This window comes from Mus musculus, chromosome 3, assembly GCF_000001635.26.
Source record: "Mus musculus strain C57BL/6J chromosome 3, GRCm38.p6 C57BL/6J".
NCBI lineage: Eukaryota > Metazoa > Chordata > Mammalia > Rodentia > Muridae > Mus > Mus musculus.
Window position 1 is genome coordinate 37,889,006 of NC_000069.6, and position 126,685 is coordinate 38,015,690.

General features: G+C 42.7%; 1 long non-coding RNA gene and 1 other non-coding gene across 2 annotated transcripts; one reads left to right on the plus strand and one right to left on the minus strand.

Moving 5' to 3' along the window:
* The first annotated feature begins 9,807 nt into the window (after positions 1–9,807).
* Gm20755 (predicted gene, 20755) lies at positions 9,808–103,723 on the plus strand. The gene is made up of 4 exons (NR_040559.1): positions 9,808–9,936; positions 46,351–46,439; positions 101,092–101,251; positions 102,275–103,723. It is a non-coding gene; the product is annotated as a predicted gene, 20755 (long non-coding RNA).
* Positions 103,724–106,099: 2,376 nt separating this feature from the next.
* Gm22899 lies at positions 106,100–106,230 on the minus strand. The gene has a single exon (XR_003954794.1). It is a non-coding gene; the product is annotated as a small nucleolar RNA SNORA17 (small nucleolar RNA).
* Positions 106,231–126,685: the final 20,455 nt, after the last annotated feature.

Here is a 126,685-nt window from a genome sequence, read left to right on the forward strand (position 1 = left end):
ACGGGCAGAGCTTCTCTCCAGCTCAGGATACTTTCAGACTTAGCACAGTTATGCCCTACTCTGAAACTTCTTAATTCCTCCTGATTCCGGTAGCTTGAAAAGTAAAAATTAATGTGTTTTGGGAACAGTCAACTTTGCACTCAACTGAGTCAAATAATTTCTACTATCAATATTAACAAGGATTGCAGAAATGAATGACTAGGCAAAACGAGGCAGGAGACTCACAGCAAAGTCACTAGCTCATTGGTGGAATCTTAAGGCAGAGGAGGATTTTCTAGGACCCTAGAGGGGATTCAAGCTTCTAAGTGATCAGAGCTTCATGTGGTCTATAATTTCTATTTTATGTACTTAAGAATAAAAACAACCACTGTTGGTGAGCTGGGAAGATAGCTCGGTAGATAAAGTACTAGCCTTACAAGTGTGAGAGCTGGAGTTTACATCCCAGAACCTACATAAAATCTGGGCAATGTAGTGGCTTCCCGTGGCCCCAGTCCTGGGGAAGCAGAGACAGACTGTCCTGGGCAAGCTGGCTAGGGAGATGACCGAGAATTGAAGGGCTCTAGGCTCAGTAGGAGACTACATTTATCAAATGAGATGAACCAAGTTGAGCCAGGCAAAGTATGCAAACCCTAACTCTGCAAACACTGTCCAAAGCCCGATGTCCGCTCTCCATATCTAAAGGGAGAGTGGTCAAAGAAGACACCCTGTCAACATTAGTCCTGGACTCCAGTGAACATGTACATCCACACACATACATACTCACATGTACACATGCAAGCATAAATGTCATACCCATATACATCTAAAAGTAAATAAAAATAAAAGAACAGCGTAAAATAAGCAAAATAAAATTTTTATTCTATGTTGTGGATTTGGTTTAATGCTTGCGTTATGTTATTTGGGTTTCCAAAATTACATGGGAATCCCAGATGCAAGATGCTGAGGGTACCTGCCCCCAGCTGACTTCTGATTGGTAAATTAAGCTGCTGGCAGCCAATGCAGGGAAGGAAGACAGAGGCAGGACTCCTAGGATTCCTGGGCAAAGATACAGGACAAGACGGAGGTCCAGGCCTGAGAAGTATAGGACAGAGAGACAGAGAGACTGCCTACATGTAAGAGTAGGGTATTGTGGCCCAGGAAGACTGTAGACTTGGGTCCAGGGCAGCCAGGATGGAATATAGGTACTAGTAAGTAATAATTCAGGAATTATTGGAGGGGAGAGTGTGCTAGCAATGTGAAAGATTGAAGAGGCTCAGTCATTTATCTGATTAAGGTATATTAAATATAAGGCTGCATGTGTGTGTCTTTCATTTGAGAATCCAGAGCACTGGGGCAGGGATCACAGGCTGCTGCCGGGGAGATAAGAGTGGTTTAATCAACTATAGCTCCAACCTGCAGGCTCTAACTCACTATTACAAATTAATTGGAGATTCTCAAATAGAAAACATGCCATGCCATGATATTAGGAGGCAGGGAGAATTGGTTTCTTAGTGTAGCTGTGGGCTTTGTGGGAGAGGGAGAGGGAGAGGGAGAGGGAGAGGGAGAGGGAGAGGGAGAGGGAGAGGGAGAGGGAGAGGGAGAGGGAGAGGGAGAGGGAGAGCTAATGGCAGAGGCTTCCTGCTTCCTGAAGATAAATAAGGGAGAGTGAGAAATGATATTTGTTAAATTGTTCTTAAGGATAAAAGGGAGATATAGTGGGAATTGTTTAAGTGTTCTTAAGTATACATGGAATAAAGAAATCCAGGCCTGTGATCTCAACTGTAGGAAACAAAGGCATGGAAATAGAGAGAAACCCTATCTCAACAAATAATAATGAAGAGATATTAATCTCCATAGAAGGAAGAATGAATGAGAAAAATGCCTTAAAGGAAATTTGAGAAAGTCTGTGCCAGGGCAGACACTTGGGTTGTTTGAACATGGGCTCCATGGGAATTCTAGAATTGCTTAGCCTGGTATGATAAATTATTAGCCTGGAAATAGGCTCATACAGAATTATAAAAGGGAATTTAATAGAAGTTAAAAACACAGGAAAGGATGTTAATTCAAGTTATATGAAGAGAAAGGGGATATATATATATTCATTCCACAGAAATATTAATCTCCATAGAAGGGAGAATTTACATATTCATAGATGAATAAATTAATTTAGGCCTTGATCTCACTATTAAAAATTAACCGTCTAAGAACAAGGCAGGGGAGAGTTAAGGAACACTGTCTCAATGGATAATAATATTTGTTTAGATTGCTTGAAATGCTTTGAATTGTTTCAATTATCAAAATGCATGTGGTTATAAGTTTGGTGGTTATGATATTAAAAATCCTCTGTGAGAGAGGTCAAGATAGAACAAGCCTGAAGCAAAAGGAGGCTGCTAAATTAAATCAATCTATATCTTTGATGATTTTGGGTTGCTGGACAAAGGACGTGCTATTTTATGAGAGAGACTCTGTATTTGTATAAATAGGAAAGAAGAAAAGGCTTTGGAGACCTTCCAGGGTTATATGGATCAGATATGACAGGGGAAGACCCTCTAAAGATCTTGGCTACAGAACAATTTGAGAAAATCAAACAGGACAGACTCATATATTGCAGAATGTGTCGCTCTGACAAGAGTCATCCATGGAGATGCTGAAACGACCTGCGGTTCCACTTCTCTGCCTTCTGATGCTGTTTCCAGAAACTAGCTTCCAGAACAGCTTCAAGAATCGTTGCTGATTCCTGATGGACTTGGTTCATCCAGCCTTTCAGACAGATCCAGTCAGAACTTCAGTCAAGTCCGACCCTTCTAAGCATATAAAGACTGAATAACAAATGCTAAAGCTAGCTTTCTTAAGTTTAACCAATTTTTCTAATTTTCTTATCACACACCTTTATAAAAGTTTCCTCATCCCAGTTCAGCAGGAAGTTGTGGAGAGTCATCATCCCAATCCTTGGGTTTGGGTAGCTGGTTATGGCTATTTGTAATAAATTATAGATAGGTTGTCATTTTAAGGGATAATTTGGAAATGGTCATGATTTTGAACAGGGAGGAATATATGGGGTGAATTACTAAATTTATTCTTGAACAAAACCTTGTATAACCATAATCTTACATTGGTAGAAATCCTTATAATTGATACAAATTGAAGTAATAATTTCTTACATTAATATTGAATTTGTATATTAATACAGATTTAAAGTTTTCATTATTATAATTCTTTGTATATTGATACAAAATTTGAAATTAATACTGTTACTCTCAAGTAGGTATTGTGCCTATGAAATGCATAAGACTTTGACCCAGTCCTAATAGCTGCTATTACAAACTGTTTAGGATGGTTAAGTAATTCAAGTTAAAATCCAGATAATAAACTCATGGTTATATTAAATTCTGATTTAACTATAATAAAGTATTTTCAATATTATTCAAATAGAAATAGTTAAGAGCAGTCAAGATTTAACAGTTCAAATATATTCCATATATATAGAACATATTATATATATGGAATATATATATATAGTCTTCAAAAACACTGGGAATCCATACAATATGGCATTTGTAATCATTTCATTATTATTAGATTTTTGACCTATAAGGAGAGACATGTTTGCTACTGACAGCATCCTCTTCACTGTTCAAAGACGATATGGAGCATCATAACCTCCACATGGAGATGGTCCAGTTGTGGCAAGGTAGCCACTAGGCAAGAACTGTCCTAATTCATCTACAGACAAAAAGTACTGTCCAGGAAAGGACTCAGTGCAGGACAGTCAACAACTTAGCTTTGCCAAACAGAGTAAGCTAGTCCTTCATAGTTCCTGCTTCACATAGGGCCTTTCGATGGTTCTGGGCCAGAAAGCTGAAGACAGATGCTCCAGTGTTTTGAGGAATAGGGAACTGTCCAGGTAGTCAGCTGTCTCTGCAATTTGTTTGCGTTTTGGAAGCTATGTTTTTTGTGCTTCCTATATATTCAGGTAATATTTAATTCGTTATTGGATCTCTTACAGGGTTGAAGATTAGTTATAGTCTCATAATCAAACTTAAGTTGTTTAGCATTGAGGAAGATGATGTAAATTTGAAGGAATGGTTTTCAGATGGTAATGCAAGTTAAAATCAAAATGTAATTCAGGTATAGAATTGTAAACTCTTTAGGTTTGGACAGATGCTAGAGTAATGTACCTAAATTGACAAAATTGATGGACTGGACATTTATAGTGTATATCATATACATATACTATATATACACTATATATACCTTATAGTTTACATACCTGTTATAACTATGTTCATTGTATATCTGAGAGAAGTGCCTTCTCAATGGACGAAAAGTGGGAAATGTGGATTTGGTTTAATGCTTGCATTATGTTATTTGGGTTTCCATGAGAATCTCATATGTGAAATGCTGGCTCTGATTGATAAATAAAGTTGACAGTGGCCAATGGCTGAGACTTCTAGGATTCCTGGGCAAGGAAGCTGAAGGAGAAGAAGGCACAATGTCAGGAGAAGTCCTGACCCTCCTTATCAGACTCTTGCACCTCCTTCCCTTCTGACCTCTGTCTGATTTGGGGAACCTCGGTGGGTTTTTTTGGTTGCAGAGTGGAGAGAAGGTTGCAGCAATCTCTGCATACTTGGAGATCTACAGAGGCCATTGGTTTTCTGTTCCTTCACTTCAACCTGGCAGCATCTTTCAGGATCCTGATAGGCTCCTATGTACATGGTTCCAGTGAGACAGACAGCTGAGGGCTAGGAGGATGCTTTCTAAGCCTTACTCTTGGCTTTGGGCTTCTGACAATCATCATAAGTTAAATAGTAAATTTCCCTTTTCCTGAAACTTCTCTAGAGTCCAGCTGAAGTTTTTAAGCTCTCCATTTTTTGTAGGGTGATAAAGATGTGTGGCTCCTTTAAGACAAGGCAGGTGCTATGATTTGAATGAGAAATGTCCCCCATAGTCTCAAGTTTAGTTTAGTTCCCAGTTGGGGATGCTGTTTGAGAACTGTGTAGTATCTTTAGGAGGTGGAGCCGCAATAGAAGACATTGCTAGATAGAAGTGGGAGTAGGGGCTTGAAGTTTTATAGCCTGGTCCAATTGCCTGTCTGCCTCCTGACACACTGTGACCAGCTAGCTCTACACTCCTGCTGCTTCCCTCCCTTGATGGACTTTATCCTGTCCAATGGCAAGCCAACATGAAGTTTTCCTCCCTTAAGCTGGTTCTAGCTTGTGCTTTTTGGGTGAGATGACAATTATATTTGCTTTGCTAATTGGCATTTTCTTTTGAAGAATGAGTTGTCACTATAGTTCTCCCAGCTACCACGAACAGCAGAGCACGTGGCAGCTCAAAGCTTCGACCTTGACATTCACAGTCTGTGGGACAGAGGCTGATCAGCAATTTGGGTTTCTTAAATAATGATGAAAGCTACCTGGTAGTCTAAATTATATGGATGGAGGTCTTTCCTCTATTATATAAATAAACATAAATGAGAAATTTTGGGTACCTACCAAGTACTCGTGCTTTTAAAAAATAGATGAGTCCTGAGGTTCGCACACAGGAAATTATGATTAAGAAAAATACTCTATGGAAATCTGGCTGAGTGACCATGTGTAGACAGATTTTTGTGTTTGTAAGCTGACTATGAAAAGGTGACAAGTACCAACACACTGTTGGATTTGAAGCAAGAGTGGTTGTGTTATAAGCTGGGTATTATAGGTTGGGAGCAGCAGCACAATGCAGAAGGGCCAGGCATCCAAAAAGTCTAGTCTACAATTGGATCTCAACAAACTGACTGCAGGGTCTCAGGAGCTTTCAGCTTGCCAACACTGGCTTCCAAAGAGACTGCCAACATGTGTTGGTGCTACAGAGGACCAGGCTGACATGTAATAAAACGGAAGTTAATACTTCCTGCCAAAACTTTGGAAAACATGCTTATCAACTAGGAATAATCACCAAGTGTGTATGTAAAACACTGTAATGGAGTTTGACAGAGCGGGAGCACATTTTTAGAAAGGAACTTCTCAAAAGCAATCCTTTAAACAGGCAGGCTAGGTGCCAGCCGGACCATTTTCTTATTCTTTGCTTAAGTATTTACTTTGGAGATTCATGCACCTTGTGCCAGTGGATTTATTTTTATCTATAACGAGGTGGACCAGCTCTTCTGGATTGTAGCATTTCTGGTTGACATTTTCAATAGCCACTTTCACTTGAGTAATTTATAACTGCAGATTTCCTGCCTGCCTCTGGTGTTTTATTCGGAATAGAATGTGTTTCTATATTAAGGCTGATGTGGTGCACAAATGCTTTTAGGCATATAAGCCGATGGTATAATTTGCGCTTGACCTTGGATCTTGCTAGTCGAAAGAGAAAAGGGAAAGAGGTGTTTTTGTCATTTGGGAAACTACCAGAAGCATTATTTAAAAAAGTAGACTGGAGTAATTACCATTACATTTATATTAGAGGGCAAACTCTGTTATTTCCTCTTATTGCTTGGTTTTACAGAATGTTATGCCCCACTGCTTTAATTAAATTCAAGTAATAGAGGAAATAGCAGTTATTAACCTCCAACACTGGTGAAAAATTAGTCTTGAGTTAGCATGGCTTAACATCCAAGCCCTGGTTCTAATCTTCTTTGAGTCCCCTGGCCAAGCACAGTGGAGCTTTGTGTAGTCAGCACCCACATTTATTAGGACAATAAGGAAAAAAACCAAAATGTAACATGAGGTTAGACTCAGGGGGATTTAGGTTAGATTTTAATACAAGCTGTATTCTTATGAACCATGTTAAAGTTTGCAAGATCTGGTAAAAGCAAATATTAACCTCCCCCCAATATCACATTTTTGTGATTGAAAAGGAATTAGTTTTGATAACTTGATTCCCTTTGCTGAAAAGCTCTTAGGAATCTAATATACAGTAACAGGACTTCCAAATTCAGTGATTTTAAAACTCGCTTATTTTAGAACGTCCATCTTTTCTATATATGCCTACATCTACACTGGTAATTTTCTGAAGGGATTTTTGGATTTTTACTATTTACTGACCTCTTAAGTTCTACAAATTAATATACTTGGTTCTGTTGGTAAATTTATTCTGCATCCACAAGAAGTCAGATAATTTTATACAAATGTAGAAATTAATTTATTAAACAATTTTTAGCATATTTATTACAGGACACATTTTTGATGAAGAGATTAACATTATGGTCTATTAATTAAATAGATTGACCCTGAATGTACTTACAATTTGATTTCTGTTTTGCCTGAATTTAACATTAACAAACTATATGTCTACTAAGAAGGATAAATAAATAAGTAAAAGATCTGTTAGATCGTTTGATCTTTAAACTAGGTCTAACGTGAATTATCAGCTTTCTTTATGGTATCTTGTTTCTGTAGAACAAAGTATACCTTCTAATTTTAAGTATATTGTTTCCAAAAGTTAAGTGTGTTTGGCATAGTTTTAAAAGATACCAATGTATGAAGAAACACCCTTTAAATCAAATCTACTGTTCTTATTTCAAATATACAATTAGCAGATTCAGAAAAAACATTAATAAGAAAACATTGTATTTTCTTCTCCCATTCAAAGTGTTATTCTGGTGACAACCAGAGCTTCAATGTGAATAAAATGAAGCCATCTACACGGTAGTATTTTGTAAATATATGAACATTAAACAATACTCTAATAACGGTGTAAAAACGTACAAGTCACGGTATTTCTAGGTTCATGTCTGATAGAAAATGATGTAGGTAAGTATTGAACTCAGTCTTTAGGTAAACACCCATTCTAGTTCGTCATGTGAGCAGTATTATTGGCAAGGCTCAGCGTTGGATTCACTTTTTAAATTAACCACTTCAATGGTTAATTGAGGATTTCTAAGCCAATAAATAGCCCTTCAGCGTTACTGACTGCAGGCTCCGCTAGCATCCCAAACAAGCTAGTTGTGAATGGACCATTCTGCCCCACCGACGACGAGGACGCTTCCCTTATTCCCAGCACATTATGGGACGCCCACTTAGGGCAGCTTTTGTGCAAGGAGCATGTGGCTGTTTAAAGGCCCCAGCGGGACATCCAGGGACCTCAAAGAAGGGAAAAATTTATTTGGAACGATTTTCTTTGGTTCAAGGGCACCCGAAGCAGCCTGCAGCTGGCCTGCTGCTATTCTGGTCTGCGTCAGGAGCCCCTTCCTGCGCCGCTCTCAGGAAGCTTTGCGCTGCTGGCCGGCTCCTCCTGCACGGAGCCTTTGATCAGCCATCCCCTTGCAAGCTGCTTAAAAATAACAGCTGCCGAGAGAAGCCAGGTCTTAGGGAGAGGAAAAGGCCTTTCCTTTCCCAACTGTTGTCTTGCTCTTATGTAAGGGAACACAGATTCCCAGCTTAGAGTGGAGCTCAGGAAACAGTGTAATTAGAAGCGGGGTTGGGGTTGGGGTTGGGGTTGGGGTTGGGGTTGGGGTTGGGGTTGGGGTTGGGGTTGGGGGTGGGGGTGGGGTTGGGGGTGGGGGTGGGGGTTGTTAAGGCAGGTGAGGTAAGTTTGATAACCGACCACTTGCATCCAGGCTCATCTGTTCAGTGAGTTTACAGTTTTGAGAGAAACAGGAACATTCTTTTCTTTGAGTGTAGCCCAATCAGCCCTGGCTTCTTCCACGTGTAAGGGCTAAACCTCTTGCAAATCTTTAAACCTCCCAGGACAGCTCTTAAGCCAAAGACACAACTAGAAAAAATCAAATCACAGCAACAACAAAACTGCGGTCATACTTCTTGTTAATTGGCTTAATACATAAAAGATGAACATATAATTAAATTTTTGATTAAATAATGCTAATTAGTAATATAAAGCTGGAATAAAAATGAGGTCTTTTATTTCTATTTTCATTTAGCAATGCATTCTCAAAAATTGCTTATTGACTAAAAACAAAAACTAATTTGTGTGTGTGTGTGTGTGTGTATGTGACAAGGTCTCTGTAGATAGCCCATCTGGTCTGGAATTGTTTTTCCAATCCTCTAGCTTCAGTCTCCAGAGCACTGAAGTGCCAGGCGTGTTCCTCAATGCCCAGCTTACACAGTTTTTGTTGCGGTTGTAGTTGCAGTCTAAGAATTTTGATTGACATGCGTACGATGCTACGTTTAATGACCTCCATTATTGTATGTTTAAGCAACAAAGCAAACACACCAGAAATCTGAGCATCTGCAATGTGACTGGACTTGAAATGCAATCTAGATGGTAAGATTTCAGTCACTTTGGCTGTAGCATGGTTGCAAGGAGCTGGCAATAATGATGTGTGTACATGGGCCTTGGGAGCCTAGACGCTTCCTCTGCAGTTGGCAGGATTATCTCGTGTTAATTCACGTGTGCAGGGCTGACTTCTCTTGGCCAAACAGGCTATGGTAGTTGATATGTTTATAAAAAGATAAAGGGGGGGCAATATGTTCTATGGAGGTGTAGTCAGGTGTGGGGGAAGGGGGTGCCTCAAAGGACCCATGATGAGACATCCCTTCTCCCTGAGGGACCAGCCAAAAGGTTATTCAGGACATGGGGAGGGGAGTTAAGAGGGCAGGAGAGAGAGAGAGAGAGAGAGAAAAGAAGAAGAAGAAGAAGAAGAAGAAGAAGAAGAAGAAGAAGAAGAAGAAGAAGAAGAAGAAGAAGAGAAGGAGGAGGAGGAGGAGGAAGAGGAGGGTGGCCATGAGAGATGGGGGATGGGGAGAGGGAGCAGGAAGGCGAGAGTAAGAGTGAGAGAGAGCAAGAGAGGGAGGAGGGGGCAAGCAGCCCTTTTTATAGTGAGTCAGGCACACCTGGCAGTTGCCAGGTAACTGTGGGGTGGCGCTTAGACAGATTGCTAACAACAGTGCCCTCAGGGAGACAAAGAAGGTTTGCTACAGTGCTGGGTTTCTTCTAGATGGGTGGATGACCTGTAGTGACTCTGAGGAGATTCAGTCAAAGGAAGAACTGTGGAATGCATTTGGAGAATAGAGGGTAAGATGGGGCTCAATATGGAAGGTGGTTCGGGGTTTGCTGAAGCAGCAAGTGTCCAGGTAGTTAAGGATGGAGGTGTTTGAGAAATGGGTGTGGTTGAGGAATAGTGTTACAGAACCAGTCAGGCTTAGGTTGTGGAAGGACATGCAGGTTTTCACCTTGAGTTGTAGTATTTATTCTCGGTCCTAGAGGGATTGTGCCACAGTGCTGCATGCACCGATGTTTTCAGAACTCCACTTTGCCTAACTTTCAAAATCAAGCTGTTCAAACAAGGGTCTTTCTATTTGTTCTTGTGATTGTGTTCATCACTGCCAATTGTGACAGCCCACACCAGACACCAGGCTTCAAATCTCTAGGCTGCAGCTCTTGCCACTTGAAACATACTCCTAGTCCTGCCTGGCAGGGAGGGACCAGTATTTTCTGACAGGCTTCACCATTGAGTTCAGCCTGGGGGGCTACGGAGCTTGGGTAATATTTGCCTCTCAGAGAACTCTGACAGTGAAATGAAAAAATCCCAGGTGATATGGCTATGTCCTAAGATGGGTGATCCAGGCTCATTGATTAAAGACTTACAACAGAGTGACTAATTATCTTAGTCATAGCTTGTAATGTCTCAGGGACTATGCGACCCTTTTGGCCCACGGCCCAACATTGAAGTTGAGTATGTAGAGAAATAAGGAGGATCTGGAAGGAGTAGGGAGAGGAAAAATGTAATCAAAATATATTTCATAAAAAATGTTAATGCTTATAGAAAAATACAAATAGATCCATACTTACCTCTCTGCACAAAACTCAAGACCAGCTGGATCAAAGACCTCAACATAAAAGCAGATTCACTGAACCAGATAGAAGAGAAGAGGAGGAAATGGCCTTGAAAGCATTGGCACAGGAGACAACTTTCTGAACAGAACACCAGTAGCACAGGCACTAAGATCAGCAGTTGATAAATCTGATATCAAGAAACTGATAGGTTCTGAACGACAAAGGATGCTGCCCTTTGGACAAAGTAGCAGCCTACAGAATGGGAAAGGATTTTATTTTACCTACTTCACATCCGAGAGAGGACTAGTTTCCAAAATATATAAAGACCTCAACAAACTGATATCAAGAAAACAAACAACCCAATTTAAACAGAGGTGCAGACCCAAACAGAACATTCTCAAAAACAGAGCCAAAAACACTTAAAGAAGTATTCTTAGTCATTAGGAGAATGCAAATCAAAACAACTTTGAGATTTTGTTTTTTACTCATCAAAATGGCCAAGATCAATAAAACGAATGACAGCTCATTCTGGTAAGGATATTGAATAGGGGAAACACTTATCCATTGGTGATGAGACTGCAAACTTGTACAGTCACCATGAAATCAGTGTGGTGATTCCTCAGGAAAATGGGACTTGATCTACCTTATGATCCAGCTATACTACTCTTGGGCATGTACCCAAAGGAAGTTTCCGCCTATGACAGAGGCTGCTGCTAAACCATGGTCCTTCTCGGTCTATTCACAATAGCCCAAAATTGGAAACAGTCTAAATGTCACTAAACAAATGAATGGATAAAAAAAAATGGAGTACATTATGAGTGTTATTCAACCATTAAAAAGTGAAATTTACAGTCAAATGGAGAGAACTAAGAAAAAAAATTATCCTGAGTGAGGTAACTCAGCTCCAGAAAGACAAATGTGGTATATAATCACTTATATGTTAGTATTACTCATTAGCCATTAAGTCAGTGTTAAGCAAGCACTAATCCACAGAACCACAGAGATTACAAATAGAATAAGGAACTGAGGGGAGGGCAGATAGATCTCTCTAGGAAAAGCAGATAGAATAGATAGTTATGAATGCATAGGAGAGCCTGGAACGGGAGCATCAAGTGGAGAGGAAGAGATAAGGGGATGGGAGGAATTTGGGGAGAGACAGGCACAATCAACATCCATTTGAGGGGCAGCATGGAAACCTAATACAGTAGCAGCTTCCTAAAATACATACATATATGAAGGGTATCTAAATGAAATCGGTAAAGGGGGAGACAGAGTCCCAAGTGAACATCACTTGTTACCAAATAAAGTTTCCACTACCAGGGTGGTTTTCACCTAATTAAGTTGTTGGCCACAGTGGTAAAAATGGAAATCTCCAAACAACCATGGCCGTTGCCAAGGGTATAGGTTGCTCTCCACAAACAATAAGGTCTTATTGCTAAACATAAAACCTATGCAACTCATTAATCATGGAGACGTTGAGCTGGTGCCTACCTAGAGCCTTCACCTCTACAGGCTAGTGCTCTTGGTATCAGAAGATACTCTGCATACCACCAAAGTAGAAACAAACACCAACCTAACCACAAAACCTTTGATCTACAATGGTGCTCTGCCTGCAAGCTATGCCAGAGCAATGGTGGCATGAAGCTTGTGGGCTTAACCAACCAATGTCTAATTTGACTTAAAGCCCTCTCTAAGAGGTGGCACTCATACCCAATGCTGCTTGGGTGACCAAAATCCCAAGATTAAATAACCCAGAGACTTAAGGTGAAGCAAAATACTACTGTTCTCCTAAAGGAACATAGCATTACAATGATTCCTAATGGCGTTATGCTGTGCACATAGATCAGTTCTTTGCTCAGACATCATTAGAGACACTTCCTCTTGTAGCAAATAGGAACAAATACAGAAACCCACAGCCAGACATTACACACACAGAGAGAACACACAGGACTAAATGTGATGTCTCCATCAAATCCGTCCCCTCATAGCTCAGGGAACCCACAGAAGAGGAGGCAGAAAGAGTATAAGCCAAAAGGGATGGCAGACACTGAGGAAATAAGGCCCACTAAAATCAACTGGATTGATGCACATATAAATTTACACAGACTGAGGTAACATGCATAGGGTCTGCATGGGTCTACACCAGATGGGGTCCTAAATCTGAAGGAAGTAGATGCATGACCCCATCCCTAACCCAGAGGCAATCCGCAACTGATAACCACTTCCAAATGAAAATTTGGTTTTCTCCAAAGGAGTCTCACTGGGGTAACAAGCTACTCTTAAGGGAAGGTTGCATGCCCAGCAGTAGATGGCCAAGAGAAAATTAGCTTAATGGCACCTTTGGAGGTTCCTTGTCTCATAATGTTGTGTCAGGGCCTTTTCTTCTTTTAAATTTCATCTTTTTATTTTCTCTCTGTCTCTGTCTCTGTCTCTGTCTGTCTCTGTTTCTGTCTTCTCTGTCTCTGTCTCTCTCCTACAGATCTTTTTTCTGTATATTATGGATTCAGCTTTGTGTTTTTATGGGGTTCTTGACTGTGTGAATGAGTGGGTCTCTATGTCTATACCTGCTTCTCGTACCTTTTCTTGGGCTCTTTTCCTTCTGTTTGTTTTGGCCTAGTCTAATGTATTTGCTTTTGTTTTATCTTATTATGTATTTTATTTTATTATTATCCCTTAGAAGCCTATTCTTTTCAAATGAGAGTTAGAGAGGGTGCAGATCTGGAGGCAGGGGAGGTGGGAACAGCTAAGAGGGATAGAAGGAAGGGAAACTGTAATCAGATTATACAATGTGAGGAAAAAAAAATCTATTTTCAACAAAAGAAAAACAAACACCCCAGCAACTCCTTGCTTCTTTAGACTCTTTGCCTTTTACTTCAGAACAGCCAGAGGAAATAGTCTTTCCCTGGGCTGTTCCTAGTCTTGTCTCACAGATAGGTATAAAGTTTCTACAAGACAAGAAAACCACCAGGTCCCAGCCCTGCTATGAAGACAAGTGTGGGAAGTGGGGAGTCCACTCAGGTGGTGAAGTGTTTGCCACAAGCACGGGAGCCCAAGTTCCCAGCTCTTGCAGAAATGCCAGGCAGTCCGAGTCTGTGTTCTCAGCACTCACTCGGAAGGAGCATCCCTGGACTTGCTGGTCAGCTAGGCCAGCATAATCAGTAAGTGACTCTGGCTCAAAGGAAAGGTGTGAGTGACAGAGGACACCTGATATCAACCTCTGACCTCCGCATCTCCACATGTTCTCTTTCTCTCTCTCTCCCACCACTGGGGGAGGAACATTGGCTTCATTTTTTTTTTCCCACAAGAACCAGTTGGCTCATGATGATGAAAACAGATGCATGATGCAAACAGACAAGGTAGTTGTTGGAGCCCGAGAGAATTGGATAGGGTGCAAGAACAAACATTGTTTGGGAAAAATGAGGGAGGTGTGGTTATTGACCCAGGATAGAAAGAAACTGAGTGCCATGTCTGGAGATGGTGTCACCTTGGCATGCTCCAGTGTGAACCACAGGGATGGGACAGCCTGGCATGATCTGGCGTGAACCACGGGGATGGGGCGAGCTGAGATGATCCTGTGTTTGAGCCATAGGAAAGGGGTGTGGTGACTTTGTCAGACATGCTCTAGTCTTATGCACACAACCTGCTGCTTCTATAGCCCTGCTGCAACAGAATCCCTCAGTCTCCCAAATTAAATTCTCAGAGGACCTTAGATGCTTGCTTAGAAGGCTTCACACTTTCCAACTAGAACAATACAAACACCCCTTCCTCCATCTCCTGGCTTCTGCAAAGGCTACGTGGGCTATCTGCATGTGGTTTAGCAGCAGTCTCGCCACTGCTGTAGTGAAATGTAGGCAATGCATCAAGCACAAGGAGACCACCTAGAGCTTGTTTTGGATTGCTTTAATCCATTGAGGACACCCTCTGCCCATTCTGACTCCAAACCCACACAGCTGCAGAAGGTGACTCCAGGACACATTTCGTCACCCAGTTGGCTAAGACTCTTATTTATTTTCACTGCTGGCTGCTGTTGCTTTGATCTGGGTTTTCCCCTAACAGTCCATGTGTTAATCACTTGACCCTCTGGCCATAGTGATATTGAGGTATGGTAGAAGTTTTAGTTCAAGGGGCTTAGTGAGAGTTTCAGAACATCTGTGTATAGTGTTACTATTAGTTGTGTGACACTGTTCCTGGAGAGATGTAAACAAATATCCACTAAGGAACAAATATCTGCTAAGGAACCAACAGTAGACCTTAGTGACTCCACCATCAAAGTCCAATTTGGTCAGCCAATGAGTCTATTGATGCTACAGGAGGATGGATGAGGTCTTACTTCAGAAGTATGGGGGGCTCAAAGTTTGCTGCATCACAAAACCTAGAACCTGGGGGCTCTCTGCTCAACTTTCAGGCAGCTCTACAGATAGGAGAATGTCCTTCCCTCGGGGGTCCTTAAAGCTGACATAGCTGTGTGGAGGGAAGGCCTGTGAATCTGCTAAGTTTGAGGGACTCTTGAGTTGTTTATTTTTCAAATCTTAACGGGCTGAGAAATCTAAGAATCTCAGTAATTCCTTTCAGGATGGAGGGCTCCCATTTGGAGGAAGTGGTTAAGAGAGGTGGGGACCCTGGTGCCCTCTCTCTGCTTCACTCTCCGCTGTTACAAAATGAACAATTTTCTCTCTGTGAACCCCTGCCATGTTGTTCTGTTTCACCATGGTACCTAAAGCCATGAGATCGACTGTTCATAGGTAGACCAGGGAGACCACAAGTCTGGACAAAGCCCTCTGAGTTCTCTTGGATGTTTGGAAAGCAGTCTGAGACACCAGTCATGCCTCTTATATGTCTGTTGAAGGATTCTTATGTGACTATCCTGAAACTTTAAATTCTCATATCTTTAATTTACTCTGCTATTATTATTATTATTATTATTATTATTATTATTATTATTATTATTATTTTATAATTTCTTCCCTTTCAATCTTTCTCCTCCCCCAGTCATTCTCTTTGGAAGCCCTGTTTCAATCAATCTCCTTGTTACTAGATAGAAACAATTTATCTATGCCGTCAATGCCCTGGTTATCTGGAGGCAGGGTTTGGTTATCTGGAGGCGGGGGTTGACGGGGCATCCTTACTGATTGCTCATCTTTGTAACATCATAGCAGTTCAATGAAATCCACGCCATCTCTGGGTAGGGGTGGGGAAAGTCTGTAGATTCATTGAACCTCAGTCCTTATAGCATGTACTTTCCAACTGTGACACTGCAGGTTTTCATGCAGTAGGTGTATCCTCTGAGACATTTTCCCATCATCTGCCCAGTGACATTTTCCCATTAGCACAGTGTCATAGAAGGCCACAGGATCCTGTGTGGGAACCACCACAAATAACAACCTGGGCTCTGAACAGGGACAAAGATAAACCTATATTTCTTCCGTATTTTTATTGTAAATAAAGGAAAAGATGGTTTAAGTAAAGTTTTCATTATCTCATGGGTACTGGGTTATCTCTAACTTCAGTGCAAAATAAAACCCTCTACCTCTCTTTGGTTGTAAGATCTTCACAACATTACTCTGTTCCTTCCTGAAAATGGACAAACCTTTCCCCTTTACTTTTGGTAATAAAAAGAGCAAAATGGTTGATTAGGTATATTTTATTATTTTCTTTCTTTTAACTCTTTGATGCCAAGCAAAGGAATGGGCTGGTAACTAATTATAACATGGGATTATGTAACAACATGAGATAAATGTACTTAATTGAGCAAGCCCACATTTGGTGGTGAGGAAATAAACTGAGAGGTGGGGAAGTGGCACTCACAGGGTTAATTCCCAGCAGGAACACTTAGACGCTCCTGCTGATGCAGACCTTCTCTTCTCAAGATGGAGAGAGTTCTATGGATGAATGGAGTTATGGTAGCACAAAGTGAATGGCTGCAATGCCTTTGTGAATTGTAAGTGTAGACATGTTTTTCAGATGCTAAATTTTATCTGATGTATATTTATCACAATGAGAAAAATTGTTAGGACTGGGGAGAAAGCTTAGTCTCTAACAAACATGGTTGGGCATGGCAGCACACATTTATGATCTCAGTGTCAGAAGTCAGAGACAAACTCCTTGGGGCTGACTACACAGCCAACATGGCATACATGGTGAGAGACAATGTCTTACAAAATGTGGGAGATGGCACCTGAGGAGCATCTAAGGTTGACCTCTGGCCTCTTATGTACAGGCACACATGTGAATAAACACACACACCACAGCATGTATGAAATCACATTAGATTGTATCTCTAATGTGAAATAAGTTACACAGGTTCCCTTCCATGAGTAGAACACTGAGCGGTTCATCTTACCTGTAGAATTTCTTACTAATATTATTCTGACTTTGGAAGCTTGGGAAATCAGAGCAGCCAGAAGCCTTTACTGTAGTTATGTAAGAAAACGAGAGGAGAGTGATTCCAGTCCAGTTCTGAGCCTTCTCTGTCCTCCTGGCTCCTGCCATGTGTGGGTGACTTCCTCCCTCATGTGTGTACCCACCATATTTGCATCACAGTAGGGAGTACACATTATTCTTTATTCTAGGATTATTGTATTCCAATAAATTCAAATGAATCTGACCACGTAGTGAACATGGCAGAACAGTCCACAAAACCTGCTTGTTGCTCGTGGCATGGAGCAATTCCTAGTGTCAAGTGCATCTGAAAGAGTCTCCCCAACACACCCAATCGGGGATGGGAGTCAGGCTGACAGCTTCAGCCCTGGGCTCTGTGCTCACACCCTGGCATTTTGGTGCAAAATGAATCCAATGCCTGAGAAAACCTTAAGACCCAGGTCATCTTTATTTTCCCTCCAGAGAGTGAGTTATTTGGAAGCCCCAGTACAAGGGAATGCCAGGGCCAAAAAATGGGAATGGGTGGGTAGGGAAGTAGGGGGGAGGGTATGGGGGACTTTTGGGATAGCATTCTAAATGTAATTGAGGAAAATACGTAATAATAAAAAATATTTAAAAAATAAAAAATGAAAACGTTTTGTAGAACTTCATATTTTTTTCTTCTCCGTATGAGGTTTAATATGCGCTCATTGCTTAAGAAGAATAGTCTACCTGATTGGGTCCCGTGGCGAGCAGAGCTGTCCCAGCCTTGCTGGAACTTGTGTTTCCTAAGTCCTGGCAGAGAGCAGGCTGAGTAGATGCTTCCTGCCCAGAAGCATAGGTACACGAGTGTGGGCCCAGGGGGCCTCTGATTAGGGTGCTGAGGAAGCAAGCAGACACCTCCAGCTGCCATCAATCAGCTCAGAGCCTGGCTGGAGCCGTAGTGGGTGGATTCTGCTCTGTGTGGTGGAAACACAAGGAGACAGAGACAAATGTTCTCTGGCCCTGCCGTTCTCCATGCTGCCCTTTCACAGTCCTTAACATGCATGCTCAAATTGATTTAGCCCCTTTCCCCTCAACTCAACCGTCTACTTTCCTTGCAGACTGACAGTTTTATGTGTGGCTGCCCTGCCAGTAGCTATAGTGTTTCAGAAACATTGACTTCCAGACTTAAAGGATGAGTGAGGAGGGGTGGGGGTGGAGAGGAAGGGAGGTGAGCTTGACTCATTTTAATTCCTTTTTTTTTATGGGGTGCAAAACATGCCCATCTCGGCACCAACTTTGTCTCTCCCTCTTGTTTTTCTTCTTTATTTCTTTTCTGTGTCAATGATTTCCATGAAAAGGTTTGAATAAAGCCTCACACTTGAAAAGCACATCTGCCAGGTGATGTCAACGCCTGGCCTGCTCCGTTTCCTGTTGGGTGGTGAACATGCCATTCTCTCATGGCCCTGGAATGCTGATTTGGTCCAGGGGCGAAGGCCAAACACAGGTAGGGTCAAGCTGGAGGAGCAGGGTGTGGAGGGTGCTTTCTGTCTTCAGTTCAGCTTTTGAGCGAGGGGGGCTGGGAAGAGTCTAGAAGCAGTTTATTGTCTGTTCTGCAATGTAAACTCAGAGGAGGAGGAGAGGGCGGGAAGTAAAAACTGGACTGTCAACAGTCCCTTGTCAGCTGCCTGCACAGCGTGCAGACATGCCAAACGTTGGGTGGACTTTGCCCGGGACAAGCCAGGACCCAGGTTTGACCCTTACCCTGACATTATTTGGAACTGGATGAAAGCACCTTCTCGGAATGTGTGAGAATATTTCTGGCATCGAAGGTCGAAGACTGAGCCTCGGAGTTAAAATAAATATTCAGGGCAAGGAAGGAAACAGAGGTTAAGGGTTTGATCAGATAGGAACTCGGAGCTCACGCAGTTCATCTCCCTCCTTGTACTCTCTCTGGTTTCATGTGTTCATCTACACAGCAGCCAACACACAGCTTGTCCTTCCTGCTCCTGTGGGGAAGGGTTGAAGGGAGGCCATTGATTTATGAAGACAAATAAAGATAAAACAAACAAAATAAAATAAAGTAGGTTGACGCATGAACCTTGGCCTGTGTATTTTCAGTTATTCCCTGAGATGGGTATTTAGTTCATTGTGGTGTCTTACTCTATAAAGTAGTTGGAAAGATAATGCAGGAAGAGACAAGAGTATTTTCATCTTTTTGTAAGAAATAGAATCTGGGGGAAAGACCATGAGGCAGACATATACTTTTCTACGCACACAAAAACATAAAGAGAGAAAGTTTTCATTGATCTTGCATGGTTAATGTAATGGTTCAGGGCTTTAGTTACCAGCCAGGTACCCTTATTACTGAGTGCTTTCTGTGTTTCCAGAAGCTACCGAGTATCGTTCTGCTACGCACTAATGTGACATTTGGGGTCATCCTCACGTTATCAGGACTCACAGGGCCGTCCTTGTCTCCCTGAAGTTCTCAGGGTCTTCATGGTTGACTGTTTCTAATCAGACAGTGCTCTGAAATACCCAGTTCCTTTGGAGCCAGGCATGGAATGCCCCTGGGGAAGTGAAGCATGCAGTTCCTGAAGCCAGACATTCAGTCTCCACTGAGGACCATGGATGGGTGGGAAAGCCTCCCTCCTGGCCTCTGGCTTCTTCATCTTGGGACGGAAGGTGTACACCGTGGCTTGCTGGCTGCTGACGGTGTGGGCAGAGGCTGTGTGGCAAGGTCAAGGGAGGCTCAGGGAGTTTCTGTGTCACTTTCTGCAGCCATGCAGCTTTCTTTAACAAGATCCCATGAAAAATACCATCTGAAAACACAAGCCTTGCTCAGTATAAAGATCTAAGAGGTGAAAATACAACTGAAGGGCAACCTTCCCTCTGACCATGAACTTTAGAAGTGACCTTGAATCTCTGTTTAAAGCCCATGAGAACAAATATACGTATACAACTGAGTCACTGAAAGGCTACTTTTACTTTCAAGGACATACTACGGAAGGTGTCTGTACTCTAGGAAATGGGAGATTTACAAAAGCATTCGTTCAGAATGCAAACTTGGGATCTATAATAGTCTTCCCTTACCTTGGCTCCACTTCCTGAAGTTTTGATGGTAGTTGGCTATGGTCTGAAAATGTGGCAGGGGGAAATCCATCATTTGTGGGTTACATGCCATTCAAAGTAGTATGATGAGGTTTGTGATAGGATATAAATTATCCCTTCATCTAGCACATCTACCAGGTTCACCCCTCCCACACATCATCCACTTCTCAGTTATTCTGGAGATCATATCCAGAACCATGTTTTCTCAGAACTTGTGTCTGAGTGTCATTAGGGGCATTGTGGGTAACTTTAAGATAGCACATCCTTACAACTGCTTGATCTTATTGTTGCAACTGTTTTGGTTGCCATAATAAAATGTCTGCATTGAAAGCAATGCAGAAAAGGGTTTGTTTCACCTACTAAGTCATAGTCCATCTTGAGAAAAGTTAAAGCAGAAATTGAAGCAGAAGCAGAGGTAGGAACCATGAAGGAATGCTGTGTGCTAGCTGGCCTCATTTTGTACTAACAGGCTTATGCTCAGCTAGGTCTCTTACGTATCACAAGCCCTCCTGCCTGGGGAATGGTACCGCCCACAGTGAGCAGGGCCTTCCTTTTTCAATGAAAAATCAAGGCAGTCACCTACAGTCATGTCTATAGGCCAATCTGATCTAGGCAGTGCCTCAGTTGAGGTTTCTTCTATCAGTGACTCTAAGCTCTGTCAAGTCAACAGTTAAAGCTAACGAGGACAGCTGATGTCACTAATATCATATTATGACTAACTTATAAATTAAATGCAATCAGAGGGATGTAGAGGAAGGATGGAGTATGTGTGAGGGTTCAGTGTCACTAACAGACCCAATTTTAGCCATCGCCTGGGAGTCTAGAGGCATTTTCCCCTAGGATCACAGAGAACTAGTGTGTGTTGTGAAACAACAGGCCTGCCTCCTGGGAACCACTGAACAGACTGTTTAAAACTGAGAATTTTCCATTAAATTGGAACAAGTGTTTGCCATGCTAATCGCTTACATAATTAATTATTCATTGGCCCTCAGATATATTTTATTTGCGTAAATCTTTTTTTCTAACAAAGGAAAACAGGAGGAAGCCAATAAAAAATGTTTCCTTCCACTTGGGGCATGGAAGAAATCCCCTCCGGTTAGAGAAGACTCGAGATGACTGATCTGTGGGAGAATGGCTGTCTTAATCATCTATCTGCCTTACTAAGGATAAAAAGATAGTTCGCATTACAAAATAACCTACATAGATCACTGTGTGCACACTCTGAATGGTAGTGCTTCCTGGGATGGTCTGTGTTCTGATACTGTGACAGTAGTTTTTAAGACACTGTCCAACGTAACTGTAACGGGTGTTGTCTTAGTTGGGTTTTACTACTGTGAACAGACACCATGACCAAAGCAAGTCTTATAAAAAAACAACATTTAATTGGGGCTGGCTTACAGGTTCAGAGGTTCAGTCCATTACCATCAGGTAGGAGCATGGCAGCATCCAGGCAGGCAAGGCACAGGCAGAGCTGAGAGTTCTACGTCTTCATCCAAAGGCTGCTAGTGGAAGACTGACTTCCAGGTAACTGGAGTGAGAGTCTTAAGCCCACACCCACAGCAACACACCTACTCCAACCAGGTCTCACCTATACCAACAAGGCCACACCTCCAGATGGTGCTACTCCCTGGTCCAAGAATATACAAACCATCACGGGTGTTCAGACTGGATCACCCTGGAAGCTAGGAGTCCATACAATTTCTTATAATTTGTTGTTATTGATAATCCATGGGGTATGAACCTAAGCTGAAGACTCACACTTTGGACTTACTGATATCATCTTTTAAATAAGCACACACCTTCAACTGCAAAAGCTAAGTGTTGGCTTTGAATAAAACCCAGTGTTGAATAGTTGTTCAAAGAATGTAAGGATTTTGGGTAGACCAAGTCATGGGATGTTTCTTTTCTGGAGGTGTGGCCAAAACCATTTGAGAGCTGGTAGAAGAGGCCATATGCTACCAACAAGGTTTTGTGTTTCACAAGAGAAGATGGGGAGTAGATGAAAAGCAAATTAAGTGACTGGAGAGATGGCTCAGCAGTTAATAGCATTTGCTGCTCTTGCAGAAGACCTGGGATAAATTCCCAGCATCTGAGCTAGGCAGCTCACCTGCCTGTCACTTCAGCTAAGGGACCCACTTCCCTCTTCTGGTCTCTAGGGATACCTGTGCATGTGCGCGCGCGCGCGCGCACACACACACACACACACACACACAATGTTTAAAAGAACTAATTATATTTTCCGTCCAAACAAAAATTTTTACAGAAAACTGCTTGTCTTTCATATTTGTTGTGTCCTAGAATGCTCTTTAGAAGAGCCAGGCTACTGTTAATGGATAGAGAAAGGAAACCACCACTTTTTTTTTTTTTTTTTTGCCAAGTAGGTCATGGCCATCCTCTGGGACCAGTCAAGTCGGAAGTGATTCTGAAAGGCAGAGCCCCCAAGCTTTGGAGATCTAGGAGAACCATTTTGAGGGATAGTACATGCCTCATCAGGAGGACATGGTAGCACAGGTATGAGCACACAAGGCAGGGAATCGCAGTAGAGGCTCCATTGAGAACACTCAGGATCATTTGGGTATCAGGTCCTCAGTTAAAGGCTTGAGATGGAGTTACACTTAGACTCTAAGCGTAGGAGGATGGTGTGAAGGAAGTCTCATCTGAACATAGCTTATGTCTGACCATAGGCAATATGAAAAATGTAGTAATGACCTGACATAATTTCTATACTATGAAAGCACAGATACATGTATGTATGTTATCTATATAGTCTTATACACATGCACATTTGTACATGCAGAGCTGGGAGTGGTGGTACATGCTTAAAATCTTACATTTGGAAAGTAGAGGCAGAAGGATCAGGTTGAAGACTAGTCTCATCTCTTGTAGTGCGGTCAGCTTAGGCTATATGAGACCTTGTCTCAGTCCTTTCTTCTAGTCACTGTATATTATAATGTAACTAACATATACACTGTAGGTAAGTATGTAATGTAGAATACAAGAAACGAAGTGAAACAGCTTTTCTTTATGTTTGAGTTACCATTCTGATTCCATTAACAGCAATTCCACAAATGTTTATACAGTTACGAATGAGGTGTTAGCACCAGGAAGAAAGTAGGATGCAGAGATTGTTGTCTTTGAGATGCTTATGTTCTAGTTCATGGGTCTGGAAAATATTAGTGTGTGTGTGTGTGTGTGTGTGTGTGTGTGTGTGTGTGTGTGTGTGCAGGGCACACAAGCTTCTGAATGTATGCGCCTGTGTGTGGAGGCCCAAGTTTGACCTTGGCTATAGTTTCTTAGGTACATTCCACTTTTTGCTTTGAGTCAGGGCTGCTCACTGATCTGGGGTCTCACCCAGTAGGCTAGATTAGATGGCCAGTGAGCCTCAGGGGTCCTCTTATGGTTCCCAGCATCGGATTTGACGGGGTATACCACCACATCCTCACATCCTGCTTTGTTATGTGTGCTCAGGACATCAAACCCAGGTCCTAGTGCTTGCAAGGCAACTGCCTTAGCGACTGAGCACTTTCCTGAGCCCTGAAACATGTAGTTTTGATAGGAAGTGCTGGGGTAACCTTGTGAATGGTGTTATGCCCTGCGGGTATGTAGACTATTCTAGAAGTGCTAAACACAGACAGGACAGTTGAGGGGTACTCTCATCTCAAAGTTTCAAGTCTAACTTAAGATGTCCCTTGAAAATGCTTCTACTAAGCTTCTAGAAGAACATTTTTAGAACTCTGTGCTGTTTTTCTAAATTGCAACTTTAGCAATGCCATTTTTCTTTTTAGTTGTACTTAAAAAAGGAAATGTATTTGATGCATATGAGAGTTTGATTACATGTGTACCACATATGTGCTGGTGTTGGCAGAGACCAGAAGACGACACTGGATTCTCTGACACTGGAGTTACAGATAGTTGTGAGCTCCATGCTGGTCCTGGGAACTGAACCCCTGGGTCCTCCTGAGGAACAGCTCGTACTCTTAGCCTCTATACCATCTCTCTAGCCTGGATATCTCGTCATTCTCTGAGCACAGAAACTTGCTCAAGGTGCTTGCTTGAGGAAGAGTTCAGAGTGGAAAAGTAGAAATAGCATCGACCCAACTCTACCAAAGAGATCATCTTACCTTTTGTTGACGTTGGTAACTTTTATGGAATAGAGTCCTGTGAACATTAGCGATGTAGAATCTTTGGGAACTGCTAAATTAATTAAATTAAATTTTGATGCTCAACTTTGATTTAAAGATCATTATAATAATTAATATTTTCAAAATTACATCACTTTCGCTAAGTCCAGATTATAACAAACTGCATTTCGATGCTTTTTGGTTTTATATTTTAGTTGCCAGAACCATACTGGATTAGCTTGTAGGAAATTCTGTCCATTTTGTGTTAAGCAGACTCAGCCACACATCCAGGATTCATGTGCACTAACTGTCTAGCTTCGTGTGTTTTCTGGTACAAGTGGCTTTGCCAAGAAAAATGACATTATTATAATTTTATTTTGCAAACAGGAAAACCAATGGGTCATAATAACCAATAACATAGTAATATGCACAGTACTAACAAGCCTACATATAGTAATTTTAGCATAATACACAAATTTTAAATTTCTCCCTGAAGTATATGGGTTAGCTTTCGAAGAATGGCAAAGAATTTTTGTTTTTTTCAACATCATTTTGGTTAATGACCATTTTCTTTCTTTCTTTTTTCTTTTTAAAAATATATTTCTTTACTCACTTTACAACCCAGCATCAGCCTTTCCTCTCTTCCCAGTATCCCCTCACACAAAGTCCCCATTCCACTTTCTCCTCTTCTGAGAAGGGGAAGGTCCCCTTTGGGTGTCAGCCCCCCACTAACACCTACCTCCCTGCACATCAAGTTGCTGTGAAACCAGATACATACTCTTCCCACTGAAGCCAGACAAGGCAGTCCATTTAGCGAAGCAGGATCCACAGGCAGGCAGGCAGGCAGGCAGGCAGGCAGGCAGGCAGGCAGGCAGGCAGGCAGGCAGGCAGGCAGGCAGGCAGGCAACAGGCTCAGGGACAGCCCTTGCCCCAAGTTGTTGGAGAACCCACATGATGACTAAGCTGCTCATCTGCTACATATGTGCAGGGGCCTAGGTCTAGCCTTTGCTGGCTCTTTGCTTGTTGCTTCAGTCTCTGGGAGCCACCCCAGGTCCAGGTTATTATACTCTGTTGGTCTTCCTGTAGAGTCCCTGCTCTCTTTGAGTCCCTTAATCCTTTTCCCAACTCCTCCATAAAACTCCCTGAGCTCCGTCTATTGTTTGGCTATGGGTCTCTGCATCTCTTTCCCTTAGCTGCTAGGTAGAGCCTCTCTGAGGACAGTTAGGTTAGGTTTCTGTCGCAAGCATAATAGAATATCATTAATAGTGTCAGAGTTTGGCAGTTTCTCAAAAGACTGGGAATAGTTCTACCTCAAGACACAGCTATACCACTCCTGGGCATATACCCAAAGATGTTCTACCATCCCACTAGGATACTTGCTCAACTATGTTCATAGCAGCTTTATTCATAGCCAGAAACTGGAAACAACCTAGATGTCCTTTAAGAATGGATAAAGAAAATGTAGTATATCTACAATGGAATACTACTCAGCCACTAAAAACAAGGACATCATGACTTCTCACAGGCAAATGGATGGAACTAGAATATATCATCCTGAGTGAGGTAACCCAGATCCAAAAGGACATGAGTGGTACGTAAGTACAGGATTGCCATGCTATAATCAACAGACCCAAAGAAGTTAAATACCAAGGAAGGCCCACTGGAGGATGATAGAATCTTTCTCTGAAATGGAAACAAAATAGATATCAGAAGTAGATGGAAGGAGGGAACTGAGTGGAAGAGGGGATGGGATAGAAGTGGGGCTAGAGGGGGGGGGTCATGTGTTGGGAGAGCAGGGGACAAAGAAGTAAATAGGCAGTGGGAGGGTCATTCTCTAGGATATGTGCCAGAGATGGGGGAAGTCCCCAGAGGCTCTATGGGGGCTACTCTAGCTGAAACTCATAGCAGTGGGGGACAGGGATCCTGAAGTGGCTGCTTCCTGTAACCAGGCATGTCTCCCAGTGTATGGATAAGGACAGAAACCCACCCACAAAACCTTGGACCCAAAATATGCCCTGCCTCCAAGATGTGCAGGGACAAAGGTAGAGCAGAGACTGAGGGAATGGCCAACCAAAGGCTGCCCCAAATTGAGACCCATCCTAGGGGCAAAAACCAATCTCTGACTCTTTTATTTCAGAAAAATCCTGGTTTTGTCTTTCTCTGTTTGTAGTTCTCGTGAAGTGTTTCCTCAGTGGCCACCTGCTGCAGGTGTTGGATTTAGGGAGTCTGGAGGCTGGAAGCTGAGGCCATAGGGAAGTCACAGGGTCCCCTTGCTCTCTTCAAAACTGTTAAGTGTCTGTAAGTATCTGTAAACAAAGTATCAGAAAACAAAGCTTCCTTCCGTCTTAGGCGTGACTGAGGCTAGGGCACTGGGAAAGGTTGAAGTCATTCTAGCATGGACCAAGTTCTCAATAATTTAAAAATTCTGGTAATATGTAAAACCAGGATATGAGTTATTAATTATAGAAAGGATTCAGAGGTGTCAGTGTTTGAAGACAAGAGATCAGGTGTCTGAAGCTGGATGGAAGCTCTCTCTCTCATGGTGGAACTGACTCTAAGAGGCAAAACTAGTGTGGCTAAGGGGTCCCCACTGCCTTTATTAGCATGCTGTGAACCACTGGAGAGTTTCTGAACTGGAGAATGGACCGTTGCTCCAGAGGTTCAAGCATTGAGACCCTCTCCCCTAGCCCTGTCTGCACAGGTCCTCGTTGCAGTTCAGCAATGGGTAGGCAGTTCTCAAGGTTTTGGGAGAGGGATAAAAAATGCTTCCAGAACTTTGAAGGCTAATTGCTTTTGGCAGAATGTTTAGCAAACCAAATTTACTCTTTGGTTGTGTTTACCTTTGAGGAAGTTCAGAAATTTCAGTTTAAATAGTGGATGGGAAATTGATCTTGAAATTCATTTCTAGTGTTCTATTCTTTTCCGCTTCCTCTCTTAAAGCATCAGTGGCCTAGAATACAGTGTTTACTGTGTGTGCCTTTCAGGGACCCCTGGCTGCAGCAGGCCTCGCTGGTCACTGTTCCAGCTTCTCATTTCTACTTTCCCCATTATTCATGGCCACTGACATTTTACTCAGATGTCAGAATTAGTGAAGATTAAAATAGCATTCATGAGTTATTTTGTTCCTTATTTGTTTGCTAGGGATGAGTTTGTGGGACTGAAAGGCTAAGCATGCATTCAAGATTCTTATGTGCTTGCTTGCGACTGAGAAACATTTCTGAGACTGAGGACAACAGCCAAAGGTTATCCCTGCCCACTCCTGGAAAAACCCACGCTGGGAAATGCAAGGCCAAAAAGGTTAAAGGACTTGCATTTCCAACTCTTGTAGAGAATCAAAGTAGAACTGTGGATCCTTGAGATGGCTGGTTTTGTATTTTGTTTGTTTTTGTTTTTCTTTTCTTTTTTCTTTCTTTTGTTTTCTTTCTTTTTTCATTTTCTTTCTTTTCCTTTTCCCCTTCCTTCCTTCCTTCCTTCCTTCCTTCCTTCCTTCCTTCCTTCCTTCCTTCCTTCCTTCCTTCCTTCCTTCCTTCCTTCCTTCCTTCCTTCCTTTCTTTCTTTCTTTCTTTCTTTCTTTCTTTCTTTCTTTCTTTCTTTCTTTCTTTCTTTCTTTCCATAATCGACTGGATCATGAAACCCTAGAATGGCTCAGACAGCTCACTGGTGACATCACTGGTTTTTCCGTCCTGCAGACCGTACAATTTTTTTTTCTGACCATCGTCATTCATCACACACCATCTGAATCTGACAAAGTGCCATTTCTTATACTCTCTTTAAAAAGACAAGTTGCTAAGTGACAGGTGAGGGAGCTGGCCCTGGGTTAGGGCTGTTATTGAATTCCTATCATGGGAGTAAAGACAAAAATCACCGAGGGACCCCTACGTTCCGCCTACAATGAACTGAGTAAACATCTTAACAGGCATAGAGGATGCGAGCAGATGTTCTAATCGTTGGTCTGTGAGAAACTGTTGTTTGCTGTGCCTCTCTGGCTTGGCCTTTGAAACCTCCGGAAGTTTCTCTCCCAGCGGGGATATCAGTGATTTATTGATTGCAGTACAATGGAGATTTTAGGAACTAGCAATATTTTTAAGAGGTTAAATACACCCTTACAGAGGTCAGCACTAACTCATGCTTCAAGGGGGCATGCCTTCTCCGCTCTACACGGGCTGATGGCTGGCGCTTTGCTGCATTCCTGACTAAGTGGGAAGGGCTCCTAGGGGAAGAAAAGGGGATTCCTAACAGAACTTGAGCATAAAACATTAGCACAGAATTTATTGTTTTGGGTTTTTGTCTTAAAATTTTCCCCTTGAGCTTACAAAAGTAAGTGATGTGTAAATAACAAAAAATTAAAAGATTCCTGATAGGAAAGACTGAGTAGTGCTGATCAAACAATAAAAACATGTCTCAGGCTCATAGTCCAGACACTCAGGACTGATCAAACAACTACTCTCAGACATCTGAAAACTAGAGTCAGGGATATTTCATTCTGCATTCGGCCATCCTTCTGTGCTGAGTTTCCAGTTCAGGCTGTTGTAATTTCTTGGCTGTTGAGCTTTCTAGAAAGATTCTGAAGCCTACTGTGTATAAATGTTTTGCTTTCTACTTCCTGCATTCATAGACATGGCCTTTATATGGCTAACCACTGTTATGATAGCTATAAGAGCAGCCAATGCTGACCCCGGTCACACCGAGACACACACTGTGCAGGTTCTTCGGATAGATGAAGTCGTTGGCAGAGTCTCACTGTAGAAAATATACAACTATGAACTCACCAACAGGCAGTAGCTTTGTGATAAATAGAGACAACCATTTATCTTAGCGATGTTTTAAAGTTTCACTCAGTTACTGTTGTTTATAGTAACAAGTGATTCACAAGTTTCCTCCTGACATTAAAAATTAAATAGTCGATGAGATTTTTTGCGATGAGCCAGGCTTTCCACAGGTGTGTTCGATGTGTCTAAACCAGCACTGTGCGACATGGTAGCTATTGGCCACATAAAGGCCACTTGATACCGGAGCACGGGTGACGAGTGGAAGCCTAACACACTGAAATCAATTGAACTTTGTCGTTGAATGTGCATGAAAATGGTACCATTTTGGGCATTCTTCTAGCTGCTTTCTATTGCTGTGATGATTAAAACATCAAGATTAAAATATTCACCAGAAGCAAGTTGGGGAATAAAAGGTCTATGTGGCTTACATACCCCCATCATAATGCTGTCCAAAACCACCTGCCTGAGCTACCTGTAGTGGGCTGAGGACCTCCTATGTCAAGTATTAATCAAGACCTTGCCCCCAGAGACTTGTCTACAGGTTGATCTGATGGAAGCAATTCCTTGATTGGCATTCTCTCTTCCCAGATTACCTTAGCTTGTGTCAAGCTGACAAAACAAAACAAAACAAAACAAAACAAAACAAAACAAAACAAAACAAAACTCCAACATACTAGCATGGACATATTGAGTCAAATGAAATATAGCACCATTGACTTCACATTTCACTTTAAATTCTTTTAATTATTTATTTTATATGTGCATGTATGTGTGTATACCTGTGAACATGTGTATTTGTGGTAGGATGACAAGCAAAGACAATGAGTATCTATAGACACAACATTGGATACAAACGTTGAAGTGGCATAATGACATGTATTACTTTGTACCATTGATGAACGCGGATGTAAGGGTCAAGCTCTGTCTCATGGAGTTATTCTCTGGTAAACAGAAACAAACCCCAGATACATACTTAACTGAAGACTTGCAAATACCAAAGGGGTGAGGATGAAGTGACCTCATAGAGTGCTTCAGTTATTGTGGAGGTCACCTCAAATGAGGGTCACAGTGGAACACAGTCAACACAGGAAACAGTCAACCTGGAAAAGGATAAGAAGGCAGCCTTCTGGAAGAAGCAACACTGAAGTCTTCAGGAATGGAAATAACCAAGGTTGTGTGTGCAACAGAAAGAAGGCCATGGCACGTAGGAACAGTATCATTGGTGTGATGAGCTTAGGGCCCCATGTGGGGGTCTCATTTCCTAAGACACTGAGTGCTGCAGTCATTGGTTTTGATTTTTATCCTCCAAGAGGCAGTCTTGAACTATGTAGCAGAAAACTCTGCATAGGACAGAGGCCAACAGAACACTTGTCACACAAATGTGGACAGACAAATATAAGAGTTGGAAATAGGTCCAGGATCCATCCTTAAAAATAAGATCTGAGGGACTATGACTCTAAGAACTCCACCTTTTTCAGTTAGGGCCAGCATATGGCTAAATTAGGACATTTTGGTCCACTCAATTAGAATGCAAGGATTATTTGTCTAGTCCTAAGCGCTTCCTGCTTCACAGTTGGTCTCTCTTGTCTGTCACACATTACTTCACTCTCTGACCTTTAGTGTCTATGCTAAGCTGAAAGTTATTGTTCCTGGCCACTCACGCCTGGTTTCTAGTTTCTGCCAGATTAAAAGCAGTTTTTATACCCACTTGTAGAAGTTGTTTTTCCCATTGCTGTGACCAAATACCTGAAAAGAAGCAGCTGAAAGGACGGAGGGTTTATTTTGGCCTGAAGCTTAAGAAGGGATACAATCCATCCTTGTGGCACATGAGGTCACTTTATGTCTGTAGTCAGGAAGCAGAGGACTAACAGGAAGTAGGGCTTAGCTGTCAAACATCAAGCCCCACTTCTCCTGCAAGGCTCAACCTCCTAAAGGCTCCAAGATATTCCAAAACAGTGCCCCCATCTGGCGTCTCTGTACAAATGCATGGCCTATGGGGGGAAGTTATATTCAAACCCAATTATCAACCCACTTAACTTTCAAATTAAGATTATTTTTTTCTGATAAATTTGAAACTTTATTTTTCATAAATGGACATATTTTTATTCTGAGAAAAATAGATGGTCATTTATTAATTTTGTCATTTTCAAGGGTACTGAAAGATAAGTTATTCTCCCCCAGTGAAATGACCTAATTCTAGTCAGATCAGAGTATATAAAGGCATGTATATTGGGAAGCAGTTCTCAGGTGGGTCTACTGGTCCGAAAGAATGAGGGCATGGGGAGGGAGACAGACAAGAGAGAGGGAGAGAGAGAGAGAGAGAGAGAGAGAGAGAGAGAGAGAGAGAGAGAGAGAGAGAGAGAGAGAGAGAGAGAATGTGCACATGCAGTGAGAGAGAATGAAATGCAGAGAGAGAGAGAGGAAGAAGAAGAAGAAGAAGAAGAAGAAGAAGAAGAAGAAGAAGAAGAAGGAGAAGGAGAAGGAGAAGGAGAAGGAGAAGGAGAAGGAGAAGGAGAAGGAGAAGGAGAAGGAGAAGGAGAAGGAGAAGGAGAAGGAGAAGGAGAAGGAGAAGGAGAAGGAGAAGGAGAAGGAGAAGGAGAAGGAGAAGGAGAAGGAGAAGGAGAAGGAGAAGGAGAAGGAGAAGGAGAAGGAGAAGGAGAAAGAGAAGAAGAAGGAGAAGAAGAAGGAGAAGAAGAAGAAGAAGAAGGAGAAGAAGAAGGGAGAAGGGAGAAGGGAGAAGGGAGAAGGGAGAAGGGAGAAGGGAGAAGGGAGAAGGAGAAGGGGAGAAGAGAGACCAAAATGCAAAACGTCTGGATTATATAGGAAAGAGTTTCTGGGGGAAGGGCAGCCCAGCCCCTGGTTTGGAGAGTTCAGGATAGAGGGCAGGGTATGCCAGGCATGCCCTGTAACAAGTAGGCACAGAGGGATGCTGGGAGAACCTGGATGCTAGTTTCACTTTGGTATGCTAAATATGTACCTCAGCCCCTTGTCCCAGGTCTGAAATTAATCAGCAACTTACATGTATGATTTTATGACCCTAGCAGGCCCTATTCAGGGCCAGTGAAGACTGATTTCTGAGTGTCTGGGAAGCATCCTCCCGACAGGGTTTCTTCCAGGTTCACTAGTAGGCAGGCCACCCTGGATTGAGGAGGGAAAGACTGACAGAGTGAATGAATCACGAGGTTGATTCAGCAATTTGCAACATAGTAAGGGAGAGGGGACATGGCAGGTTGACATGGGCTAAACAGAGCAAGCAGCATGCAAGAGAAATGCTGCCTTAATCTGTGTTTGCACATGCAAGCCTCTCCTGCCCAACCATAATTTGGTAGCAAAATTTAAAAATGCCACGCGGTTAAACCAATGGCTCTCACGACTGTCCATGCCAATGTGCAGAAACTACACATGTGCAGTCTTACAGGGCAGAAGAGGAACTCAGTGTCACTGTGGAAAAGAGCATCGTCCAGATCCTCCCTGGGAGGTAATGTAACGTCACCAATCCTTAAAACTTGGACACTATCTCCTGGCTGCCTTCAGAGACAGAGATGGGGGGTGGGTGGATGATGAAAGAGATAAGATTGTGCTGATGTTGAAAATGAATCAAGGAGACTGCCCACTGAAGAATACTGGCAGCCTGGATAAGCCAAGAAAGGCAGGAAAATGGGGTCTACCCCTGCCCCTGGCTTGCAGGAAGAAATGCAGAGGAGCTGGAATCTTGATATCTGTCCAGTGAAGGTCATAGGAGATTTTAAATTTCTAGTGATGTAAGATGGAATATCTGTGTGGTTTTTGTTTGTTTGTTTGTTTTTAAGGCACCATGTGTTACTCTGGTAGGAATAAGGCAGTTATACCAGAAGTGACTCTCAGTGTTTGGTGAATGGTGGATACTCGTGCCGGCACATGCCTGTTTTCAGAAGAACACTGGCCTGGGGATGCTACCTCAGTTACAGTTCATTTTGCCACTATAGCTTTGTCTGCATTTTGCAAACAGAGCTTATCTGGGAAATGAACGGGCGTCTAAGATATAACAGCTATGAGCTGGGAAAGGCATGGGCCTAAAGAATATTTAACGTGTGCTTAGCCTTTCCATCTGTTCCTATCTAAAACTAAAGGCCTTGTTTGTTTTATTTTTAAAAGTTGATGGTAACTACCACAAACCGTTTATTAGATCTGTTTCCCATGTGTTACACTGGTTGAATCGCTGTAATCCTTGCTGTGTTCTGGGTACTTTGTCTCCACTCCTTAAACCCAGTCTTGTGCTTACATTCTCATTTTCATGCAGCCTGTGATGGGAAGCAAGCCCTTTGAGAGTCATCTGGTCACTGGGAGGAATCCCCAGGGGCTAGTTTAGTACCCTCATATAAGATGCCTCAGAGATGTCCTCTAGCCAGAAGCTTCCATATATGGACCAGACACCCAATGTACCCACAGCTTGATCTTGGATGCCATAGACTCCAGAATTCTAAGAACTTTTTCTAGTGCTCCTAAGCCATTCCATTTATGGTGATTTGATAGTATTCCTAATGGGGTAAGACAGTTATTTGTGGCTTTTATATTTTTTCATTTCTTCCTTCCTCCCTTGAATTATTATGGGTAGTACAGAATAGACTGATAATCCCCCAGGGAAGTTATTTGCACTGAAGCAAGGGGCAGCAGCTGTCAATGCTGCAGTTTACATCTAGAATGTTCCCAAGGGCCCCAGTTTGGTGCTACCAGGAGATGATGGGAACTTTGAAAAGCGGGTCCCAGAAGGAAGTCGTCTGCATATTTGGTCACTGGGCTGTGCTTCTCAGGGATTTAGTGGGGGCACTCCTTCTTTCCTTCTTGTCATGCGGTGAATGGCTTGGCCCCTCTGAGCTCTCCAAGACGAGGTGAGGTCTTGCCACTGGACTAGAAGCACTGGGGCTATCAACTATGAAATAAGACCTCTGACATTATGAGTTAAACTTTGTTACAATAAAGGAAAAGCTGACTATTATGAAGTGATGAGGATGTGTTAGGGGAAATATGACTTGGTGCAGACACTGTGTACTGTGGTAAATAGGATGAAGGCTCCTCAGAACATTGAAAGCCAGACTTGGCTTATGGGTTTATACTGAAATAAATCAAAACTAGGGTTATAAAGAATTACCTATACACTGGGTTCACTGCATCATTTTTTTACAAAAGACAAGATGCAGAAGGAACTTGAAATGTCCATTTACAGGTGACCAGGCAAGGAAAATGTACCTGCACACAAAGGACAATCACTCCGGCTTAAAAAGAGACCTACAATCTGGCAGCATAGAAAATCCCAAGTGGCGTTGTGCTGAATGAGCTGAGACAGTCGCACAGGTACCACAACACAACGCTCGCATCACAGATGCCCAAACAGGGACACTCATAGAAGCAGAGATGTCATGGTTCTTTCCCGAGACCATGAATGATATGAGACTTTCTCATATAACATGAGTAGATGCTAGGGTTATGTACTGTTAGAATTTAGTGGGAGAGGTGTCAAGGTGTGCCACTAAGAGATCACATCATGCAACATCTCATGCATGTTAATTTGGGGAGGAGGCTATCTTGGAGAGGGGTCATGAGAGATAGAGAGAGATAGAGACAGCAGACTGAGACCTGAAGACAGAAACAATGAGAGGGAACAGAGAGAGCCATCATGTCAGACCTTTAAAGGGTGCTCATGTAGCTTAGGAAGACACAGAATTAATAGTGACAGTGGAAATGTGCCTCACCTAGTAGCAGTGGGTGATGACATGTCTGATGTTTGCTGGAGCCGAGTCTCTGCAGGGCAGGCTCTGGGAATGCCTGCTTTCTAATATGTACGCCATATGTATATTTACAACCATGCACCAATTACTGAAAATATGCTAAGGAGTTGGACCTCGTGTTAAATATACTTACTGCACAGATGCAAGATAACAAAGAAGACCGGGAACTCTGGAGGTGACTGAACAGATGTTGGTCCCACAGGCATAAGCATCTTTGGATTCTTCAAGTGGCATACATCAAACATATACAGCATTTTGTATGTCCACCAGGCCACAATAAAGAGATTGCAACAAAACAAACCACAGCAGGTAATCCTCCAAAGGTGAGAAAAGTGGAAGGTAGTCAGCATGGAGCCATTCTGGCGACAATGCTCCTGCACTCTTGTAGCCTCCATTCTCTTCCTTTTGTGGTCCTCTGTTGTGGCTCTGAGCAGGTTGTCTTGAGACTCTTCTAGCACTTCAAGCTAGACAGACTAAACAGAAGTGCAGGGTTTTGTAGTTGCTGCAAACTTTACAAACTCTCTGTTTAGTCTTAAGAGAGAAGTAGGTGACCAAGTTACATCGACATCACTGAGCACAGCCATTTGTGCGAGGGACGAGCCAATCCATAAACATCTGTCATACATAGAGCGTTCAAAGGGAAGGAGTTAGCTAACACGCTTGAAGAACCATGTGAGAGAATTGTAAGAGGAGAAAAGGTGATTCAGAAGTGATATGTGGCTTTCATTTCAAATCTGAAATGTTTTCAAAATTAGGTTATTATGCTCTCAAAGTAATAGAGGATCAGAATTGCGGCTGGCTGCTTACTTACAGACGAGGATACTGATTAATAAAGAAGTAAGGACCTAGATGCTTATGTTTCCACACAGTCTCCTTGCTGCCTGTCCCCATCTGAGAGCTGCGGGACGGCTGCTAGAAATAGCCTGAAAGACAACTGTTTTCATACTGAACAAATGAGTGTTCCCCCAAATCATACTAAAACCATGACATAGCAAAGCTGGAATTGGATATAGTTACTAAGTCTGTATTTTCATTGAGAAGTACTTTCTCTTCCCTCTGTTTTTCTAAAGAGTGAAAAGTTACCATTGCAATGGCAGTAAGACCTTAATTCCAACGCCACACTCACAAGTATGTCAGTCAAGTATGTAATAAGTAATACAGTGATTTTTGGTTTTTGTTTTTCGGAAAGTCTGTGTCCATCCTGAAATTTTGTTATATAATTAGTCAGTGCCCAGTGTAATCAAATTATCTTCCTTGGGCTGGAAAATTGTGTTGAACTATTCAATGTCAGAGCAATAAAACTTTTTTTTAGGCAAATGTTGTAATTGAACTGGACAAGTGTTAATGTGACTCAGATTTCCCAGGCTGGCCAAACGGTCACTATTTGCTGCTCTGTCACAACCAGGACTGAGCAGCCACCCCGCTTCTGTTCATGTCACTGGATGGTCAAAGACAGGCTAGTGTGAAGAGGAGTCATGGAGAGAGCTGCCTGGCTGCTCAGTGTGACACTCTGGGCTGCTGTTAGGCAAACTAGGTCTGAGGGGGCGAAGAAGTGCTGGGATGGGTAGTGGCCACTGAGGATGGGAAAAGACAGAAAGAAGTTTAAAATGAGCTCTTTGGATAGTGCTCATAACTTAAAACTTACTTTAAATGTCATTCGAGTACTTTGTATTAAGAGATGGCATAGGAATAAGGAAGGGATGGAATGACAACACAGGACAAACCAGACTCATGTCCCATGTGCAACGGCCATCACCAAATAGGGCAAACATCTACAAATCATGGCAACCACTGAGAACCATATCCGGAGAGCCCAGTGCTGGGCCTCGAATGCAGAGTGGAATTGACAACTCGTGTTTTCGTTTCATTTCATGAGTGAGCTGATTCTTGCTTGGACCGCTCTAGCTCACACTGCGCGGGGGGGGGGTCTTGACGTAAGGGGCTGTGGATGGGAGTGTTATGTTGGAGACGGCAGGGATGGCCATTACCCATGGTCCCCATGGCTAGCTTCTCCATCTCTCTTCTCTGGGAGCACCAGGGAGACAGCACCTGGAGGGCCTTCTGAGGCCTTTGTTGCAGCTTGGACAGAGAGTGACACCAGTGCCCTTTCTGTGCTCTGCCCCTTGCTTCTGTCCTCATCTGGTTTGAGTTGGACAGATCAATTCCTATCCATTTAGTGGCCTCTTACTGTTTTCTCCTCCTGTCTTTTTGTTCTACACATTAATTGCCAAACTCTGCTCCTAAGGAGGTCTCCAAATTTACCTTCTGAGGGAGCTCTTTTTAAATAAAATTTTAAAATATTTATTATTAATTGTGTGTGTCTATGTGTGTGTGGTGTATGTGCGTGTTTGTGTTTGTCTGTGTTGTGGTGTGTCTGTGTGTCTGTGTGTAGGTGATGTGCGTGTGTGTGTTTGTCTCTCTGTGTGGTGTGTATGTGTGTTTGTGGGTAGGTGGTGTGTGTGTGTGTGTGTCCCTTTTTATGACCTCTTTTTAATTTCATGACATGTACACATACCTTTAAGTATACACATATGAATACACACATACACATTTTTAAAATCTAGATTATGCATGTAAGGGAGATGTATGCGACATTTGTCTCCCTCTCTGAGCCTAGTCTGTTGCACTGTAGATGATGATTTCCAGTCTCATCTATTTTCCTAAAAATGTCACCATTTCATTTTTCTTTATGGCTGTATGAAGCACCATTGTGTCTATGTATTATATTTTCCTGTCCATTCATCTGCCGACAAACACACAGATCAAGTTTCTCTCTTACTATTGTCAACATGCAGTTAAACAGGGATACAGAAGAGTCTCTGTGTTATGTCGGCTTAGAGTCTTTTGAACATTCACCCAACAGTAGTGTACTTTTTGTTTTGTTTTGTTTTGTTTTTGCCTTGTCAGTTTCCTTTCCCAAGATTGACTTTATCCTGTTCTAAAATTATCTCTGCTGAGTCTGTAAACTGTACCTGTCTTAGCTTCAGCTCTCAACTCCATATATAGCCCACAGTCACTAGAAGGAATCTCACTTGGGGAAATGCTTAGATTAGATAGGCCTGTGGTCATGTGTGTGGGAAGTTGCCTTGATGGCTGATTGACATGAGGTGATCCATCCCACTGTGGGCAGTGTTGGCCCTGGGCAGCTCATGCCGTGTAATATAAGAAAGAGGATTGAGAGTGAGCCAGAGGGAGCAGGGCAGTGAACAGCACTCCTTGTTCCCTCCATGTTCCTGCCTCTAGGTTCCTGCCTCCCGGTTCCTGCCTTTAGGTTCCTGTCCTGACTTCCCTTGGTGATGGATTATAACCTGGAAGTATGAAATGAAATAAACCCTTTCCTTATCCACTGTTTTTTGTCAGACTGCTTTTTTATTACAGAACAGAAGAGCAAGCTAGAACAGCATCAGACATGACTTCAATGATGAGATTAACATCTGCATAGAAGGTTCTCTGCAGTAGGTTTTCCCTTAAAGTTCTTGTCTTCAAGTCCCGAAGCTTGTGCTCTCCAGACCCTTGGCAGGTACAGGCTGAGAGCTGCTAGGAAACCCATTACCTGGAATGAAGGCTCTCCTGTCATCCATGATTCAGTGTGGACACAGGTCTAGGGAAAATTCCCATTCTTGGTTTCACTGTTGGAGAGGGCCAAGTATCAGACATGCTAGGCAAGTATACTGTAATTGAGCTGTGTCCCCGCCCCCACAAGTGGCAATAGTATTATCAGTTCTGTAGCATGCTGGCTCCATCTCTTGTGCTTATGTCCCATGCACAATACAGAAGGCTCTGTTCTCACTGTCCATCCTCTCACTGGACTCATGGGGAAATGCCCATGCGGTCCACTGTAATAGCAGAGTGGCCTTGTGTTGTTCCTTATGCGTGGAGTGTTCAGGACATTTCCAGGAGTGCCTCAGTTACTTTGAGACAACTAGAGATGTAGTTGGCTAGAGTAACCTCCAGTATTTATTTCATTTAAAAGGATACAGAGTTTCTTACTGGCACCCAGAAAAACAACTCTCAGAATATATGGTCTTTGCACTGAAATCTTGCCCCTCTGTTATATGTAGCCTTGATCATTCTCAGAATCTCACTTCCTGGGTTCCAAAGTTGTAAATAAAAGCCATGATAAAGGGAGAGTTGAATAGACGTATCTGGAGATGGAACTGCAGAGAAATCTGTTTATAGTTATTTTGGGAGACCTTGGAATTAGTCAAGCTGGTGGATGAGAGATGGTTCTGGTGAAGGGCTTTGCTCTTTGGCTGTAGACTGTTGGTAGTGACTGAGCCCTGGGGAAGCACTATAAATAGATACTTCATAGAGATGCACAAGTGCCTAGGAACCGTCCAGTGGAAGCTTGGTGTCTTTAGGGACTGGGGAGCTGCAGTACTAACAATGCAGCGGTAAGAATGGCTGTCGTAAAGGTCACTCTTTCTATTTCTGAACTATAAACATTGGTTCTTTCATTCTGAAAAATATTTAAAAGATTGTGTTCAAATGTTGTCCGTGCAGGGTAATGCCAGAAAATACTATGTTGAGGCCAACCTGTGTGCTTTCTGCATTATAAATCCTCAGATATACTTCTGTTCGGTCCTTTATCTACTTTTCAAAGGTTTCTAATCTTCCTGCTAAAATTGGAAGTTTCCTTGTTTGTTTAGAGCTAATTGTTTATTTTTGTGCAGTGCTAGATGCTTGAAGCAAGCAAGGAGAGTTTACAACAGTAAGGAAATAGCACAGGTGACATCTGCAGCCCTGCTCTGGAAAACACTGAGGTCAGCGGTGAAGCACCGGGAGGTCATGCTGTCTAAGGAGTAGACGATCTTGGGAGGAAGGGCAACAGGGAGGAGGAGAGAACTCAGAATCTTATGTCACGGTGCTGGTCAGAGTTAAAAAACACATGTCTGTATTAGACGATGTCTTTGGGGCAAAGTGAGAGGCAGTGCCTATAGAGGGTGGAATGGTGGTTAGCAGGACCGTCCTGTCTTGCCCTTTTTCCTCTCTGAATCTCCTTCCTTCACTTTGACATCTCATACGTTTAGGTTCTGGGTTCTGGCCCATGAATGCAGGCTGTGGATGAAGTAACTTCTCCCTTGTTAGGGCTTATGGGCTATGATGGCTCCCCTCCAGGATTCTGAATGTTGCAGCAGTGGTGGAGTGTGGTGACACGGGTGGTTAGCTGTAGGCGAGGAGAGAATGCAGCAAGGGAGAGAGACGGACCTGAAGCAAATCCGAAGGCATGAAACCTGGAAGCCCTGAGGCCTGTCCCAGGATGGTTAGCACTGGCTATTGTGAAAGAGTCAGAAGCTCATTGACTCCTTTGGGAATCACCCTTGTACATCTGCTTTAGGAAAAGGGAGGTGACACACAGCCAGTGCTGCCCGAGCAATTTCAAACCTTGTTTACTAAAAGGAGGGAAAGGAAAGGAAACTGAATAAGCCCTGGACATGCGTGCTTTTCAGCAGATGGGGGAGATGTTAGAAAAAAACAATCTGATGAGATTTGGGAAGAGCCAAGTGTCCCATGTAAAAATGTGAAAATGAATTAAATTTTACTTGAATGCAAGTTCATCCAAACAGCTAGCCAGATAAAATAATGCAAGACTCATGCCTCATAGTCCTGGTGTCCAGAAACGTCTTTTTATTACTTGGATAATTTATCTTGTGACAAGTAAGGAAAATAGAAAGCCAACCAAAAATAAAGTTGCCGTGTGCGAGCCCCACCTGGAACAGAAATAGCCAGCCTTTGTCAAGTTTCCCACCTATTTATATATCTCTCTACACTTTGGAGACATTTTTCCTTTAAGGAATACAAAAACATTAAAAAAAAAGTATTGCTACCTAAAGGAACTATAAAAGAAAGTTTTGGAGAAAATGTATAGACTTGGAAAAAAATTACAATTAGACGATTTAGAGTGATTTCCTTAGAGTAATTGAGAAAAAAGGAAAAGAAAAAAGGAAACTGGAGAGTCCTCCTCCTCCTCTTCCTCCTCCTCTTCCTTCTCCTCCTCCTTCTCCTCCTCCTCCTCCTCCTCCTCCTCCACTTCCTCTTTCTTGGTGCTTTCAGGTGAAGCTTGTGTTGTGTCTTGTGCAATAGTGCTCCTCACACACAGTGCACGGAGAAGGGGGCACTCTTCAGGGTTAAAACATTCTATGTAGTCAATGGTACCCAAAGGGCTGGAGTGCTTCAGTGGCCTGGGGGATGAAGGACGGCTGGGATGGGATGCTGCTGTTACTTGGGTAGTGAGGCTTTGTAGTTATCTGTAGGCTCCAGTTCATAGGCAAGACTCTTTCTTGGACTAAGTGGGAGTCGCTCCCTAGAAGCTTCTGAAAAATGGTCCTGCTCACCTAAGGGCCTCTCGGGGGTTGGGGTGTGGGGTGGGAGACAACTTACCATCTCAGCACTTATCGTTATGTGACAAACACACCTTGAGGTTGAGGTGTGATTTTTTCCTCCCAGATTATTCCAATTGAGTGTATATGTTGTAAGAAACCATTACCAAAGAAACTGTTCAAGATCAGGCAGGACAACGGGGTGTTCTTTTTCTGCATTGTGGGGAAACTCTAGGATGCTGTAATGTTCCCAAAGATTGAGAACAGTTGGTGTGGGCCCTCTCCACCACTGAAATGTAGGAGTGCTTTCCATAGGAATGTCCCCTCCATAGTGTGACTCAGCCAGTGCTCCCTTTCCATGAAAGACTTCTAGGCAACATCACAACTCAATTCCTACTGCATACAAGTGGGTCTTTCTAAAGAGCAATGCTGCAAGCCTTAACTCCACAAGGAAGAGTGAGGTGTTTTGTAAGGCACAAAGGCTTGATACTGGTATTCATCTCCTAAGGATGCAGTGCTAGCTCAGTGTCGGTCACATACACTGAACACAAAACACCCATATGCATCAGATATCCATTGTGCTACCGCCAACTTTTGATGAAAAGTTCATTTGTTCCTATGTGCACCCAAGGACAAACAGAAGAACTGGTTACAACAGCAGAAGAGACAGGAGTCTCCAGGAAAGAAGTGAAGCTGAGTTAGTCGAAGCCATGGTGTTGAGTGGGGAGGGAGCTTAGTGTGAACCGTAATCATTCCTGAGTCTGAGATACTAAGACAACTCTGATCTTCGCTGGGTGCACTCTGCTTAAGAAGGTGTAGACCACAGCCATCTGCATGCAGGGCAGTCCACTGATGGTAACATTCAGTAGACAGGAGCTTCATTAAGGGCGAATAAGTTGCATAGGAACTGTGTAATTTCTTGTTTGTAAATTGTAACTCAGTTAAGAGGAAGGAAGGTGGGTCCGAGATGAAGGTTTTCTTTAACTACTTTTCCAACACACTCACCTATGGGCTCTGTACCACACGGGCTTTCATTCACTCCCCAGCAAATGAAAGAGTATTCCTCGTCATAGCAGAATAAAATTACATTGTATGGAGTTACCAGATTTTTAAAAAACATAATACTTTTATTGATTGTTTGGGAATTCCATTTAATGCATCCCAATCTCCCTTACTTCCCAGTCCTTCCATGTCTGCTTCCATCCCTTTGCTCCTCCCCCAAGAGATAAAACAAACAAACAAACAAACAAACAACAACAACAAAAAGCAAAGAACCCAAGTCCAATTTGTGCTGTCTATATACTCACTGGAGCATGGTCACACTCCTGGTGGCTAGTCTCATAGAAAAGTGAGTCCTTCTTCACCCCAACCCCACCAGTAGCCATCTATTGTGCAGAGCTAAACTTCATCACCCTTATCACAATTCTTAGAGTTTTCTTCCATGGCTTCCCATCTAGTTTGTTACTTTCGGGGGTGTTGGGGAGGTTGTCACTGAAGCCTTCCATGTCTCTCTTTCTCAATGGTGAGTTACCAGTCATTGATGATACTGCAGAAGAAGTTTCCTTGTCTTTTACAGTCAGCAGAAGTATGAACCATGAACTTCCACATGGTGACAGCATGGACCAGGCACATCTAACCTGGCCTTTGGTGTCAGGATGTGTCATGGACCACAGCATGGTTTCTGCCACAGACACACAATGGTCCTGGTGGCAGCCTGGACCATAGACAGCAGCACAGTCTCAGGTGGCAGCACAGACTTGTATACAAGCATCACCATGGCTTCACTTAGCAACCAGGCTATTCCTGCACAGCCCCCAGAGGCATCACAGCCCATGAACATCACTGTGGTCCTTAGCATGGTTTTTGGTGGCAGTACAGACCTTGGAGATCAATCCCATCCTCTGCCACAGCTTGGGCCACAGACACAAGCATAGCTCTTAGGGGCAGCATAGGACACAGACATCAACATTGCTTTCATGGCAACTCAGGGCACAGACACCAACATGGTCCCCAGTTGCTGCCTGGCCCAGGGACATCAACACAGTCTCAACATCAGTATAGGTCATGCACATCAACATGGTCTCCAGTGGAAGCTCAGGCCTTGGACAATAACATGGTTCAACCTCTCCCCACAGTGTAAGTGCAGCCCTGGTCCTCCATCCTTCTTATCTCTTCATTACAGATTCATTTAAATGAGGAGGTCTTTGATCTATCCTGAGTTGGCTTCCATGGGGGTGAAAGGTGTTTCCAGCCTCCTCCATGCAGATGTGCAGCTCCCCCTGCTCTGCTCCTGGAGAGATGCAGTCTCTGCCTTACACGCTTTTGGTGTCCTTGTCAAGAACTGGGTAACTTGGGCTGTGTGGGTTTTCTTCTGGATCCCTGTGTTCCTTTGTTCTATGGGCTTCTGGACCAACATTATGCCACTTTTATGCCACTTCATAGCTTACTCTGAGAACTGGTACCTGGTGCCTCCAGCAGTGTTCATTGTGCTGAGGATCACTTTGCCTATCCAAGGTATTTTGTGGAACTAAGTGGATTTTAAGTTTGTTTGTTTGTTGCTTTTTTTTTCCTATTAGAAGAACATGACTAAAATTTTCATGAGGATTGCACTAAATCTACAAATGGATTTTGGTCTTTTTTACTACATTATAATTTCTACCATCCCATGAATATGGGAGGCCTTTCTATCTTCTAGAAAATTGTATTCATTTTTTTTGTATGTGGTATATGTACTGGCATGTGTATGTGTGAATGCATAAGTAAGTTTGTTCATGTGTGTTTGTGTTCATGTGTGTGTGTGTGTGTGTGTGTGTGTGTGTGTGTGTGTGCGCGCGCGCGTGTGCGCGCGGGGGCGTTCGTGCACGTGAATGCCAAAGATCAATGCCACGTGCCTTTTTCAGTTACTTTTCACCTTAATTTTTTTGAGATAGTCTGTCACTTAACCTGGAACTCATTGATTTATGTAGCCTGGCTGGGCAATAGGCTTCAGAGATCCATGTGTTTCTGCTGCCCCAGTACTGGGGTCATAGATGCATGCCAATATTCCAGGACTGTACGTGAGGATGAGGGATCTGAACTCTGGTCTGAATGCCTGTTTTATAGCAAGCTCATTCTCCAATGAGCTGTCTCCCCAGCCCCTCCTTATTTTCCCTCCCACAGTGTTTAAATATTTCCAGCACACATGTTTTTCCCTTCTTTGATTGGGTTTATCCCTAGATAGTTAATTTTATTTTTTTCAAGCTGTTATTTGTGAATGGGATTCTTTCCTGACTCTTTCTCAGCATGATATGTCGAGAAACTCCTGGGCTTTGAATGTTGACTTTATATCCTGCTGACTTCGTGTTTTCCTCTGCCGAGTAGTAAATGTTGACTGTAGCATGTAGTAAGTATGTTGTCTTATGAAACTTTTATTATGTTGAGAAACATTACTTTTATTCCTAGTTTCTTCTGGGATTTTATCATGAGGGGATTTTTTTTTCTGTACCTACTGAGAAGATCATGCAATTTCTGTCTTTGAGTCTACTAAGTATTCTTTTGGACATCTTGAGTTGTCCTTGTATTCCTGGAATGAAGCTTACTTGGTATCAGTGAATAATCTTTTAGATATGTAGATGAATTCACTTTGAAAGTATTTGAGAGTTTCTGCATCTATGACTAAGAGGGAGATTTCTCCTGTGATTCTCCTCTCCTTCCCACCACGCTTCCCTCCTTCCCCCTCCTTCCTCTTTTTCTTTCCTTTCTTCAATCTCTAGCCCCAACCCACCATTTTATCCCTATCTAGTTTTGGTCCCAAGGTAAAGTTACCTTCATAAAATGAGTTTGGTAATGTTCTTTCTGTTTCTAGTTTAAGCAGTAGCTTGAGAAACAGTGGTGAATCCATCTGGGCCTGATGTGTGTGTGTGTGTGTGTGTGTGTGTGTGTGTGTGTGTGTGTGTGTGTGTGTATAAACTTGGGAGACCTTTTCTTATTGCTTCAGTTTCGCTTGCTACTTAACTGTTCAGGTTACTTATAGTCCCTTGGTTTTACTGTAGTAGGTCATATGTGTCTAAGAGTTTTTCCATTTCTTCTGGATTTTTCCAATTGATCAGAAAGTACATGTGATGTCTAATCAATGTTCACTTGACTGGATCTGGAACCAGCTAAGAGACAGTCCTCTGTGTGGGTCTCTGAGGGAATTTCCTGGAAGGGGTAACCGAGATGAGAGGAGGTTTCCTCTGAGTGGAGCCTTTAGGTGCCTGTCTACCTTCTTTCCATGCTGAGAGCTCCTGCCCTGGCTCTGTCATAGCTGCCACTATCCTTTGCTGGCGTCAGAACCAGCTTCTTTGGTCTCTAACATGGACTAAAGAGCCATGGCTTCCCAGGAACCCTTCATGCAGTCAGTGCCAGATTGATACTCCTGGGGCATCCAGCCTTGTGGAGAGAGCATACTGTGTGAGCCAATCTAATATATCCCTTTTGTAATATCTACACATTCCATTAGGCTCCTTCTTTAGGGAAACTTGACTAATGTGATATGTTTTTAAAATATGTCACATTGACCCTCTGAGATTCCATCAATGTCTACTACAATCTCTCTTTTCCTTTCTAATTTTAATATTTTGCATCATCTCTCTCTTTTAGTTGGTTTAGATCTTCTGATTATCCACCCATCCATCACCATCCTAGAGACAAGACATGTCACTGTCATTATGGAAGGAACTGCACCTGGCCTTTTCTAGAATGTTTGGTGTAATTTTGAATAGCAGACACAGACTTAGAATAGACGTTCAGATGCCAGAAACCCTGACAGACAGAACACCACACTACAGGTTGCTCTCTCTGACTTGCACGTTGTGTAACTTCCTCCCTTCGGCAACACATTGATTCTCTGGCTGTAAATACTGCCTTCGACACAAGGTTAAAGCCGTGTGCTTGCAGCTTGGAGAGAGCAGAGGAGATAATGTCAACTTTAATTCCTGTGTTTTTCCAAACACAAAGATTAGGCCAAAGGTCACAAGTGGAAATGAAATAAAAATGGAAAACAGATGTTAGGAAGCCCACTGGTAATGGAAACACAAGAGGCAATGAAAGTTACTGAAAGGAAAACACAGCTAAAAACATGCACACAACCCAGAGAGCAGGGTCTCAGGGAGGTTTTGTTTTCATAACGATGTGTTTTAAAAAGCCCGACTTTTTAATATTTCCTACAGTGATTTAATTTCTTATACTTTTTTCCTTCCCTATCTAGAGGCAGAATTCAGCAGATGGCAGAAACCACCCTCTCCAATACCCTGAATAGTCAATGTACCCCAAGTATGCACACTGTCACAACCGGAGGTCAGTTGAAAGGGGACGTTTGTCTTCCAATTGGCAGGTTGCCACTTTCAAAGGTGCATCCATTCTTAAGCCAGCTTCCTGTTCAGCTCTGGGCCTGAGACCTGGGCGTCATCAGGGACAAGTCTGTTCTGGGAGAACAGCTGCTGGGGTGGAATTTCATTTAGATTACAATGCACGTCACAATTGTAGTTCTCTCTCTCTCTCTCTCTCTCTCTCTCTCTCTCTCTCTCTCTCTCTCTCTCTCTCTCTCTCTCCCTCTCTCTCTCTCTCTCTCTGTATTTAAAAGGAAGCTCTGTATTTTGGTGTGTGCTGACTTTTATAGTTGATCTCCAGCCAATAAAAAGAGGAAGATGTTAGAAAGTCAGTGGAAATACCTAACTCTATGTATGATATTTTGGAATGCTATAAACAAATACGCATCGGACATCTAGAAAGTACCCTGAGGCTTTTGCCTGTGTTATCTTTTAAAAAGTCAGACGAGTCATAAAACAAAAACAAAACCACATTGTAACATGGCTGAGAAAGTTCTAGCATTTAAAGTAAAACCAGAAAAGAAAGACAATTAAACACACACATCCCCCAGCTTGTCCTCCTACCCACAGGCTCCTAGGGAGCCTTCCTGGGGCTGCTGTGCGTCTTTCTGGCTAATATCGACCAACTGACTGAGGACGGCAAAGGGGAACTGGCACACCTTGGCGGCAGGTATGTAATTAAGAGGAGGTAATTAAGGATCATTGCTGGGTGCGCTGACAGCGGGCATGTAATTACGAAGGAAGAAGAATCAGAACAGGAGCCAGGACGTGAATGCCAAAGTATGCTCAGAAACCTGGACCCTAAAATCACTTCCTCTGTGGGAGGCAGGTCATTTCAGTCCTGTGCTTTAAGAGCTGTGCTGGCATGGACCAAGGATGAGCCCAGAAACGTTTGTGTCCGGCCTCGGCAGCCTTAGCAAATCATCTCGTCTTTTCATTGCTCATCCCTCCCTCCCAGACACGGTCCAAGACATTCCATTTTTATGTGCGTTTGTATTTTCTCAGGAACAGACACATTAACAGGATGGGTTTAACCATAGTTCAGTTTATTTACGATCCTCTGGTTAAATGTTAATAGCCTCAAGTCAAGGATCTAACGCAAGAATTTGGAGCCGGGGATTTTGCAGGCTGTATTTAGTGACCACTCAACAGCATTAATATCCAGCTGTTTATTTTATTTTGTTTTATTTCAAATCACACATGTGGAGGGGGTTGGGAGGTACATGCCCATGAGTGTAGGTGCCCAGTGGAGCCCAGAAGCTCATGTCAGTTTCCCTGAAGCTGGAATTACAGGTGGCTGTGAGATGCTTGACATGAGTCATGGCAACTGAAATCAGGTCCCCTTCGAGATCCGGAAGGATTCTTAACCACTGAGCCATCTCTCTAGCCTCTCTCCGGGTTATTGAATACTAGGCACCATTCTAAGGACTGCTGATGAGCTAATAATCCCTTTAATCCTTATGAGACCGATGCCTGGCAGTTTCTGTCAGTAGCATCCCCCTTCTTAAAGCGAACTTCTAGGCAGGGTAACATCACAGAATTTGCCCAAGGTCACATGTCTGATGAGTGGCTGAGTAGGGACTGACTCCTAAGTGTACTCTCCTGGCCACCATACTGTTTCTTTATCTTTTCACAGTTTCCATGAAAGTCCTTTTTTGACTATTTCCTACTGGGGGTCAAACTTGTTAGATTAGATTATTAGACTATTATTGCATGTCTATATGAGGGATGGAATTCCCCCCACCCCCAACTTCCTAAGTCATCTTAATGCACTGGATAAAGAGCTTGAGCTGCCACACACGCCATCTATTGTATGTTTGTGTGTGTGTGTGTGTGTGTGTGTGTGTGTGTGTGTGTGCTTGTGTGTTCCTTGTCAAGTCTTTCTGCTGGAGTATGGATAACCTATTGTCTCAAGTCATAGCCAAGCTCTGATGAGGTAGAATTCAAACTCTAATGTAAAAGTCAAGCGCTGATCGAAGATGCCTAACAAAGTTAGCATCTGCATCCTAGGAGTTAATGCATTCCGAGGGGGGAGGGGATGGGAAGCTCAGGGAGACTGGGAAACTCAGCTAAGGAGAAGCCAAGAGTCAGCACAGCATGAAGCAAAAACAAGCAAACAAACGAAGCGACACACCCCTGCATCCTCTCCACAGAGCCTGCAAAGCCAGAAGTTCACCGCACATTGGTCTTGCCTCAGACACCAGTAATCTTTATTAAGACATAACAACATTATTCCTCAATTGTCTTCTTCCGGTTGGCCAGCTGTGGCCACTGAAGGCAGATTAACCAGAACCTGATGGGTTTGAGCCCCTGTTCAACATTGCTGGCTAAATACCATAATTATACAGGGTGCTGAGGTGACGTTCATCTTATACTTAGACATGGTTCCAGATAAGTTCACCCGTCAGTCCTCAGTCCAAACTTTTAGCCTATAAGTTGTAGTGTGGGGTGGGGAGGAGGTGGGTGAGTGGAGGACTGGGGTACAGGAGAGGAGACAAGCCAACATAACAAAACAAAGAGCCCCAGGGGAAGTTAACATTTCAGAAGACAGGCAGCAGCTCCCAGGAATAGACTTTCAGAACTGTGGGGACCAGCCTTTCCCAGGTAGAGCAATTTCCATCCTCCAAAGCCAGAGCATCCTGCCCTCTGGCATGCAAGAAGTTTTCTGTTTGCCCATTCTGTCCATGAACTCCTGATAGGATGAATTTTTCATCAAGTTGGAAAAACGATTTCTGTCCTATTTTTCCCTTTTAGAGGAAATAGATTCCCTTAATGTGAGTGTAGGCTCATTTCCCCTGTGAATTCCGACTGGGAGCACATTCCTGGATGGCAGTCTACCAAACAGAAACAGGCTTCTGGAGAATGGCCTAGTATTCTAAAAATTTTAATGACCTAGAAGCAGAAATAGTTTTGGTCCTTAAGTTCTAGATATAAATGCTTAACTTCGGATTTCAAGGGCCAAGACTTCTAAGATAGGATAGCTGGAAACCAGCCAAAAATGAGTGACGCAGACAGTGTTTGTTAATGATTGAGGAAGAATTCCTGAAGCAGCTCACGATTAACTGGTTTGAAATGCCTCTCTCTAGGTCTTTGGAACTCTGTGGCACTATACAAATGCTTCCTTGCTTTAAAAGACTCTTGAATGAAATTAGTTTCTATAAATCAGATTCTGTGTCCAGACTTTTTGAAGCACAGTCAGATGCCTCTGCATTCTCTGTGGCCTTCCCTTACTAAGGGATGGTGTTACCAGCCTTCTCCTAGTGGATTCCTATTTGTCTGTCAAGGTGCACATGGGGGTTGTACTCTGGGAGGTTCAGTTTATCATCTTTCTCTTCCTTTATCCCAGTAATTAAATGCATCTTCAGTTTGGGGTTCATACTTTCTGCCTCTTTCATATCTCATATCACACTTAAAAATTATTACTGGATGACTGGTCATTCTCCAGCTAGCCCACCCACAGGATGATGGGCCTTAAACCACAGGATACTGGACCCATGGGTAATTATGAGACTTAAGGAATGTTGTTCTAAGGCAAAGGGCAGGCTTGTTTGGTGTTCCTAGCACTTGAACCTTTCAAAGTATCCAAGGGAATTGTGTTTTCTAACCTAAGAGGTTACTAGATGACGAGGTTACTTGCTCTTGGGAGTGCATGGGAATTCTTTCTTCTATCTGCCAAGTGTGGTGGGGAAGAGAGACACTCAACCCTCACATTGCAGGTGTGGGATAGGCAGGAGAGATGCATCTGCGCGTGCGCGTGTGTGCGTGCGTGCGTGCGTGCGTGCGTCTGTGTCCCTGTGTGCCCATCCATTCTCTTGCCCTTCCCTGCTGACTGATGGAACTTGGGAAGATCAGAGCAGAAGCAGTCATGGGTTTTCTGAATCCACCTGCTCTTTCTGCTTCAGAGACAGTGCTGAGATTTCTGGGACCTCTCCATATTTCTTCAGTTCTGCTTTTGACATTCAGGGAAGCTCCACAGAGGAACTCTGAACTTTTTGGTGGTTGTGTATTTTCGTTGCAGAGGAGTATTTACTAGGCCTGTAGAAAAAAAAATGTGGCTTTATTACTTAAAAGCTGCCTTTTTTGTTTTATGTTATTTTAAATTGATTGATACTTATACATATTTATGGAGTATTATGAGATGTTTAAATGTGTCCATACATTGGGAGTTGATCAAATCAGGCTAATTAACATATTTTCTCAAATATCATTTCTTCATAGTGCCAATTCTAAAATATCTACTCTTTTAGTTATTTTAAAACACTCAATATATTATAACAAACTGCAGTCACCAGGCAGCAGAGGCACAAACAGACAAGTGGGATTGAATTAAACCAAAAAGTTTCCTCCTGGCAAAAACAAAACAAAAACAAAAACAAAACAAAACAAAACAAATAACCCACCTCCTCCAAAACAAACAAACAAACAAACAAACAAACAAAAAACCCCATAACCTAAGCCCAAACAAACAAACAAACCCCCAAAACTAGCAGAATAAAGAATGACCCACACACTGGGAGAAAATGTTTGCAAATTACAAAGTATATAAGGGGCTAATATACAAACTTCTCAACAAGGACCAAAATGTTAAATATGAAAATAGACAAAGGACCAACATAGACCATCCACAAGGGTCAGTGGGTGAGTGAAAAAAAAGCTGAGCAACATCAAGTGACTCAGGAGGAATTGGATCTAAGATAGGAAGACCACACATCGAAAACCTGGCAACTGAACAAGATTTTGTTTTAAACAAAAAGGGCCGTGGATGGTTGAGTGCCCAGAACCACTAAACAATTGCAGCAAAACTCTTTCCCTCAGAATGAAACCACAGGGTTGACAAGATAGATTGGCGGTAAAGGTGCTGGCCACCAAGGCTGACATGTTCACACCCCAGGACCCAGATGAAAGGAGGGAATCAACTTCAAGAAGTTGACTTCTGATGCCACACCTAGGTTGGCTGTTCATATGTGTGATCCACCCCTCATGAAATAAATCCATTTAAAAAGTGGAACCACATACACACAGAGGAGTGCTTATGAGTCTGGGGGTATTCCATGGATGATTTCAAAGGAACTCAGGTAACAGGACATAAAACCTTTATAAGGCAAGTTCCAGTCACATGAGGACTGCTACTTGACTGAAGGTCAGGAAGAATTTTTCAGTCAGAAAAAAAAAGCATATAGAAAGACGCAGAGCAAAGAAGATCTTGACCCACAGGGACACGGGCAAGAAAACTGAAGCTGGGTAGGCAGGAAATCCTGGTGCTCAAAGCAAGTGTGGCTCTCTGCAGCCCTTTAAGGAGATGGGTGCTGATGCTGAAGAAGAAAGCCATTGCAACACATGGGATGGGGATGAGGCCAAACCCAGTGTTTAGAAGGATCACACAAATGATTGTACAATGGAAACGGAATAAAATTCAAAGCAGAAGGACCATTGGAAAGTTTCTGTTTGTTTCTCTTTTGATGTTTGTTGTGGTTCAACTGACTGCTGAGAGAGTCTCCGGGAACCAAGATGAAGAGTCAATGATATATGTGAGCAGTATGCATCCGACTGTACAAGAAACAGAATTTGTGGGTGTTAAATATGGATGGGAGAAGGGGAGTTTGGAACTGGTTTGGCTTCCTTAGGGTGTTCAGGTGGCTATGTCTACAGTATTAGAGGTCTGAGGGAATTGCATCTTGGAAGAAAACTGAAAGTCTGACTGGGGAAACCTTAACACAGGAGCAGTGCATGAGCTTGGGGAGACAACTGAGCCTGTGAGAGATTGCTACAGAGAAACAGAGTACTCACCTCTCCAGAGCAGGTCCAGGGGATCAGCAAAGTCACTAGGAAGAATGGCAGAGCAGTAAGAGGAAAACCCAGAGGAGACAGAGGCTACAGAGGCTGAGAAAGGACAGACCTTCTCCAGGGGAGTGCTCACCACTGTTAAACACACACACACACACACACACACACACACACACACACACACACACACACACACCCACACACCCACTATGTTAAATGAAGTAGTCTTCTGGTGATTTCTTAATAAAACTGTTACTAGTGACCAAGAGTTGTGTAAGTGAGCTGAAGTGGCCAGGAACAAGCAGAGCTTGTGTGTTCTGGACAGCAGCTGAGCTAGGGTGTCGTGTAAAGAATACACAAAGAATAGGGCTCACTTGGGGCCTCTGTTTGATTGTTTGGCTCTTCATTGTGCCTTACTATGCTCTGAAAAACACTGCATTCAGATACTGGAAAGATGGCTCAACATATAAAAGCATTTGTTATGCGAGCATGAGGACCCAAGTTCAGCTCACCAGAACTCATGTAAAAAAAGGTGTGGTCATATGTATTGTATACATGTCATATATACTGGAGGTCATGTAATATCAGTGCTGGAGTGAGAACAGAAACAGGAGAATAGTTGGGGTTTGCTGGGTTTGGTGAGAGACCTTGTCTTAAAGGAATAAGTTGGAGATCAATAGGGACAGACATTCAACACCCTTATCTGGCCTTTGCTTGTGTGTGTAAGCCTACGAACCCAGACATATCCATGTGCATACACACCACACACAAGAGAAAAGAAGAAGAAAAAAGTTAAGATGCAGAGCTTAATACCTAACTCCATATTGATATTAGGCTCATTAAATCAATCATCTAGTAACTCTTAGTGTGCCAAGTAGACATCTGTTTGCATTGATCCTGGGGTTTTGAGTAAGGGTGACCACTATTCAGTCAGACTAGAATCTAACTGTACTGGCTAGTTTTGTGTCAACTTGACACAGGCTGGAGTTATCACAGAGAAAGGAGCTTCATTTGGGGAAATGCCTCCACAAGATCCAGCTGTAAGGCATTTTCTCAATTAGTGATCAAGGGGGAAGGTCCCCTTGTGGGTGGGACCATCTCTGGGCTGGTAGTCTTGGGTTCTATAAGAGAGCAGGCTGAGCAAGCCAGGGGAAGCAAGCCACTAAGTAACATCCCTCCATGGCCTCTGCATCAGCTCCTACTTCCTGACCTGCTTGAGTTCCAGTCCTGACATCCTTTGGTGATCAACAGCAATGTGGAAAGTGTAAGCTGAATAAACCCTTTCCTCACCAACTATTTCTTGGTTATGATGTTTGTGCAGGAATAGAAACCCTGACTAAGACACTAAACAACCTTATCTGTTTTATATTCACATCACGAAACCAGATATCACATCATGCTGTGATGAAATACCACAACTGAGAACAAGCTGGGGAGGGAAGGGTTGATTTCCTCTGCTACTTCAGGTCACAGTCCATCACTGAAGGAAGGCAGGGCAGGAACTCAAGCATGAACTGAGGCAGAGGTGTGTTCACAGAGGGACACAGCTTATAAGATCTTGCTAAATTTCTGTAGAGCTAGCTGTCACCAATCATCAAATCAAGACAATTCCCCACAGACACATTCACAGGCTAATTTGATGGAAGCAATTCCTCAGTGTTCACCTCTTAAAATGTGTCAGGCTGACATTATAAACTAAACAGCAGGCTCGTTGATGACTGTGGGGTGTATGGGTGCCATTTGTCTTCTCCAAACTCCCAAACAGCTGTCTCCAAAATGTGAACTATAGATCTGTCTATCTTTCCCGAATATAAAAACTATAGTAGAAAGAGTGTTATTAGCTTGGAAATGACCAACAACCTGTAAAAATCTCTATGGAAAGATATAGGTAGGAATGAAAGGAAAAAAACATTAACTAAGAAGTTACAACTACTACCCTAAAGTGCTAATAAAACACCAAAAGGAATAGATAAAGAAAAATAAATAGATGGGTTATATAAACATTCTATCTTATGGAAGTATTTGAAGGACCATTTGAATGACTAGATAATTATGATAGAAGTTTCTAGAAATGGTTGTGTTTTAAAAGAATACTATTGTTTTAAATTGCTAATCAGCACTCAATTTTCAATTTTTCATATTTATTTTGGAGCTTTTTCCATTGGAAGGAAATAAAAACACTTAAAACCAACAAACGAACAAAAAGATTGAAAACAAGATGAATAACCAGAAAATGAATTTGTCCCAAGTAGAGTAGTTTAGTAATTTTGTATAGACTAATGTTTAAGAAATTGTATTCCATGGTAAATGCTTTGTTCACTTACCCTACAACTCCATTACAGCCATCTTGAAGGGCTAAAAGAAACAGGCTAGAAGTTACTAATAGGCTTTTTTATCTATAGGTGATACAAACATAGGCCAGATCAGACCAGATTAAAAGCAGATAAATGAAGGTTTATTATGTTTATTATGGTTCATTTGTCCCAAGAAATTGGTCCAGGGAAGTCAGACACTAGGGCTAAGGTAAGGGGGTTTAATATATCTTAAACAAGGGGTGATGACATGTCAGCTAGGAGCTGGCATTGTGCCCATATATGATCAAATGCTGAACCTCTGGGCAGGGACTCTTGAGTAAGTTGCAAGAAACAGGAAGGCCAAAATGAAGATGAGTCAGCCAGGAGTTTTTTTCTGTGTGGTGGGATTGAGAGAAGCACAGATAGGGTCTCCCAGCTAGTGCAGGAGAAGCAGGGGTTCCATCCAAACCCTTTGTTCACTTATCCTACAACTCCATTTTAACAGCCTTGTTGGGCTAAGAGAAACAGGCTAGATGTTAAATCTAATTTCATTGTAACCTTGCATGTAGTTATTTCTTAGACTAACTAGAGAAGACTTGACCTCACCCAGTTTCATGAAAATGATCCTTATTTTTCTTTTGTGAACCTTTGACCTCTTGTTGAAGACGAATGTCTCCAATGACAAGTTCATTCAAGGCTTCTCTCAAATATTCTCCCCTTCATCTTCCTCTGCCATTGGAAGGCTGCCACAATGGCCATTGCTAGTGGCAAGCTTCTGCCTGAGTTACCTGATGCTGCTTTGCAAACACATTCTGGTTGCTATAGTTTTGAGTTCCTATTAAGCAGCTGACTTAGCTTAGTTACTTCTGTTAGGACGAGGCATATCACATTTGGTAGAAAAATCCCCGGCAAGGTGCTTTACATGGGTAGGTATTCCATTTGGCTCTAGACACGGGGCTTTAGGAGAACATAGCATATGTGAGTTGAGACATTATGGTCTCCATCCTGCTGCTCTCCTGATGGTGGCTTCTGCCCTGTCTTCATCTTCCTAGAGCTGGCATTGAAGACATGGGTCACCAGGCATGACTTTATTTTCATTTCATCATGAATTCTGGAGACAGCACGTGATTCTTTTTTTTTTTTTTAAATTAGGTATTTTCCTCATTTACATTTCCAATGCTATCCCAAAAGTCCCCCATACCCTTCCCCCACTCCTCTACCCACCCACTCCCACTTTTTGGCCCTGGCGTTCCCCTGTACTGGGGCATATTAAGTTTGCATGTCCAATGAGCCTCTCTTTCCAGTGATGGCCGACTAGGCCATCTTTTGATATATATGCAGCTTGAGACAAGAGCTCCGGGGTACTGGTTAGTTCATAATGTTGTTCCACCTATAGGGTTGCAGATCCCTTTAGCTCCTTGGGTACTTTCTCTAGCTCCTCCATTGGGGGCTCTGTGATCCATCCAATAGCTGACTGTGAGCATCCACTTATGTGTTTGCTAGGCCCCGGTATAGTCTCACAAGAGACAGCTATATCAGGGTCCTTTCAGCAAATGCTTGCTAGTGTATACAATGGTGTCAGCGTTTGGAGGCTGATTATGGGATGGATCCCTGGGTATGGCAGTCTCTAGATGGTCCATCCTTTTGTCTCAGCTCCAAACTTTGTCTCTGTAACTCCTTCCATGAGTGTTTTGTTTCCAATTCAAGGAAGGGGAAAAATGTCCAACTTTGGTCTTTGTTCTTCATGAGTTTCATGATTTTGCAAGTTATAACTTATATCTTGGGTATTCTAAGTATCTGGGCTAATATCCACTTATCAGTGAGTACATATCATTTGAGTTCTTTTGTGATTGGATTACCTCACTCAGGATAATGCCCTCCAGGTCCAACCATTTGCCTAGGAATTTCATAAATTCATTCTTTTTAATAGCTGAGTAGTACTCCATTGTGTAAATGTACCACATTATTTTTTGTATCCATTCCTCTGTTGAGGGGCATCTGGGTTCTTTCCAGCTTCTGGCTAGTATAAATAAGGTTGCTATGAACATAGTGGAGCATGTGTCTTTCTTACTAGTTGGAACATCTTCTGGATATATGCCCAGGAGAGGTATTGCTGGATCCTCCGGTAGTACTATGTCCAATTTTCTGAGGAACAGCCAGACTGATTTCCAGAGTGGTTGTACAAGCTTGCAATACCACCAACAATGGAGGAGTTTTCCTCTTTCTCCACATCCATGCCAGCATCTGCTGTCACCTGAATTTTTGATCTTAGCCATTCTGACTGGTGTGAGGTGGAATCTCAGGGTTGTTTTGATTTGCATTCCCCTGATGATTAAGGATGCTGAACACTTTTTCAGGTACTTCTGAGCCATTTGGTATTCCTCAGGTGAGAATTCTTTGTTTAGATCTCAGCCCCATTTTTTAATGGGGTTATTTGATTTTCTGGAATCCACCTTCTTGAGTTCTTTATATATATTGGATATTAGTCCCCTATCCGATTTGAGATAGGTAAAGATCCTTTCCCAATCTGTTGGTGGCCTTTTTGTCTTATTGACGGTGTCTTATGCCTTGCAGAAGCTTTGCAGTTTCATGACGTCCCATTTGTCAATTCTAGGTCTTACAGCACAAGCCATTGCTGTTTTTTTCAGGAATTTTTCCCCTGTGCCCATATCTTTGAGGCTTTCCCCCACTTTCTCCTCTATAAGTTTAAGTGTCTCTGGTTTTATGTAGAGCTCCTTGATCCACTTAGATTTGACCTTAGTACAAGGAGATAGGAATGGATCAATTCCCATTCTTCTACATGATAACAACCAGTTGTGCCAGCACCATTTGTTGAAAATGCTGTCTTTTTTCCACTGGATGGTTTTAGCTCCCTTGTTGAAGATCAAGTGACCATAGGTGTGTGGGTTCATTTCTGGGTCTTCAATTCTATTCCATTGGTCTACTTGTCTGTCTCTATACCAGTACCATGCAATTTTTTTTTTTTTTATCACAATTGCTCTGTAGTAAAGCTTTAGGTCAGGCATGGTGATTCCACCAGAGGTTCTTTTATCCTTGAGGAGAGTTTTTGCTATCCTAGGTTTTTTGTTATTCCAGATGAATTTGCAGATTGCTCTTTCTAATTCGTTGAAGAATTGATTTGGAATTTTATGGGGATTGCATTGAATCTGTAGATTGCTTTCGGCAGGATAGCCATTTTGACTATATTGATCCTGCCAATCCATGAGCATGGGAGATCTTTCCATCTTCTGAGATCTTTAATTTCTTTCTTCAGAGACTTGAAGTTCTTATCATACAGATCTTTCACTTCCTTAGTTAGAGTCATGACAAGGTATTTTATATTATTTGTGACTATTGAGAAGGGTGTTGTTTCCCTAATTTCTTTCTCAGCCTGTTTATTCTTTGTGTAGAGAAAGTCCATTGACTTGTTTGAGTTAATTTTGTATCCAGTTACTTCACTAAAGCTGTTTATTAGGTTTAGGAGTTCTCTGGTGAAATTTTTAGGGTCATTTATATATACTATCATATCATCTGCAAAAAGTGATATTTTGACTTCTTCCTTTCCAAATTGTATCCCCTTGATGTCCTTTTGTTGTCGAATTGCTCTGGATAGGACTTTAAGTATAATGTTGAATAGGCAGGGAGAAAGTGGGCAGCCTTGTCTAGTCCCTGATTTTAGTGGGATTGCTTCCAGTTTCCCACCATTTACTTTGATGTTGTCTACTGGTTTGCTGTAGATTGCTTTTATCATGTTTAGGTATGGGCCTTGAATTCCTGATCTTTCCAAGACTTTTATCATGAATGGGTGTTGGATTTTGTCAAATGCTTTCTCCGCATCTAAGGAGGCTATCATGTGGTTTTTGTGTTTGAGTTTGTTTACATACCGGATTATGTCGATGGATTTCCGTATATTAAACCATCCCTGCATCCCTGGAATAAAACATACTTGGTCAAGATGGATGATTGCTTTAATGCGTTCTTGGATTCGGTTAGCGAGAATTTTATTGAGGATTTTTGCATCGATATTCATAAGGAAAATTGGTCTGAAGTTCTCTATCTTTGTTGGATCTTTCTGTGGTTTAGGTATCAGAGTAATTGTGGCTTCATAGAATGAGTTAGGTAGAGTACCTTCTACTTCTATTTTGTGGAATAGTTTGTGAAGAACTGGAATTAGATCTTCTTTGAAGGTCTGATAGAACTCTGCACTAAACCCATCTGGTCCTGGGCTTTTTTTGGTTGGGAGACTATTAATGACTGCTTCTATTTCTTTAGGGGATATGGGACTGTTTAGATCGTTAACTTGATCCTGATTTAACTTTGGTACCTGGTATCTGTCTAGAAATTTGTCCATTTCATCCAGGTTTTCCAGTTTTTTAGAGTATAGGCTTTTGTAGAAGGATCTGATGGTGTTTTGGATTTCTTCAGGATCTGTTGTTAAGTCCCCCTTTCATTTCTGATTTTGTTAATTAGGATGATGTCCATGAGCCCTCTCGTGAGTGTGGCTAAGGGTTTATCTATCTTGTTTATTTTCTCAAAGAACCAGCTCCTCTTTGGTTGATTCTTTGAATAGTTCTTCTTGTTTCCACTTGGTTGATTTCGTCCCTGAGTTTGATTATTTCCTGCTGTCTACTCCTCTTGGGTGAATTTGCTTCCTTTTGTTCTAGAGCTTTTAGGTGTGTTGTCAAGCTGGTAGTGTGTGCTCTCTCTAGTTTCTTTTTGGAGGCACTCAGAGCTATGAGTTTCCCTCTTAGAAATGCTTTCATTGTGTCCCATAGGTTTGGGTATGTTGTGGCTTCATTTTCATTAAACTCTAAAAAGTCTTTAATTTCTTTCCTTATTCCTTCTTTGACCAAGGTATCATTGAGAAGAGTGTTGTTCATTTTCCACCTGAATGTTGGCTTTCCATTATTTATGTTGTTATTGAAGATCAGCCTTAGTCCATAGTGGTCTGATAGGATGCATGGGACAATTTCAATATTTTTGTATATGTTGAGGCTTGTTTTGTGACCAATTATGTGGTCAATTTTAGAGAAGTTACCATGAGGTGCTGAGAAGAAGGTGTATCCTTTTAGGATAAAATGTTCTGTAGATATCTGTTAAGTCCATTTGTTTCATAACTTCTGTGAGTTTCACTGTGTCCCTGTTTACTTTCTGTTTCCACGACCTGTCCATTGATGAAAGTGGTGTGTTGAAGTCTCCCACTATTATTATGTGAGGTGCAATGTATACTTTGAGCTTTACTAAAGTTTCCTTAATGAATGTGGCTGCCCTTGTATTTGGAGCATAGATATTCAGAATTGAGAGTTCCTCTTGGAGGATTTTACCTTTGATGAGTATGAAGTGCCCCTCCTTGTCTTTTTTGATGACTCTGGGTTGGAAGTCAATCTTATCAGATATTAGGATGGCTACTCCAGCTTGTTTCTTCATACCATTTGCTTGGAAAATTGTTTTCCAGCCTTTCACTCTGAGGTAGTGTCTGTCTTTTTCCCTGAGATGGGTTTCCTGTAAGCAGCAGAATGTTGGGGCCTGTTTGTGTAGCCAGTCTGTTATTCTATGTCTTTTTATTGGGGAATTGAGTCCATTGATATTAAGAGATATTAAGGAAAAGTAATTGTTGCTTCCTATTATTTTTGTTGTTAGAGTTGTCATTCTATTCTTGTGGCTCTCTTCTTTTTAGCTTGTTAAGGGATTACTTTCTTGATTTTTCTAGGTCGTGGTTTCTATCCTTGTATTGGTTTTTTTCTGTTATTATCCTTTGAAGGGCTGGATTCGTGGAAACATAATGTGTGAATTTGGTTTTGTCGTGGAATACTTTGGTCTCTCCATCTATGAGAGTTTGGCTGGGTATAGTAACCTGGGCTGGCATTTGTGTTCTCTTAGTGTCTGTATAACATCTTTCCAGGATCTTCTGGCTTTCATAGTCTCTGGTGAAAAGTCTGGTGTAATTCTGATAGGCCTGCCTTTATATGTTACTTGACCTTTCTCCCTTACTGCTTTTAATATTCTATCTTTATTTAGTGCATTTGTTGTTCTGATTATTATTTGTCGGGAGGAATTTCTTTTCTGGTCCAGTCTATTTGGAGTTCTGTAGGCTTCTTGTATGTTCATGGGCATCTCTTACTTTAGGTTTGGGAATTTTTCTTCTATAATTTTGTTGAAGATATTTGCTGGCCCTTTAAGTTGAAAATCTTCATTCTCTTCTACTCCTATTATCCGTAGGTTTAGTCTTCTCATTTTGTCCTGAATTTCCTGGATGTTTTGAGTTAGGATCTTTTTGCATTTTGTATTTTCTTTGATTGTTGTGCCGATGTTCTCTATGGAATCTTCTGCACCTGAGATTCTCTCTTCCATCTCTTGTATTCTGTTGCTGATGCTCGCATCAATGGTTCCAGATTTCTTTCCTAGGTTTTCTATCTCCAGCGTTGCCTTACTTTCGGTTTTCTTTATTGTGTCTACTTCCCTTTTTTAGGTCTTGGATGATATTATTCAATTCCATCACCTGTTTGGTCGTGTTTTCCTGCAATTCTTTAAGGGATTTTTTGTGCTTCCTCTTTAAGGTCTTCTACCTGTTTAGCAATGTTCTCCTGTATTTTTTAAAGTGAGTTATGAGAGTCCTTCTTGATGTCCTCTACCATCATCATGAGATATCCTTTTAAACCAGGGACTATCTTTTCGGGTGTGTTGGGGTGCCCAGGACTGGGTGGGGTGGGAGTGCTGCATTCTGATGATGGTGAATGGTCTTGGTTTTTGTTAGTAAGTTTTTTATGTTTGCCTTTTGCCATCTAGTAATCTCTGGAGTTAGTTGTTGTAGTTGTCTCTGGTTAGAGCTTGTTCCTCAGATCATTATGTTACCCTCTATCAGCAGACCTGGGAGACTAGCTCTCTCCTGAGTTTCAGTGTTCACAGTACTCTCTGCAGGCAAGCTCTCCTCTTGCAGGGAAGGTGCCCAGATATCTGGTGTTTGAACCTGCCTCCTGGCAAAAGCTGTGATCCACTCACCAGAGGTCTTAAGATCCCGTGGAGGATCCTGTGGGTACCTTGTGGGTGTTCGCAGACTCCCCGCCCAAGGTACCCCGGTGCTGGCGTGGACTGGAAGGGACTTGTGACCCTGATCAGGCCGGGTTTTCTGCTCCCCTAATTAATGCAGTCTCAGGTCCCATGAGATTGGATTGGAACAGAAGCTGTGTTCCACTCACCAGAGGTCTTAAGATCTTGTGGAGGGTCCTGTGGGTACCTTGCGGGTGTCCACAGACTCCACGCCTAAGGTACCCTGGTGCTGATGTGGACCAGAAGGGTAGCACATGATTCTTAATTGTACAATTGGCACCCTTTTGGTTCAACTATATTTCCCAGTCTAGGCAACTATATGCCTGATGAATTCTTTCTTTCTTTCTCTCCGTCTCCCTTTCTCTCTCTCTGTCTCTCTCTTTTGTCTCTATGACCAAATTTCCCACGGGGGCAACTTAATAAAGGAAGAGCTTATCTTGGCTCACATTTTCAGGATATTCTTCATCATGACGGAGAAGGCATGGCGTCTCCAGGTTGTGACTGCAGGAGGGTGAAGCTGTTTACTCTGATCTCTGCACACCATGAAATAGAAATCGGGCAGGAAATGGTGCCTTGTTATAACTTTCAAAATCCCCCCCTCCGTGACCCAATTAATTTAGCAAGACTCTACCTCTAAAGGTTCTACAACTTCCGCCATAGCCATCAGCTGGGGGCCAAATGTTTAAACACACAAGTCATTGGGGGCATTTTACATTCAAATCATGGTTCTCTGACAAGCTCTGAGGGCTCCAGGCACAGGAAGGAAGCCATGGAAACTGGAGACAGCTATTATGTAGTATTAAAGTGAAAGATAGGACTGCAGAAATAAGAGATGGGAATCAACATTAGATAATACTGTCCAAAGCTCTCTCAGAAATACTGTGAGATTAATGGTGTGTTCCCTGAAGTGGCTGAGTTGCCTGTAAATAAAGCTCCTTTTGACCGGGGTTTGATATCTTGCTTCTTTTGGGTCATGGTGCTGCTGTTTTCCATTGGGGTGAGATCTGTGCTAGTGCCTCACAGCCTGGTGTGTGAGAGAGGACTCTGGTTGGGTATAACCTGAGCAACCTCTGGGAAAGCCCTCCCCAGCAGCCATGTGGGAAGCCATGTCTGATGGGCTGATTGGTAGAATGGGAAGAGAGTCGAGCCAGAGAATGTATCTGAGTGAAGCAATAAGTTGAGGAATCCCACATTCAAAAACAGATGAGCTGACTACAATAGAAATAGCCACTCTGTCTTGACAGGCTTTATTGATGGTCTGCTAATATTTTGAAAGGGCTCCTGAGGCTAACACGATATATTTTCTCTTATATTGAGCAATACTTACTGATTGAGATTTCCTAAAGAACCAAGCTGTGGCTGTTTTATATAGAGGTTGAAAGCCAATGTTGGCTGTAAGCAAAATTTACGATGTCCGTTAATTAGCACTTCCAGGCACAATCAACACAGGTAAATTTGTAGCCAGATAAACAATGAAGGCTTTAGTTTGTTTGTTTAGCCTGCGTGTGTCCTGTGTAATATTTGGAACACACCTGAGCTAGAAAATGCAGCTGTCTTTTTAAAGTTCCGTGTAACTGGGTACCCTGTAGTTTATGTACTGAGACTGTTGGTCTTAAGCACTGCCTTTGTGCCATCCTGCTTCTTTATGCTATGCCACTGAAGCTCCTTCTAATAATAGTCAATTTCTCAACTCTATTAAGTCAGACTGACTTTGTGATTTTTTTTGACCCATAAGACACAGCCAAAGAGACATTGTGCAAATCAAGGCATGCAGGCTAGGCTACTATGTGACTCCCATCTTTGCTCTCCTGGAACCCTACAGCTATGTGTGTCAAAGGCTGGGACTCAGTTGCCAAGAGGAGCCACATGGAAAGAGGAGGCCCCATTCTGATTACAAGAGGCCATTGCTGATCCAGAGCTCTTGGGAACCTCCAAATGTTCATGACTTTTCAAATGAACTAGTTGAAGGAGCCAGCCAGCCAATGCACAGATTGCTGGTAGAGATGACTTACTGGAGTTGGAACCTATTCTACTTTGAGTTAGTTTTCTGCACAGCAGTAGATAGCTGATATAGTCCCACTCAGGACAAGCCTAAAAAAATCTTAATACTGGTATCAAGTATGGTTTGTCTCCAACAGGATGGGTAGACTAACAGACACTCTCAACACAAAACACAGGCAGGCCATATAAAACATTTAAGAACATAGTTATACCATATAAACAGGTTTGTATTGATAAAAGAAGGAAAATAACTAGAATTCAAGAATAGAAGTGAAGGAACAATCTAGAGGTCCAAGAATGCAGGGACCGGAAGTCATGACCAGGTGACAGGAAAGAGTGAAGGCCAGAAGGAGACAGCTGTATTTCTTCTTGTTCAGGCCCGCTCTTAAAATCTGTTAAAACTCATATGGAGATCCACAAAGCATGGTCTGGAGACTGACAGATTTTATCTAAAAATCAGTGTTATAGGCCAGGCACTAATTCCACTCAGGTCCCACAGTGCCCTCCTCAGGTCTACCCTGGGAATCCGGAGGCTCAAAAATGACTTCTGCCTCCAACCAGCCCTTCCTTCTCATACAATACTGCCTTTCTGAACTCAAACAGGGGAGGCTAAGACCAGTCTGGGTCAAAGCCATGACAGACATTGAGTGGATTAAGCACCTTTTCTAGGCTATTCACTTGTCCCATCTTTCCCAGGCTATACTCAAATGCAGGCAAAGCCATACCTATTCCTGAGGATGAGGAGGAATGGACAGATATTCTTAGGTAGCCCTTGATACCTAAACATGGTTAGTAGTACTTATAGAACATAAATCCCAAGTTAACTGAGCATAGATAGACTCACGATATGCCAGGTTTTAAATCACCATGACTGAGTTGCTTTCTGATGGTGTATTAGCTAGTTTTCTTGCTGCTTTGACAGATTTTCTGACAGAAGCAACTCATGTGAGAGAAACATTATTCAAGCCTATAGTATCAGAGGTTCTCACCTATCACAGTGGGGAAAGAATCAGCCAGCCCTTGGAGACAGTGGCTGCTCCTGTCTCATGCTAAAGATAGGAAGGAGAAAGCTCAAGGCCAGAATCAGGGCTGACTATAACCTCAAAGGCTCATCCCTAGACACCCACTTCCATTAGTAAGATCCTAAAGTCTCTAAACACACGAGAAACAAGAGTTTGAAACATGAGTCTGTGGGAGACATTTTAAATTCAAGCCAGAGCATCCTGGCCCTGAACATAATAGTCTCAGAACTATCTCATAATGCAAAATACATTCTAACTTCAAAAGTCCCTAGAATCTTAACAGTTTTAGTTCAAAGTCTCTTCTTAGACTCAAGGCAAATTCTTTGCTGTAAGCCCTATCTGATCAGGGGCTGCGCATTACATACTACCAGTATATAATAACAGGGTAAATACCCTCACCCGTAAAGTAAGGAATGGGGGCACCAGAGGAAAATGGAGTCAATGCAAGATGAAACCCAGCAGGACCATAGCTACAAAGGTCTACATCTTTGTGTTTGGCATCTGGAACATCTGGAGGCATGATGTGAGATTGGACAGCCCCACCTCTACATCCCTGCCATTTGTGGCCCATGTGTCCTCTCTCTGGGCTCATTTCCACTTGGTTTTATCATCTTTCCTCAGAAAATGCTCCATGTTGCTGGCATCCAACATCTTGTGGTCTCAGTTTCAACTTAGACTTCATCCTTAAAGCTTTCTGGATTGTCTCATGGGACCTCTCTATGGAGAATTGACCTTATACTTCTCACCTTCACAGGCTTCTGCTGAAATCTTGGCACAAGGTCCCCTAACCTCATGATTTTTGTATTCTGCAGGTATGCAAAACACTATGTGGGGGATAATTCAAATGTAGCTGGGTCTCCCTAGGAACCTAGGGCTCTGTTTGAATGGTGTGTTCCTATTCTTTTAGACAGTGTCTTCTTAAGTGTTTGAATTTTTTACATCCTAGAACCACTTGTGGGTGGGGTGTTCTTCATTATTGCTTCTGCAGTACAACATCCTCAATTTCTCCCTAATGTCCTGATCTCTAATGATTTTAGCATTTTGCCTCATTGGCATCACCCTGTCTGTAGCATGTTTAGTATGCTCATATTCCCTTCTCCACCAAATTACAATTCTATTTCTTTCCACTCTGTTTTTCTTCTCTGTCACCATAAAACTGACAAAATCCAGTCACCAATAACTTTGGAACTGGCTAACTGTCCTGCTGTTTTGAAATTTCTCCTGTGAAATGATTTAGTCCATTATTTCTGAATGTTCCTTCAGCATTTCAAGACACAGATAAAACATAGATTGCTGGTCAGAATGTAGCATGGTTAGCCTCTAGTCTAACTCCTTACAGAGTCTTTGTTCCCACCTGAAACCTCATGAACACAGTGTTATGTCTACATTTCTGCCAGGATCTGCTCTTCCATATTGACCTGAGAACAGACCATTAGACTCAACTTTCAGCATCTTCAGACTTTTCTAGACTCTTCCATATTCTTCCCATGAACCACTTCCAAAGACTAAAGACTTTTCTGGCTTGCTTTACCACAGCAATAACCCCACTCTTGGTACTAATTCTTTGTATTGCTTTTCCCATCACTGTGACAATGTCTGACAGAATTCAAAGGAGGAAAGATTTATTTGGACTATGATTTCAGAGGTCATGGTTCATAATGGTGGAGAAGGCATGGTGGTAGTAGCTGTAAGCTGTCTGACCTTGGAGTTTGTGGCTGTGACTGTTCATCTGACATGGATAGGAAACATTTAGAGCTGGCCCCAGCAGCAAGTATAATCTTTCACATCTTGCCCTTGATAGACAATTTCTTCCAGTCAGCCTTCACCTCCTGAATGCTCCGAGACTTTTCAAAATAGCAAGCTGGTCACAAAGCATCAGAAATCAAAACCTACAGGGTACATTTCAGATTCAGACGAAAGTAAGGATAATTATATTTTGCTTCATATCATTTTCAAAGTAAAGTGAATGAATGGAGTGCATTAATTAAACAAATGAATACAAAAACTGATCATTCACATTGGGTGTTCAAGGGTTGTGATTGCTGTGATGAAAGGAAGGGTTTATTTGGTTTATATTTTCAAATTATGACCACCATTGAAGGAAATCTAGGTAAGAGCTCTATCAGGGCATGAAGAGGGTGGGGGCTGATGCAGAGGCCATAGAGGAGTGCTGTTTACTGGCTTGTTCCTCATAGCTGTCTCAGTCTGCTTTCTTATAGGGCATAGGACTGCTAGCCCAGGTGTGGCATCACTATGGGCTGGAGCCTCTCCAAGTAATCACCAACCAAGAAAGTGTCCTACAAGTCTGTCTACAGCCCTATCTTATGAAGACATTTACTAAGTTCAAGTTCCCTTCTCTCATGACTATAGCTTGTGTTAACTTGATAGAAAAACTAGCCAGCACATTGCGGAAAATTCAGGTTCTGCACAATCTTCTGTTGAGTTTATAAAGTGAAAGATTGCTTCACTCAGACCTGGATCTATTCTGATGCATAAAACCAAATCCACTACAATTATGTACAGGCATGAATGACATCGGCTTAGGAATGAAACTTTATGCCCAAAGTAGAGTGAACAAGCATTTCTACCGCTGAACCCAGCATTGGAGCTTTAATTTTAAGACAGCATCTGCCATATGTAATTCATCCTATTGGTTTCAGTTGGGTTTTATTTTCAGTTTTTAAATTTAATTTTACATGTGCTATGATTTTGTGGTTTTTAAAAGCTATATTTTCTGGTTTAATGTTCCCCTCACACTGTATTTAAGTATTTACCATTAAATTAACACTACAAGATGTTAGAATATGTTTTTCCTGTAAAAGAGTCCTTTGTAACTTAACCAGTCAACAGTTAGATAATGTGTTAAACCAGTATGGAAGTGTGGGAGTGAATTAAATACATGTGGTTCTTTCTTTTTTGAGACCCCCAGTGGGACAAGAGGAAAAATAGACAATCATTTAGATTCAGAGAAATAGGAAAGGAAGAAAAACATCATAAGACTGCGTCTTTTGAGAGACAGAAGTATAGGATAATTCCGAAAAGATAATCTACCGGATTATCCCTTTTCATGGTGTCAGATGGAGCCTCATCTTTCATTTAGGAGATAAGCAACTGTCCCAGAACCACTTCCCTGTCTAAGTTCCTCCTTCTCCGAGCCTAAGCCCCACCCACCAGATTGCTGCCTGCTTCTGGGTCATGCGTCTGAGTGATGCTGTATGGTTTTAGGGGCAGGCATCTTGTCATAAGGCTCTACAGAGCCCATGTCCCGGTGAGTTCCCACAGATGAGATCCTTCTGTGAGCCACCTGCCACATGCCCTAGTCTGAGATGGTTGCCTTGGTTTGCATCTCAGTGTAGTCTCCTTTCATTTTGAGGGTTGAGTCATCTGCTGAGCAAAGAGACTCACCCAAGCGCTTTCTGAGCTGAATGAACCCACCAACCTGGAATCCAGGTGGTTGAAAGCTGCATAAGACACATGAGAGGGAAAAAATACCCTTTATTCCAAGGCTTTAGTCTGTTTAAGAGTTGATTGCTGTACAACACTCGTGACATTTCCTTCATCCACTTGATTTCCAAATGGCTGTGCATTTGTCATTTGGGGGACTTGTCCGAGCTGATCTGAAAAGACCACATTGGACTTGACAAAAGACCCTGCCCACTTGGAGGATGGAGGAGAAACTCTGTGATCTGAGGCCAAGCATAGTTTTGGGAAGTGTCCCAGCTCTGTCTCGGTCAGACACAGAGGTAGAAATGGCTTCTTTTCTCCTGTATTAGTTCCCTGTTTCATCCATGAGACTGGAAGACTGACAGAGTGACTGAAGAGAAGTTTGCATTGATGGTTCAGAATATACACAGTCTATCTTGGTAAGAAAAGCATGGTGGTGGGAACAGTTGGGTCCATGGGGCTGACAGCATCTATTTACCTCTAACAAGGAGCAGTTTGGGCCAGTAGTAAGGCTATGTTACAAGCTTCAGGGACCTTACCTGGTAGATTTCCTCTGAAAGCCAGTGCTTCATGAACCAAAGTTCCACCACTTCTTTAAAGAGATCATGAGTCAGGAAAAATGTGCTTGAGGACAGAAGCCCACGAGCCATTTCATACCCAAATCATAACAGGAATACTTTCACAGTTTCTGAGTCATGAAAACCTTAGATTTCCCTTTTATTTCAGGAATTTTAATGCAAGAAAATGTTAATGTATTTTGATGGAAGAATGAGATTGTTCCCATTATCATTCATAAAAACTTTCTCTGCTGGCTACTATGGAGAAAACAGATTGACCATCAGGAAGGTTAGGAGTTCAGAGTTGGCCTGAGCTGCATAGTGCATTTATTACAAACCTGGGTCTCTCAGTCAGGGTTACTATTGCTGTGATTAAACATCCCAAGATGGCTTGCTTGAGCAGCCTACTTCCTCATAGAATGCAGAAAAATCAGCCCGGGGGGGGGGCATCCACAGTGGGCTAAGCCCTCCCCAACAGATTTCTAATTAAGATAATGCCTTTGTCTGCTTACAGATGGGTCTTCTGGAGGCATTTTCTCAATTGAAGTTCCCTCCTTTCAGATGACTATGGCTTGTGTCAAGTTGACAGAAAATGAGCCCGCACACTGGGCTATTAAACAAGACACCGTGTCTCTAAAAGTCAACCCTCCTCTCTAAAAAACAATCCTAAACCAACCAAACAAACCAAAAAGAAAAGAAAAGAAAGGAAAGGAAAGGAAAGGAAAGGAAAGGAAAGGAAAGGAAAGGAAAGGAAAGGAAGGAAAAGGAAGGGAAAGGAAAGAAGCAGAGTGAGATGAACTAGTTCTTGTGGTTATCTTTGGGGAGAAGAGAGAAAGAAGCATTCTAAATTTCTCAGTTGCTGGAGAGGTACGCCCTAGTCTTGCCTAAGGGGCACAGAGGTCACACAATATGGGAACACACACAGTACCACAGCTGGCAGATTCTTCGTGTTGTTTTCTCTTAACATACCTCCTGCCTTTCCATACTGTTAATTATAAGTCTGAAGAAAACCCTCCTCTTTAATTACTGAAATCTTAGCTGTCCTCCGAGTTTCAATTTAAATGCTTCCTCCTCCAGGAAATGGCAAGGCCCCCAATCAGATACTCTACTCCCTGTCCCTGACTCCTTTGCTCTTGCATTGAACTTCTATGACGAGGCACATTGTTCTGTTGGGCGGAGCACAAGGCTGTCTTGAGGAGCACGTGAATGTGGATTCTGTAAAGCATTAACTATCTGAAGGAGAGGTGGGTGTGCTGTAAAATGTTGATGAGATGCATTCATCCACAACTGATACTTTCACCATGAAATTCAATCATTAAAGCACAGAATTTTCTGTTCTTCCCAAGAGCAGTTTATGAAAACTCATTTTTAACCAACACCCCAATGTATATTGCTTATGGCACCTCTGTGCATAGTGAACTGAATTTAGGTTTTAGTAACATATTTGAAGTTTACACTAAATGTGGTTAACTAAGATTTGATTGGACAGTTACTGTCTCTTTTAGTTGTCTTTTTAAAAAAAAAGAAAAAGAAAAAAGAAAAATTTAAAAAATAATTTATTTGACTTTATTTTATAGGCATTGGTGTGAGGGCCTCAGATTCCCTGGAACTGAAGTTATAGACAGTCGGGAGCTGCCAGTTGGGTGCTCTTAACCACTGAGCCATCTCTCTAGCCCCTTAACTGTCATTCTTAAAGCAAATGCAAATAGATTACAAACTGATCAAAATGACACAGATTCATTAGACATAGCTAGTCAAACTGTGCACACTAAGAATTCTCATCAAGTTTCAGTTACATTGATGCCTGTGGAGGTCAGCCTGTACCCTTTCGAAAGGTGTGATATACAGCAGATTCATAAAACATATAGAAAACATTAGCTATCAGAACCCTGTGCATCCCCCCCCGAGTGACATCATTGTACAAAACACAATATACTCCATTTTCTCCTAATCTCTCTCGAGTCCTGGTTATTTCCTTTTTGTACATTAGGCCATGAATTCGTATGGAATGGGCTCCAACAGCTCAGGCTCTTTTCCGTTAGTCCTCACAAAGTGTGCTTCCCTGGGTGGCGCAGGCTGGCGCTTCAGCTGCACCCAGGTGCCCTTCTCTTTGGCTTCCCTTTTCTTCTGTTCGTTCTCTTTCACCCGCTTCAGGAAGCTGTCTCTGCTCTTTGAGTGTTTGATGTGCTCAATCTGCACATTAATCCTCTTGGCCAAAATCTTGCCCTTAACTTGCTTGTTGACAATGATGCCCACAGCATGCTGGATGACATTGTAGACTCTTCTGGTTTTCTGTGGTAACACTTACGGGGCATTCTTTTTTGAACAGTACCCATTTCGTTGATGTCTACACTATCACCCTTCTTGTAGATTCTCATGTATGTGTTGAAAGGAACAACTCCATGTTTCCTAAAAGACCTAGAAAACATAGAATGAGTGCCCCTCTTCTTTCCCTTTGTCATTTTGGTGAGTTACTGGAAGATGGCTACTGTGGTAGAAAGAGTGAGACTATTTCTATTTTCTTTCTTGTTGTGTGTATGAAGGGCATCACTATTTGCCCAGCAGAAACCATGGGACCAAACTGATAAATAAATAACTTACTAATAAAATTAAGATTTTATTAAATATGAATGTAGAAATAAAAGCCGAAACACAAAAACATGTATGTGAAACCGTATGAAGAAGATCAGACATGGGAACTTTTCAACCATCTATTCATCACTGAAAGGGAGCTCATGACAGTACCAATTGCGTCAAAATTCAACATGGAGAACCAGTGAGTTTGTATTGGGTTAGGGGTGACCTATGGGAGCAGGGGTTTGCATCACCCCAACATGGTAAGTGGAACCCTGGGGCTTTCTGCTCAGCTTGCAGGCTATGCTGCTAGCTTTCTCTGCATTTGGGAGTGTGGTGGGAAGATGGATGGGGTAAGATGGGGTGGGGTGAGGTGGGCAGAATCTGTCAACGCTTTTTGTAATGTTAGGGAAAGTCGCTCAAGAACTTTTCAGTCTTCCAAGTTTCTGTCACTTTATTTTTTTTAACCTCTTGAGTTCCCTGAGACTCCCCTCCCTCTAGAAGGGAATGTTTAAATTGGGAGAAAAGAGTCAAATAATACCCTTTACCTTCAGGGGTAAATTGTGAACTCTGCAGAGATTTTAATCCTTTCTAGTCACTCTGTCACACACACACACACACACACACACACACACACACACACACACACACACACACACACCCCATCACCAGCAGCAGCAGCAGCAGCAGCAGCACCACCACCACCACCACAATTGTATCAAGGGTAAAGTGTGACCTGAGACCGAATTAGCAATTATAGGAACCTGTGCTTACAGAAGCCATGGCTGAACACTGAAATAGCCAGTGCTTGGTAAATGAAAGCTAATAAAACTGGTCTAGCTTGTGAACTGTTTGCATAACAAATCACTCCAAGACATAAATGTATCTGTATGTTTAACAGCTCTCTCTCATGTACTTGGACATTGTCCTTTTGTCAATTGAAATTACCATTGAATCATCCTCTTAATGCCCCAAGCCTCCTTTTTGTTACTTAAACATCTCCTTCAACTGAGAGACTAGAGTTATTTAGTACTGGGCAATTGGGCTTTGTGATTAGGGTGAAGACAATTTATGAGAGATATTAAAAACAAAGAATGAACAATCAGTATCTGTGGGAGAGGAGCTGTAGAGTACAGTGCATTGAAAATACAGTGGGTGACTAATTCAGGATCATTCAACCTATTTCAATTACCACAGCAAAGCGACACCCCAAGATACTGCTCTGGGTGTGTGTGTGTGGGGGGGGGTGGGGTAGGTATGCACTAGATGTGTGTGTGATATATGAGCATGTGTGTGTGTTTCTCGATATGTTTATGACGTGTGTGTATGTGTGGGATGAGCGTGTGTGTGTTTTTGGGTATGTATATGATATGTGTGGGGTGTATGAGCTTGCATGGGTGGAAAGGGGGAGTATGTACATATGATGATGTCAGAGGCAGATACTCTCATTCTCTGCCCACTTCTCCTGAGACAAGACCTGTCACAGAACCTGAGACTAGGTTGGCCACTAACAAGCCCTGCAATGTTCTTGTCTCTGTTGCACACAATGCTAGGGCTACAGTTGTGTATGTCCATGCCTGGCTGTTTACTTGAGTGTTGGGATCCAAACTCAAGTCTGAATGCTTACACAGCCCACGCTCTTACCTGCTAAGCATCCTCCCGCATAAGCAGTATGCTTTCATAAAGTCTTAGTACCCTCTTTCTTTTAAAAAGGCTATGATTTTATTTCTTCATTAATAATCGAGTAATTAGCAGACTTACTAAGATCTATTAACATGCATTTACTTTGTATAAGTAAGGTCTGAAGAAGTAGCTATCCATCTTATAGTATCTGGTTATAACCCTTTCATTATTCAACTTTGAGATTTCTCTCTGGCTACAACTGTAGTAACAGTATAGCAGAAAAGAAACAGGAATGGACAGAGGTTGAAGACAGCAACATAGCACACAGATGACATCTCTTCTCTGTTTCTCCAGCCCAGCTACATCATGAAGAACAGCGAGTGAGAAGTCACACCATGCTGAGATGATGTGAGCACATAGTCTCTTTGTCCTCTCCTCAGAGGCTTCTACGTGTCAGGATATGATTGGATCAACATTCCACTTGGTCCCCAGCAGAGAATATGATTGACAGGGAACCTATTTCATCATTTGCTTTAAAATCGTGGTTATCGCTCCTTTTATATTTATCTGGGTTTCGCGGATTACTGCACTTATAAAGGATTAGGCATTTTTTCTGCTTGCATCAGAGGTATGTAAGGAGAATGCCTGCGTGGTTCCAGGCAGTAGATGATTTCCTTGGCACCTGACCAGAGCGAGGCTCAGCCACGAGTATTTATTACTCATTAACACAGGGACCATTCAGCTCTTGGGTCAACTCAGATACCGGAAAACTGACTGCTTTGGCGCATTTAAAACCTGAGAACAAATATATATAATTTTAGGTCCCTCTGCTGAGTTACCTGCAAAAACCATTAGGTGGGATAATGAATCCAGCAGGTGGACACCAGCTGATACTTTGCACAGTGTTACATTTTATTAGAGAGGATCTGGCATTTCCTCGTTGAGGCAGAGCCAGCCATTTGTTGATTCAGGCATCAAAGATACAGCCTTGTCTTTTGGGTATAAAACCTTGCCTCTCAATATTGCACATATCTAGCCAGGAGTGTTTCCCACTGATTCAAGTGCATGCGTTAAGAGAGAGCTTCACCTGCACAGCTAACATGAATAATGCAAAGGAATCGACTCTCCTTTGTTTGCACTGTGGAAGACAAATGAAGTTCTAACCAAGAGACTTCTACAAACAGAACAAGTAATGGTGAGGTTGGCACGTGAGTGTGTGAAGGAAGGCACTCCGAGGTCTATGGCTTGCCTCCAGCATTTTGTGCCTTCCCAGGAAGGACCCGCCGGCTCATTGTTTCAGACATTCTAAGCTATAGCAGCGCACCTGGACTAGAGCAAACAGTCACTGAGCGGGAAGAAACAGGATGATCCAGAGAAAAGACTGACAGGGGAGTAAACTAAGAAGTTGGCAGGAAGAAGCAATACAAGGGGAATCTGGAAATGCATAAGCATAATTCTGATGAGGAAGACACCCAATTACCTGTTAAAAAGACAAGTGAGTGGGGAGGAAGGATATGGCGAAACCAGAGAAGTTAGAGTATATTAAAGGAGACACATTTAAATTATTAAGAGAAGGCATAGTTAGTACAGCACTAAAGTATTTGCTTTGAAAGTATGAAGACCCAAGCTTCCATCCAAGAACACATAAGCCAGCCTTCGTGGCGCCCACTTGTAAATCCAGTACTGCAGGGGCTGAGACATGAAGATCGCTGGGATTCCTTGGCCAGCCAGCCTAGGCTGTGTAGCCAGTACCAGGCCAGTATGAGATCCATTCTCAACAGAGCCCGTACTCCCTGGGCATAAGGGCAGCAGACAGGCTCAGGTCTAATGTGTTGTTTTTCTTGGGGTCTGGGACACAAATGTTAATGTGACTGGTGGCTAATCAGTGTGTATAAAACAAGTCAATAATTTGTGATTCTTTTATCAGAGTCCTCTCTGAATGATGTGCTTGGTTTCTGCTGTTCTTGGATTCCTTAGGAGCAGACATCAGACTAACCTTCTCTACCACAAGGGCCGACACTCGCTCGACAGCTTCAGTTTGTTGACTGACTCTTAGATGTCCTGGAGATGTTAAGCGTGTCAGCTCATGCTAATCTAAGCTTTTGAAAAACAATGCTTATGATGTGGTTTGTAAAAGTGAGGATTATGCTGGTAGGAGCGTTACTCTGTAGTGAATATGATTATTCCTGTCCTCAGACTCAAATAAGAAATCTCCAGAAACATAAGACATTGAATCGTCTTTCTTTTCTGTTTATATTTTAAACTGAAGACTTCAAAATATTTAAATTATACCAACTGCAGGCCAATCACAAGAGGCTTGGACTATACATACTTTGAAGTTAGAGCCGGGAACTTGGGTTATCAGCTTGCAAAACCATCTGTTACATTCTCCACACACGATTTTCTTTGCACCCTGGAGTTAGTGTCTACAGAAGGCGCTGGAGTTGAGTTTAATTAGAAATTGAAACAAATGTGATGAAAATCCAAAGTCGGTGTTGGCTTATCATATTTCTGCTAGAACCTGACATGCTTGCCCATGGCAGGATCACAGGAACACAGAATGCTGGCATAGGAGTCCGATTAGTGCCAGTTCCAAAACAGACACCCACAGCCAATGTTTCAGCTTAATCTTAATCACATGGGAGCTGCTTAGTCTCCCAAGAGGAGTAGAACTTACTTGCAAAGAGTTAATGGGCGTCCGGGTTCATGGGTGTCGGCTGCAGCTGTGGTCACACACAGTGCTCACCAGTGCGAACTCATTCATTATCATGTCTGTCGTGTGGATGTTTAGGTTCTGGGCTTCTCCACATACTAAAACACTCACTTTTGCCTGTTTTCTTTTGATCTTTTGTAGCCACAGTAAAAAAAAAAAAATCAAGCATTTGTTTGTAATTACTGTCTTTGCTACTGTGACTGCCACACAGCGCACAGCAATGGTAGCCATGGCTGATTAAGTAGGCACAATACATGATAGGCTTGTAACACAAGAAAGCCTCAGAAATACAACTTTGGCCATTCTTACACAAACTCTGGAATTGTCACTAGTGAACTAGGTCGGACCACAGTCAAGGCCCAGATACAAAGTGAGAGATAGACCTAGGATTTGAACCTAACCTTTTATGTCCGAATTTAACATGATTTAAGGTTAATGCATATTCATTAACCTTAATGAATATGCTGGAGGAAGACACCAGTTCTAGGAGCTTAGAATCACATATAACACTGATAGATGTGGCTTCTTTCCTTCGGTCTTTTCTGAAACACCAGCCCCCACATAGCAGAGGTCTGTGGTAGAAGGAAACAGAAAACCCATGAATGCAATGAGTGGGTTAGACAGGCCAGATCATAGCCCTGCTTTGCTTTCACAGGACCCATTGGGAATGTTGCAGTTGTGTAGACAGCAGTAGGCACTTGTATGCAGTATTGAGAAAATCAAACCCTGTCTACGCTGTCCTTGGAGAAATCACAACCAAATACCCCATCCAAGCTGACTCACATTCAAATTACATGGCGTCATAAAAACTTTGAGTGAAATGAAAGCCTTTAAATATTTAAAAATGTTGGCAAGAAAATGGAAAAATATGTTTAGCACAGTCACACTTCGGCCTGTCAGACCAGCCCACAGCATTTATAGGTTTTCTTGGCTTCCTTCTGGCCCAAACCCTCCTACATGGAAGCTGATGGTTCAGAGAAGGTGACGAAAGGAGGAAGCCACAACTCTCCATATCTTGGGTGATTTCATGCTCCTAGAATCTGGTGTCTTCCTCTAGCACTTGAACATGCATTAACCTTAAACCATCTTAAATATGGTTATAAAATATTAAATATCTTCAGGAGAACTTGGACAAGCATCAGGCACCAGATGATGCCATCCAACTGAGTTCTGGAGAGTCAGCAATCTGTCTTACCTACTGTTGTTTGTATTTGCATCTAAAACAAAGCATTTGTTAGCAAAGAAAATGATAATATGTATTTCAGTGCCATTTAAAGAAGTAAAAAGGCTTAGTAGATTTTATTTTAGAAGAGAATATAGTTTAAATGGCCTAAATTCAATAAAAACTCAAATTCTATTCTTATGATTGGACATGTCTCACCTCATCTTAAGTGTTTAAAAACTGTTAAGAGGCTAAATTTAAAATAAACAAAACAATTATATAAAAGGTGACTCTGCTGTGGTGCTTTCTATGTTGTATTATTCTAGAAAGACATACATTTGACTTCCACTGAGATGTAGGAGGAGGTAACATTATTGTTCCCGTTTTATAAAAGAGGAAACAGGTCCTGGAAAGTGATGTTCAAGCCCAGGATCATGCAGATCCAGGGAGCAGCTAGAGTTTAAACCTGGTTAAGGTTTGGATGGTCTTCCAAGGCCATGACCTACATCTGTTCCTGCTCAGCTGCTCACCTTCGCTCAGCTGCTCAGATGCTCACCTGCTCAGCTGCTCAGCTGCTCACCTGCTCAGATGCTCACCTGCTCAGCTGCTCAGATGCTCACCTGCTCAGCTGCTCAGATGCTCACCTGCTCAGCTGCTCACCTTCTCACCTGCTCACCTGCTCACCTGCTCAGCTGCTCACCTGCTCAGATGCTCACCTGCTCAGATGCTCACCTGCTCAGATGCTCAGATGCTCACCTGCTCAGCTGCTCACCTGCTCAGATGCTCACCTGCTCAGCTGCTCACCTGCTCAGATGCTCACCTGCTCAGCTGCTCACCTGCTCAGATGCTCACCTGCTCAGATGCTCACCTGCTCAGCTGCTTAGATGCTCAGCTGCTCACCTGCTCACCTGCTCAGATGCTCACCTGCTCAGCTGCCCAGATGCTCACCTGCTCAGCTGCTTCCCTGCTCACCTGCTCACCTGTTCAGCTGCTCACCTGCTCAGCTGCTCACCTGCTCAGCTGCTCAGCTGCTCACCTGCTCAGCTGCTCACCTGCTCACCTGCTCATTTGCTCACCTGCTCAGATGATCGCCTGCACTAACCTGAGCTCTGGTATGCCGACACAGCCTGGTTCTTTACATCATTTTCAGCATGTGTTCTGGTTTGGTTTGGGGCTTTGGTAGTTTTTCCTCTGATGGATTGAATGTCCTTGGTCTGAAATGCTACAAAATTTAAAATGTTTGAGTGGACACATTATGCTCCAGGTATCAAGTCCTACCCCTGACCTTCTGGGATGGGTTTCCATTAGAATCTAGGTGTTATTGAATACTGTATAAAGGCACTTCCAGATTGTGTGTGAGGGCAGAGAGCAGATAGCAGTGGATTTCCTGTTGAGACTGAGGGTCTATGTTCCAAAGATCTCTCATTACATTTGTGCTATATTCCAGCATCTGCAAATGCACACCTCAGACACTTCTGTAACAATTCCAATGAGGTCCACCCAGTTTCTATGCTACTAGCGTAAAAACAATCTGTCCTTTGTCACTTCTGATTTTAAATATTGAATTGGTTCACTGATTCTTCCTCAACCAGATATTTACCCCACCATAACATATCAGTTAATAAGAAGTATTAAATAGCAAAGGAATGTTTCGCGTGATAACAGGATGTGAGACAGCCTCTCCATGGTTAGGCTGCCCTGAGAATTACAGGTATCTGTACAGGCTTTCTTGTTGTTCTCTATGTCAGCATTCAGAGTTGCTTTTGCTTTGATTCCATGATTGTTGTCCATCCATTTTCTGACTGTCCATTAAGGAAGGTTGGGGTAGATCATCTCTCTGCCTGGGGATTTCATATGACCTTGGAGGATTTTGACTCATATCCCATTATGATAATAAGTTAGTTTAAAAACTACCAGACTATGCCATGGATTAAGGATAGCTTCTAGCAGAAATAAAACTGGTGACAATTCTTAGTCTGATGTACAGGCGGACCAATAGCCAATGTATAGGCAATAGTACTGTCCAACTTGGCACTGTGGGCACCCCTGTGATGGGGGCTGTCTGAGCAGAGATTTTGGTTGGTGACTGAAAAGGTTGGCATTTATCATAGCTTATAAAAAAATAATAAAATAGCTGCCTCTTCTATTCTAGCCTTAATTTTTTTTTGAAAATGATGCGTTAATTCTATGAGCAAATGTCGGTTTCTCTTCCACATAGGTTGAGGAAATCTTGTTAAGACCCAGTCATTACCATCAAGTGCCTTATAACACAGAGAGAACAATAACAAACTATGTGGATGGTAAACAGAATGAACATGACAGGAAAAGGACAAGAGGTCCCTAGGATGTTCCAGAGTGTGTAATAAGACCATAGAAGGAAAAAAAAATCCCAAAGTGTATCAGAAAAGAATCCAAACTGTTAATGGTTGCAGGGGACATGATAGCTTACCCCAAAATGATATGTGGTTTACAAAAAAAGGACTAGAAACAATACATGATTAAGTTCATACAGATTCCATAAACAAAGAAAAATGGAATTTCAAACAAATCAGAAGGTGAAATGTTAAAGCTATTGTTTTGTGGCAGTAAGATCTCCTCTTGGCTTATTTTTATATTTGGCTATTGCAGTGAAGCACACTACATCAGAATCCTAGACATTAACGCAGACAAAGATGTTTGTGTCTTCCCACAGGGCCAGAATGTATTGAAAGTCAACAGACTCACAAAGTGCAGTAGTTTTGTTGACAGCAGCTTGCTGAATCATCCTGTTCCAGGGACTGGAGAATGGGGCAGGTGTTTCCAAGTTCTTTGTGCCTCACTCAAAAGTAAAACCCAGGTCCCAAGGGAACATCATTCAAAGCAAAGCAAGGTATAGCTCATATATGCTGTCAAGAGTGGTAGTGGCCACACAAGTGAGATAACTCAGGGGCGTTCCTTTTATGTGGGCTTGAGAGAGGAGAGTTTTGCTGCTAAGAGAAATAGCATGGAAGGTTATCTGTTTTGATTGACAGGCTTGGATTAAAGCTTTTACTCACTGTCAATGTGTCCCTTCCCACAGTGCACTCAATTTTAATAATATATACTCTCTATGATGCCTATGCATGAGATCATAAAAGGGGACTCTCCCTAAAAGTTCACTCAGAGGACACAATTTGCTCTATTGTACATGTGTGTAAAACTGGTTTAGACTGGATTGGCCCATTGTCTGTAGTTCCTGGATGTATTTCAAGATATGTTTGAATGGAAATGGGGTGTTGCCAAGTGGTTACCAATGAGAGTAAATTATTTCTGTTATTTAAGCAGATATCTGTGCATCCTGATACAGGGAAACTTCCAGATTGCCAACAGGTTGCTAGATTCCTTTTTCAGAAGGGTGTGTATGTGTATAACCCAAGTCTAGTGGAGTACCAGACTGATAAATTATTCCCTAGGGTTTCCTGCCTCAGTGCCACAGGCAAATACAATTTCTTTTATTCCAATCTTAATTACTAATTGACTCTCAGATCACACATTACACATAGTAAATCTCTCTCTCTTCCTCTTCATCCCCCCCCCCAACACACATTACAAAACGGCAATAAAGGAGTAAGAAGTATGTTAGTTACTTTTCTGTTGCTGTGATAAAATACCAAGACCAAGGCAAATTACAAAAGAAAGGGTATATTTAGGCTTCCCATCCCAGAGAGCTAAGTATCCATCAGCCTTGCAGGAAGCTGTAGGTGTAACAGCTGGAGCAGCAAGCTGCAGGCTTATATGTGAGCACTTAGGATGCCTGTACGCTTTCATTTCCACCTCTCAGATAATTACTTATTGAGAAATTGGGCCTGACACTGCACAGGAGGTCAATAATTAGGAAAACGACTTCTGCCTAGGACCCTATTCACCCAACAGTTGATGAGTCATTTCCAGTTATTTTAATGAATTTGATGTCTTTGCTTTATCTTAAAAAGAAAAAGACTACTGAGATTTTTAAAAAATGTGTGCATATGTGTCTCTGTGTGGGGTTATTCATATGAATTCAGTGCTGGAGAAGACCAGAAAGGTTATAGGATACCCTAAAGCTGGAGTTACAGGCAGATGTGACCCACCCTATGTGAATGCTGGGAATTGAACTCCAAAATAGTATGAAGCACTTCTTATCCACAAAACTGTCTCCCAGTCTTACAATTTCTATTAAAATTATATTTGTGTGTGTGTGTGTATACATTATATATATACATATATGTGTGTGTGTGTATACATATATATGTGTGTGTGTGTGTGTATACATATATATGTGTGTGTGTTTATTCAACAACATGAAGCACTGACACCTGTGCAAAGTGAACATCTTATCTATCTTTGAGCTAATGGTTTCAAAATGAGTGTGAGACTGCCATTGTGGGAGTTCTCTGGGGATAGCCTCAGCTACATAGTGAGCTCAAGGAAGAGGAGAGAAAAAGATGGGACCATTAGTCAAGTTTTGAAGCCTTAAAGAATCAATTAAAATTAAGCACTGTGGGAAAACCCTGCTAATTAAGGTAGACATCTACCATTGTCCAGATAGTTTCTGGGCTTGGCACAAAATGGAGGTCTCACTTTACTAGCAAGGATTCCCCTTCTCTGACTTTAACCTCCACACACCCTGTTACCTGCAGTATGTCTCAAAGTCTTGTAGCCTTAGTTAGACTGCAGGTTCAACTTCCTTTCTCCTGATAGGAACCAGGTGAGCTAGCACCTGAGATTCCTGGAATGACTGCCCATGCTGATGAAGCATCTTGGTAACTTAAGCCTTCAGCCAATAACCTTTGTCCATCCTGGATTCCTACCCCGCCCCTCCTCGAAACTATATAATTCTTGAATCATCCCAATTAAAGTCGATCTGTCTCCCTGAAGTTGGTCCCGATGCCATCATTACTCACTCGAGGCCTTCTGAACCCTCATAGTCTGTGCCCTATTTGCTGACTGATATTTGCCAAAAATTCCTTGGGGCTGGGAGGGTCACAAGGCACTTGGAAATTTTAGAGTGGCAACTGCCTTTAAAATGTCAACTTGGAAAAAGGTACCCCCTGCATAGGCAGCATCCTACTAGCACGTTCTCGGAAACAATTTACCCTTTGTAGTTTGACGCTAAGCATATGCTTGCCCCAGAGCTTATCAGAGGTGTGGATGCTGCATAAGACAGATGGAGTCTTCCCTAAGAACACAATAGGCAGATCCAACGATATCCTGTACTCCCATTGGCTCAGTCAGTGAGTACAGACATCTGCGTGCCTGGGTTCCTGTACACATTAGATATGGTATGAACTGTTAACTGAATCCAATGCCAGTGTTTGGAATGATTCTGAAGACGAGGATTAGAAACGAGGAACTACTCTTGCTGTTTCTGGGGAGAAGTGTCTGATAAAGCAACAAAAATTAAATTTCTCTACTTCTCCTAAGTAGCCAAAGAACCCAACTAACAATGATCCCAAACTCGCATGAAAATATCACTTACAATAAAGTGACTAAGAATTAAAAAAAAAAAAAAAAGAAGCAAACTTGGGTATTTATTTACCACACTCTGGATACCAAATATTTAAATGTTTTTTAAAAACCTACAAACATTTTAGGGGACAAAACTAACCCAACATCATCCATAATATTTTGTGCTAGAGTGAGCTTTGTAGATGGTATAAGCCAGAAATTCTTTGTAGATAGTATAAGCCAGAAATTCAAAAGACACCCCAAGAAGCCAAGCCGGCCACCCAGCCTATGAAATCAACATCTGTCTGAGGAAAAGAATGTCAACAAAGCAAACTGACATGTTTTGGGGGAGGGAATTGTAATAACATGGCAGGAAAAACAACCCAGCTAATTTCTTTGACTTGTAATGAGTTCAAATAAATATTATAGTCAAAGTTAGATTATTTAAACAAGCAAAGAGTTAGGGGGTATATACAGGATAGCTACGGACCATGGAAGTAGAGAACTCCCCTAAACGCTGGCAAGTTTGTCTTCACTGGCTCACTGTCTCAAGAATTTCACTCTTGCCCCTCAGAGCACATATCCCTACTTCCTAATTTTCTTGTGTTTGTTGCTGATTATAGAACAACAGAAGGATGGGAAACACATGTGTCTCTCTGTTTTTAATTATGCCCAAGAGCAGTGATTGTAATTAGCATTATTATCTAAGTGTTGCCCCCACCCCAAGCTTCCTCAGTTTCTCAAATCAAGTCTTTGAATGAGGAAACAGGTTTTTTCTCAGGGGGTTCATGACTGATCAGGATTCAGGGCTCCTGTGTGAAGGACAGAGCATTAAAGTTGTCACCCTCTGAAAGACTCCTTCCCAGTCTCTCAGTTTCCATTCTTCACAGTCCATCTCTGAAATCCCCACCCTTGGTAGAGAGCATCCTTTCCAGAGGAATTGGCATCCTTTAGGAGACTCTGTGCAGTTCATACGTTTATGAAAACATTGGCTATTATTTTTCTCTTCATTTTTCACACTGGAAAAGAGATATGATGCTGTTTGCTTGTGTATTGAAATTGTAGAATCTGATGTCAGCTTCAGTAATGACTGCTTCAATTTTTTTCTTTACTTTTAATAACTGTTTGTTTGAGACAGGGTTTCACTACGTACTGGGCTTGAACCAGTGGCAATCGTATCTCAGTCTCTCAAATGCTGTGATTACAGACTTGAGCCCACATACCTCCATAGAGACCTTAAATGTCTTTGTATCTTAGAGAGCTTTCAAGATGGATTTTTGGGATCTCTCTCTCTCTCTCTCTCTCTCTCTCTCTCTCTCTCTCTCTCTCTCTCTCTCTCTCAAAACCCTATGTCTTACACGGTTTTCCTAAACCTGGGATTAAATTTTGCTTTAATTTTTTTACCTGTGTTTAATTTTTTTCTTTAATAAATTCCAACATTTTCCAAAACAACTTATGGGCATCTGGAACATTTTAAGCCACTCCTGGCTCTCATAGTGAGAGGAGGGTGCCACAGGCCATTGGTCCAGAAACTCCCAACACCCTGTCATGAGGAGTCTTCACAGGGAAGAGTGTAAATGTATTATTCCTACACTTGTGAGTCCCTCTGAGGTGACAGCAGGTGGAAAAACTGTCTTGACCACCCTTCAACCCAGCTGTTCTTCATAGATATGGTATACATGATTTTTTAATGCATTCATAATACATTGCATTTCGGTGTAGCCATTTTTTTTTCTTTTGCTGTATAACAAGTCCATCATACATTAGAAGCTAAAAAACATGCATACACTTTCTTTCTTGGAACACATAGGAGATTGTGCCCAGGGCCGCTGTGACACCAAAATCCATATGGGTTCAAGTTCTTCTGTAAAATGTGATAGAATTTGCCTGTTAGCTACACACAACCCTCTGTAGAGTGACCATCATCTCTAGATGATTTACTATGCCTCGTGTGTTTACTTAGCTGTCTGTCATATTAAAACTTGGCAAGTCTCACGGCTGTTTACTTGGTTCTAATCACTGGAACACCAGAGTCTCAGAAAGGGAGAGAGAGGGCCAGTGCAGGACTTAGAATTTGAGTATTAATGGGATGTTAGAGGAATGTTAAAAGGATTTCAGGTGTGGGACTTGAGAAAATTGGTTCTTCAATGTAGATCTTTTGGGAGTGGCTTATAGAAGACATCCCAGAGAAATCTTGTATCCTTTATATCCTGTGTCTATGCTGCAGGAAGATGACCCAATAAACCAAGAAGTAAGCCCTAAGAGACACTGACTTTATAGGCACAATTGTCTTAGACTCCATACTCTCTAGAACTGTAAGGGATACATTTCTGCTGACAGGATGAAAAAATGTTTTATTATACATGGTGTTATTTTCTTTATACTAGAGCTAGTACACTATATTTACCTGATGATTGGTTTCTTCTTCTCTTCTCTTCTCTTCTCTTCTCTTCTCTTCTCTTCTCTTCTCTTCTCTTCTCTTCTCTTCTCTTCTCTTCTCTTCTCTTCTCTTCTCTTCTCTTCTCTTCTCTTCTCTTCTCTTCTCTCTCCCTCCCTCCCTCCCTCCCTCCCTCCCTCCCTCCCTCCCTCCCTCCCTCCCCCCTCCCTCCCTTCTTTTTCTTTTTTCTGTTTTTTTTTTTTTTTGCCAAGGTTATGCTATCTGAACAAGGCAAAATCTGACCTTTAGACCCTCCTGCCTCAGCCTCCTTAGTGTTGGACTGTAGGTTTCCATTACCTTACTGGCTGTTAATTGACTTTTTAAGTTTTAATTTTCAAACATATGCATAATTGCAAAATATTTGTCTCAGAGAGGAAAGAGTTATTCTAGTTGTACTGAAATTCATTCTGATAAATAAATAAATAGCTAGAGGTAAAATCTGCCCTTTGTATTTAATATACTTGTTAATACATAGCAACGTTGTCCCTGCGACATCTCTGTGTGTACACCTATTGTGTCCTGATGCTGTTCAGCTTCCTCTTGCCCTCTCTCCTTGTTTCTCGCCGTGGTTCTCCCTGCTTGCTTTAGTAATCCTCTTGACTCCTTCTAGGTCTTAAAAATAACCCTAGAATCTCTGTGTGACTTACTTTATATAACACAATGACCTCCCAGCCACCAACGTCCCTGTAAATGACACAAGATTATTATTCTTTATGCTTGAATGCATACATTTACATACATATCCAATATATATTCCATAGTTTCTTTGTCTGTCCCAATGTCACGTTGGGTGCTTCTGTACTTTGGCTGCTGTGAATAACTCCCCAGTAAGTGGATCTCATGCATACTCACAAATCCCTTCCAGGGAGTCCCTCAGTGGTACACCTGGATTGGACTGTGGCCCTGCTGATTCTTGCTGAGGACAGCTGTCCTGACTCTGGGAGGTGGGATCTCACATGGTTTGGAACTCCATCTTCCTAATGACTGAAGACCATTTTGTTTGCAGGTATTTATTGGCTGTTTATCTGTAGTTTAAGGAGTATCTCTTCACACTTTATGACTATTACATTCATTATTAGATTTCTATTATTTCGCTATTTATTTTTAAGTTTTATTTAACGACTAAGATTTTTCTCCCATTCTATAGACTGTCTGCACTTGGTAGAAGTGTTAAAGTTTGTTATAATCATGTCACTGATTCTTGCTGTTGAGTTCTCAGCCACGAAGAAGTTGCCTTTGCTCATATCTCGACATTATTCTCTGCTTCTTCCAGATGTGACCACAATGCAGGTGTTTGATGGGAATCGGGTCTCAATGTTAAATTCGATCAATGGAGGACATGAGTTTTGGTCCTGGTTTTAAACAGACGATGTGCATGCATAAGATCGAAATTATTGCCCCCGTCAGAAGTGGGCCTTTGCTTCCTGAGGCAGATGACTTGTAAACCACAGTTTCACACTTTATAACATGCACAGGTTTGAGTCTGCCGCCTGTGATTATCCATTCCCCCGGGCTTTTGTGCTTGACTGTTTAATGCAATAACTTAGAAGGCATTGTCCCCACCCCCCCCACCATCTTAGGATGTAATTAATGAATAATTAACTGCTGCTAGACTCCAGAGATCCCATACCGACCCTCATAACTGTGTTTGCATCTCATGCGTGTGCCTTATCATAGTTGTCTGGCTTCTTGCTTCTCATTTCCTTGTGATAAGATTCTGGGCACATTGAGTCTCCGGAAGTAAGCTCGCAGGGCTGCCCCGCGAGTTTATTTGAGGAAGGAAATAATCAATTTAGAGCTATTAGGGCTGGAGCCCTTATCCAGCTCATTTCCTTGTCTAATGCTTCGCAAGCTGATATTACATGTTTAGACTTCAAAGCCTCAGCCCCGGGCTGTGAGGGCTTTCATTAACTCGCAGTTTCTCTGGAGCAGTGAGTGTTTGTCATTAACATGACTATAACCCACAGACTTGCAAACAGGGGCCATAAAAGTTGTCGGAAAAACTTGTGCCACTCAGCCCAGGGCTTTAGCTTAGGCCTCTATTCATTCTGTGTTGCTGGTGAAGTGCAAGGGCGGGTGGGGCCAGGCTCACATTCAGAGGTGTGTGTGTGTGAACATGGTGGCCAGAAGTCAACCTCTGCTATCTTGTCTGAGCAACAGTTCACCTAGTCTGGGGACAGGGTCTCTCACTGGGACTTGTCTAGCTGGCTAGACTGGCTGGCCAGTGAACCCAGGGGTTCTCCTGTCTCAGTCTTTGGGCTGCTGTTAGGATTGCACGTGCTTACCACCAGGCCAGGTATGTGTGTATGTGTGTGTGTGTGTGTGTATGTATGTATGTATGTATGTATGTATGTATGTATGTATGTATGTGGGTTCTGGGGCTCAGGCTTAGGTCCTCAGGCCTGGGTGGCAGACTCTTTACTAGCTCTCCCCAGCTTGATCCTCACAGTTTTTTATTTGCTTCGTTCCTTTCCCCTATAAGGTTCAGTGTCTTAAAAAATAAGAGTTTTGTCCTATCAGCAGAAGAGTGAAAACTGTAGATGGGTATCTAGTCCACATCCAGGTGGGGAATTTTTGCCCTCCCAGTCCCATCCCCCTTCCTGGTATTATACAATCTAATCCAGACACAGGCAGCAGTTAATGTACCATCAATAGGAAAGGAAAACAATCAAACAAAAAGAAGGGGAAGGAGAAGAAGAGAGAAGAGAGAAGAGAGAAGAGAGAAGAGAGAAGAGAGAAGAGAGAAGAAGGAGGAGGAGGAGGAGGAGGAGAAGGAGGAGGTGGAGGAGGAGGAGGAAGAGGAGGAGGAGGGAACAATTCAGGAATACTAGAAGGAAAAAGGGTGTTATCCTGAAGGCAAGAAGCTGACCATAAAAATCAATAATTATAAATCTGAGATTGTGACTATCTGCTAAATCAAGTTAGCTTGGTGCTCACTATGTGGTCGTCTTCTGGCTGTACACAGGACACTGCTTTCCTTCACTATGGATCTGAATAGGCTCCTGGGAAAGGCTAGTGCGCTCTGCCAGTTCTTAAGAGAGAGGTCCAGTTGGACAGAAGTAAGGAGACAGTTAAATGGGATCAGTACTTGTCTCGTGGAACATTGCTTCTCTTCCAGCTCCTGCGATAGCAATCGATGGAGGCACTTGGACCACCGTGGGAGGGCTTCCGGTCACACAGAGGAGCGGGTTCCAGAAGGGGCTGGGCTGCCAAGGATCTGCAGCTGCTGTTGGAGCCTCCCCTGGTCCGGAGTGGGAAAAGCAGAACAACCCCTGGGGAAACACGATAAAAACACGGAAATTGTAGGAAAATCACTAGCAGTTGTCTGGCTCTTTTTCTGTGTCAACGGGCTTTTGTTTAATGTTTTAGGTATCTGAACGCCACCGCGGAGGCTTTTGTTTGGTTTCCCTCTAATTAAAAATAGCCAGCTCAGCAGTGTATGGTTGTAACAGTAAAGATGAGAAAAGAAAATTCTAAGCTAACATAAACTCTCCTATCCTGTTCATAGTTCCTGGAAGAGATACCTCATCAGTTTAAAAAAATGTTTTTTGTTTTGTTTTTTTTTTGTTTTTTTTTTTGGGGGGGGGTGATGGTGGCGGTGCTTGTACTTACTGATCAAACACATTTACAATTAATATTTGTTTAGAATTTGTTTAGAGTCCCATTAAATGATTTTTTTTGGACGGGGATAATATTATCTTACGTTAAAAGAAAAAATAAGTGCCAAGCCCTCCACAAAAATCTATGAAAGAATTTAAAGACAGAACAAAGTTTTGTATTTTTAAAACATTGTTCTTTTTGTATTCCCACACATTCCTTTGGGAAAATGAAAGGATTGTTCTGACACATATCATAAAAGCTGGTTTTCTACACGATGGGATTGACTTGCTGTGAGAGTTGTCTTGTGATAATTTTAAACGGGAGTGTAAGAACAAACCTGGTTTTCTCAAGTGTTCTAGTAGTATTTTGAAAATTCCTTATGCCCAAATACAATGTAATATTTGATTTGGCTCAGATATACATTCACTCTATTCAGGTTGAATAGTCATTTGACTTACTAATCCCATGGTTCACCATGTCCTAGGAACCGGCCCCCTGCAGCCAAGGGAAGTAAATGCAGGTGCTGATCTCGCAGACTTTCTGGGTCTTGGTCTCAAGTATGTTTTAATCTCCTGGGTCTGGTGGGGAAATGGTGGCCTCAGAGAACAGACTGGCCTGGGCCAGAGACAAGCAAAGGAGTGCTTTTGGATCACACAGTGTGCAGGCACCATTTGGAATGTGTCCCCATCCTTTCCAAGTCTCCGACGGCCTCTGGCGCTTCCTTTGGACCTTAGTACCCCCCAGTGCTCTTTCTGTGTGTCTGTATTTTAGGAGGTGCTGGTACTACTTCAGGTTTTCTTTCTAACCCCCCCCTTCTTATGTTATTGTTTCTTTTTGAGCTAGGCAAATGACTAAATCAGAAAATGACAGACTCATCCTTGTATACTTATTTGTTACTTCTAAGTGTGGGGTTGGACAGGAGCAAAGATGGAGAGTTTGCACACACACACACACACACACACACACACACACCATGGCATGCATATTTTCTAATCTTGTATCTACCATAGCATTGTAGAAATTGGCATTTTTATAGGTGAAAGTGGTCAAATCGTTACAGTTTTAACAGGGATAATAGTTATAACACACCTGCATTTATAAGAAACACTAAGAAAATTGCTATTGTTTTTTATTATTTAAAAAAAGCTCTGAAATATAAATGTCTATTTAAAAATGTACTTAGAATCCTTCCCATCCCAGCTTCCTGAGAAAACCACACCAAATGTAATTAACGTAGCTTCAGATGTGCAATCCCCCGACGTACCATTTCACAACTGCATATGGTTTTTCTAAAAAACGTCAATTGCTTTCAGTTGTTGCTCTAAATGGATGGAAATTTGTAACATCACTTGCTGACTTTAGTCAAGTTTTAGTACCGGGATTATTCCAGCAAAAGCTGCCTGAGTTTTCACAGTGAGACACAGCGTTCCTTCGGCTGGCAGCCCGGTGTGGGCGGGGCCACCTCTTATCCAAGTTTCTCCCCTGTGGTTTTGATGATTCATCTGCCTCTTCCTGTCTCTAGATGGGGACCACATTTTGCCAAGAGTCCTGTTACACCCTCTCTTGTTAGTAGAGAATTGCTCCAAGCAATGTTCTCTTTCCTGTTAACACCTGCACCAAGCTGTTGAGGAAAGAGTTTTCAAAGCAATCCTTTAAAAAAAGATTCTTGTCTCTGTAAACGGAGGGAACATTTCTTCCAAATGTGAAAGTAATTGTTTATAGGGCCAAAATTACTCAGAGTTCCATCTAAATATTTAGTGTTAGTAGCATTCATAAGGTCAGTTGCTATAGTGAGGCATCTTCATGTGTACACCACATCAAAACCCACACTGTGGCCCAATACACTGTCTACTGTATTGTAATGACATCCTTCACAACAACTCATGGGTCCAATAGTTTACTGGAATGAGAAGAAAATTTAATAATATTTGTTTATTGGTACCCAGTGTTTGTAGTTATTAGCTTATTGTGAGTAATTTGATATTTTGAGAATATTCAACAGTTTACATATGGTGAATCCATCCATCCAACCAGTTTACCCACTCACCCACCCCGCCCACTTATTCACCCACTACGTTCCCATTCACATTCATCTACCCATCACTCACCCATTAAGGCGGCCCACCCACTCACCCATGTATCCACCAACCGCCCACCTATTTGCCCAACCCTCACATCTCTCCCTTCTAGTCTGCACACCCATGCCATCTATCTGTCTATCCATTCCATCTGTTGTCTATCCCCCTTCCTGGACACTCTAGAGACATTCTGAGACTTGGAAGTTTTGTAGAGAAGGCATCGTAGTTTCTGGACAGTTGGGGGAAAACTGAGTGGCACTCTGGTCAACAAAGTTCACAGACTACATACTCTTCATGAATATAGTTATAAAAATCCAGGACAGGAGAAAATAATCAAACACCGTCAACCAAAGCTGGCCATGGTGACTCAACATCTCAATTTTTTAGAACTCAAGAAGCTGAGGCAGGAGGATTGCCACAAGTTCAAGACCAGCCTGGACTACACAGTAACAGGTCAACTTGTGACATTCTGCAGTGAGATCTTGTAGTAGCAATGGCTCTCCATCCCATAAACCAGGACTGAGAGAAATCCCATCTAAAAAGAAGAATAATTGTAGTTTTACATTTAGAAACATATGTAAAATACATTATACACACCTTCAAAATTATTTCCCAGAGAACCCAAAAGCACACATTCCAGAGAAGTCCTATAACATCTGTCACTGCTTCTGCGATTGGAGACACATCTCAGTGATACCTGGGGGTTAAAGGAGGGATGAGAAGAACAGGCTGAAGGGAGGAGCAGGCCGACAGAAGGAAAGGAAACAGATCAGAGAATCCTAAACAGAAGAATAAAGCATAGAAAGACACAGCATCGCCCCCTATCGGAGGCCTTGCTTCCTGCAGTCTCAAGTGCTGATAACTCAGCTACTGCTTACAAATATTAATGAAAAAAGATGGAGGCTTGGGATTTTATTTCGGATTAGAGTGTGACCCTATGTGTCTATTTCCTTCTCTTGTTCAATGGTGTCTGTGCACACTTTTTGTTAGCAGGGTCTCTGTTTTTGTAATTGTTGTTTGGATCGGGTAAGAGTGCATGGCCCAACTTCTGCTGTTCCATGTAGGCATATAAAGGCCCACCAGGAGCAAAGAGAAGTGGGTAATGTTCCAGAGAAACAGAAATTTACTGCTGGAGACAAAGCTGTAAAGGATGGAGACTTGCTATTCACACAATAGGAAACACCTATTGTTGGTGGCAAAAATTCTTTAAAAGGTCCTGAAAATTGAGATTAATTAGAATGTTTCCCATTCTATCCTGGGGTTATGATGTTCTCTATTCTCATCAGATGGAAGCATCCACAGCCTCATATGGACTTAGAGGCCTCCAGGTGAGCAACCAGAAGTTGTATGGGAGGTGTGTGTGTGTTTCCCACAGAGTTTCAGTTTGGGGGTTTCCCCCAGAGTTTCAGTTTTTGCTTTTTGAGGTGCCTCCATACTGATTTCCAAAGTGGTTGAACTCATTTTGTCTGGCACCAGAAGTGGGGTACCTTTTCCATGTATCAGTCTTTAGTATTGTTATTTTGGGTTTTCTTAAATTTTCCTATGAGGTTTTCTTCAATATTTCATTTCAGTTGCTATTGCCCCCCTTCCACCTTGCCCCTCATCTTTATAACCCCTCTTTGCCCCCTGTACTTCCTAGTACAATATTAGCCCTTCTTTCTGCTGTTGCCCCCCCCCCCAAACCTCTTTTATTTCAGTCTTCTGGAATCCTCTTTAGTTTTCTGGTCTTCCCCCATATTGTCTCCCACCTAAGTACACACACATACCTCACAGTTAATGGCTAGGGTCTGCTTATGATAGGTAGTGTAGAACATGCTTTTCTTAACCTGGGTTACCTTAGTTAATATAATGCTTTCCAGTGCCATCCACTGTTTTGTAAATTTCACTTTTTAAGCAGAGTACAAGTCTATAATATGTGTGCATGTGTACATACGGTGTATGTCGGTGTATTTGTGTACCTTCGTGTCTATGTGTTTGTGTCTGTTTTTGAATGTGTCTGTGTGACTCTATGTATGTGTTTGACTCTATGTGTCTGTGTGTATGTTTGTGTATGTGTGCCTGTGTGTGTCTCTGTGTGTATATGTTTCTCTGTGTGTATGTAGTGTGTGTTTGCCAATTTCTTTAATTTTCTTATTCTGTGGTGCTATTTTTCTGCTTATTATTGAGTTAAAAATTTTACAATTGAATGTTAATTTACATTATTTATTTATTTTTGAGAAAATCTTACACTGGGTTGGCCTCCAACTCCTCAGAATCCTGCATCTCTACCTCTGTCCTATGCATGCTGGGCTTAAAGGCATGCCCCTCACACCAGATTTACATTCACATTCGCCTGCACTCTGGCACTGTGCTTGTGACCAGTCAGGCCCTGTCACTCAGCCTCTGGATCATCTTCATATTCTAGGTTTGATTTGATGTTTGTTTTCTCCATTGTGATGTGAAAGCCCCCTGCCCCCTTACATCTCTTACCTGAGATGAAGTTTATCCATGTCCTCAGTCTGTGCCATGTCATGTTCCAATGTCATGTCCTCAGTGAAGGTCGTGACATTAGTGAAAGCTTAATGTTACAGCCTGGTTGTTCATGGGCGACCTTGATTTTACCCTTAGGGAACTCATGCTTAAAATGACAATACGTTTGTTCATGGGTGACTTGAACTTACATGACCTGTGCTGCTTTGCTCTTTCCGCTCTGCTCTTTCCGCTCTGAGGGATGTATGTGTAGGCGGAATGTTTTTGTGCACTGTGTAAAGGTTGTCCATGTGTTATTCAAATGCTGTTTCCTGTGCTCTCATAGTTTGTTTCAAGCTGAACATGGCATTGTAATGCTATGGTTATAATCTCCTGTCTCAAATTTGTGTAAATTTACCACTTTTTTCTCTGCCTTGTCAGTAAATGCTGATTATCTGTTGGCTGCAAAGAAGAGAGAATAGGGAAGAAACTTCTCCCAGCCAGGGGAAGGAGAGTGAGAGTGAAGGATTAATTCACTTGTTACATTTATATTAGAAATAATCACACACACACACACACACACACACACACACACACACATATAACTACTGTCTTCTAGAATTACATTTGATTTTAGTCAAAAGGCCAAGAATATTTTCTTACAAAATGCAAGATCAAGTAAGAGGTCATGAGCAAACCAGAGACCTCAGTGGTGTTCACTGTCTCTGTATGCCACCACTGTCTCTGTATGCCACCATCTGCAGAGAGCACAAAACAAAGCCTTCCCAGTATGTGATGCAGTACTTGGAGGAAAATACAATCTACGGTCCTTCCTCTATGCTTAGCAAACAAAAAGCATACTTAAAAATGCATGTGTGTATAACAATCTTTATCTATGTATTCAAAATTTCTAAGTTGATAAATGAGTTGACTCTGCTGAATGGTAGCCTATGTGGTAAATCAGTCAGATCATTTTCAAGCCTTTTTTGTCTTGTGGATAAAGACATGTGACTCATAAAGACACACGAATAACATTCTACACCCAGAGCTGCAGAACATTCAGCTATGCTGCCTCCGGGTGCCTAGAAACTTCTCTTACCCGATGTATTGCTTCTATTTCACAGCCTTTTCGAGAGTTACATCTTTTTTTTTTAATTATTTTTATTTTATATGTACAATTGTCTTGCCTAAATGTATGTCTGTACACTGCACGCATGCCTGAGATCATGGAGGCAAGAAGTGGGCATCGAATCCCCTGGAGCTGAAATTACAGGTAGTTGTGCAGCATCATGTGGTACTAGGAAATGGACCCAAGTTGTGTGGAAGATCGGTCACTGAGCTCAAGTGCTGAACCATCTCTCCAGCCATGATAGTCACATGTTTTAACACTGGGAAATAACTTTTATTCTTGATTATGGATCTTGACCTTGAATTCTAACTGTTTGGGCTTAATATTGCCTCTTGGAGTTTTTATCTTTCATCTTATATTTCACGGTAGTAGAATATATTAGCATATCCTTTCTGTAATTGCCAAGTTCTCCTGTAGGGTTGACCTGACCAGCCTGATGAGGGAATGTAACTCATGCAGAGAGACTGGGTTTGGGTGGATGTCGCTTGCTCAGGCAGAGGGTACCAGGAAAGTAGGAAACCTAGAAACCCAGGACATTTGTCTTATTCCTCTGAATCAAGGATGTTGATGGTGTGCAGCTCAGCAAGGAGGCCTTGGCTGGTCCAAGGGAGGTCTTTGTAGTGGAGCAATCTCAGGCTGCAGTCATCTGGGAGGAGGAAGCTGTGTCACTAGGTTTGCCATACATTGGTCAATCATTGGCAAGCATGCTTAAAACAATGGAAGGCTTTGTCAGTTCCCTGGGCCTGATTCAGGAAAGGCTTTGCCATTCTTGTGGATCTCAGGCACTGGGGTCTGTGACATGGCTGTGCTCACATCGACAACGCACATTCAGTCTGATCCTTAGGCATAGCTATTTACATATTTAGAGATATGGGCATTTTAGTAGTGGATAGATTGCTATAAACACTAAACTGAGTGTTTTGTCTTAAAGAATTGTATTAGTATCCTTTAAAATGAGCAATAATGCATCCAGACAGAACAAACTCTAATGTGCCATAATCACTCTCGTTGTCTGGCATTGGTTCTAGTTCCTCCTTCCAGAATCTGCCAGCGCTTGGTTTCCAGTGCACCCTGCAGAGGTAACAGAACATTTTGTGTAATATGCCATGAATATGTGAGTGAGCATTTCCAAATCCCTTGAACTATATTTATAATAATAATGATAATAATAACATTATTATTATTATTATTATTATTATTATTACAATACCATAATAACAATAATAAAGGTAATTATTATAACCTTTGACTTGTAGATTGTTGCTTTTTCTTGCAAGCAAATAACATTTTCTTCAGTCTTTTAAAGAGACTGTGCAGGGTTCCATCTTACAGCAGGTACATTTCATTTCACCATCTCAAAATTAACACATGCTTATGTTCGCTCCACTCTTTCGATTTAAAAGCAATTGCTTTGAGTAACCTCTACAGAATTCATTTCTCACATGGCTAACCCACCTATAAATCCTGGAACTGGAGTTAGGCATTGAAGACACATTGAAGACGCCTGTTTAGAGAATGCAATGCTTTCAATCTTGAGAATGCAATAAACCAAACATTATGAAATGTAAGGAAGCAACAGAATAGCAGATCATTCCCCTCCTCATTCCCTCACGTATAACGTTGTCCCCTCCAAAGCCTCTGTGTTACCTTCCGTGGGAGAAAGAAGTCACACACACGTGGCTTGTGTGAGGAGGTTAAGGACTGACTGTTGAGGCTGAGGGGTGGACGGCTGGAGATGGCTTTGGGCTACTCGCATAAATTCTTCCAATCTTGCCTTTCCTTAATCAGAAAGCATTTCAGCTGCACTAAGAGAGGTGAGTATGCAGGGGAGGTTCAGAGGCAGGACATGCTCTAACTTTAAAGGATGAAGAGACCCCATGCTACGGTGGACAGGCGTCCTCTAGGTGTTGGATATGGCAAAGTCCCCAGGGAGACACAGAGCCTTCCTGACTCCCTGACCTTAGTTTCATGTTCCCCTCGTCAGACTTCCGTACTGTAGAATGTGAGGTAACTATCTTGTTTTAAACTCCTAAGTATGTGTCGTGGAGACCAAGCTATGCCCTGCTCACACTCCATACTGGGCGAGACTGTTGTGTCAGGCTGTGTCTTACCCGGGTGACTCCATTTAGCAAGCAGCATGTCACTGCATTATAAAGGCAGATGCAGACACCACTGCCTGTCTATTACCACCCAGGAGACACAGACCAAAAACTTACTTCTGAAAGCCCAGGGACCTACTCTAAATCCACGAAAACGTGTGTGTGCATGTTAAACCCCGCCAGAGAAACCAGGCTGTGGTGCCCAGTTCTCTCTTTCCCTACTCTACCGGCCATATTATTTAACATTTCAACTTAATTATAGCAATCTTACTAGAATTGTAATCTGGAGGTTATGCAATTCCTAGCCCTGGGTTTTAGTGACTGGTTTGAAGTATTAATTTCCTAGCATACATACTACTTTAGTAAAACATTGGGAGATATTTCATCAGAATTAGGAAAATAAATTCAGTATTAAATTTATAACTAGAGGGTTGGGAAAACAGGTCAGAGGTTAAGAGCCCTTGCTGCTTTTGCAGGCCTAGGTTTTGTTCCAAGCACCCACAATTTGACTCACAAGTGAGTGAAAACGGGGGCATGACTGATCCTTGGTATAGCCGAGGAGACGGTTTTTATTGCAGAAATAAGGGAGAGTCGAGTCAGGGGCATGTGGAAAGAGTTCCAATAGAACTTGGCTAGGAGAATAGACAGGGCCGTAGGGGAGGTCGAGGGAGAACCAGAGAGAGGGGCAAATGATGGGGCTAGAAGAGAGAGACGAACCAAGAATGGGAATCAAGAGGAGCCAACAGGCAGAGAAGAACCAAGGGAGCCAAAATGGCTGAGTGATAGAGGAAAGAGAAGCCGGGGAAAGGATGTGAGTCTCAGGGATGGAGAAGTTTAGGATGACATGTGCTGAGAGGAGCCAGGACTCTGTATCAGATACTTGTAACTGAGAGAGCCTGGTAGCTTGTAGCTCCTGCTTTGATGTGATAATAGGCACCTCAGCCTTAGAGCCAACAATAACTGCTTGAAAGTCCAATTCCAGAAGATCTGACACTCTCTTCTGGCCTCTGTGGCACTGCATGCATAGGGGAGCATAAAGAGTCTCAGAGCTACAACACTCTTTCACATATAATGAGACAAATAGAAATTTAGAATAAAAGTTATAATTAGTCTCCTATGTGTTTAAATTAAAAAAACCTAATATTTTTCTTCTTTGACCTCATGCCTGCTTCACACCTGTAAAAGCATGTTCTCATTGTTAGGAGAGGTAGAATATAGATGCATACTTTAAATGAACTCAGATCTGGGCCTTATCAATGTCCCCCCTCACTATTAATGACGAATAGTACAGCTTTCATGGATACCAATGAGATAGCATCATGGCCATGGGAAAGGAGATTGAAAGACACACCCTGGCTCCTTGCATGTGTAGACTGGGGTCAGTGGAGTTTAAAAAAAGCATCCAAAAAGCTTTAAGCTAACTTAATATGGAAGATATTAGGAGCTGGAGCCCTCTGCTGCCTGTCCTGGGGGCCATGGCGTTCTCTGTAGGAAGCTGAGCAGCGAAGGCCTCGCTTGTGGTTTCTTTATAATTAAAGCTGAGACTTACTCCTTAACTAACCCAGCTGGGGACTCTGTATGCAAGCCCTTTAGTAAAGAGCTGAAGCCCCCTGGGCTTAAACAGTTTTGCAATGGGGACCACCCTGAGGAGGAGCAGGGAACCCGCAGAGTTTGGAGGCTCCATTCATGGGCTGCATGGAAAGAGATCTCATCTTTATCTCTCTCCACAGTCTGCTGTGCAACCCTCCCAAACAGGTCACTTCAAATCCAGCCTTGCCCAAAGGGCTTCGAATCCTGCCACTCACCCCGGCTCTCAAGTCCTCATGTGTACTTCAGTGTATCATTTAAGGAGGAAAGTCAATTCTGAATGATCTTAATTTCCATTTTAACATATTTAAAAATTGCCAGAGAGAGTCTAGCGGTAATTTAGATCACTAATAGTGATTTGCTGAGTGAAACCTGAAAACCAAACGCATCAGGCTGCTTTCCACTCTTGTTGATTTTGTTTAAGCAACAATTATCACAGAGCAGCATTAAAAGTGGGATTCCTAACACTGTCTGCTATTTAGGTTCATTTGACTCCGATGTGTGCAGCGTTGAATGACGAAAAGAAAGAGTTCTTCTGACACCCAAGGGGTACAAGCAGATAAGCTCCAAGCCTGTTTTTGTCACTATTTAAGAAACCATGTCCTCTGAAATCCATGCTGACAAGCTGTGTGGTGGTGGAAGGTCTCCTGCTGTGGGCCACGCACTTGTGGGGTGTGTAGCCTTGACCCCTCGTGCGGCTTTTATTCTCAACAGTGTCATTAGGACAACAAAGACTGAGCAGATATTTCAGTGGAGATCTGGGAAACACCGAAGTTTATCAGCTGCCACTGAACATCACAGAAGGGGCTTAAGCGCAAACTGACATTTATTAGGTCGTATAAATGGAGCATGCTGGGCTATGTCTCCTTCCTCCTGTGACATAAATGACTTCCTATAAGGTCACCACAAGCCTACGGGAAAGCAGTCTCTGTTTTCTCCACAGCTCAAACTGGAATTTCATCCTATCATTTTGAAGGGGTCTGATTTGTTTCGGGAATGCCTGTCTTTTTTGTTTTACCTAGAATTTTGGGGTGCAGTCATATACTGGGGTGCCTTAAGTGAGAGCTCCAAATCCTGTCAGCTTTAGGTGCAGAGTGGCCAGAGTACTCAAGGCTCCAACTCAACCCCCCACCTCTACCCTCAGTGACTTTATTCTGCTATCCTAATAAACGGCCAGTTACTCATTCGACTACCATATATAAGCAAACAATGTGATCCAGTTAAAAGTAATAAGAGGAAAAGGAGGAGACAGCGGGCTCAAGGTGGGATTCCTCAAGAGCAGGGCAGCCGCTCGCAGTCGCTCTGACTCGGCAACTGAGTCCTGTATTGCCCTCATTTATAGAGAGCTGAGACAGGCTGGTAGTGAGTCTGGCGCATCACAGTGAAACTGGTCTCTTAGGGCCAGTGAGGGGAAGATCCGTGAGAAGTTATTCCTTCTACGGGAGAAGGCCATTCCATATAGTGGGAGGAGCTATCACTGATGAAATGTACAACCGAGCGAAGCTGAGAACAAATGGTGAAGACCTGGCACTCCTTACAGGACCCAGGACAGCAAATGGGCCGTAAAGCAGAGTCAGTGGGACGGTAAAACCAAAGCCCTAGTGTCTCAGCCTTTCCCTAAACGTTTTTGGTGACAGGATCTACTACGGAAAACAGGCTGTGTGAGGGTATTAGTCATTTTATAACGACACTGACATACAATGTTCTCTCAGCGGCCTTTCCTTTACACAAAAGGAAAATCAGATCCGCCCTTCTCACCATGGTGATTGCTACGGAGAGGTGTCCACCGGCACCTTCTGAACTCCAGCAGAGTTTCAGCAAGGAGGTCCGGGGGTGGGTAGGGCGGTTGCATAGGCAAGGAAGACCCAGCAACTCCCCTCCCTGATAAGAAGTTCTATAGCTCACAACTTTCAATTCCTCTGGCTACAGATGGCATGCCTCATGCACTCTGATGGCAGTAGTCATCAACATAATGGACCTTGGAGGGGGGGGGCATTAGAAAATAATCCTGGGCATCTGATATTTAACCAAAATATCAGGAGTATCAGAACCTCATTGGTCTAAAAACCAATGGATTTTTGTGAGCATCTGTAAGATTTTGGCAAGTATTGAAACTGGGTTTTTCTAAAAGACAATGGAAGCACACAAATTGCTAACCTGTGACTGGCCTCTGAGGTTGCTCATTACACTGCAGAGACTTCTCTGTGTCTTGTTCCTTAGTGTGTGGTACGTGTGAAGTTTCTAACCCTCCATTATCAATGCCATGTTAGTTTCTGAAGCTGCACACCCTGGTTCTTTGCGTTTGAATAAAATAGCAGTCTAGTGCCTGCTCATGACGGGCCTATAGAAGCCTTTACGAATAAAATGAGAGAATATTTCCTGCTGGGGTCTGGGAAGATGGGTCTGAGAAGATGAGTGTTATCCTGTAGACACGAGTGAGGAACAGAGTTCAAAATTCAGAACTCATGTTAAATATAAAAGCTACGTATTGTGATGTCTGCTTTAAATCCCAGAGCTAGGTGGGTCTCTAGGGCTCGACAGTCAGGCAGTCTTCCAAAAATGGTGAGTTCCAGGCTCAATGACAGACTTTCTCTCCTAAAACATGATTGGGAAGCAACTGGGCGAGACACCCCACAGCAGCCTCTGGTATCCACGTGTGCTCACACACATGTGAAGACACACAGAACTGACTGAGTATCTGCTATCCACGTGTGCTCACACACATGTGAAGACACACAGAACTGACTGAGGAGCAGGAGCAGTGTTGACCGTGCTTGATTCTCTTCCGGGACTCACACTTGGTCCATAACTTCCTGCAATTCCAGATTCAGGAGACATGATACGGTTGTACACACGTACACATAGAGACACACACAGACACACACACAGATACACAGACAGACAGACAGACACACAAATATACAAACACAAATCAAATCTTTAAAAAATTAAAGAATTAACTTTTTTTTCCTTTTTCTTTTTTTTTAATTAGGTATTTTCCTCATTTACATTTTCAATGCTATCCCAAAAGTCCCCCATACCCATCCCCCCAATCCCCTACCCACCCACTCCCCCTTTTTGGCCCTGGGGTTCCCCTGTACTGGGGCATATAAAGTTTGCAAGTCCAATGGGCCTCTCTTTGCAGTGATGGCCGACTAGGCCATCTTTTGATACATATGCAGCTAGAGTCAAGAGCTCCGGGGTACTGGTTAGTTCATATTGTTGTTCCACCTATAGGGTTGCAGATCCCTTTAGCTCCTTGGGTAATTTCTCTAGCTCCTCCATTGGGGGCCGTGTGACCCATCCAATAGCTGACTGTGATCATCCACTTCTGTGTTTGCTAGGCCCCGGCATAGTCTCACAAGAGACAGCTATATCTGGGTCCTTTCAGCAAAATCTTGCTAGTGTATGCAATGGTGTCAGCGTTTGGAAGCTGATTATGGGATGGATCCCTGCATATGGCAATCACTGGATGGTCCATCCTTTCGTCACAGCTCCAAATAAGAATTAACTTTTTAAAAAGAGAAACATTATGCCTGCTGAGAAATTACTAACCTTTCAACAACTACCCACCAGGGACAGAGTGCAGACATTTGACAGCAGAGGGCAGTCGCTGGCCCACCTCAGTGGGACATGGAACTCTGAAGACACTGCTCCTCCTGATGCTTGACCGCTAAACTGAAGGCAGCCATGAAAATGGATCCAGCAGCTGCCACAGACCTCCAGGCTGGCTGAGGTTTGTCTTCTGCTCTGAGGTCCTTTTCTTATAGATATTTAGGGGCAGTGGTGGGAAAATACTCAGATCTTCTACTGTCTCCAGGTTTAACTGACACGAACACTGCCTCTCGATACACGTCTCCCTCAGGGTGAGGCAGAGTTGTGAAGCAAGGATGGTCCAGTCTACCTGCATGGCTAGTTGTTGTGGGCTGCAGATTCATGCTAATAACTTCCACTAATCCTGAACATCAAAAATGCCTCTGGAAAGAGGTTTATGGTCTCTGTGAGGCTTGCGATTATTTTCTTAGCTCACTCATGTGGCCACCTCCACAGGGCTGTGAGCAAAGCACCTAAGAGGTGTCAGCTCAGTGAATCCTCACCAGCATCCTGTGAGGTCCTGGGCTTGCCTCCATGTTTGTAAGTCAAGGCTTAGAGATATGGGAAGGAGACCTTCTGGAAGCATGGCAGCCATAGTCTGAATTACAGTGGGCTGGCTCCCAACTAGCATGTTAACCATCTTTATGTTCCCTTCTTTGCAGCCCCGTAAGAAGCTCACAAGAGCAGACTCAATGCTACCATAAATTTCCATCCTCTATTTTATGAGAAATAAAGTATGTGCCAATCTGGACCTCATGGGTAATTGTAGTACACTAGCAGGTCAGACTTTGGAGCCCTTAAGTACTGGGAAATACTCAATCAAGAGCGAACCAAACCAGGGCATTTGGAGATGTTGATCGGAGTTGGGCCAGATGAAGCCAGTTTCTAGGGAATGTGTGATAATTTTATAGCTAGGTCAGTCTAGATCAGATTGGCCTGTGGTTGTGTCTTACATTAATTGCTATGGGGAGTCCTAACACACTGGGGGTGGATCCCTAGGTTGGAGTCCTGGAGAAAGTGAGATGAGCATCATCTCTCTCTGCTCTTGATGCTGTTGTGATGTGACTGACCAGCTGCTTAAGTTCTGACTTCTGCACATGGTAGACTGTACCCTGAAACCATCGGCTCACATCAGCCCTTTCTTCCCCATATTGGTTTTTGTCAGAGTGCTTTATCACGGGAACAGAAGGAAACCCAGGACAACTGCTGGACATTCATACCTGCCTGTGCACCATCTAAGCAAAGCAAGCGCTCATCTTGAGAGTGAGGCTGAGCCCAGTGCCTCCGTCTGTTAGATTCTGCTGCCTACCAATCTCTGTCCATTTAGCCTCACCACAGCATGGCCTGTTTTCCTTTCTTCTGCCTCTGGATTGATTAGCTGCTTTGTGTCCCTGGGAAGATGTATTATTAATGACTTCTATGAGAGACAAGGTTCATGGTTTACAGAGTTGTCAGTCAGTGGCTACATGGCTTCAAGGCCTTTGGCCAGACCATCCACAATGGCAGAAGAGCCTGAAAAAGAAGGCCATTCACCCTGTGGTCATGACAACGAAGAGAGAGGACAGGACTGGGGTCCCAGCACAGCTTTCAAAAGCATGCCCAAGTGAGGTCCCTGGCACAAGACCCCTCGTCCTAAAGGTTCTGCTTCCTCCCACTAATGTCATTGATTGGTGACCCCCACCTTTAGTCTATGGGTTTTGGGTATGTTTAATACTCCTAGGAGTTCCACAAAGCACCCCCATTCCATCTGAGCTCCTCTCTCTTGTGTCCCTAACTGTTCACTGGATGCCAATTTTAGAATACACAAATGTCCTTGTTCCTCTCAGACTAAACTATAAAAACCACTCAGGGTAGAAAATCCTTCACTTCCTTTTAATCTCTTTATATCACTTAGTGGGATTCTTAATTCATAAATGAATGAAAACCAAGGCTGAGCCTGCTTAAAGAGAGCATTGCACACTTGGTCAGGCTAGCTGAGGGTCCAGCCCAGCTCTGAGCTGCCTTGCCTACTTCATTCAATATCATTACTGTTAATCTCAGGCCCTCAGGCCAGAAAAGCATCTATCCCACAGCAAAAGATCTCCTAGACAATGAAGACTGTATTTTCCCTTTGCTGGCAGGAAAATTATCTGTCATCCAGGAAACCATCTCTCTCCATCACAGCTGCAAGAAGCAGGAATAAATTAATAAAATCAAGATGTCTGGACCACCCTGGACCACAGCACTTCCTTGCACTTACTGTGTCTTGTTAATGAATGTCCCTAGCCCTAGAACAGTAAAAATATGTTAATTTTGTGTACCTTTCTTTGTATTTACATCATTAATAAGGTATTGGCTTTTGTAATTTAGTTTTTCTCTTTGAATACCACACAGTAAGTTACTTGTATCCAAGGTAATATTGATACACTTTGGGTTAAATTCTACTATGTTTCTCCTGTTACTTGCATGGATGCTGTCTTTTATGGCCCTTAGTTTTATGGCTTTCCTCTTGTGTTCCTATTAATTCTCCCCTTTTCATTTCTTCATCTTTAAATTGGAATGTGTTCTTTTCTAGTCCTAACAGCTACTCTAAAGCATGTGGCATTGAAGTTATTAAATTAAAAAATTTCAATCTATTTTTCTTAAAGATAATTTGTAAAAGGTTCTAGACGGTCTCCTAGTCCCTTCCCAGGGCTGAGGTAGAACATGTGACTGTAGACTCTACTCCTCGATCATCTGCAAACAGAAAACTCAAGAGCCTAGCAGCTGGCTGAAAGTGAACACTTGTTTCTCCTCTTGTCCTAGGCCAGATGTGGTCCTCGCTAAATAGGGTCCAACTCTAAAAGTTTCTCATTATTGCAAGAATAAGCCTGTTACTTTGTGGATCGAAAAATTTAACATCTCTGGATTCCCCACAGGATGAACTCAGCATCCCAGATGTTGTTTTTGTTTGAGTAAAATATGAACTATATTTAAACATACCTACTGCTGTGTAGCCAGTTTGCTTTTCTCCCCTCTTGAAAGATCTGGTGGAGGACAGAAGCTTTGTTGGGGCTCCTGGGGGTCCAGCTGCTTCCTGAGACACGCAGCTTGGGGGCCAGTGCCTCTGGGTTATGAACTTTTGAAATGATCCTGCTGAAGTGTGTATTTTGACTTTGGGATTTTTCCAGATGTGACAAAGTGGGCCCCATTGTGTGCATAGTTTGTGGGACTCAGTGTTCTTCTCAACGTGAGACTCTGAGCTGACACAAGTTTAGAGAAGTTTGCCTTGAGTGGGCAAGTTAGCTCAGCTTTGGGTCCTGCTTCATTCCATTGTTTGAATGTTATACGTTTAACTGAGTCACTCATCTGTGCTTTTTTTTCTAAACTTTTTTATTGGTTCTTTGTAAATTTCATATCATGCACCCCAGTCCCACTCATCTCCCCTGTCCATTGTATCTGTTCTCTGCTCTTGCAGCATCCTCTCTAACAGAAAAACAAATCTCACCGTGGAAGCTGTAGTGTGTCAGTGGGTCCCATAGGACACCCTTGTCCACACTTCTTTGCTTGCAAATGTTCACCTCAACGACTCAGGCTTCTGCTGCTCTATCAATACTGGAACCTCATTGGGACTCCTCCCAGGTATCCTGCTATTGTTCTGTGTTAGAGATCCTATAGTTTTGGATCTTTAGGACCAGCTCCTTTATGAACTCCAGTAATTCATAGATGGGGTAGATGTTGGGATGGGCCAATTCAAAGGCCTGGATCTGGGGCTGAGAGGTATCTGAGCTGGTCAGCCTGCTAGCTTTCCCTCTCTCCCACTCTGAGGGCTGGTTCACCAGCAACCTCTGCAACCAGGGACAGCTTTATCCTGCTGCCCAGGCAAGGTGTGGAACACTCTCCCAAGTGTTGTTCTGGTGAGGGACTGGGCCAATCTCCCACGCTCATGATCCCAGGGCCAGCTCTCCCTCTGCCATAGAAGATGAGGCAGGAGGAGTGGAGGAGAGTGTCTTTCCCTCCACTAGGTCTGTTCCCAGCAGACAAGAGGCAGGACCAGCTCTCCTGTGCTCATTCCCTCAGGGCTGTCTCACCAAAGCCAGTAAGGTCAGCTCTACTGGGCTGCTGCTGCTTAGGAAAGGTGCAAGGTCTCTCTCCCCTGTGCTGCAGATGGGGAAGGCCAGGGCCAGTTCTCCTGCCCTCATGACCTCAGGGTTAGATCTCTTGCCTCCCACAGATAAGGGATGAGGTGAGAGGAGGGTATCTCTTCCTTAGCCAGCCACTGTACAGGGAGGTAGTGGGAGGGCCACTCCCTTCCTCCCCAACTCTCCAGAGTATTGTAGCTGGCTAGGGGCAGTTGGCTCTCCTTGATAGCATGCCTCCAGGGCCAGTTCTCCCAGGAAGCCCTGTGAGTTCCTCACAGCCCTCAGATGACCAGGCATGTCTGCCTGGGCTTTGGTGGTAACAGACCCCTACTGCTGCAGGGTCGTGGCCCCAGATGTGGCCCCAGGCAGCATCACTGGCTACTCACGTCAGGCTTGTTCCTCACTACCCTTGAGTCTCCAGTTCTGCCTCTCTTTATTGTGCCCACATCCTTCTGTTTCTCTCTCTTCCATTTCTCCAGCACTTACTTGTTCCTTTTAATGATCCCCAGGGTCTCTGAGTGTCTGGAGTTGCCTCAGGAGTGGTCTCAGGACTACTACATCCCACGTGTACACTATGGCACTGGGCAGGAGTCATCTCAGGCATGGTCTGCCCCCCAAAGGCCTGTGAGGTGCCAGACTGGTGGGCATCTCAAGCCAGCTTCCTGTCCAGGTCCCGTGGTGCTGGTCCAGTGGTTGTCTGGATCCTTCCTAGCCCAGGTTTACCCAAGTCACCTCACTCGATGGTTGTCTGTCTTGGGCTCACTCTTGCCCAGGGACTGCAGGCCTGGTCAGGGTTCTTCTAGTCTCCAGCTTGCTCTCCATGCTGGGAGCGCATCCAGGCCTGCCTGGCACCAGACTGATGGTCATCTGAGGCTCATATGTTTTCAGGGATTATTAGGCTACTAATCATTTAGATGTTCATAGGTCAGAACACTGAGTGTAGACATAGCCTCTCTCCTCTCTGCCACCTACTACTGTACATGTGACACAGCAGCCACATCTGCAACACCTTGAGGGAAGTGAGGGCTTTATTTTTATAAAAGACATTTTAACATCCCGGAGCCATTTTTAAATTTCATATGTAACTATGCTCTGTGACTATTAAAATGAGGAAACAGAAAAACACATAGTGAATGGGGTGAGACTTCTGACTGGCAGCCATCTGATGTTAACACACTGTAGCCATTTCAAATCTCAGAATTAGAGCATCACACAACATGAAAACATGGGGAGAGGTTTCAGAGCCAAGACTGTGGGCTTTACGAATTTCCTGGTGAGGAGTCTAAGGAAGAGAGTGCAAGTGGGTAACAGCCCGGACAGTGGTTTGTGGAATCCAAGTTTCATTTCTGATACAATGTCCAGAAACCTACACTATCCTTTTGCATGTGTGTGGTGTGCCTTACGCATGCACATAGAGATCAGAGGTTGAAGTCAGGTGTCTTTGTTCATTGCTTTTCCTCCTCATTGAGGCAGAGTCCTCAAGTGTTTGTGTGGAGTGAAGAGTCAGAACATCCACCCTGCTGATTATATAACAAGTATTCTATTACTCAGCTGCCTCCTCAGCCCACCATATAAGTTTATGTATCCTTGCAACTGTGGTGACAGGAGGGAAGGTACTCTTAACAGATAGAGCCATGCTTGCCCCTCTCTTTGGCTATCAGTGGGATTGGAATTACCCCAGGGGTCTCATGTAGGGAAGGAAAAGAAAAAAAGGTTAGGGTACTGGTGCCAACTGGAGGAGGACCTTGTTACTAGGAAGACATTGTGACAGACAGGTCTACAGGGGAGTCACACCCTGACAGTGATGGTGGTGGGGCCAGAACCTGAGCAGGACTGCTCAGCTGTGCATACCTCTGACTATCTATTTGAACTTCAGTCTCTTGTTAGTGTCTCTGAGATGGCCCTGGAGGACTCAGAGAACCTCGTGTTTCCTCTTCCCAGTGTGGCCACACTGAAGAATCCTTTTTCTGTTGTTTGTTTGTTTGTTTTTACTTTATGGTTCAATTGGTCTATTAAAGACAGGTGTCTGAGACTGGTCTTTTAGGGCTGCTGGGCCCAACTCTGATTATAACAACTACAGTGCACAGTGGTTTGAAACTCAACTTTGATCATAATGTAGCAATGTTAATCTAAGTGCAAAATTTTCATCTCTGTGTCAGTGTGCCAAAGTGACTCTTGGTGTCTGGGAATCTGGTGGTGGTGAGAAATCATAAGTTAGTAACTGTGACAGGCACCAGAGAGTTAAAATGATGCATGCAAGAGTCTGCAATGAGCACCAAGCAATAAAAGCAAATGGGAAATTCCAGGTGTTGGAAATACACATCTGACTTTCCAGCTGCTGGCGGGGCTGCTGAACCAGAGGTGAACTCGCTCTTGACACAGCAGCTGTGACCATGTCTCTCTCCAGCCCTCTGTGTTAGCAAACATGTTTTTATTCCCCACAATGGAAGGCCAGTGAATGTATCTGAGGCATGTGACCAGTCTGTAGGTGTGCTGTTGACTGTGAAAAGAATTTGTATCTATACTCAGGTGACAGACAACCAAGGAAATGTTCATAGGAGCCATGGTGCCTTTGGTAAGGAGTGAACCTGGCTGACGGAAGCCATGACATGAGGGTGCTCCCAAGCAATGGGAGCAGTTGGTGGCTCATTCTAGGTAGGGGTGTTCAATTTTAGCCTCTTTGGGGCACATTGGATGGAGAATAAATGTCTTGGGTCACAGGTTAAATCCAGGTTTTTCCAGCCTGTGGTGTGTGTGTGTGTGTGTGTGTGTGTGTGTGTGTGTGTTCACTCCATGTGACACTGTGTCTGATATTGCTGATATTGCTGTCTACAAAGTTCACATCTGAGAACCCCATAATTGAGCCACACACAAATAAATCATGGGGCTGGGGAGATGGTTTAGTCAGTAAAAAGCTTGCCACACAAGCATGAAGGATGTGAGTTCTATCGCCAACACTCTCATCGAAAAAGCTGTATGTGATGGTGGACTCCCATAATCCCAGTTCTAGGAAGAGGAAGAGGATCTCTGGGCCTAGTGGCCAGCTAGCCTTGGTGAATGGTAAGCTTCAGTTTTAGTGAGATACCCTGTCTCAAAAAAAAAATGAGGTGGAGAGCAATTGAGGAAGATAACACTGACCTCTGGTCTTCACATGAGCGTTGCCACCCATAAACATGTACACATACACTACACAGAAACTTTTTTTCAATAACTTTATGAGTTTGTGTTGCATGCATAAATAGCTATCTTGAGCTGTAAGTGGTCTATGGGTTGCAGATTGAGTACCTGTTGAGAGAATCTCCCTAAAGACCGAAATGGACAGATCTGAGAGATACTAAAGCATTATATTACAAAGACATGGATAGAGGAATACCACAGTTGCCATAGATGGCCAATGGGTCTGCAGGTCTTCCAGGGAGAGGGATCTTTCTTTGCTTTATGGAATGGAGACAAACCTTGTGACCAGCTTCAGTCAAGGGAGCAGCAATAGACTGAGGCTTCAAGGGTATCTGCATGCTGGAGGATGTTCTACTGAGGCTGACATCACAGTGTAAACCACCAGCTGGCTGTGACAAGTGGAGGGATGTAGAGAAGAGACATCTTCCTGCTCTTGACATACCCCCAAGCCAACTCATCTGTGCCCTTGGATCTGGTCCTTTTCATATATTTTAGTTGATGTTTAATAAATAAAAGATAAATATAAATTATTAGAAATGGAGAAATGCTTTCAAAACATTAAAAACACATATGCTAAACCTTTAGATGAGGATTTCATTGTTGGAAAGTTTGGTGTGGGCATCCTTGAGTTCCAAGACCTGTTCCTCTTAATGAAAACATCTGCTTATGCATTTCTTCATTGTAATAGAATTTCTTCACACAACATAAACACCTACAGACAAAATGATGTTTTTTCTATTGCAGTGCATAAAATAGCTTTGGGTTTGTACTCGCTTTCCAGTCAGTTTTGCACCCACGCACAGCAGAGATAGTACTGCATTCTTAAACAGTCTTGGTGTGGATAGGAGACCAGATAGATCAGTTGTGGAACTCCTTAGAGCGTTGAGTGGTTTATACTAATATGCCATAGAGTTAATCAAGAGATAATCTTAGACACAGAAGTGAGAGCAGATTTCAGAAGATTTAGTGATGGCTTTTGTGGAAAGCACAGCTGTTATTTATAGCACACAAGGCTGAGACTTCAGATCTTCATGTCTGTTGTGGTATGCGACTGTTTAGGAAGAGAATCAGGCCTCAGATTTGCTCAACTTTGCAATATCCTATAGACCAGGTAGATAGTCTCATTCTGTTAAAATCTATTTGATGAGTTCAACATAGGTATTCTTTTGGGAAACGTGCTAGTAAGAATTATTTAGGTCATGCTGATTTGAAAATTGCTCAGAAAGAAAAGATACCTCAATGTTTCCTTAGCTCCAAGAGGCAGAGCCATCAGGGGAGGGTGTGTGCTTTCCTGGGCTGCACTTCTGGCACTTTAAGAGGCGAAGAATGTGGCTTCCAGATGAGAACAGGGGCAAATTCACATCTCTGCTCTGAACAAAATTTCTCTGTGGAATAGTTTTCCTCTTCAGAACTCTCTTCTGAAGCCAGGTGGTATCTGATGACTGTTTTGTCTGAGAAAACATTGCTATATCAAATGTTGCTTTCAAAATACTTTATTAAGCGTGCTGTGGCTGTGGGTCAGTGTAGAGCACAGGGTTCTTTAAAAAAGCAGAGCTAATAGACTGTATACACACACATGTACACATGTACACACACACACACGCACACACACACACACACACACACACACACACACACACACACATGGCATTTATTGCATTTATTTAGTTTGCTTACAGGATCAGGTAGTCCAGCCATAGCTGTGTCTGTCACACCAGAGATTGTGAGAATCCAGTAGTTTCTCAGTCCATAGATCTCAGCAGTCCCAATCTGTCAATGAAGGCCTGAGGATTCTGGGAGAGCTGCTGGTCTTCAGCCTTCATTGGAAACCTGAAGTTCTAATATCAGCAAAGGAGTGCAGCAATCACAAGATAGATGGACTTGACAGCAAGAGTAAGGGCAAACAGGCAAAAACCATAAGTTTCCCTTTATCTGGGCTGCTACCAGAAGTGCCACATTCAGGATGGGACATTCTGCTTCAGGTAATTTGATCAAATAACTCCCTCACAAGACTCCCAGAGACTTGTATTTGAGGAGATTCCAGAGCCAGCTCAGTAGACAACCAAAATTACCCATCATATCTTGCAAGCCAAAGACTCTCATTTCCAACCCCAGAACTACAAAAGCAAAACAAAACAAAACAAGACAAGACAAAACAAAACAAAACAAAAAACCTAAAACCCCAAAACAATTTTATTAAAATTATCAGGGTATTTTTTCCATTCAAAGCCCAGGGAATGTTCTGACTAGAGGGTTCAAGCTCTAGGGATGACATGTTGGTAATTTCTACCTTCCTTTTCCATTATGTCTCGGTCCCCACCACCATCCAAAAGAAGATGGTAATGAAACTTTTATTGAATGGGAAATTAATAAGTAATAGTGATAGTTATCAACCAAGTTATAAGACAACACATGACGCACATCATAAAATACACAGCTTGTGGGTGACATGTGTGAGGGAGTGATATCCTCCTCCCTCTTGACCCTTGTCACTAATGGGAGGCAGGAGAGCTGGTGCTGATGTCATCAGAGTGGGAGAGCTAGCCCTGCCCCTCACATAATGCAGCTCTCAGGAGACTGGGCCCTGCCCTTTGCCTGGGAAGCACAGCAGAGCTGGCCCTGGATGTGGGGGTTGCACATAAGACAGCCCTGAGGGCATGAGTGTGGGAGAGCCAGCCCTGCTTCAAGTCTGCTGGAATGAGGAAGAGATGTCCTCCTCCCCTCCCCTGTCCTTTGCCATCTATGGCAGGTAGGGGAGCTGGCCCTGGGGTCAAGAGAGAGGTAGAACAGTTCATGTCCCTCACCAACTGCAACACTTGAAAGAGCAGACTCTATGCCTCACCTGGGTAGCAGAGTAGAGTTGGCCCTGGTAGTTAGTGGAGGTTGCTAGTGAGCCAGCCCTAAGGGTATGAGAGAGGGAGAACAATCAGGCTGACCAGCTCAGATACCTCTCAGCCCTAGATCCAGGGCTTTGAACTGACCCACCCCAACATCTACCCCATCCATTGATGCACTGCTGGAGGGCATGGTTGGGTTTGTCCTACAGATCCAAAAACTATAGGATCTCCATGACAGAAGGCAATAACAAGATATTCAAGAGGAGTCCAAGTTAGGTTCCAGTATTGATAGAGTAGCAGAAGTCAGAGACCTTGCATTAGACCAGCAAGTTATTGCAGGGAACATTTACAAGGAAAGAAGTATGGCATACTGTGGGACAGTGGGACACACTAGATCTTCCATAATGAGACGTTTTCCTCTCTTGGAGGGTGTTGCAAGGGTGGAGGGTGGTTATGAAGGGAGGGTGAGATGAATGAGATTGGGGTACATGATGTGAAATTCACAAAGAAACAGTAAAATGTTAAAAAAAAAACCCACATTGTGTAGTGAGGTATAAGATACTAAACATTGAGCTGAACTTTTCTTTTCCGTTAATATTGAGGTTTACTGTCTTGTCATATACTCTTTCTCAGTTGTAAATGCAATAAACACCGTAGGGCACTGCCATATCTCAATGAGACAGAAACTGTAGAGGATTTGGTCTTGGGTCAAGAGAGTGTATAGAGCAACGCAAGTCAGTGTCACAGTGAACCACCAAATGGTTTTACTAGCAAAGGTAAGTGGATTCCATAGCGTTCATTAACATTTAGTATTTAAAAACCATTGGATGGAGTAAGGGCACAGAAGTTTAAGTGAGCACCCAGTCACTCCCTGCCTTGACATGAAGCTGCTGTGTCATGGGCACTGCCCACTCTGTCCCTCTGTCCTGATGCTTGTTACTAGTAAAACCAACTCCAACTATCGGAAAAACGTATAATATACAACATGTAACTTTCTTAATGGTTAACTAGCCATGCATTGAGTATGGATTCGAACAATTACACAGAGCTTTTCTTACCTTGATGTGGGCACTACAATTTTAGAGCCTTATTTTGTCAAAATCAGCTTGAAGACTGGTCCAATCTTCACTTGAGTCAAGTGTCAGTCATATATGAGCTCTAGTTGTTTTGAACTCGAGGAAAGGCTCTTAAATTTCAGAATGCCATTCCACTAAAAGAATGTTCCATGATTTCAATACCTCACATACACTTTCACTGAAAAATAAAATCCCAATTACTACCTTCCATTTTGACTTTTATTACTTATATGGCTTGAACGATAATAAAAGCATCGGGTATTGTAATGGTTTGTATATACTCAGCCCAGAGAGTGGCACTATTAGGAGGTGTGGCCCTGTTGGAGAAGGTGTGTCACTGTGGGTGTGGGCTTTAAGATCCTCATCCTAGCTGTCTGGAAGCCAGTATCCTGCTAGCAGCCTTCAGATAAAGATGTAGAATTCTCAGCTCTGCCTGCACCATGCCTGCCTGGATGCTACCACATTTCCACCTTGATGATAATGGACTGGACCTTTGAACGTCTAAGGCAGCCCCAATTACATGTTGTCCTTATGAGTTGCCTTGGTCATGGTATCTCTTCACAGCAATGTAACCCCTAACTAAGACAGGTATTGCCATGAATGCTGTGTGCTCTGCAGTGTTTCATGTATGCTCATATAATCCATAGCTTATAAGGGGAATGTTGCAATTAGAACTGGATGGACACTTAGGGGTCTTGGCCCGTTTCGAGTGTCATGGCCATTGAATATGGGGCTCTGCTGGTGAACCAGGAGTGGAAGAATCAGAGGCACCAGCAGCTCGTGCCTTGTTTGATGGTGGCACTTATTTATGGAACACTGTAAGAAGAGTGTCTTAAGTCAACTGGTGGAAGAATTGCCCCTTTCTTGCAGATGGGCCCACACAGACTCACTCACCTTACCACACACCTCAGCTCAGGACTCTGGCTGTGGGATTCCATTGGCTGTGGATGCTGGTCTTACAGGAATCATTTAAAATTGCTCCAGTCCTCCTTCCCTTGGCTGCTCATGTACAGGAGAGAATACTTATTAAAGCCATCCATGCCCGCGGGTGTGTGAATGCACATTCTGGGTCTTCTGGAAGAAGTTTCTGTATATGCGCACAGGGAGTGAGGGACCTCAGCTGAGATGACTACAGTTTAGACACAGAAACATCTGTTGAGCCGAAAGCAACAGCTGTGGGCCACGGTGCTGGACCGGAAATGAAGAAGAGTGGCGTGCACTGATTCTCCTGTAAAGGAGTTTGGAGAGACTAAATATTGCTACCCGCACTGGCATTTTACCTCCATACAGTGCTTGAGTGAAACGCATTTGCGAGAGTTACCTTCCTTTTATCCTCTCTATTTGCAAAAGTCACTAATTTTAACCAAAAAAACTTCAAGCCATTCAAAACCAAAACCAACCGGCAAAACAAACAAAACATTGCTAGTGACTTGCAAATACTGGGCCTGAAGCAAAAAATGTTTTAAACAGAACATGTGTGTGCACGTGTGTGTGTGTGTGTGTGTGTGTCTGTCTGTCTGTCTGTCTGTCTGCCTGTTAGTCTCTATATGCAGGTGCCCCTGAAAGCCAAAAGAAGGTAGGTCTCCGGGTGCTGGAAGCTTCCAGTTACAAGTGGTTGTGAATTGTCTGCCATGGGTTCTGGGAACAGAATTCAGGTTCTCTCCAAGAGTTTAAAGTGTGCTCCGGCCCCATCAAATAACTTTTGTATCCTTTTGCCACATGCATATGTGTGCATGTATGTGTTTGTGTGGTGCATGGATATATATAATTATGTTTTCATGAGTGTGTTTCTGTGTAGACACATAAAATTGACATCAAGTGTCTTTCTCAATTGCTCTCTACTTTATTTGTATTGGGAAGGGGTCTCAGTGAGCTCTTCCAGAGCTTGCTAATTCTGGTTTCGATCTACTAAACCAGCTTGCTTGAAAAGCCTGTCTCCACCTCTCAGAAAGCTGGGAGTACAAGCAGCCTCCACAGCTGCCTGGCTTTTATGTGGGTGCTGGAATCTGGACTAGACGTGCACTGTATCCACTGAGTCATCTTGCCCGCTGGAACAGTTATATTTTTACCATGCCTCTAATATTATTACTGTTATTGGTCTTATTATTGTTATTATTATTATTATTATTATTATTATTATTAATTTCCAAAGAAAGTTGGCAGAAGAAAACGACTGAGAATCTAGCTCATTGGTCAGCATACCACCCTGATCGTCTCATTATTTGTAGCCTCAATGAGAATGAGAGTCAAAATGTAAATTTCAGGAATGTAGGAGGCCATTATTATTATTAATTATTATTATTATTATTTTAATTTTTGTTGACAGCAGCTATGTCTGTGTGGAGGGGTCATCGTGTGACAATCTGGTAAATCCCACTAGATGGATGACTGCAGAGGAGAAGTCACTGACCCACAGTAGAAGGCCTGGATTTTAAAACAAAGGGATGGCTGTGAGTTTATTGTTGTTGACTGCTGTGTTTACATGAGAATAATGTCTACAATGCACTTAGCTTTGAAATTCTTTTGGAACTCTGGAAAAGACAGTGGCTTGCAGTGTGAGATCTCTCGTTGTCAGAAGCAAAGGACACTGCAAACTTCCTTGCATTTGGGCAGTTATGCTTAGGTGTCTGCCGTGTCTGTCAATTTGGGATGAGCTCTTTAGTGAGATCTGCTAGTTCCATTCATCCCTTTTCCTCCCAGGACGTGAGACAGCCCCTCTCGTCAGGAGCTCTTCTTCTCCCTTTCCGTGCAGAGGCAGGGGCCAGCATGACAGGGGGTGCTCACAGATTCGGAGTGGGCTGCAGACCCCTTAAGGTGCATATTTAGGTCTCCAGACTTGGAGCCTTCCTCCTTTGAGAAGGGTATTCTCAGGACCCATCATGCCCACCTGGGAAATCTCGATCACCGTGACACAGAGAACTGGGCGTAAACCTCACTAAACATGGACACTGCAAAGCTTGGGTAGTGGGTGGAGCCAGGGACCTCAAGCCTGGCATTCTGTTTGCACTCCGTCATAACTCAGCAGTATGCCCTATGTATGCTGTGGAGTGTTCCTGGCTTTTCAGGTGCCTTTAGGATTTAGCTAGAACCCCTATGGGATTCTCACCTTGAAAGGCTGTTACAATTTGTGTAGGTGGCAGGTATTTAAAGACAAGTTTCCTTTTTGGCAGCGGTGGTGAGCCCCAGGAAGAAGGGGAGGGCTAAAGTCACACAGATATGCTAACAGAGGTGGGCTTAAGAGCTTCAGTGTTGAGACCTCAGGTGGGGACACCACGAAAGCCTTAGAAATGTACAAGGACAATTCAGACCTTTGCCAAGATGGAAGCCGGGCTTCAGAAGCTGAATCTGTGGCTCTCTTCGAGTAGGTCCTAGTTGTATAGAGCGCACACACAGACATTAAGAGGCAGAGCTGTAGATAGCAGTACCCACATAGAGCCACCGTTGGCTGTGTTTGCCCTGGACGAAGGCCTACCTTTTCTAGCGCTGAGAAGGAGGTGGTGTTTGTGGTTTGCGTCAGCTTTCTCCACTGCAGAATCCAAGAGGAGGGACAGGGTGAACAGGACCTCAGAAGCCCAGACTGATCAAGAATCACACTTACTACAGTTTCCTGTTGTTCCAAACCCATCATTCCATTAGCATCCATCATAGTACTTAAAGATCTTATTATAGAAATTAGGTTTTCTTTCAAAAAGGCAAGTAGGGTTTATTAATAACTCATCAGGAAGGGCCCGATTTATAGATTACTTACTGCAGGATCTCAAAGCTTCTCAGAGATTCCAAGGTGTGTCTATCTTGTGCCTGGTCAGCACAGGTTCCACACGAAGCCCAGAGAAGACAGCTTCACAGAAGGCACAAACTCTGTGTACCTGGGTGCAGGGGCCCAAGGCTCAAACAGCCTCAAGATTGAACTCCAGTACTGCGCATGCTTCCGGTAGGAATCCTACAGTGTATTTTACGTATCATGGTGAAACCACCAGCCATTTTAATAGTTTAAAGGCCATCAAGGCTTGCTGAGAATGCCAAATAAAACAAACTCTACAATGCCCTGCTCTTCTTTCCTTGTTATGCTTCGCAACTTTGATTTGAAGAGAGCCTCTCCACTCAGTCCAGATATGGCTCACTCTCTTGACAGAAGGCTTAGAATGGCACAGTGACTGAATTTACTCCATGTCTGCAAACAATAAGTTAATTAAGTCACCAAAATCCCTTAGGGTAGGAGCCAAAAAGACACAACAAATTTTGTGGCACTGAAGGACAACAAAAGAATCCGCAGTCATTGTTCCTCCACTATGTGGAGGGCCTGTGGTGGGCTCTGCTTGAGAGCTATCATCGAAATGGTGCTTGCCTAGTTGTTCATTCCCCTAACAGAGATGCCAAAGACACTAATGACCTGGGCCATCTGGTTTTTAGCAACTGGTTCAGTAAAGTCGTCAAGAAGTGGAATCATTCATGACTCTGAATTTAGCACTAGGGATGCTGGGCATGAAAATTGTCTCAAATTTAAGGCCACTCTGGCCTACGTGTATAGTCTTAAGCCAGCATGGGCTACGTAAAAAGATCTGTTAAAAAATAGAGGGTGGGAGGAAGAAGGATGGAAAGAAACTATCAATTATGCACGTTGGTTCTATTTTTAATTCTGATAAGTTTCCCCACTGTTCCCACAGAGAAACTCAAGGTCTTCCAGGGATTTTTTTTCTTTGAGGATGATATCTAGTTATATTTATAAAAATCAAAAGGATATCTTTTTGGTCACTTGATGAGGATTTGAGAAACACGCTGCTTGAAATCTGCTACTTTTGCCAGGCATATACTTGGATTTAAAATTGGAATTTCCCAGAAGCATTAAATGATGCGTAGTGGTAGAATTGTTTATTTATAGTTTCTTCTTTCTGAATTGTACTAATTACCGTGTGTTGAGAACGAATGGCTTCTTCTTTCTAATATTTAAAGGAGATCTGAGGAAACATCTTTGTTCTGAAGATAAATCCATTTGTACCCATTTTATGCCTTGGAATGTCCGGAACAGATGGCAGAATCCAAAGGGATGAAGTCATTTTCTCCATCTCACCAGTTCTTGGAAACAGGCTGGGGCAAAGGTCATCTATGTTGTCTGGGGATCACACCCATCTTACTTGCTAGGTCATCTGACTAACTTGACTTTAAGTTTGGGGATCCTGAGACCCTGCACCCTTGAACATTCAGAGAAACAGAGGTTTGGAGAGGGCAGGGCAACCTTATCTCAGGTCACATAGATGTGACTGTAGACACTGGGATCTGCCTTCAGGCACCAGAGTCTTTGACAGTTAAGTTCTCATCCACAGGTTGTAATGTCTAAAAAAGACTGACTCAGCAGGTTCAGTGGGCTGTGATACCACCTCCCAACCTTCAGGAAAATAGGGCTTTATAGAATTTATGTTGAGGGTCTGAATTACTAATTTTGATTACTTAGAAATAAGAATTTGACCATGCTAACCTGAACATGTGTATTTTTGTTTTGGGGACCCCAGAGTCTTTCCATAGCTCTGTTTCTGATAAGTAGTTTAGGAAGAGCTGGTCTTTATAACAAGATGTCAGAGAGGAATTATCTGAAGCCTTGGGCGCTGGGTACTCAGATTAAAGAGAGAAGCCACCTATAGAGCTAGGATTTTCTGCTTGTTTAGAAGTTTCCAGAATCCGTGCCCAGAGAATATGAAATATGTATCCCTGCCAGGACTCATTGGCCTATGTATGGAAAATGACTGGAGTGGTACCATGTGTCCTGGGTACTGAAAGGCCACGGGGCAAGTCAACCATTACCCGACTCAACACCAGCCAGCCAGGTGTAGAGTCATGGAGTGTCATACTCTATGATATAATATACTTCAATATCAAGTGATATTGGAGAAACTTTATGGTTCAATACTAGATATATTACTTACTGCCAAGTATAGAATATATTCAAACTACCAAGTGTGATCCAGGGCACCCAGGGACTGCACTGCAGTGGCTCCTCCTGTCTCCATGGCCTGTAGGAATTTGTGGTTGCTGAGTGACAGGAGTCAGTATAGTCAAGATGACCTGACCCAGGTCCATAGGAACTGTTTCAAGAAGACAATTAGGCTGCTATGGACCAAATGTTTGTGTTCCCATTTCTCTTTTAGCTAGTTGAAACAAAAAGATTTGTTTTTTTTTTTATTTTATGTGTATTTGGATGTGCCTGGATGTATTTATGTGTATGCCTTGTGCCTGCAGGGGGCAGAAGGGGGGATCAGGTCCCCTGAAGCTGGATTTAAAGATGTTTGTGCTGCCATGTGGGTGTTGAGATGAACAGGTCCTCTGGATGAGGAGTTATGCTGTTACTCCAGAGACATCACTCCAATTCCCATCCCTCAATTCTAGGTTTGGAGTCTTGGGCAAATGATTAGGTCATTGAGGCTACAGTCTTTAGAATAGAATTAGTGGCCTTTTCCCACTTCTACCGTGTATAGATAAAACAAAAATGACACTTATCATCCATGGCCCAGGACACCAGCTCTTCCTCCCCAGGCTTATGGGTTTTGATCTCAGACTTCCTGTCCCCCAGAGCTTTGAGAAATAACCTGAAAGGGCACAGCATTCTGTCATTGTGGAGACTGACCAAGATCAGAGTGGGTCACATACACTGTCACTTGACCCACAACCATGAAGGACACCTGAGAGGAAGATTTGCTTTTGTCCTCATGGGAATAGGAACACACACATGTACTCTAAACTATGATTGAAAGAGTTGTTAACTGAAAATGTTTAGGCTTTTCTAGCATTTGAGTTTTGGGACTTTCCCAATTTGGCCCCAGTGTTATTTCTATTGCTCTGCTAAAACGTCCTGATGACAAGCAGTTTAGTGGAGGAAGGCTTGTCAGAGTTCACACTTCTGGGTCCCTTACTGCAGGGAAGAAGACCATTGCATCTACAGAGAGAAACTGACACTTGCCTCCTGCTTAGCTCACACCCTCAACTCTTATGTAGAGTAGGGGCTGGTCTCTAAAATGGCTCTTCTGTCCTCAGGGTAGTTCTTCCCACCTCAATTAGCCCAATTAGGATAGTCCCTCAAAGGCATAGGCCAACCTGACCTTGACAGTTCCTCAATAGGCGGCCTCTTCTATGTCGTGTCAAGTTGACCACTGAAACCATTCTGCTCTCCCCCACGTGTACTTCTGCTGGCTGTCTGGGATGCTAGGGCTCCCACGTGACTTATCTCTAACAGAGACGACTCACACATTTGGCTTATAGAGCACAGTCTTGGCTTCCTTTATCTTTCCTGCTTTGATGACTTTCTTTCCTTCTGGTTTTCTCATTCAGTTAATATTAATGTGCTTTAATGTGTCTTCAAGTTGCTTCAAACTCTTCCCGGTATAATTAAGGCATGATCGAAAAATTTATTTAAAAAGTTGTCATTTTTTTTTCTATTTATCCCACAGATCTCTTGAAGCATAAACCTTCTAAAGACCAGCTTCCCCTGTGTTTTTGCCACGCATGCTTCTCACACACAGAGCCCCTTGCCACTCCTATGTAGTTCCCCTGGGGGAGGGAGGTAGGGGGAGACAAGGACTCTCCCTCTGTAATGAAAGTTCCTCAGCTTTGCTGAGTCTTCTAAAGCTCCTTGTGTGAACTTTCTTCTATGGATGGATCGACAACTTCAATACTTTAATTTCCTGGGAATTCTTTTCCAAAGGGGAGGGATAACTCGTCAGAGTGAAGAAACAAAAATGCAAGTGAATCCAGATGAGGACAACCTTCCCTCAGGTAGGCCCTCCGTCAGACTGCCTCATTCTTAGCATCCATTCGGCATGTGGAAAAATTCATAAACTGGCAAAATCACAGAATTTCTACTCCCCCCAGGCTGTATGCCAAATCAAACCACTCTCTTTAATTACAGGTGAATAATAATACCCTTAAATTTCTTGCAAATGACATCAGCTTGCTCCAGCTCTGTGGCTGAGGGCAGGTATTGAGTGAAGGCTTTAATTCAGCACAGCCAGCTGCGTCTTGCTGCACTTCCTATTTGTGGGGGCGGTGGGATCTGGCCTGTTTTGGAGGTGGAAGCAGGTGTCAAACAGAAGACACTTGTGTGATTGAGTGCCCTGTTAGAGAGGCAGCTGGGGTTAAGTGTGCCAGAGGGAGATGAGCTGTTTGGTTGAACGTTAATACCTTTGTGTGAGGGTGTGTTCAGATTTGTTCCTTTGCCCAGGACTGAGGATGGCCCCTCGCAGCAATCCAAAGCTGGGGTGGAGCTGCTGTCACTTTTGAAAGTACCTTGTAGCAGAGAGTCAGATGCCTTTGTTCCAGGATGAGGAGCAGGGTATCCTGTGAACCAGGCCTTCCCAGTGTACAGCAAGTCTTGGGGGACATCTGGATTGACTGCTAGTGGTTATAGCTAATTAGACATTTTCTAAGAATGAACTAATTGTGCTTCTTGAGAAGATGGGGAAGGACTGCTGTCCTTTGCCAGGCACTCTGTTCTGCTTGCTGCAGGCTTAATGAAAATGAGCCACATGTGGCCACGGGCATCTGTGTCCTATCTCAGAAGTGCTGACCCGTGGCCCCAGGGGCCTGCTGTAGTCACCTGTACTGACTGTACAACTTAGGCTCCAAATTACTTGGAAATGGCTTCATCCATCTACAGCAACAAGCCACAGCTGACAAACTAGTTTCCTAAGACAGACCAGAGACTGGACTAGCTAAACCCTTTACTTATGCTAGAGTAATAGGAGGTATTTCTTAAGCTCTGAGAGCAGAATTACATATACTTCCCAGAATAAAATATAAAAATAAAGTGAGATTTCTGTAAGAGTGAGAGGACAGAATAACAAAATTAAGGGGATGACAGACTAGGTAGATATTCACAGTATGTCTAGCTTGAAGTTGTGTCCTTTTATCCAAAGCTGAATCCATTGCTACTTTAGCAGTGTACTTAACAAAGTTTAAGACAATCATGAAAAAAAGCCATTGAATCATAATTTTTAAATATATAATTTTATGTGGGAGCATATAAATGACTGGGATTTTTAAATGCAATATTAAATATTAATGTGCAATAGTAAGTACTATAAGTAATGTAATTGTGTTGAGACATGGTAGCCTCTTATTCTTTGTCTCTGGAATCTCTGTATCTCCATCACTGTAGCCCAATAGTGGTCAGTAGATGGTATTTGCAATCCAGAAGGAAAGCTGGAAAGGAAAATGGCTGCTTGAGAAAGAGCCTTAGTTTGGATCTTTGGGATTTCTCCCAGTGGCTGATTTCACTGAGCAGATTCAGTGAGGGACTAAATTGTTAGCTAATATGTACCTCACAGGAGCTTGGAACATACAGCTCTTTGGGTCTGAATGCAGGTGAGTTTGGAAAAATTTTGACATAATAAACAAATGTTCAGACCAAAAGGGGACAAATTGTCCCAGTGTTAAGAATAACCATGTTTTAAAACATGTTAGGGCTATAGAAAGGCACAATCGAAGCATGAAATGTTATGGTTTATTGTATAAATTCTACATTTTAACAACATATATGTATATATGTACTTATATATTTATATATAAGTAGAATGGCTACATAAGCTCAACTGCAATAGTAAATACAGTACAGTGGTGTTATTTAAATATATATTAATTTTTCTTGAAAATAACCTTATACATAATATCTTCTAATTACAGTTTCCTCCCAGATCCTCCCCATATCCCCACTAGTAAAACTCCATGACTTGTTCCTATTTCTCTTTAGAAAACAAATAGGCCAATATAAAAAAAACAAAACCACACATAAATAATGCATGAGAAACACACTCCCCAAACACAAACAAACAAACAAACAAACAAACAAATGAAAACGTGAAACATAAAACCAGAAACAGACAAGCAAAAGACCAGGAAAGTAAAATATGCCCAAACAAAGCAATAGGAGACAAAAAAATTTTCCAGAGTTATCATTGAGTTAATTTTGTGTTGGCTGTCTACTGCTTGGCACAAGGTCTACTCTTAAGTGTGACTACATTGGAGGAAACTATTTTTCCCATTGCAAGCAGTTGTCAGCTGGGCATAGATAGCATCTTGGTTAGGGATTTGAGCTTACTTCTACTTCCTCCTCCCAGCCCCTGTGAAGATCCTGTGCCACAGTCTCTGTGAGCTCATATGTGTACCAGTACTGTTGTGTCTCAGATGCTGTTCATTCGTTGTCATTCATCCCCATGTGGCTCCTAGACTATTTTCCTCTGCTTTTATGCCTAGTTCACTGATCCCTGAGAGGACGGGTTTGATGAAGACACCCCCTTTAGGACTGAGTGTTCCAAGGCTTCTCCGTTTCTACACACTGCCCAGTTGTGGGTCTATGTATTAGCTCCCATCTACAGAAGAAAGCTTCTCTGATGATGGGTGGGCAATACTCTCATATGCAGGTATAGTAGAAGGCCATAGGAGTCATTTTATTGCTATATTCCTTTAGAAGAATAGCAACTACCCAACTCCAGTCAGAATGGCCATTACCAGAGAACAGCAACCATAAATGCTGGTGCAGATGTGAGGAGAGGGAAACTCTATTCACTCTTGGTGCATCTACTACAGAAACCTGCATGGAAGCTCCCAAAAGAAAGCAGCTATAGAACTGTCAATACCTATCTGACTGAATGTAAGAGAGTAGCATACCACAGTGGTATTCATGTTTACTGCTGTGCAAATGTAAATAGTATTTATTAACTCTTAATATGATCCAGTCAGCCCCACTACTTGTCCTACTAGATTTATTTAATCAACTTTAGCACAATTACTAGGCAATTACTTGTTTATTTTTCTATGATAGGCTATCTATTTCTAAGCTGCACTTCCCAAGTGCTTGCTGTATGAGTCTTGCTGGGCTGCTTTTATTCAGTCTGTCCTCAGGGGGCATTTCACTCAGGCATATCACCTGGTCCATCACCTCTAATGGAGACCTGTTCTATCTTCTTTTTTTTTTCTCATCCTTCTTTCTCTCTCCTCATGGTCTCCACCTATGACACCCAAGCCTCATAATTGAAATCCTGCCCACATCTATTCTTATCAGTAATTGGCTGTAGACACTTTTATTTGACCAGTCAGAGAAGATAGTTGAGCAAAGTTTGACACCACGTTTGTGGGGACTGCAACCAGATCTTGGGGGTCAGTATTTAGCATTTGAATACACAGAAGCACCAGACCAACCCCAGCACTGCTATTGTGTTCCCAGAGCCTATTAACAGGTGAATTGATATAGGCAAAGAGGGCACTGTAAGTGGGGGGAGGGAGAGGTCAAAAGAGATTGGAGAGGCTCCAAAAGAGGATGATGTGGGAAGAAAACTAAGTAGCCCACACGTTCTTTCAGGTGGGGCATCTAGATTATATATGCATATCTATTTATATGTGAATACACACACATAAAAATACACATGGAAATAGAAAAGAAATACTCAAGTGCATACAGAAAAAAGGAGGTATTTGTGGAAGGTTGGGACCTGTGAGGGTGTACTAAGGAAGATAGTGGGCAGGCAAACACACACACACACACACACACACACACACACACACACACACACACACACACATACACACACACACATCATAATGAAACTCATTATTTGGAGAACTAAATAAGAGTGGGAACGTCAGTGGCAATTGGATGCGTTTAGCAAAAGAGACCTTCAGCATCTGTGTTCTCCTGTCATCTCTTTGCAGTTGAAAGATCACCCATGCTTATCAGCCTGATTAGACAGGATCTATGCTAACAATGTTTTTAGTTTTTAGACCACATGGTTTCTACCATCAGGGTGTCTATAAATTACAATTTTATGTACAGAGCATTTCTTTAATGCAGTGTGGCATTTTTTTGGGGGGGGGCAGGAAGTACAGTCATTCAGCAAGATAATCTGCTGCAAATATTTTAGGGAACTATGTAAATGATGTAACAACGTTTACATCGGAACAATCATTGTATTTAACACTTTGTATAGAAGGGCCACTCAAATCTCAGCAGTTTGCTTAAAGAGTGCCTTCTTAGACAAACCCTAAGATTTCATTTCTAGTAGCATATTATTTTCTTTCAAGTATTTTTCTTGCCATCTCGTTCTTCTTCCTCTTCACTTTGTTTCATGGCTGTAACGTAACTGTTCTCTTTAGATCTAATCTTAGAGCTTTGAGCTGAAGGACTTCACACTCCTTACCCAAACCTGATCTCCTAGCAGTGAGACATCACTAGCTAAGCTAGGAGCTGGTCCATCAACCTAATGCTTGCTCTTTAGAATCAGTTAATAATTATGATGGTTAATATTGATTGTCAACTTGATAGGATCTAGACTCATCAGAGACACAAGCCTTTGAGCATGCCAGTGAGGGATTATCTAGAAGTGAAGTGAGAAGACCCACCTTGACTATGCATGGCATCATACAGTTCACCATCCATCTTTCTTAGCTTCATGGCTGCGGGAGCCGTGTGAGCCTTAAATTCTGGCTGCCATGCCTTACCCATGCCTTGTGTTATGAATGGAGAAACTTCCTCTCTCAGCTCCAGGACAGAACTCACCATCCATACAGATGTGAGGAAGAAACACTCAGGGAAAACAAGCATGCCAAGAATCTACTCAACAAATTGATGACAAGTGCTCTTTTTTAGTGTTTAAAATTTGTTTTATTTTATGTTGATAAATATTTTGCCTGAATGTATGTCTCTATCTCATGTGCATGCATGCAGCATGAAAGAAGGTCAAAGGAGGTATTGGATCCCCTGAATCTAGAGTTATGAGCAGTTGTGAGCTGCCATGTTGGTGCTAGGAACTGAATCTGGTCCTCCGAAAGAGCAGCCAGTGCTCTTTACTGCTAAGACATCTCTTCAGCTCTGACAGATAAGTGGAATAGAATTAAAAGTACAGTAGTTTTATGGAACCTCCATGTCTCTGTTTTTGTTTCCTTAGTGAGAATTCTGCTGTATGCACTCCTGGGCAATCTGAAGGACAACAGCTTCAGCTGGACACTCAGACTAAGTTACGAAGGAAGAGGGAGGCAAGACATTTGCTCACGCTGAGGAGCATGAATGATCTCTTTAGCGTAAAAGGGAGGAAAATACAATGAAGACAAAAACACAGATCCTTGGATTTTAATAGCAAACTTGGAGAACCGGCAATGAAAAGATGTTAGACATTGCTGCAAAATGCTATAAAGGGTAAACTGGAGACAGATTTTTAAAACTTGATGAGAAAAGCTTCTTTCTCTAGTTCCCTCTTTTTCCTTCCTTCCTTCCTTCCTTCCTCCCTTCCTTCCTTCCTTCCTTCCTTCCTTCCTTCCTTCCTTCCTTCCTTCCTTTTTTCCTTCCTTCCTTCCATCTAAAATGCCAAGGACTCTCTTCCTCTCTCCTCTCTTCCTCTCTCCTCTCCTCCTCCTCCCTCTCCTCCTATCTCCCGTTCTCCCTTCCCTCTCTCTCCCTCTGCCTCTCTCTCCTCTTCCTTCCTCTCTCCTCTCCCACTACTCTTACCCTCTCTCATCCTCTCTCATCCCCCCTCTCCCCTTCTTTCCCCCTCTCTTCTCCTACACTGTATTTCATTGTGTTCTGCTGAATTTTCAGCAGCTGCCACAGGGCAGAGGAACCCCCTGCAATACTCTGCAGGACCTGCACTTGGGAGCAACAGCTGTCTCTAGTACTGGCCCAGGCTTGCATTCCCTGATTGGCCATAGTATAAACAAGACCATTGCAAGAAGCTGTCACCAGGGACAGGGCCACCCAGGCACCACCCAACGAATTGTGCACTTGGGAACTGAAAGGTATAATGAGCAAACCCCTTCTAAATCACTCAGATATTTTGTCACATGGAGGAGAACAATAACAGACACAATGTTTTTATTTGTGCAAAAAGATTAGTCAGAACGCCTATCTTGATTTTAACTGTTTCTCCAAAAATCTTATGCATTCTGAGTCAGAAAGGTATTATGTTCCCTTTGTGACAATGGGCAGTGGGAAAGTGTGGTGTGAGTGTACCACTGGCCCTGCTTTGAGGAACCATTGTGTCTACAGGCTCAGCACTAAACACCTACCATATGCTTCCACAGACTGTCTTGCAGATTGGGGCAGAACTGGTTTTACGGTTTTGTCGATAGCTCCCATAGTAAAGATGGACACAGCTGGAGTTATTCTCCTCTAAGGAAAGGATAACCATACTTGCTATTTTTAACCTGCATTGACTAAAAATGGTTTCTGCTTGAAACAACAGTGGTATGGGTGTGATGTTCACAACCGTTTTTGTTTTGATTTTGGAACAGGACATAATGATGATAATCATACTGGCTTTAATTTATCCACCTCCCGAATTTAATAATGTCTACATTTTTTTTTCTTTTTCTAATAGCTTGCACCTGCTTAGTGTTTTCTCAGCATGGCCAGAGA